General features: G+C 55.1%; 5 protein-coding genes across 5 annotated transcripts; 2 read left to right on the plus strand and 3 right to left on the minus strand.

Moving 5' to 3' along the window:
* Nucleotides 1-16396: 16396 nt before the first annotated feature.
* Nucleotides 16397-27658, plus strand: LRRC59 (leucine rich repeat containing 59). Its single transcript, XM_055131947.1, has 7 exons — nt 16397-16733; nt 18321-18380; nt 20100-20258; nt 20391-20495; nt 23816-23888; nt 25546-25719; nt 27082-27658. The coding sequence occupies exons 1-7, from the start codon at nt 16629-16631 to the stop codon at nt 27327-27329; spliced, it is 924 nt and encodes a 307-aa protein (XP_054987922.1). The 5' UTR covers nt 16397-16628; the 3' UTR covers nt 27330-27658.
* Nucleotides 27659-27797: 139 nt separating this feature from the next.
* Nucleotides 27798-35051, minus strand: EME1 (essential meiotic structure-specific endonuclease 1). Its single transcript, XM_012932771.2, has 9 exons — nt 34926-35051; nt 32864-33572; nt 32656-32780; nt 31404-31493; nt 31144-31262; nt 30708-30837; nt 30460-30575; nt 29277-29466; nt 27798-29155 (listed from the first exon to the last, which is right to left on the minus strand). Exons 2-9 carry the CDS (start codon nt 33558-33560, stop codon nt 28979-28981), a joined length of 1644 nt encoding a protein of 547 aa, XP_012788225.2. The 5' UTR covers nt 33561-33572; nt 34926-35051; the 3' UTR covers nt 27798-28978.
* On the plus strand, nt 34998-41436 carry MRPL27 (mitochondrial ribosomal protein L27). Its single transcript, XM_004608669.2, has 4 exons — nt 34998-35071; nt 37778-37909; nt 38846-38913; nt 41012-41436. The coding sequence occupies exons 1-4, from the start codon at nt 35032-35034 to the stop codon at nt 41216-41218; spliced, it is 447 nt and encodes a 148-aa protein (XP_004608726.1). The 5' UTR covers nt 34998-35031; the 3' UTR covers nt 41219-41436.
* A 3043-nt stretch (nt 41437-44479) lies between these two features.
* Nucleotides 44480-59121, minus strand: XYLT2 (xylosyltransferase 2). Its single transcript, XM_055133116.1, has 11 exons — nt 58897-59121; nt 51410-51902; nt 51037-51212; nt 50453-50655; nt 50003-50083; nt 49628-49844; nt 49367-49543; nt 48014-48276; nt 47699-47894; nt 46803-47136; nt 44480-45554 (listed from the first exon to the last, which is right to left on the minus strand). The coding sequence occupies exons 1-11, from the start codon at nt 59029-59031 to the stop codon at nt 45232-45234; spliced, it is 2598 nt and encodes an 865-aa protein (XP_054989091.1). The 5' UTR covers nt 59032-59121; the 3' UTR covers nt 44480-45231.
* Nucleotides 59122-95466: 36345 nt separating this feature from the next.
* Nucleotides 95467-100191, minus strand: TMEM92 (transmembrane protein 92). The gene is made up of 6 exons (XM_055132233.1): nt 100120-100191; nt 97682-97704; nt 97139-97210; nt 96379-96534; nt 95798-95999; nt 95467-95580 (listed from the first exon to the last, which is right to left on the minus strand). The coding sequence occupies exons 1-6, from the start codon at nt 100189-100191 to the stop codon at nt 95467-95469; spliced, it is 639 nt and encodes a 212-aa protein (XP_054988208.1).
* Between the last annotated feature and the right edge of the window lie 38934 nt (nt 100192-139125).

Below are 139125 nucleotides of genomic sequence, written 5' to 3' on the forward strand. Positions count from 1 at the left end.
CAAGGCCCTACCCATTTTTCCTAACAACTGTGTAGTATTCCATTGTGTAGATGTACCATAATTTCTTTAACCAGTCTGTTCGTGGGCACTCAGTTTGTTTCCAGATTCTGGCTATTGTGAATTGTGCTGCAATAAACTTAGGAGTGCAGATTACTGCTGTGTGTTTTTGGGTATATTCCCAGAAGTGGTATTGCTGGGTCAAATGGGAGCTCAATTTCTAGTGTTTTGAGAAATGTCCATATTGTTTTCCAAGAAGACTGGACCAGTCGGCATTCCCACCAACAGTGAAGGAGAGTCCCTTTTTTTTCTTTTTCTCTTTTTAAGATTTGTTCTTTTTTTGAAGGGGGGCTCTTTTTGGGTCACACCCAGCGATGCACAGGGTTACTCCTGGCTCATGCACTCAGGAATTAACTCCTGGGCACCATATGGGATGTTGGGACTCGAACCCGGGTCGGCCGCGTGCAAGGCAAGCGCCCTACCCACTGTACTATCGCTCTAGCCCAGGAGAGTCCCTTTCTCCCCACATCCACACCAGCACCTGTTGTTCTTTTTCTTTTGGATGTGTGCCAGTCTCCGTGGTATGAGATGATATCTCGTTGTTTTGATTTGCATCTCCTTAACGATTAGTGATAAAAAGCATTTTTTCATGTGTCTTTTGACCATTAGAATTTTTTCTTTGTCATTGAGTACTTTTAAAATAGGGAGTTAAACCTATAAAATGTAGTTTAAAAGAGCATGGATGTTTACTTCAAGAAAAACTGCATAGTTATCTCTTCATTCTCATCAGTGGAAAACTTATTATCAAATATTTCCTTGTTAATAGAGCTGTATTCTTGGGGGATAAATTCCAACAAAAATAGTGAGTCGGTTTTGAAACTCCAACAACAATAGTGAGTTGTGTGTTGAAATTTGGAATGTAATCAAGGTAAAGAGAAAAGGAAGTGAAATTATCACTCACGCACAGGGGGGGGGTTTGGGGGTGAGGGGTGGGATGTATACTGGTTTTTTTGTTTTTGTTTTTGTTTTTGTTTTGTTTTTGTTTTTATTGGTAGTGGAATATGGGCACTGGTGAAGGGGTGGGTGTTCGAGCATTGTATAACTGAGATATAAGCCTGAGAACTTTGTAACTTTCCACTTGGTGATTCAATAAAATAAATTTAAAAAAAAAAAGAAAAAAAGAAAAACTGCATAGCGATATCTTTGGGAGAAAGGAAGAAATCCTATCTTAAACTGAAATTGGTTATGAAATGGAATGTAGAAAAGTTACAGGACAGAATGAATGCAAAGGAACCTGTAGAAGACTTGAGGATTTGTTAAAAATAGAAACTTTCTATGGTTAAGCCAAATTATTATAAGGATCTTAAAATTAAGCTTTAATGTCTGTAGTATATTTGGGTAAAATCAGATTTTAACTTTCCTTTGCCAAAAGGACAAAAATTTTTGTAAAGATTGGTATGCTTTCGGTAGATACAATGGCCAGGGGGATTGCCCATAGCTGGAAGACTGCTTCATGAGCGGAGAGGAGAAGGCAGATGGAATAGAGAAGGGATCACTAAAAAAATGATGACTGGAGGAACCAGTTGGGATGGGAGATGCATGCTGAAAGTAGATAATGGACCAAACATGATGACCTCTCAGTGTCTGTGTTGCAAGCTATAATGCCCAAAAGTAGAGAGAGAGTACGGGGAATATTGTCTGCCTTAGAGGCAGGGGAAGGGTTGGAAAGGGGGGGTATACCCGGGATATTGGTGGTGGGGAATGTTCACTGGTTGAGGGATGGGTGTTTGATCATTGTGAGATTGTAACCCAAATATGAAAGCTTGTAACTATCTCACGGTGATTCAATAAAATTTAAAAAATTAAAAAAAAAGATTGGTATGCTTTTCAAACTGGATTGTTTAACTAGTCTGCCTAAATAATGATTAAGACTCTTTCATGTTAGTTTTTTCATTTGTTGTTTAAGTAAATCTAGTTTGAGTTTGAAGACAGCTAAGTTTTAGTTGAAATGTTGAAATCTTTACTACTTTGTTTATAGGTAGTTGAGTAGTGTTTCATGTTTCTTTTGGCATTTTAAACCTGTTAATACCTATGAGACAAAGCTTTCCAGATGAGAATTCTAAGAAGGAAAAAATTCTTGGTTGGTTAAGGGGAAAGCAAATGTGCAAGGTCTTAAAAGATCTAAAATAGCCCATAGGGCTGGAGCAATAGTACAATGGGTAGGACATTTGCCTTGCATGTGGCCGACCCAGATTAGATCCCTGAACACCAACCAGAGGTAATTCCTGAGTGCAGAGCCAGGAGTAACCCCTGAGCATCACCAGGTGGACCCAAAAAGCAAATAATTAATTAAATAGCTCATATTATTACTTTCTTTCTTTATTGAAAGAGGAATATAAGACAAGAGAGATAGAACAGTAACAGGGCACTTGCCTTGCATGCCATCAACCCAGGTTGCATCCCTAGCATCACATATGGTGCCCTGGTTACTGCCAGGAGTGATCCCTGAGTATGAAACCAGGAGTAACACCCCTAAGCATAGCTGAGTGTGACCCACCCCTTCTCCCCCAAAAAAGCGAAGTACGCATGAATTGGTATGTTATGTCATATTCCAAAATTATTTTGGAATCTCAAAGACTCCTATAGTTCTGGTTCATTCTGGAGAGTTGAAGGGCTACAAAGTATAGCTGGTAGAAAGAGAATGTCTTAGGAGCTTTAACCAGGTGGGGAAATACGATGCTCCTTCTTTTCTCCAAAGCCTAGTAGGAGTTTGTGGGTTAAGTAAATTAAAACAGACTGGTATGACCCCTAGATTGGGAAATATGACTAACTGTTCCCTGGGAAAAGCCACCTTGTCCCAGTTTACGCCAAAGCCCAGAGCAGCCACATTAACTTTGCTGATTAAAGGAATCTGTATAATTTTTACTATACTCATGCAAAATGACTGTCCATGTTTATCTGAAGTAAACTCAGTCTTGTTACTATAATTATTTAGTAGAGCCCCAGTGAGGGTAGAGAGAAAAATTGTCACCATTCCATGATGACCAGGTTCCCTGGTGCATTTGGGACCAATATACGTCCCCCCAGTTGATGGGTGGAAGAACGGATTACAGGCTGGTGGCCGGCAACCCATGTCTCCGTTCAGGCCCCATTTGTCACTGACCTGGTGCTGACTGGGTCTTCTGGTGTGTTCGGGACTAATATACATTTCCCAGGCTGATGGATGGAAGAACAGGTGACATCCTGGTGGCAGGCAGCTTTTTTATTGGGATCAGACAGAGCTTATGCAGAAAAAAAAGAAACCATTCTTTGTAAGGGTATGGGGACAGGGATAAACATGGTTTTGGTTGAACATAGCATAAACATGGGTTTGGTTGAGCATAAATGTAAACATGATTTGGTTGAACATAAATATAAACATATGTAAAGCACTTGCTTCAGGGAAAATTCTTCTAGGAGATTCTCCCAGAGTTGACACTCTATCTCGGAGTGCCAACATTCTGGATTCTGGTCCCCAACAACAAAATGTGTGTCAAGTAACATGTCTTTTTGTGAAACTCAGAGTCTGGTCCTCTTAATCATGGTTTAAAAATTTTTTACTCGTGAACTGGAATGAATTTTTTGTGTGTCTTTCTGAGCTGGTGTTTTTAGTTGTTTTTTGTTGTTGTTGTTGTTTGCCCCCTTGTTTTAGCCCTAGTTTGCACTTGACTTGCTCTGATTAACAATTCCAATAGTCTTCTAAAGCTAGAGAAGAACTTACAGATCTCAGAGATGATTGGTGACGTGCTGTTTTTCTGAATGTATGAGAACATCAGAGACACTGTAAAGCCAGAAAAATCTGTCACCTGAAGACCCTCTGACTGAGAATTAAAAGCTGCCATGTCTTGGAGCTTTGGCTTGGATTTATGGTTCACTTTCTTTCTTTCCTTTTTTTTTTCCTTTTTTTCTTTTTTCCTTTTTTCCTTCCTTCCTTCCTTCCTTCCTTCCTTCCTTCCTTCCTTCCTTCCTTCCTTCCTTCCTTCTTTCTTTCTATCTTTCTTTCTTTTTTTGCTTTTTGGGTCACACCCAGTGATGCTCAGGGGTTACTCCTGGCTCTGAACTCAGGAATTACTCCTGGTGGTGCTCAGAGGACCACATGGGATGCTGGGGAATGAACCCAGGTCAGCCGGGTGCAAGGCAAACACCCTACCTGCTGTACTATCACTCTGGCCCCCAGTTCACTTTCATTTTAACTTTTTCCCCCTCTTTTGTCAAGGGTTTGACAAAACTCCCTAAATGGACTAAATGAGCCTCAGAGCTGAGAGTTTGGTTCTGTAAAATAATTGGATGAAGCAGCTTCTGAATTATGGAACCTCTCAAGAAGTCCCAAAAGGTGGGATTGTAAAGCAGCAAAATTCTGTCACCGCAGAGTAAGTCTTGGGTGAAAGATTGCTTTCAAGAACTGGAGAGTTAGTTCAGGGGGTTAAGGTGCTTGCCTGGCACACAGTCCACCTGGGTTCAACTCCCAGAAGCATGGAATACTCCCCTGAACACCTCCAGAAGTGACCCTGAGCACAGAGCCAGGAGCAGGCCCTGAATACCACTGGGTATGGCCCCAAGCACCCCCTGAAAAACCCCGAATGTATAATATAGTTTACCTTTGTAGGTATTTCCCCCATCATGTCAGTTTGTTCTATTCTCTTACCTCTCATCCCTGCCACCTGATAGCCCTGTTTAGCAGAAAATTACTAAATCTGAGTCAGGAGATCCATTTCTTTTGAACAATTGACTGTGAGGACTAGAAGAACTAGTTTAGAAAGGAAATACATTTTGAGAGGGGAAGTGATTTGGGGGCCACACTAAGCTGCACTTGAACTGTTCCTGTTCTATGCTCAGGACTAGGACTGGAGCGATAACACAGTGGGTAGGGCGTTTGCCTTGCACGTGGCTTTGATTCCTCCGTCCCTCTTGGAGAGCCCTGCAAGCCACCATACTGTCCGCATGGCAGAGCCTGGCAAACTACCTGTGTCGTATTCGATATGCCAAAAACAGTAACAAGTCTCACAATGGAGATGTTACTAGTGCCCGCTCGAGCAAATCGATGAACAATGGGAGGACAGTGCTACAGTGCTATGCTCAGGACTGACCCCTGGTGGTGCTCAAAAGAACATACTCATTACCAGGGATTGAACCAAGGCTGGTTACCTTGACCCCTGCACTATTTCTCTCATCCCCAAAGGGAAATATCTTTTAAAAAAAACAACAACTCCCTTTATGTTAGAATTCAAAAAAAAAGGGAATCAGTATTACTCCAGTAGGACGAAGTAAAGTTTTTTTTTTTTTTTTTTTGCTTTTTGGGTCACACCTAGCGATGCACAGAGATTACTCTTGGCTCATACACTTAGGAATCTCTCAGGGGACCATCTGGGATGCTGGGAATCGAACCCGGTCGGCCGTGTGCAAGGCAAATGACCTACTCGCTGTGCTGTCGCTCCAGCCCCAAGCAGTCAGTTTTGACTCAAAGCCTCATCTTCCACAGAAATGGAAGCAAAAACTGACAGTGGGATTTGAAACCAGGACAATGGTTTCAAGGACAATGGCCCTTGCACAGAAGCATAAAGAGAAGGAGAGTTTGTCCTCAGTTTACCCTCTCTCCAAAGCTTAACCCTTGGTGAAGTTTTCAGTAAAGATAGTATGTCTTGGAGGACCACCTGTGGAGGTATATATAAAATAAATATTTCAGGGACTGAAGAAATAGTACAGCGGTTAGGGTGATTGCTTTTTAGGATCTCCAAGCACCACCAAGGAATGATTCCTGAGTGCACAGCCAGGAATCACCAAGCCCTGAACACTGCCAACTGCATCCCAAAGCCCAAGACCCAAAAATAAATAAATAAAATAAATGTTCGTTCTGGTACCCACTAATCTGAAGCCCATCTTTCTTAAAAACATGCGCCCTTGTTCTCTTTCTCCATGAAACCCCCTTGTTATGACCATGAAGTAAAGATGGCCATCTCGAATACTTGATTCCACGGTCTTCCCACCTGCCCGCTGGTGTTAGTACAGCTATTTCTCCACCCACCACTGCCCTTGTGTCTTTGTTTGTTTGACCCTCTTGAGCAGTGGTGGAACGAGATTTTTTGCCCTTGTAGGAATGCAGACCTGCCAAACAGAAAAATTAGGAAATAGACAAATATGTATATTTGCACATAAACAACAGGAGATAAAGTCAAAGTGACAAAATAGTATAGAATGGTCCCCTTTGGACTTGAATAGACATTTCTCCAAAAAAGATATCCAGGGAGCCCACAAGGGCCACAGTAGATAGAAAATGTGTGAAGCCCTGTCCATCACCACAGACTCTCCCTGCCCCAACATGCCAGAGTACCGCCAAGATGAGCAACGTCTCCAACACCTCTTGTGCCAAGAGGTACTGGGCAGCTCTGCTGTCACTGCCCCCAGCTGCTGCGATGTCTGGCCACACCAAAACCAGTTGGGTGTCAGCACTGCAAGTGGAAGGTGCAAACTCCAGGGCACAGCAAACTTTAGAAAGATGTTCCAGGGCCAAGGAAGTGGCTTACTGTGCTGGAATAAATGCTTTGCAGGCAACAGCCTAGGGTTCATCCTCGGCAGCACATAACCACCCCATCACCCAGGGATTCAGTCTGGAGTGGCCCCTAACACTGTCAGGTGTTGCCCAACAACTCCCCCCGGAAAAAAAATATAGATGCTCCAGCATTGTGGCTCAGAGTGTCCCCCAGGGAGTACCACTGTGAGCTCTGGCAAGCTCAGTGTGTGAGCACTGTTCCCTGCTGTGCAGTCCCAGGAGCACCAATACCAAGTGTGTCATCAGCGGGAGGGGACAGAGCGATAGGAGAGCAGGTGGGGGCTTGCCTTGCATGCAGCAGATCTGGGTTTAATTCCCAGTGTCCCATATGGTCCCCTGAGCACTGCCAGGAATGAACCCTGAGTGCAGAGCTAGGAGTAACCCCTGAGCAAAACAATCTGGGTGTGGCCCAAAAGGGAAAAAAAAATGTGTGTCATCACAACAGCAACTGCAGGTGGGGAAGGGGGAAAGAAGCTGAGTTGGAGAGGTGGTGGGGGAAAAGGAGAGAGAGAGTAAGAGGGAGTGTGCCTGCCACAGAGGCAGGGGGATGGGGGTGGAGTCAGGGTGGCAGGAGGGACACTGGGAACATTGGTGGTGGAGAATGGGCACTGGTGGAGGGATGGGTACTCAATCAGTGTATGACTGAAATTTAATCAGGAAAAATTGTAAGTCTGTAATGGTATCTCATAGTGATTCATTAAAAACGTTTTTTTTTTTTAAGAGAGGTGGTGGGAGAGTCAGAACATCTGTGCATTCTTAGTAGCAGTGCGCCACTGGGAGAAGTACAGGGATTCCTCAAAATATTGAAAATAGAGGGCCAGAGCGATAGTACAGTGGGGAGGGCATTTGCCTTGCACGGGGCCGACTAGGGATTGATCCCTGGCATCCCATATGGTCCCCAGGAGTAATTCCTGACTACAGAGGCAGGAGTAACTCCTGAGCATTGCTGGGTGTGACCCAAAAGGTCAAAAATATATATTTGAAAATAGGGCTGAAGGGATAAAGGCACTTGCCTTGCATGGGGCCAATCCTGGTTTAGTCCCCAGAACCCCATATGGTTCCCTGAGTCCTACCAGGAGCGATCCCTGAGTCCTGAGGCAGGAGTAAGCCCTAAGTATATAGTCAGGATTAAATCCTGAGCACAACTGGGTATGGTCCACGCCCCCCCCCCACACACACAAAGAAAAAAACTGCATGATCCAACCCCCTACCCCCTGCCTATATTCTAAAAGCAGATGTTTCTGATTTTCAAAGTGAAGGTAAAAAAAAAAAAAAAAAGAGGAGTTCTCCTTAAGTGCAGCATAGAGTAAACTGATTTTGATCACAAGCTAATGATTGATGGCAGACCCAGGCAGATCCCATGCAAAGCTGTCACTGTTTTCCTACTAAAAGGCCCCAAAGGGAAAACTAAATAAGCCGGGGTCCCACCACTGCCCAGGCTTGTGAAAGTCGTACTTTGAGACAGAGCAAGGATCAGAATCTTCCTGGGCTAGATGTAAAGGTTAGCTTTTCTGGGATCCAAGCCAAGAACTAAAGTCTACTGTGAAATCTTGGGTGAGGACAAATAGGACTGGCCTCCTTCAAGGTGCCCTGGGCACAGTACTGGCCCTCAGGCTGGAGACCTGCGGGGGAGGACACCTGCTCCCCAGGAATTCAGCACCCGATGCGGGACGTCACTCCTGAGAGTGACCACAGCAGTGGAGTGCTAAGTTCTGGACTGAGGGGACCAGGGGACAGGCCTTACTCCTGGCCATGCTGTAGAGCAAAGCTTCTTGGATTGATTTATGCCTTTCATTATTGATTTGGGACCACACCTGGGGGTGTGAGGGCTTACTTTTGATTGTGCTCCAGGACCACTCTTGGAAAGGTTCAGAGAACCCTATGCAGTGCTGGACATTGACCCCAGGCCAGTTGAATTCCAGGAAAACACCCTATCCGCTATAGCTGTACTGTCTCTGTGTCTCTGTTTCTGTGTCTCTCTGTCTCTGTGTCTCTGTCTCTGTCTCTCCTCTCTCGGTTTTATTGCAGTGGTGCGGATTCATCCCAGAACCTCACACACGCTCCTCTACAGAGACACATCGTGAGCCACATTGCCATCATTGCCACCCTGGCAGCCTACAGTGCTCAGGGCACAAGGCAGCCCTGAGGTGTCAGTGAGATAAGATCACTTTTATCTGGGGCGACCAGGCAAGAATCCCTGGACCACATAGTTCCCCTGATCACCACCAGGTGTCGCTCTTGAGCATAGAGCCAAGAATTCCCTGGGCACTACTAACGTGATCCCAAATACCCCACCCCCACCCCAATGAAATAAAATAAGTCAATAAACTGGGTCCAGAAAGATGAAAATGATGGTGCCAACATAAAAGAGAGAAAAGACGTGTGTTTGTTTTTGTTTGGGGGTTACAGTGGCAGTGCTCAGGGGACCAACCATGTGATGCCAGGGATGTATCCAGGATCCAGCATGTGCCCTTTGAGCTATTCCCCAGTCCAGAAAGAGCAGTGCTCAGAGGGCCATCTGGGGTGCCAGGGATCGAACCCGAGTCAGCCTCCTGCAAGGCAAGCACCTAACCTGCCATACGATCTTTCTAGCCCCGGAAACACGTGTATTTATGCTTGCAGCCTACTCTTAAGTAGCTCAGGAATATCTCTTTCTAGAGTGAGTGTTGACTATTGAGAAATCTGAGTGAAAGGTATCCAGGAATTCTCCCCTTTATGCTTAAATCTGTCCTACAAGTCTGAAACAACGTCAGCATTTAAAAACCTGTTTTGCACACCTCAGACACTTTATTTAAAGCTTTGTAAATCATGATGCCTAAATAAAATTAAGTCATTTAGAAATGTGTTTCATGTGGTCACAGCATACATGTCACTGGGTAAGTTGCATTTTTACATAACCAAATGTATCCTTTTTTCAAGGTCAGTGTATCCATTTCTGCTCCTTCTCTTTAATGGCTGCATAGTAATGAGCCCCTGAGTACCACAGTGATGTTCCACTACAGCCAGACACTCTAATTTTTCAGCCACTCCTCCTTTGAAGGACTTTCTTTAAGTGCAGTCTTTATTACATATCAGGACTCGTAATTGTGTCTGTGTCCACATCCTCTCTGTTGTTCCACTGACTTCTGCCCATGACAATGCTCTAGAGTTTTCAGTTTTATTATAAGTCTAAGCTGGCTAGGCCCCTTTGGCCGTCCCCCCGCCCCCCTGCCCATGAAGTATTCCTGGCAATGCTTGGAAATGTACCCAGTGAACTGGATTTTTCCTTCTACTTTGAATTTTTAGATCCTTTTTTTTTTTTTTTTTTACCTAGCTCTACAAACAAAACAAAAATAAATCTGGTGAGATTTCTAATTGCGGTTCCCTTACATTTGAAGTTCATCTGGGGACAGACTGGTTTCCCGGAATATGATATTTCTCTGCGTGTGCGCGTGTTTGATCTGTGTAAATAAATAAAGTATAAAAACAGGAAAAAATCCATAAATTTCACTACATAAACATGGAAAAGGGCTTTGAGGCTACGGTTTCCTGGGGGGCTACCCAAGCTGCTTTTCTAGACGCACCTCCTGCGGTGGGCCCCGGCAGTAAAAGGACAGTCCTGGTGCCACTTGGCTCTTTCTCAGAGACTCCGTGTGGGTCCTTGACATTTGGTCCCACTTCTTCCTTCTCTTTCCTTTGTTGTGTGGTGAGGTCTTGCACTCACCGCAGTTATAGCTTGTAGGAGGCCCCAGTGCTGGGGCCTCGGTGCTCACCAGGGGGCGCACCCTTGGCTGCAATGTGCCCACACTGCAGTGCGCTTGTTGGGGTCACAGACTTTAGTTGTGGGGTGCAAGAGATCACCCACCATGTGTGGCACCGCAGATCACGTGTGGCATGTCTCACGGTGCCGGGGATCGAGCTCTTGGCCTCATGGGTGCAAGGCAGCTGTTGTCCCAATAAGCTGTTCCTGTACCTGGGGTTTGTGTGTGTGTGTGTGTGTGTGTGTGTGTGTGTGTGTGTGTGTGTGTGTGTGGTTTTGGGGACACCTGAAGGGCTCCTGTACCCCACTACCAACTACATGCCTGACTCACGTTCCCCACCCTGCAGAAGGAGAGACTGAAGCTTGGGGAATGAACCAACTTGCCTGAACAGGGACCACTTGAGCAGGGACCTCACGGCCCCATCAGCCGAGGCTTATCCAGGAAGCTGCCACATCCTGTCCTGGTTCTGATCTTTGGTTCCTCGAGGGCTGCTGGTACTTGTGTTCGTGTTGGCAGCGCCTCAAATAGCTATGCACAGGGCCAGGCTGTTATTCCCAAGGAAAAGCCTTTCGACAGATGACAGGCTCTCATCTCTCTTGAAAGCAACTTTTCATCTAAAGAGTTAAGAAGAATTTTTAAAATTCTTGATTGTGAATTTCACACTCTGCTGCCCAGCTTCTCTGGGTTGTGTCTCTGCCTGTCTGAATCTGGTATGTTATTTTTCGCTTGTTTGTTTTGGGAGGGCCACACCCAGCCGTGCTAGGGGGCTACTCACGGCTCATTCTGGTGGTACTTAGGGGACATGCGGTGGTGCTGGGTATCAAACAGGTTTAACCACCTGCAAAGCCAAGTGCCTTCACTGCTATGTCTCTAGCCTTCCTCATACATTCTATTTTGGGGCAGGGGGCACCACTGACTGTTATCAGGGATTCCTCCTGGCTCTGGGCTCATGGATCACTCCTGGAGGGGCTGGGGGGATCATATGAGGCCTGGGGCTCAAACCCAGGCCAGCTGCATGCAAGGCAAGCACGCTACCCGCAGTATTATCACTCCACCACCACACCACCACCCTCCACGCCCCCTGCCCCCATCCGTTCTGAATGTTAGGTAGTGACTGAGAGGAGAAGGGGGCCAGATAATGAAGCTTCTGGCTGGTTCCTGTTTCGTGTCTATGATCTGATTGGTCAGTTCCACAAGCCCTTATTTACATAAGGCCTCATTACTCAGATAAAGGGTGGGGATGCAATAATGTCTACAGGCTCAGGTTATTGTTCATGCTGGTAGGATCCTGCTATTGTTGCTGCTGTTTGGCTGAGTGAAGAGTCAACTCACAGAGATGGCCCCGTGCACGTGTGGTGAGAGAGCTGTAAGACAGCTGATGGCCCCGCATGCTGTTCTTACTCGCTGTCCACAAGAACCTGAAGTTGTTCAGACCCACTGCATCACTCATGATGCCTTCTCTGGAGAGTCTCTGAAATCACGGCCCTAGGGACAGGGCTGTCCAACATGGCCCTAAAGGACTAGGCAACCTGACCTTGATAAACTGGTTTAGAAGAAAGAATTAACTCTCTAGGCTGGGGAGATAGTACAGGGGTTAAGGCACTCACTTTGCATGCAACCAACCTGAGTTTGATCCCCTGCACCATATATGGTCCCTGACCCTCGCCAGAAATGACCCCTTAGCACAGTCAGGAGTAGCCACGAGTACCTCTGGGTCTAGGTCTCAAAACCAAAAATCCAGATAAAAGAAATAAAAAATGTAAAGAGACGGTACAGGGGACAAAAGTGACTCTGGTTCAATCCCTGGCACTTGCTATTGTCCCATGAACCCCACTAGGAGGGATTCCAGAGTTCCCAGCCAGGAGTAAACCCCAAGAACAGCTGGGTATGGCCTAAAAGCCAAAATTTAAAAAAAAAAACAAAACAAGAAGAAATATGTAAGTCAGGGCTAGACACAGGGAATGTTCTGACATGCTAGTCGAACATGACCACACTCATTCATACCCACATCCTCCGTACCTTCACATAGATCTTATCTGTATAGGCTCGGCTCATATCTTTTCTTCCATGTTTAATAATTACTTGCCTTGGCTGTGCACTCCCTTGTCTAGGGAAAACAGGAATGTAGGAAAGAGAACATAATTTTTGTCTGTTTGTTTGTTTGCTTTGGAGCTACACCCAGTGGTGCTCAGGGCTTACTCCTGGCTCTGTGCTCAGGGATCACTCCTGGAGTGGCTGGCGGGTCCATATGCCGTGCCAGGGATTAAATGAGTTTGGCCTGATTCAAGGCAAGTGCCGTAAGGTTGTACTTCCTCTCTGGCTCCAAGAGGAAAGAACTTCTGTCCCTCCATCCGCTATATGACTGAGGACAAGTAGTTTCTGACTTCCTTCCTGAAACAGAGCTAATGATGAAAATGTCTCAAAGGGCCCCAGAATCAGCTCATGCTTTGGACTGAGCACATGCTTTGTATGCAGGAAATCCAGGCTGGATCCCAGCATTGCCTGGTCCCCTGAGCACTGCCTGGAGAGATTACTCCCAAGAACAGAGCCAGGAGTAGCCCCCCAGCATAGCTGAGTAGCCTCCTACCAAACAAAATGTGTCTTCTACTCTCTTCGTGACCATCAAGGTTATCAATAAGTTCTTGGAAACTGAATATGTGTACGCTAATTGATGTAAACAAGAGTTGGTTCGTAAGGTATATTTCTGGCCACAAAACACATCACCAAGTGTGGGGTTGGACTAATGATATGGCTGGTAAAGTCACTTGCCTTGCATGTAGCCAACCGAGGTTTGATCGTCAGCCTCATGTTTGGTTCCTCAAGCACCACCAGGAGTGAACCCTGAGTGCAGAGCCAGGAATATGTCCTGAGCACAGCTGCGTGTGGCCCCCGAACAAACGGACAAAAATCATCAAACTAAACAAAGACCACAAACACTTTTGGTATTAAGTGATCCTATTGATTCATTTATTTATTTTTATTTATTTATTTATTTATTTATTTTCCAGTCTGCTTATTGAAGTTCAGGGTCTGGATGGCCAGAGCACATCCCAGCATCTCAGGGCACAGGGCAGGAATACCTCAGATAAGATGCACAACCGTGGGGCTGGTGAGATAGCACAGCAGGTAGGGCATTTGCCTTGCATGTGGCAGACCCAGGTTCAATTCCCAGCATCCCATATGGTCCCCCGGGCACCGCCAGGAGTAATTCCTGAGTGCAGAGCCAGGAGTGACCCCTGTGCATCCCCGGGTGTGACCCAAAAAGAAAAAAAAAAGATGCACAAATGTTCACTCAAACTGTACAGCTGAGTCACAACTGGAATCCAGCAGGCACCTGTTTAGAATGGGGCAAATCCCCAGAGAACACCCCACCCCACCCCCCAATACATACTCACGAGATACACACACACTCCACTATGGGCCCTAGCCAGGAATCTATTTTCTTCATCATCAACAGTATAAGGAAATGACTTTGAAGGAAACAGTCAAGGACGTGCTGTACATGATCAAAATCTCATCAGGGATGCTCCAGGGCTTTGGAGATTGCTAAATGCTAATGTCTCACTGCTCACTTGCCCTGATCTCATTCCCCGAAACGCAGTTCCAGAAGATTGGGAGCCACTCCTTGCTGGGGGAATGTGTAGGGGGCACCCAGGGATAGTATATGATTACGCCCTGGAACTCCCTTCTTCTGGTTCTCAGTTTTCTGAAATGAGCTCTAAAATCCCCATTTTACACTGAGGTATGGAGAGGGCATAACGAGCTTCATTCATTCTGTGGGCAGCAAAAGAAGCACAGACACGGAGGCCAGAGACAGAACCTCACCCTTCAGAGTAAGACAGATCCATCAAGATGAGACGTAAACTTGGGTGAACTCTGAGTCATAGCTAAGTGTCATTGCAACAAGTTCTTCATGTGTTCCGTTCTATCTTTGTAAAACTTGCCTGTTGAATGCCATTATACACATTTCTCAAGCACCCATGGATCAGGCAAGGGGACTGTTTAAGGTTTCATAAGTAGTAAGTTATATAGGCATGGGCTCTCTCTCTCTCTCTCTCTCTCTACCTCTCTCTCTCTCTTTCTCTCTCTGTGTTTATTTGGGGGCTACACCAGAAGTGTTCAGAGGCTGTTCTTGGATCTGTTCATGGAGTCAATCCTAGGGGTGCTCATGGTCCTGGAGATCAAACCCAGGCCTCCAGTTAGAGTAAGAAAGTCACCCATACTTGGGAAAGGTCAACTCAGAGAAGCGATCACCAACTACATTGTAGTCGAAGGCCATGTGGGGGAAGGGAGTTGCGGGCTGAATGAGGGCTAGAGACTGAGCACAGCGGCCACTCAACACCTTTATTGCAAACCACAACAGCTAATTAGAGAGAGAAAACAGAAGGGAATGCCTTGCCACAGTGGCAGGGTGGGGTGGGGGGGAGATGGGATTGGGGAGGGTGGGAGGGACACTGGGTTTACGGGTGGTGGAGAATGGGCACTGGTGAAGGGATGGGTTCCAAACTTTGTATGAGGGAAGTATAAGCACAAAAGTGTATAAATCTGTAACTGTACCCTCACGGTGATTCTCTAATTAAAAATAAATAAATTAAAAAAAAAAAACAGAAAAAAAAAAAAAGAAATTCACCCATACTTGGTTGGTCTAGTGCCAGAGAGAGGCATTTGCTACCAAGCTCAATCCCCATTAATAACAAAGATTTATTATTGCTTGGGCACTGAACTTAGCCTGGAGTTTCAGTTGGTCAGAGAAGGCTACCGGAAGACTAGGGATTAGCTAGGGTGGCTGGGGGAAGGTATGACATTCCTGGTGAAGGAGAAGGGTGAAGCCACAGAAAACTACTCAGCACCCCACATCTGGAGGGACTGGAAGGTTAGTCCTCAGATAGGGCCCAATGTAGCACGAAGACCACCCATATTGGGCCGGAGAGATGGTACAGGAAGCCGGATGCCACCCTCGAATATGGCTAACCCAGATGTGGTCCGTCCCCAGAGCTCCATCAGGAGTGATCCCTGAACTCAGAGCCAAGAGCGAATCCTGAGCACTGATGGGTGTGGCCCCCAAACAAACGATATAAGAAAGGACAGTTCGTATGTTGGAAGTAGCTGGAGGTCTGAGAGACATTTTTGGGTCCTTAAAGGAGCCGCTTTGGAGCATCATGAGGTGCCAGGGATCAGCCTTGAGCCTTGTCTGCTACACCATTTAAACTGTCTTCGTATCTAGTTTTAAGGTTTTATTCGAGCTCGGAAAGGATTTTATTAGAAAGTGAAAGCGAACCGGGAAACTCCCAGGCAGCATGGGCAAGGTCTCATTTGGAAGGGCTAAGTGAGGGCTGACAGGAGGGAGACAAACTCAGGAATCCAGAGCCCCAGAGTGGAGATCTCGGCCACGGTGATGCTCGGGGCTGTCTCTGGTGCTCTGCACTCCAGGATCACGCCCTTGCCAGGGAGGAATATGTCGTAAAAAGGGTTGAGTGGGAGTTGGCTGCATGCAAAACAAGAGCACTACCTACTGCACTCTCTCTTTGGTCCTGTAACATGTGGTTGTTTTTAAGTGAACCTAGATTTGTGTTTGCTTGGACCATACCCAGCTACGCTCAGGGGTAAACTCCAGGCTCTGCCTGCACTCAGGAATCACTCCTGCTCGGGAGACCCCATGAGGCGCCAAGGATCGAACCCAGGTCGGCGGTGTGCAAGGTAAACACCCCACCTGCGGTGCTATCACTCCGATCCTAAACAAGGAGCGGTTTTGAAGAACATCCAGTTCCTTCCCCTGATCCTGGAAATGGGAGTGATCTGATGAGGTCAGTTTTGGACAGGAATTCAGGTCTCCTGGCCCAGAATCCGTGCTCTTTGGCCTCCTGGCACTTGGCACTGCCAGAAAAGACGCCCGCGGAGGCGCTCTCAAGGTCGCGTTCGCTGCAACTTGGGCGCTCCAGAGCCTCGAACCCTAGCTCCCCCGGGGCGGCGGCGGGGGCGGCGGCGGCGGCTGCAGCGCGCGATTCTGGGCACCAGAGGGCGCGCCCGCACGCCCTCGCGCCGCTCTGGCCCGGCCCGTCTCAGTGGTCGCGGAAGGTGACGTGGACACGGAAGTGGTCGTCGTCGCAGTGGCACCGGTGGGAGCGGGGCGCGGGGCTCAGAGTGCTGCCTGCCAGCGGACGGGTGGCCGCTGTCTCGCACCTCCTGCAGCAGAGGCCAGCGGCGCTGTCGGTTGGCTGTGACTCCGCCGAGCCGCCTCGCGCTTTGGCATCCCCGCCCCTGCCCGTCGGAGCCCCGGCGCCGGGATCCTCTCTGCTGGCGTCACCATGACCAAGGCCGGGAGTAAGGGCGGGAACCTCCGCGACAAGCTGGACGGCAACGAGCTGGACCTGAGCCTCAGCGACCTGAATGAAGTCCCGGTCAAGGAGCTGGTCAGTGCTCGCGCCCGCCGGGACCCTGCGCCCGCCGCTGACCCGTGCGCGGGGCCGCCTCCCTGCCCGGCCTCAGTTTCCACGTCTCCGTCCCCGGAGGACGTGGACTGGGGGTGGGGGGGAGGGGAGGGGACAAGGGCTGAGCCCCCCTCCCCTTCTTCCCCCTGCGCTGTACACGTGTCACTGGGGAGCGCTTCCAGGAACTGGGGAGTTGCGCTCTGCCCGCCCGCAAGAGTCCAAAGCTGCGGGGTCCGGAGTGAGACCCCCCTCCCCCTTATGGGGTGGGGAGTGCGGGGGGGTTTAGGGGGGCGACCAGGGACTCCTTCTGCGGCCCGCCCCGCGCCCCGGGCCAAGTGGGCGCCCCTGCGAGCGCTCCCTGGCAGCCTCGGGAGAATGAATGAACGAATGAATGAATGACTCGGTTGGCGGTGCCGGGCCTGCCGGGAGGAGGCCTGGGTGTGGCCAGAACCGGCCGGGCAGGCAGCGGCCGGCCCCGCGCGCGCCGCTGCCCCGGGCCTTCCTGGCTGGGTCTCCTTGGAGGCTGCGCCGAAACTGGCGGGAAGCGGCCGCGCACCCCACCGCCCGCCTCCCCCACGCCCGGGTCTGAGCTCGGGCACCCCCGCCCCCACCCCCGGAGGTCTCACAACTAATTGGGGGGCCCAGGGAGTCCCTGGAGAGCCCGTCGGCGCCTCCCCTGCTCCCCCACCCCCCCATCCCCCCACCCCACCCCCCCGGCGCCCCGCTGCCCCCCTCTGCCTCTAACCGGGTACCTTGGCCGCTGGCGCCCGGCCCAGCCCTCCTCGCCCGGGCCGGCTGCGATTCCGGGCGCAGCTCCCAGCGCCTTTGCTGTAGAGCCCAGGGCCCTTGGCACGCAAGGTAACCTTTATTCCTAGATTGCCGCCGTTTGTGGCAGGGGGGCAGCGGGCCCCCTCCGCAGCTGGCCTGAGGGTGGAGGAAGATTGTCAGGTACCTGGTATTGGGCTTGCAGCTACCCCTGGAATAGCTGAGGTTTTTTTTGGGGGGGGGGTGAGAGTGAAGCAAGACCGTTTTCGTTGAACACAGTTTACTTGGATGTGAGGGGAGAGAAAGAGAGGAATACATATTGGAGAGAGAACACGGGCTTCTCCAGAGTGGGAAATAAAAAAAGCTGAAAGTGAAAATAAAAGAAGCAGGCGCTCATTCATTCATTCACTCATTCACTCATTCACTCATTAGTCCTTACTTGGTTGGCACGTACTTTGGTGCTGGAAGCCCCCATATTGGGGCGGTAGGCATTACAGATGCTTGGGCGGTTGGACACGGCTGAGACTCCTGGTGAGGGTGCTAGGGAACCGCATCAGGGCGACCTAGAGACTCTCTGAGAACCTGTTTCCTCTCCTAGAGATCCCCCAGCTGGTGCCTTGCCCGTTGCTGGCTTTCCCGGCTCATTCCTGGCTGCTCCTTAGTTCCTCTCCAGGAGCGTTATGCCTTTGGTGCCATTGCCCAGGGCCTCGCCTGGCTGCAGGAACTTTCTCTGGACCAGCTTCACGGGCAGTGTCCCCTAGCAGTTCCATGTATCAGTCTGACGTTTTGTTCTTATTCTCCTAGGCTGCCCTCCCGAAGGCCACTGTCCTGGATCTGTCCTGCAATAAACTGGCCACTCTACCGGTAAGGCTGGCGGCAAGGTCCTCTGAGAGCCCTGGGCACTGCTCCTTCCCGCTGTGGGAGGTGTGTTGTGGGGCACAGATTCAGGAGAGGCGTGCAGATGGGATAAGGCTAAACCTGAGGATGTCGGAAACACAGGATTCACCTCGGAGGGGGGACGCAAGGCAGAGCTTCCTGCAGCAGACCAGTAGGCCGGTCAGGCCACAGAAAACGGAAGTCTCCGGGATGCTGGGGAAATTGCTTACTGTGAACTTTTTTCTGTTTTTCTGTTTCATTTGTTCCTTTGAAAATAGCGTTTCCCTCTGTCCTGCAGAGAGGAGGTGGGAGACCAGTTTGTACATCACTCTGCGTTCCAGGGGGAAAGTTGTTGTAAACAGTCTCCTTGTGTATCCCCTTTTGATGGAGAGCAGAACAAAGCAGCTTTCCAGATTACATGGCACTAACCTCCTAATCCCTTAATTACCTGGATGTGCGTGTGTTTGCTGGGAACTGAACTGAACCCTGGTCCAGTTGCAAGGCCGGTCCTTTACCACTGGGCCCCATCCCTGGCCCTCCACACGTGTTTTGTTCGGTGCGTTCAACCTGGTCCAGTCTTTGTGGGTTTTCTCGCACGGCTTCTCCCGCTTCTCCTTTGCTCCCCTGTGTTACTGCAGGTCGCACCCCCACCATTCTCCCTCCCGTAGGCCAGGCTGCTCCTCCTGTAGGCCCGACCTGTTCCCATCCGGGGCGCAGGCCCCTTTTCTCGCCTTTTTCCCCGGCCTGGCTCACGCTCTGAGTCTTGGACGTTGACACGTTCTTCTCTGGCTCGTTAGTTTATCTGCCTTCGCCGGTCTCCTGGGCCTCCCTGATTGTTTCTAGCGTCTTCCCATGGCTCACCAGGATCCTTCCCTAACCCTGAAAATGCACCTGGGGTTCCGCTTCTTCCCAGAGCATCTGGTGTCTGAATCAAGGAGGGGCGCCAGTCTCCGCAGGCTGGCCCACCATCTGCTTTGTCGGTCACTCGGGGTACCCCATGCGCATGTCCCACACAGCCCCAGCTCCCTCGCAGTGTGGGTACCCTGACGTGCACAGTCCCCAGAGTCGTGTCCCTCCCTCCCTCCCCCTCCCCTCCCCTCCCCCGAGAGCTCGAGCATGCCTTGTTAGCGGAGGTTGGCATGTCATCTCAGAAGGATGCTGAGCAGAGGCATAATGACCAGGGACCTGTTCTGAGCAAGGCACAGGTAGGCTGGGCCTGTCCCTCTGTCTGTCCAAGACTGGTCGCTGAGCGCCTGAGCACCCCCTGGTGGTGTCCTAGAGTGAAGCTTAAGGCAGGACAAGAGGTGAGCTAGGAAAGGCTGAAGGAAGCAGTGCGGGGAGCCACGCAGAGACCTTCGGGCGCTTTGGGAGGGTGAGACGGGGCCAACTGTGTGTCTGCCTCCTGCAAAAGGCGGCCTTGGGGTGTGGTGGGAGGCTCGAAGCCTCCCCGGGTGCCAGAGCAGCTGGAGGGCAAGGTGGCAGGAGAACGGGGAACAGTGACGCGCTCGTGTGCGCTCAGCCCCCTTATGGGCACGTCTGGCTGCACCCGCCGAAGCCCCAGAGTCCCCAGCCGCTCTCCAGGTTCATTCACTGCGGTAGCGGGGAGCCGTGGGACTCCCCCGAAGGCGCCCCTGACCCCGGGGTCCTGGCCCGTTTGAACCAAGCGAGGCGCGACTAAGGCTGAGCTGTCCTCTCTTTGGCCCCTAGTCTGATTTCTGTGGCCTCACACACCTGGTGAAGCTGGACCTGAGCAAAAATAAACTGCAGCAGCTGCCTGCCGACTTCGGCCGTCTGGTCAACCTGCAGCACCTGGACCTCCTCAACAACAGGCTGGTCACCCTGCCAGTCAGCTTCGCCCAGCTCAAGGTAACCGGCCCCGCGCCAGGGCTGGGCCTTCAAAGTGCGGCTGGAGCCCCGGGGCCGCCACCCCAGTCACTCCTCCTTGCGGGATGCCGTGTGCGGGCCCGGGTTCACCCAGCTCTCCGCCTGTCCCTCTAGAACCTGAAGTGGCTGGACCTGAAGGATAACCCCCTGGACCCCGTCCTGGCCAAAGTGGCCGGCGACTGCTTGGACGAGAAGCAGTGCAAGCAGTGCGCCAACAAGGTAGGCCTGCGCTCCCCAGGGGTCCCCGGGGCTCCCTCGGCAGCTCGTGTTTTCCCTCCCAGGCCGCCTGAGAGCAGGAGGCCTCGGCGTTAGTGGCCACGGGCTGTCGGCAAGCGGCCCCCTCCTCCCCGCCGTCCACTCCTGCTCTTCTGCACTGCCGCATCCTGGGTGCCATCCCGAGAGGCGTTGTTCACGTGGGGTAGAACGAGAGGGTAGAGGCCTTGGCTGGGCAAGGGTCATAGTTATTGTAGGAATTTTGATCCCGAAGGGGCTGGTGTTTGTAAGTCTCTAACCCTAAATAAATATCCTGGGCAGATGGAATGTTAACTTTGGGTCAGATCATCCGATACCAGAGTGAGGAAGGGAGGGGGCATGTTTGCTGGCAAAAGTTGCAGCAAAGTCTTTTTTGTTCTTTTTCTTCCTGAGCCCTGCTCAGGGGGCCCCAGGGCCAGGCCTCATGCTACTCCCTCAACTGTTCACTGCCAGGCTGCCTGAGGCTCGTGTCTGGGGGGCCATTCAGTGCCTAATTTGGGTCCTTCTGAATGCAAGGCACGTGCCCGTGACCCCCCAAACGCCCCTCGTGTCCTGTCTTAGGCCTCCCCCTGTCTCTCTGCAGCGCCTACTGTAGCCATTTCCCGCTGCACCCTCCAGGGCTGGCTTAGCTGAGTGCCAGATGACCAACTTGGCATTGTTTAGGGAGCCTGGCGAGCAAAATGAACATACCTGCCGGGTTTCCGTGCAGATGTTGCAGGAGGCCACCCGTGCTTTTATCCGTGGCTGAGGACTGCTTCCTCACCTGGTGGCCCATGGCTAAGAAAGCCATATGGGACGCAGTGTCCTGAGTGGGAGGGCCCGGGACGTGACATTCAGGGAGTGATGGGGGCTCTAGAGACCCATAGTGCCTCCCCCCGACTATCCTTGGTCCTGCCTGGTTTCCAAGCCTCCCCCTCCCAACCCTCACTCAGAGTCTACAGAAAGAAAGTTGTTTGTGTCACGGGATGAAACCCACACAAGTTACACATCTTGATATTTCTCCACCTATCAGATAAGGGCAAACCTAGAGTCTGGGCGGTAGTACAGCAGGTAAGGTGCTTGCATGGCACATGGCGGGCCCGGGTTCGATCCCAGGCTCCCCATATGGTCCCTGAGCATCTTGGGGTCACTGTCACTGTCACTCCTTGCTCATCGATTTGCTCAAGCGGGCACCAGTAACATCTCCATTGTGAGACTTGTTACCGTTTTTGGCATATTGAATACGCCACGGGTAGCTGCCAGGCTCTGCCGTGCGGGTGAGATACTCTCAGTAGCTTGCTGGGCTCTCAAGAGGGGCAGAGGAATCGAACCCGGATCATCCAGCATGCAAGGCAAACGCCCTATCTGCTGTGCTATCACTCCAGCCCCATCTTTGGGGGTAGCCCAAAAAACTAAACAGACAAAACAAAATAAAAAATGAGGGCAGACCTTTTCAGGCAGCGGAGCACACACTGGACATGTGACAGGCCCTCAGGACTCGACTGGCACCGCCTGCCCCTGCCCACCAGTACCTTATGTGTAGCCCTGGGGGTCTCTGAGCTCTGCGGGGAGGGCGTTTGCCTTGCATGTGGCCGACCCAGGTTCGATTCCCAGGACTCCATATGGTCCCCCGAGCACCGCCAGGAGTGATTCCTGAGTGCATGAGCCAGGAGTAACCCCTGTGCATCGCCGGGTGTGACCCAAATCCCCCCTCCCCCGCAAAAAAAAACAAAAGAAAAAGAAAATAAAGAATAACTAGTTAATAAGGGACTGGAGAGATAGTACAGCAGGAAGAGCGCTTGCCTTGCACATGGCCGACCCAGGTTTGACCCCCCCCGCATATGGTCCCCCGAGCATCACTATTCCTGAGCGCAGAGCCAGGAGTAAGCGCTGAGCATCACCAGATGTGGCCCAGAAGCAAATGAGAGAGACTAGTTATCGTCCTGGTGTTTGTCAAGTGCTCCTGTCTGCGGGGCTGCGGGAGGGAGGGCAGTCTCGGTCCCTCCCGTTTCTGGGCTGGCCGGCTTTCCTGACCATGGACTCCTGGTGTGTCAGAGCAGGCGGAGAGGGACAGCCCTTGGCTCTGCCGCTTGCTCGTTAGCTGGTGCTGTGTCCCCAGCAGCAGCCTATTTACCATGCTGACTCTTTACTACTCTGAGTTCAGAGCGTGACTGGCACGTGGCACGTGGCACTGGGCCTACCTCTGTAGCGTTGAGTCCTCCACACAGAGCCACCGGCCGCGCCTGGGCTTGACCCTCCTCCCGAGAGGTGCCAGCTGGCCGACAGCCTGGACAGGGCTCCCAGGGGCTTTGCCCCAGGCCCCTGGAAGGAGCAGCTTCTGCAGCGCCTCTCTGCCCTGGGGTGGTGGTGTGCGTTTGTCCAACGGTCATGTTTGCACACGGACTCCTGCCTGTTGTCCAGTGCGTGCAGCACGAAGGGTTTGCCGTCTCAGTTTAGGATCACTGAGGTTTTTCTCTGATTTGAGAAGAGAAAGAAGTGGTTGAATAAAAAAGGGCGACAAATGGTTGAGCACATGTAACACCAAGGATGATGTTGTGCAAACAGCACAAGTTACATCATTTATCATCCTCACGCTGGCCCTTTAAGCGGGTCTTATCTCCTCTTTCCAGATGAGAGAATTGGCTTGGAAAGGCCACTCGCCTTTACCTCCTCCCTAGCCATGCCACGTGTCCGTGGTGACACTCTGCGGCTCCTTTAGGTCAAGACCATCGGGATATTACCGACAGGACTTGGCTGGGCTCGGAGTTGTCCGTGCATTGTATGGCGTGGGCCTGATGGTTCCCGGCCTCCTCTGGGTGAAGCACCACCCTGGGGGCAGCTGGACTTACCCTCCGAGCCTTGTCGCTTCCCAGCCTGAGGCAGGCGGGCAGAACTCCCCATCCCTCTAGTTCCTCAGCAAACTCTTGTTGAATGCTTTGACCACGGCCTGCAAGAACTGGAGCCCTAGAAGAAGAGGCTGAGGGAGCGTCTGTGGGAAGCGCAGGCCAGGGGCTGGCAGGTGGAGGGTCAGGAAAGCTCGTGGGCCAGTGCAGGCTGCACGGCAGACTCGCAGGGAGCCTGAGAGAGCCCTGAAGGTCTTCGAGTGGCAGAACAGGGCCCAGTTAGCACGGGGCGCTGCGGGCCGGCTTTTCAGCTTCCTGGCGGCTTCCGTGGCCTGCGCTGAGCTGGCCCTTCTCGGGCTAAGGTGGGGCCGGGCCCCGTCTGGCTCACACTGTTTGACACGGGGACCTGGAGCCCCAGAACGGGCCGTCTCTGCCTGCACTCAGTGCCCGCCTCTTCCTCCGCAGGTGTTGCAGCACATGAAGGCTGTGCAGGCCGACCAGGAGCGGGAGAGGCAGCGGCGGCTGGAAGTGGAGCGAGGTAAGCAGCGGGCATCTCTTCTTGGGCCTTCTTGGGTGGGGGTGGGGGCGTGCAGGGGGAGAAGGTCTGTAAGGAACCAGAACCCCCAGGCCTCACTCACGTGCCATCTGCTCTCTGGCTTAGCCACTGCCCGGCCTCTCCTCTGAGCAGACAGTGTCCACTGCCCCCCTCCCGGCTGCCGAGAGGGTGACACAAGCCCCTCTCCTCGCGCCCCCAGCAGTGGGGATTCCGGTGCCTGCTCAAGCCTGAACTTGGGGTTTCCTCCACATCTGGATTCTCGGCAAGGGGGCTTTCTCCCGCTCCACGCAGCTCCACTCCCCCAACCCCCAGGGGCCACAGCCCCTCCTCACTTTCTCCACCCCTTTGGCACCCAGCGACCAGGGAGAGCTCTTTCAAGCAAAGCAATTACGCAGCCGTCTGCTTCAAGCCCACTAATAGCTTCTAATTGTACTTAGCACTAGGTTTCAGCTCTGCGGTGTGGCCAGCCAGGCCTGCCCAGGCCGGCAGTGGCCCGGGGACAGGGCACAGGCCCAGCTGTGTTCCGCCCTGCTGCGCCCGCACCAGCAGGACTCGCCGAGGAGGGTCTTGCCTCGGGGGCTTTTCGAGACTTTTGGGAATCTCTTCCGGCCACGCCAGGTGGCCTTTGGCTTTGACCCGCTGATCCCTCCAGCTGGAGTGGATTGTCCCCCATCCCTCTCTCCCTCCCGCCCTCTCTTCCCACCCCCTTCCCTCTCTCCTTCCTGGTGAAGGAGACTCGTTCCTTGTCTCCTTCTAGAAAGTAGGCAGCTTGGGCACTGGAACCGATTTGTCCTTAGCACTGTACCGGGAGCTCCCAGCACACGGCTGACAGAGCCTCCTGCGTGCGACAGGTGGGAGGTGGGAGGCGCTGCCTACTGGCAGCCTGTCTGGGGCTGTCCTACCGCTGGCAGGGCTCTGTGCCACCCTGTTTTCTCTGACCGCTGTCGGGGCCGCTTCTGAGGTGGCACATACTCCCCGGAGGCCAGGTGTGGCTTGTGCCAGCTTGTTTGTCTATCAGGCAGCGGTGAGCAGCTACAGTACCCAACTGTTTTGCTACATTGTGTCCAGAGGCCCTTCAGCCCTAAGCAGCATGTTGGACCCCATCCTGGGCATTCTGGCTTTGGGAAAGGTGCCTCAGACCTCCAGATCCCGGGTTTGGAGGTGCTGTTTCAGACCCCGGTGCTCTGTGAGTGAGCTGGGCACCGAATGTAAGCGTGCCCGAGCAGTGATGTCGTGTCCTCGCTCCGAGTTGACCTCCAGAGCAAGCTCTCTGAGGAGATGTCCCCATCCCTGACCCTGAGCACGAGGACTCTCGTTCTCTTTTGCCTTCCGTGCTCCATTCTGGTTCCCTGGCGTTCAGTTGTGCCCTCCCCGCCTCTCTGAGTTGTGGAAAGCTGTCAGCGCTGTGTCTTCTGACCTGTCCGGAATTCCCGCAGGGCACCCGTTCGTGGCCCGCGGCCCCGCTTCCCCACGAGCTCTCCTGCAGGGGCCCAGGGCCCTCGGTGAGCTGCCCAGGTGCAGCGTCCCTGGAGCACCCATCCGCGTGTGGTCCCTCTCCCGGCAGCCTCGCCTGTGCTTCACGCCCCGGGGAAAGCACAGAGGGGCTCGGGGGAGCACTCACTGGGCGCATGTTCTTCAGAGGCTGAGAAGAAGCGGGAAGCCAAGCAGCGAGCCAAGGAGGCCCAGGAGCGGGAGCTGCGGAAGCGGGAGAAGGCGGAAGAGAAGGAGCGTCGGAGAAAGGAGTACGACGCGCTCAAGGCAGCCAAGCGGGAGCAGGAGAAGAAGCCCAAGAAGGAGGCGAACCAGGCCCCGAGTAGGTGTCCTCTCCGGGGCGGGCACACGGGGTGTTGCGGGAGGGGCCTGTCCTCATGGCAGGCCTGGGCTGGGGGTCACACGTGCAGCACGTGAGGTCACGTGTGCAGCAGGTGCACCGCATGAGCTCCACGTTGGGTGTCAGGGCAGCTCCAGATAGACAGGAAAGCTGACTGTCCCCTGGGCCAGGAGGGTCGCCGGCAGGGCTGTGTGTGGGTCCGTGTCCCTGTCTCAGTCCCCGCTGCCCCCACTCACTGTGAACAGGTGACCTCGTCTTCCTCTTTTGTGGGACGTGAGAGATGAGAAGAGGGAGAAAGTGGCAGTGTGGCCATTCCTGCCACGGGGCGCTGAGCCAAGTGGGTGTTGGGGGTGAAGGTTTGATATCCATTTTGGGGGGTGGTCAGGGCTGGAGGGGAAGAAAGAGTGGGGAGCAAGATGTTGCTTGCTTTTTTTTTTTTTTTTTTGCTTTTTGGGTCACACTTGACGATGCTCAGGGGTTACTCCTGGCTCTGCACTCAGGAATTACTCCTGGCGGTGCTCAGGGGACCATATGGGATGCTGGGAATAGAACCCGGGTCAGCTGCGTGCAAGGCAAACGCCCTCCCCGCTGTGCTATTGCTCCAGTCCCGCAGATGTTGCTTTTTTGTTTGATTTCGTGGCACCAGGGGCAGAACCAAGGGCTCAGTGTGTGTGAGGGTGGCCTGTGGCCCCAGCTGCAGCTCAGTCAAGTTTAAAAACTGCCGCAGAGTTTCAGGATGATTTGTTTCCCCTGGTCACACATGTGCTACATGTATTCTCTACAGGCATTTCAGAAAGTCTTATGTAATAAAAGTCAGAAAATGGGGATTGCTGCCGCCCGGGCCCAGGAGTCATATGGGACCAGTGGATAATCACAGCAGCAAGGGTTTGGGTCAGCCGTGGCTCTGGCCCCTCCTCCTGGTCCCGAGGGGCCTGGGTCATCACCACGTCACGGAGCTCGAGGCCCGTGGGGACCACGAGCTCTGAAGCACCTAGAGTGAGTTCCAGGCCTGAGTGTTCTCTCCGGAGACCTCAGGGGGAGGGTTTATTTGGAGTCTCTGCTTAGCAACGCGTTCAAGAGCGCAGATGTTCTTCCGTTAAAGAAAGGTCATGAGTTGGGGCGGGGGACACCCCTAGCCGTGCTCCAGGGGACCATACGGTGTCGGCAAATTGAACCCCGGGGGGTTTTTCTGGAGGCATGGGGGGTCCAGGGGGCTCAGGCCCAGGCCTCACCCATGCTGCTTAGCCGGCCCAGCCCCGCAGCGGGCACCGTTGTTAGAGAAGGCGGAAACAGGTCTCCCCAAACCCACTGAGCGTCTGTTGCCTGCCCTGCCTGTTCCCCCAGAATCCAAGTCTGGCTCTCGGCCCCGCAAGCCGCCACCCCGGAAGCAGACGCGCTCGTGGGCCGTGCTGAAGCTGCTGCTGCTGCTGCTGCTGTGTGTGGCGGGCGGGCTGGTGGCCTGCCGGGTGACAGCGCTGCAGCGGCAGCCGCTCTGCACCAGCGTCAACGCCCTCTGCGACAACGCGCTCCGGGGGCTGCGTGGCCACGACCTCCTGCGCTGGGTCCTGCAGACCGACTCGCAGCAGCAGTGAGCGGCCCCGACACCGCTGCCCCCCGGCCTCGACGTGCGGATTCCTACGGAACTGGGTTCTGCTGGACACGAGCGCTCTCCGCGGCACGCCACCTGCGCCGCCGCGGGGCTGCTGACCGGTACTCAGGACCTCTCCGTAGGACTTCTCTGTGCCCCAGCCAGGGTCTCCCGGCGGGGCCAGGTGACGCGGGAGGTGGGGACAGTGACCTGCATGCCTGGAGGAGTAGGCTTGGGGGCGGGGAGCCGGGGGAAAAACAGCCTTTTCTAGTTGTTCCACAAAGCTGTGTAAAGGCAAGGTTCATTTCTACTAAATGGTCAGCTGTCACTACATTTCTACTTTTGTATGTCACAAGCCCTTTCTTTCATTCCCCCCTGGGCCGCCAGGGCAGAGCAGGAGGCAGTGTGCTTTGGAGAGCTAAGGGGACACCACACTCGGCAATTGCAGCTTACATTGGGGGGCGGGGGTGGGGATATCTATTTTCGTAAGGACCTCAGACGTTCAAACGTTCCAGGGAGCAGATAGAACCTCAGGCCCGTCCCTCCAACCGTGCGGACAGGGCCACAGGGCAGCAGTGGCCACCCTCTCCTCTCCCCTCCTCCCCGTTGTGCTCTTGCCCTGTGTCAGTCCCGAGGCCAGAGCCTACGGCAGACCTGACTCAGATCCAGGGTAGACCCCGGACCCCCGCATGGGAACAGCCCTGAGGGTACCTGCCCTGCTGTCTGGTGCCGACAGGGTGGCGCGTGGCCTCTGTCTGGGAGCAGGATCTCCCTGACGCCAGCAAAGTCACAGGTCCGACAGCTGTTGGGCTGCAGTGACCAGATAACCTCAGGGCAGTCCCCACGCACGCCCCAGAAACATCGAGGCTTCCAATGGTTTCCTGGGCCTTTCGTGGCACTGATGAGGGACACAGGTGTCATGGATTGGTGACGGAGGCCATGCCAGGGCTGGCAGCTGTTCTCACGCACATCCCAGGGAGCATCTCACTCAGGGCCGGGGTGTGCTGGGACTCAGCCCCTGACAGTGAATGCAAAGGTCCACGTCTCCCTAGGGACACCCAGAGCCTGGCCTGGGTCCCGAGACAGACTGGGCCCTGCAGGGATGGCACCCGAGCACGCCCTGCCTGCCCTGGGACTGCCCCATCCCGGAAGCAATGGCCTGTTCTTTCCCCCACAGGGCCGGCCCTGCTGGGCATGCAGGCCCACCCCATGCTCAGGATCACTCCACGTTCCCTCAGTCCCCCGAGCCAGCGGTCCGGATGCTTTATTGAAAACAACCCCAGGGCGTAGGTGGGAGCGCGCAGGCTCCAGGCCCGCCCCTGGGTGGCTGGGGAGGCAGCTGGGGTGGGGGGCGGTGGGGGCGCGCAGCCCCCGAGGCAGTTCCGCATGAGCAGCAGATGGGATGCTGAGGTTTTCTTGGATTTCTACATGATTAAATACGTGTCTGAGTGGTCTGTCCTGGTGCCTGTGTTTGAGGGGGGCGTCTGGCTGGCGGGCAGGGCGGTGGGGGCCTGGAAGCCGGCTGTGGCTGGAGGGAACCGGGACTGCGGGTAAAGGAAGGGCACGGTCCGGCCTCTCCCTCTGAGCTGGTGGGCGGGTGGCCCCCTACTCGCACATCACGCTGCCCAGCCCCCCACGCCCCCCACGGGGGCATCAGTCCGTGTTGTCCAAGCAGAGGTCTGGCTGCAGAGCGGTCATCTGAAGGTAGATGCGCCGGGACAGCTCTGGCCCCACTCGGCGGGAGGTGGCCGTCACCCCTTCGCCGCGACGCACCTTTATGTCAGCCAGCAGCCGCCAGCGCTCCTGCTCTGAAAAGCACCTCCTGTAGGCCTGCAGGGGGGAGGAGGCCGCTTCATGCCATGCCATCCTGGGCTGGGGCCCTCCCTCCTGGGTCCATGCTGAGATCTGCACGGGGCGGGGGCAGCGCTGTCCCCAGAGTCCAGAGCGGTACCTGCAGCAGCAGCTGCGGGGCAGGGTAGGCATCCACCACGGCACTGGCCACTTCCAGGCTGACGCGGTTCAGCTGCTGGATCTGCCTCCGCCACACCAGGGCAAGTCCCCCGCCGGCCTGGTCCACCTTAGCGCCCCCGGCCCAGTCACTCTCCAGGCAGAAGGAGAAACTGGTCTGGTCTCGGAGCCTCCTGCCAAGGGCAAAGTGAAGTGCAGCGGGCAGTGCCCAGCTGGGCCCGGCCCCACACCGGAAGGGACAAGGAACCGGAAGTCGAGCCGTGGGTCTGCCACCACGCTAGGAGCGGGGACAGATCGGTCCCTGCAGGTCTCGGGCGGAAAATGAAGTGCAGGACTCGGCTGTCTCTGAGGCCCCTTTTTAAGAACCGGGGCTCGGGGCTGGAGAGACAGTCCAGCGGGGAGGCTGCTTGCCTTGCGCCAGGCTGACCCAGGTTCAACTCCCAGCACCACCTGTGGTTGGTTCCCTGAGTACTGCCAGTGTGGTCCCCAAAATGAAAAGAAAAAGTGGGACTCTTGGAGCACAGTAGGCTAAAAGTAGCTTGTTCTGTGAGGGCTCATCTCATTGTGACCTGACCTGTAATAAATCCCAGCGGACGTGGGGGCTGGAGTGATAGCACAGCGGGTAGGGCGTTTGCCTTGCACGCAGCCGACCCAGGTTCGAATCCCAGCATCCCATATGGTCCCCCAGCACCGCCAGGAGTAATTCCTGAGTGCAAAGCCAGGAGTAACCCCTGTGTACTGCTGGGTGTGACCCCAAAAAAGCAAATAAATTAATTAATTAATAAAATAAATCCCAGCGGACGTGGCCTGCTGTGGGCCCAGCCGCAAACTGAATAACGAGCTGAAGCAGCACGTTCCAAAGGGAAGAGAACGCAGAGGCACTGCACCGGGTGCCCTGCACACAGAAGGCCCCGGGTTGGACCCCCAACCCCCACACAGCCCCTGAAACACTGCTGGGCGTTGGTCCTAGTGGCCCCCAGTGCCCTGGGCCGAGTGCTGGTGCACGACTGGCCTGAGCACTGGACCATCAGAGGCCCTAGGGGGACTGGGGTGGAGGGCTCTTCCCGAGCGCCCAGGTGAGGTCTGGCCGCAGAGCTGACGGGGAAACGGACTCCTGGGGTCAGGGCTTCCCCACAGGAAAGGGTGTGCGTGCCCAGGACACTCACTTGAAGGGCGCCTCGGCCACGGCCTTGGTGAAGGCACACGCCAGCTCCGCCAGCTCCTTCCAGCTGTGCACAGTGAGCGCCTGCGCCGAGGTGTGCAGCTGCAGCTCCACCAACACCTGGGAAGAGCCCGGGGGAGAGCAGGGCGGGGCTGGGCGTGTGCCAGAGGCTCACCACACCTGCACCCTGGCCCCTTAGGAGTGACCCGGCACACTGTGACCCCCCCACACACGGGCCCCGGCCACTCTTACCTCCTCCACATCCAACCTGGACACCCCCGGCCCGACGCCGGCCTCTGCTTGTCTCTGCGCTGGCTTCTCCTTGGCCGGGCCTCTGGCCGCCCCTGCACCCTGCTTCCTTCTCCGGGGAGGGTTCGGAGCACTGGAACAGCGGAGGAAACCAGAGAACAGGAGAGCAGGCCTGAGCGGAGGCAGAAGAGATGCCGGGACCAGGACCAACCCCCCCACACAGGGCGTGTCTGGGACCCAGTCTGAGATGATGAATCACCCCCATAGGCCACACACCGGATGCAAAGTGTTGTGGTTACTGGGCCACACACAGCAGTGCTCAGGGATCACTCCCGGCAGGACTCAGGGGAATCAAACCCGGGTGGGCTGCGTCAAGGCAAGTCCCTCACCCCTTGTACCATCTCTCTGGTCCCATAAAGTCTTGAGGGCAAATGCAAACCTCGGGGCCTTCTGGTCCACAATCAGCAGCGACAGAGCCTTTCCCGCAGTTTTGGTCATGATGTCTGTGATGAAGCTGCACAGAGCCTCCTTCCCCTTCTCGGCACCGCCCAGACTGGCCTGTATGAAGGGGCAGAAGCCACATGAATGCCTGTTCCCTTGGGGGAGGGAGCTCTGCCCCCCCCCCCCCCCCCCCGCCCCACACCGACCCCTGTATGCCCCGCCCACCTGCTTGAACCCACCCATGTAAGCCCCGCCCACCTGCTTGAAGCTGCAGATCAGGGGTACGAGTGCCTCCGCCAGCAGCAGCACCAGGACCACGGGCTCCTCCACCCAATCCTCCTTTCCATCCTGTCAAAGGGCGGGAAGCCAGTGGAGAGTGTGGGTCAGAGCACCCGGGAGAGACCCAGGCTTCTGGGTGAAGGACCTCACCCATGGGCCTCACCCCAGGCGGGCCACCCACCAGCACCTCAGGACTGTGCAGTCTCTGGGGGAGCAGGACTTTAGCAGGGAACTTTCCAGCTGAGTCCCCACAATACGGCAAAGCGGAGGCAGGGCAGGACTCTGGGTTTTGGTGTTTTTGTTTGTTTGCTTTTTGGGTCACACCTTGCAATGTTTAGGCATTCCTTCTGGCTCTGCACTCAGAAATCACCCTGGCAGTGCTCAGGGGACCATATGGGATGCCGAAGATCCAAGCCGGGTTGGCTTGCCTGCATGCAAGGCAAACGCCCTACCTGCTGTACTATCGCTCTGGCTCGGAACTCAGGATTCTACTTCCTGCTTTCTATGGCTTGGCCATAGTCCTTGGCAAGACTCTGCCTCTCTGAGCCTTCACTGCAGTGTGGGATGTGAGTTCATTCCCAGGGTGGGGGTGGAGGGGTGGGGCAAATGCTACTGAAACACCAGAGAGATCATGAGGGGCCTTGATTGGTGAGGCTGCTCTGCAAACAGCGGGCTTGGAATGGGTTCGCTCCGAGGGCTGGAGTTCAGGCTTTGTGTCTGAGAACCCTGTTCTGTTCTCCACTCCCCTGCACCCCCCACTGCAACAAAACAAAGCCCGTCCCCTCAAATAGAGGCTTTTTAATATCCCAAATTAATAATCACATGCTGGGCTGGAGAGATCGTTCTGGGATTAAGGCTGGCCTTGCATGTGGCCGACCCTGGGCCAATCCCCACTTCAGGTCCCCAGGACACGCCAGGGGAGCCTGGCTGGAGTAGGCCCTGAGCCCCACTGCGTGTGACCCCGTCCCCAGCCCACTCGCAAAGGAGAAACAGAGCAGCAGCTGAGGTGAGAAGCCATGAGCGGAGCCGGGACTGGCCCTAAGCACCACTTGGTCCTTGGCAGTTCCTTGTCCCCTGCCCACGACTTGGAAGATGACAGTCCCCTCATTAAATCCTCCTCAGTTAAGCCATCTGTGTTCCCGCCAGGGCCCTGATTGACGGTCTCCTTCAGAACAGAGCAGATGGCACCCGTCACTCTGAGGAAGCAAGGGGGGGGCCAGCACCGCCCTACCTCAGCCTGCCTGGCCCTCCTCCAGGTGATGCTGCAGGGCACAGCCTGGGCCTCAATCACACAGCGGCACTCCATGGCCTGCAGGGCGCCGAGGAGCTGGCCGCCCCCTTCCATCTGTAAGAGTTCTGCAAGCGAGAGGAAAGGGACAGTCAGGGGTGGGTGAGGCGCCCTAAACGAAGGGACACGTGAGCACAGCGGTGAGGAGGACCTGGATCGAGCACCACGACCAGGTGCTTTAAGCACTCCTCTGGCCTCTGGGCTTTCAGCTGGTGAGCCAGGGCCGCCTTCCTCCGTCTCTCCTCCTGGCTCACGCGTTCCCGCTGCTGACATCCCTGCGAGCCTCCTCTCGGCGCCTTCTGCCGGGGCCTGCTTGTCTTCTGAGGTGGGGGAACCGCAGCACTGGGGATCTGGGGGTCCTCTGCAGAGTTCCGGGGGTTCCTCACACCTCTCTCCGGGACGGCAGGAAGGGACTCCTTCAGGATCTTTGGCAAGGGCTGTTGTGTCCGGTCACACGCTGTTGCTCCTTCCTTATTTTGATGAGGCCTCACAGTTTTGACCGGGGAGCTGTCAGGGCTCAGTGGCTTAGGGGCCAAAAACTTGCACTTGAGCCGCTGGGCCAGGGGAACCAGTTCCTCCCCATCCTCACTGCCACTGCTGAGCACCTCGGCTGGTTCTCTCTGTGGGTCGGTCTCGGTCACTCCCGGGACAGGGGACTGGTCTCTCCACCTTGGTGACGGCGGGCAGGAGGCCTCGGAACCTGAAGTGTCAACCACAACGATCTGCTCTGCCCTCTGAGGCGGCTTCTGGACTGAAGGCGGCTCCTTCTTCAGGAAGGTGAACACTGGCAGCACCTCAGAGTCACTCTCGCTGGAGTCCAGGAAGAGCGACGGCTTCCGCACAGCCATCAAATTGGTCTCCTGAGAGGAGAAGAGACACTGAATTCAACCCATTAGACGTGGTCCACGGCCAAGACTTACAGAGCTAAATGAGAGAAAGAGAGAAACAGGACATGGACCCAGAACATTCCGTCTGGAAAGCAGAACAGCTAGGTGACGGCCTAGAGGTAACACAGAGGCTCAGGTACTGGCTTTGCCTGTGGCCAATCCTGCCTGATTCAATCCCCACCACCACACACAGTCCCCCAGGCACCATGAGGAGGGACACTTGGTGTGGCCCAAATCCCTCACCCATCAAAAAAAATTGTTACACAGTTTAGTAGTTTTTGGTAAATTCACACAACTGCACAACCACCACCACTAAGTCCAGAACATGATCTCATCCCCCAGAGGAGTCCCACAGCCATGAAGCAGCCACCGTCCCACATCCCCTCACAGCAACCACAAGTCTACTTCTGTGCCTGGGGATTTCTCTATCTTGTACATGGATTATTACATGCTCATGTATGTAATCATGTAAGTAACCATTACATTATGAACATGTAATCATACATGCAATCATACCATATAGTGGTCTTCTGTGACTGGCTACTTCTACTAAGAACGATGTTTGCAAGTTTCATTTATATTCTGGTACTTACTCTTTGTGGCTGAATAATCTTTGTATAGATAATGCCACATGTTATCTATTCATCACAGAATAAGCATCTGGTGTGTCTCCAGTTTTTACTGAGCACATTCATGCACCAGCTTCTGTGTGGGCATGTTTTCAACTATCTTGTACATATACCTAGCAATGCTCCTGCTGGGTGCCAGGGAAGAGTTATTTGAACAAATATTTCCTAACACTATAGGTGTCACTTGTGATGATTGATGCAACCTCTCTTGTTTTTTCTTTATTTTGTTTGGCTTTCAGGCCACACCCTAAAATGCTCAGCGCTCACTCCTGGCGGGCTCAAGGGACCATATGTGGTGCTGGGGGTGAACCCTGGTAAGCTACAACCAGACAAGCGCCCAAGCTGCGATACTATCTGTCCACTGAAAACAGGGATAATCACAGGGATAAATAAAATCACACCTTTACTTCTCTACTTAGTGCAGCAGCATCCGGTACCCAGCAAGCGCTCTCAGTAAAGCAAGATGAAACGGCTGGACGGGAGTGGGGTGATGAGATGGGTGGGGTCGGGTAGGCTTTAATCCTGTCCACTCCCTGGGCGTTGGAGAATTGCAAAATGAGGCAGTCGGGCCAGCGCGCCCCTGCGACCCCGCTCGGCACCAGCGCGGGGCGGCTCCTGCACGGGTGGGACGGAGCCCCCGGCGCCTGGCTTCCCGGACCTGCGCTGGAAACCCGCGGCAGCCCGCCCGATCGCTCACCTGCCACTGTCCCGCCACTCTTTGAATTGCAGCGCTGACCCGGAAGTAGATCCCGGGCTGACGGAAGCAGCTGTTTCAGGACACCGGAAGCGCGCGGGCGGCAAACATGGCGTCAGCGGCGCTGGCGCTGAGGATGCGGGCGGCTGGTAACGAGACGCCGGGGCCGTGGTGGGGCGAGGGGTGGAGGCGGAGCGGAGCCCCTGCCGGGCCCCGGGGACATGGTGACTGTGTCCCCGGAGCGTCCTGGGCGCTGGGGGCTGGGGGAGGGGCGCGGTCACGTGGCGGCGCCGCGCGCCGGGCCGCGGGCGTGGCTCCGGAGCACGTGTCCGGGACGCGGTGCTCTGAGTCCCCCAGCGGGTGGGCCGCGGGCCCTGCCGCCGGCGCGGAAAATAACCCCCCTGGTTCGGCAGACTGAGCTCGGCCTCTGTGCCCATCGCCGTGCCAGGTGGCAGTGAGCCCAGCAGAGGAGATTAAAAACAAAAAAAAAGACAAAATACATGTGGCTGGAGCGATAGCACAGCGGGTAGGGCGTTTGCCTTGCAGGCGGCCGACCCGGGTTCGATTCCCAGCATCCCATATGGTCCCCCAGCACCGCCAGGGGTAACCCCTGTGCATCGCCGAGTGTGACCCGAAAAGCAGGAAAAAAAAAAAAAAACACGGTCCCTACCTGCTGGATGGCCCGGTCCCGCGCATGAGCCAGCGAACCGCGCGTGAATAAAAACCCAGTAATCGGTCCAAGCGTGTGCCTCTTTGTAGGACTGGTGGTCGGGCAGGCTTGAGGCCGTGGACATCCCAGTTCAGATCCGAAGGATGTGCCTGTAGGACAGTGAGGGGCCGGGGGCCGGCGGAGGGACTTGACCCAGTTATATGACTTGGAGTCGCGAGGGCTCCTCTGAATTTCAGGCGTAGCAATGGAAAGGAGGAAAAAGGAGATGGGAAGACTGGACAGGGCCGGCGAGATGGCTCTTTAGCCACGTAGTGTCTGCGAACCTGCATCCAGTGCATGGGTTCCAGAGCTGTTTCGGAGATAGAATCCACAGCGCTTGCTGGTGAACGGAGTATGAGAGATGAGAAAGGGACAGGGTCAGTGCCCATAGTGGCCACTGTCCTTGGAGGACAGGAAGTGTGGTAAAGGCAAAGGTGTGAAGAAGAGGATGTAGAGAAAAGCCCAGCTCCTGAGCTTAGTAAGTGAGAAAAATAAAGAGGAAGTAATCAAGGTAGGTAGTTCTGTTGCTATGTGGCTGTAGTTACTGTTTTGGCAAGGGTTAGGGGCACATACCAGGCAGTGCTCAGGGCCACACCAGGTAAACTCTCTGGAGACCTTGATCTTGGTCTCTGTTTTCAGCCAGGGTTCCTAGGTACCTGGATGGTAATTTTTTTTAAAAATTATAATTTAAAAAAATGATAATTTTGTTTCAAAAATAAAAGTCCGAGTTACAAAGATGCTCAGGTTCAGAGTTAGAAAATAGAAACGTGAGGGCTGGAGCGATAGCACAGTGGGTAGGACATTTGCCTTGCACGTGGATGACCCGGGTTTAATTTCCAGCATCCTATATGGTCCCCTGAGCACCACCAGGAGTAATTCCTGAGTGAAGAGTCAGGAGTAACCCCTGTGCTTTGCCGGGTGTGACCCAAAAGAAAAAGAAAAAAAAAATAGAAAAGTTTATGAGAAAGTAGAAACTCCCCAGGTGGGGAGGAACTTGGTATAGGACTAAATTAAATATAGCTCACTTTGTGGAGTTTTTAATAGGAAAACTGGGTCTTTATGTTATTTGTCAAATGACAGGAAGGTTAGAGAGAATGCAAGGATTTTGTAGAGTGGTCTGGCCAGTGTAGAACCTTTTAGATTATTTTTTTTTAATGAGTGAACCACAACCTTTTAGATTATTGATTTGGCCATTTGCCCAAGTATTCTCAATTTTCTCTTAGTTTCCTGTGATCTTAAGGTCCGGGGCAGAATCTGTGATCTTGGGAAATTGTTAACTCACCATTCTCAGAAAGCCCAGGAATTTGCAGGAGTGTTTGAAATGTGGGATGGATGCAGCTCAGATGGAGCTGCTGGCAGCAGCTGGCAAGGGCAACTGAGGCTTCCTCTGTCACATCTGGTGCTGACATCCAACCACTGCCCCGCGGCTATAGCCACAGGCGAGGCAAGTGCCCAGGCCCTCTTGCTAGGTTTCTGAGCCCTTATCTCTGGTCCTGACAGGCTTGTCTCAGTTCTCAGGAAACCCTCGAGGCCCGGAGACCCCCCTGAGAGGCCTCAGGGAGCCAGGGCTGATGGAGACACAGAAGCCAGAGCTGCTGGCCTTGCCGCTCCGCGAGGGGCTGCAGTCTGGGGCCGTCTGGGCTTGTGGAATGAGGGGAGAAAGCTCAGCTGATGGAGGCCTGGGGTTGCTGTTGGTGGGGCTCTGCCCAGGAACCTGTGGGGAGGGGTCCGTTCTCAGGCGGCCCAGCGCCTGTGGGACATCAAGCTGCCCTTTGGTTCCCAAGCGGCTGGTGTGCAGCCAGCGGGTGGAGAGTGAGGCCTCGGTCTTCTAGCCCCGAGGGCCTGGCGGTGAGTGAGGCTCAGACAGGTGTTTCCGTGGTGGCTCTTGGTGTGCCTTTCCGCAGTGTTTCTCCTCAACGGGACAGAATGTGCCAGGATCCGCGGGCGGCAGCGTCTTTTATCCCCGTTAATATTTCACTGTCCCTGCGCTCGGGCTGTTTGTATCTGGAGCACAGAGTGGCCGGCCAGGAGAGGCGCTCAAGGACCTCCAGACACTCCTCGAAAGCTAACGGCCAAGTGAGGTTCCTGCTCACGTTTCCGCCCAGGCTCCGAGCTACCCTGAACTTTTCTCTCCTCTTCCCTGCAGCTTCCGCCCTGCTGAGCATCCCCCAGCCTGCTGCTCTTACCGTCAGACACGCGTCCAAGAAGACGGGTGGCAGCTCCAAAAACCTGGGTGGAAAGTCCCGGGGCAAACACTATGGCGTCAGGAAGTTGGACGGTGAGCCTGCGCTGTGGTGTCCGTGTCCCAGCCGCCCCCACTCTGCTGCCTTAGTGCTGGCCCTTGCTCTCTGCTCAGCCCCCGCCATTCGTTACCTCCCAGCCCGAAGATGGGGCCCCTCGACCAGAGGGACAGCTTGTACCTGAAGCAGGGTGGGGGTCTTGATGAAGAGCAGAGCAGTGCCGTTGCTGGCATGCGACTGAGCGGGCAGCTGAGGGGGAGGGGACGGCCCTGCTGGACTTGGGGGCAGGCGCCAGCTGCTCAAGGGTGGGCTTGTTTCCTTAGTCATTTGCTGTATTGCCATGGAGCTGCACTCAGTGCTGGCTCACTCCTCTTTTTTAATTATATTTTTTAATTTATTGGGGGTTTTTTGGCATTTATGTTATTTATTTGGGGGAACATGCTCCCAAGCAGTATTCAGGGGGCCCAGAGCCACCCCCAGCGCTACCATGTGGACCTAAAGTTTCAGTGTTTTGGCCTCATGACACACAGAGCTGCTCAGGCCTGGCAGTGGGGGGCCACCGGGGCCACTCAGCAGGGTGGTGGGAGGCTGGGACTCAGGGACTCGGTGCTGAAGCTTGATCTTGTCGCCAGTGGCTGGGTAAAGTGGGAGCAAGGGAGGTTGAAGAGGATGTTTCCACCTCTCTGTTCAACCCACTTCAGCCCTTGGTGCTCAGGGAAATGCCCGCCGAGCCGGGGTCGGTCCCAACCTCAGCGTGAACCGCCCAGGGCCATCACAGAGAAGAACTTCAGGGGGAGGCAGAATGGTGACCAAGAGAACTTTTATTGAAACTTACCTAGAAAGATATGCAGGGAGAGAGTGAAGTCGTGTTCAGGAGACACGGGGTTTTCCAGAGTGGAAACAGGCACAGAAGCGCCGAGACCAGCGAGATCCGTGTTCAGGGGAGAGCACGGCCTCACGCGCTTCTCTTCTAGGTGACTACGTGCATGCTGGCAACATCCTTGCGACTCAGCGCCGCCTTCGCTGGCACCCAGGCGCCCACGTGAGTTCTTCCGCAGCCTTCCCCCACTTTTTTTCTTTTCCTGATACCTCCTCTTCGTGCTCCTCTGTAGAGCAAGAGTGACCACTGTTGTGTCTGTTGTCTTCTGTCTGGTCCTTTGGGCTACACCTGGCCGTGTGCTCTGGGGATACTCCTGACTGCTCCAGAATCACTCCTGGCGGTGCCCCGGCCCCGTAATGGCAAATGCCTGGACTATCTCTCCAGCCCCTGCAGACCTGTGGTTATTTTTGTAAATGCTAATTTCATGTGAGTTGATTGTACATATAGTTGCTTTATTTGTTTATAATTTGAGGCATTGTATTAACTCTTGACACTAGCAAAATAATCAAACAGTAAAAATGAACATGCTTTGGGGCTGGAGCGATAGCATAAGGGGTAGGGCGTTTGCCTTGCATGCGGCTGACCCGGGTTCGAATCCCAGCATCCCATATGGTCCCCTGAGCACTGCCAGGAGTAATTCCTGAGTGCAGAGCCAGGAGTAACCCCTGTGCATCGCCAGGTGTGACCCAAAAAGCAAAAAAAAAAAAAAAAAATGAACATGCTTTGAATGGTTTTCTCAGCTCTTCGGAAGTTAACTCTTGAGGAATTAATCCTCACAATGACCCTATGAAAAAGTTAATGTCATCCATATTTTGCAAGTGAAAAAACAGATGCGGTGAAGTAAAGGTGATTGCCAAAGTCACACAATAATAAGTCGTTGTCCTGGACATGTCTCAGACATCCTGGCTTCAGAGCCCTCCTTTTTAAAATCAGACAAATCTGAGATTGTGCTCGACTTCCTGGGCAGAAATTTCCAGGTATCCAAATTCAAATTCTAAAAGGTTAAAATTGATATATCTTCAAACTGTATGTCCTGTTTATAATCTCGTGGCAGGAGAAATAGTACAGCTGGCATGGTGCTTGCCTGGCACGCAACTGGCCCCTCTAGTCTCATCCTTAGCATCCCAGATGACCCCATGGCCTGCCAGGAATGAACCCTGAGCACAGCCAGGTGTGAGTGGCCCCATAGCAAGGCAAAACAAAAACTATATACGCTTTGCTCATATTTCTGGCATGAAAAACAGGATTAGAAATATTACGTATGGGGCCGGAGCGATAGCACAGTGGGTAGGGCGTTTGCCTTGCATGCGGCCAACCTGGGTTCGATCCCCGGCATCCCATATGGCCCCCCAAGCACCGCCAGGAGTAATTCCTGAGTGCAAAGCCAGGAGTAACCCTTGAGCATCGCTGGGTGTGACCCAAAAAGAAAAAAGAAAAAAAGAAATACTACGTATTTCACCAGATAGAACAAAATGGGTTAACATCTAGAAAAAGGCCTCGGCCAGGAGCCAGAGTGATAATATGGTGGGTGGGGCACTCAGCCTTGCACGTACCTTGTACCTTGCACTCAGCCAACCCCGGTTTAATTTCCGGCATCCCTTGTGGTTTCCCAAACACTGCACGGGAAGCGATTCCTGAGTACCGAGCCAGGAGTAATCCCTGAGCATCACTGGATGTGGCCCCCAAACCAGAAAAGGGTGTGTGGGGGGGGAGGCTTTGAACAGTGTTTGTATGTACACATAGTATGTACTATCTCAGCAGTAGCAGATGTTGTTTGACCTGGATGTATATATCCAAAGCCCTTTGCAAATAGTAGAGATATCAGTCATGATACAGGTGAAAATGGGTGTTTCGTATGGCAGATGTGTCTAGTGTGGCAACTGGACTAAAAGCAGCAGTCACATGGCTCGTGACTGTGACAAGGCCTGTCTCCCTGGGTCTGTGTGGCTGTGTGAGGCTTGTCTCCCTGGGTCTGTGTGGCTGTATGAGGGCTGTCTCCCTGGGTCTCTGTGACTGCGAGGCCTGTCTCCCTGGGTCTCTGCAGGAGTGGATTGGGTGTGACTTCCGGATAGCTCCACGGTCCTAAGTCCAGGTTTGCCATGTAAGTGAGCCACCACTCAGATCAGCTCTTGGGGTTTTCTTTTCCCCATTGCCGCAGTAAAAGCCAGGGATGGGCCACGCAGAGGCAGAGAGGCCGGACTGAAACCTTCCCTGTCATGGCCTGAGCTGTGGCCCACTGTGTGCTGCCTCTGTGTTACAGGTGGGGCTGGGGAAGAGGAAGTACCTGTACGCCCTGGAGGAGGGCACCGTCCGCTTCACCAAGGAGGTCTACGTGCCCAACCCCAAAGACGCAGACGCGGTAGATCTGGTCACCAGGCTGCCCAAGGGCGCTGTGCTCTACAAGACCTTCGTCCACGTGGTCCCCGCCAAGCCCGAGGGCACTTTCAAACTGGTGGCCTTGCTTTGAGTTCCTGGCGAAGGCCTTTGGACAGATGACAGGAGAAGGTGGACCAGTCATCAGGGGTGGGTGCCGACAAGGCCTCCCGAGGACGGACGGCGTTCGGCGTTCACCCCGGACAACAGAGACTGGGCTGGCTCCAGGGAAGGCCTCTGGGCCCTTGACCTGGGCTCCTAATAAAGCTCACTGCAGCCCTGGGACCAGCCTGGCTGGCACTGCTCACTGTCGCTTGGTGCTGTTCACTAATGCATCCCAGGGGGGCTCGCTGCTGCCCAGAGGACTGTCGAGATGAGGAAGGGGAAAGGGAGAAGGAAGAAAGCTGCTGCCCCTCAGGGAGCCCTCCCCGGCTGGATTCCCACTCTAGAATCAGGGTGCGAGGGGAAACTCAGGCACAGCAGCTCCTGGGGGCAGAGTCCGGGGAAGTGAGGGCTGTCAGGAGGAGCAGCTGGAGGGGAAGTGGAGGGAAGGGTCTGAGCTGAGAGCCCTGTGGCGTGGTGGCAGCACCCAGGAGCTGCCCTCTGCTGCCCAGCCCTCTCCTGCACGGAAGATGCGGTTCTGACAGGCACCGCAGACTGACCCTCCCGTGGCCTGTTTCCAGAGGTGAGGCATACTGCTCCCGTCCGCCTGGGAGGTGCTGCTGGGGACACTGTTTGTTCCCCTAAAGATGGGAGGGGGGCAGCTGCGGTGTGAGGTGTCTGAGGGAGCCGCGGGCCGGAGCGTGAATACCAGTGAAGAAAGCCAAGGGCCTGGCTGACCCCGAAACTCAGATCACAGCTGGTCCTCTCCAGTGACCATACTCCAGGGAGGTGACCGTGTGTGGAGCGTGAATACCAGTGAAGAGGGCCAAGGGCACCCTGGCTGACCCCAGAACTCAGATTGCAGCTGGTCCTCTCCAGTGACCATGCTCCAGGGAGGTGACGGCATGTGGAGCCGTAAGGACAGCCAGCAGGTCACGGGATCCCGTGCCACCTTCATCCCAGAACCTGGGCCCAGGGTAGCTACTGCCTGAGCCAGGCTCCTGACTTGTCCTGGTAGTGCCGTGCCTGCCCCTCCTGCCTTCAGAAGGGACTGGCAGGGACAGCCTGGGGACTCCTGTACTTCATACTCCCACACCCGGCCTCTGCCCACCCCCCGCCACCTCCCACAGGCCCAGCTACTGGGCTCTGCTCAGGGCTCCCTTCTTAGAACGAGGAGTCTCTGGTTGCCCTGGAAACCGGGCCCATGGGCCACAAGCTACAAAAGCCACTGCCGGGGCCCTCCACCTCCCTCTCAAGGAATGACTGCAGCCTTGGGGGCCCATCAAGCCCCCCCCACCCCATTGTTCTCTTTGGTCCGAATCCTGATCTTGACCTCAAAGCTCTGAAGTCTCAGAAAACCCCAGCTTCTGGCTGAGTGGAACCCAGCAGGGCTGGGGTACTCAGCCTGGACTGGGGCGTGGTGGGGCGGGGCAGGGCAGAGGAGGGCCTCACCCCCATCTGTCTCCTGATATCCTTGGCAGGTCCGGCATCCTGCAACGGCTCAGGTCACCACGGGATGGTGGGTGGGTGGGACAAGTTGTACTGCAGCATCCAAAGGAGCAGCACTGGGGGGCCCTGAGCCGGCCTGTCTAGGAGGCAGAGCCCCAACCCACACCCTGGATTCGGGGCCAGAAGGGCTCCCTGCAGGCAGCACTCAGTGACTGGGCGTGGGGTACAGGGCCAGGGGGTGGCTGAAAGCGGGAGCGAATGGCCTGCCAGGAAGCTGGCGAGACACCAGAGCAGGCACCGTTACCAGCCTGGGCTGAACCTTCGTGCCAGGCGGCTGTTTTGATTACTACTAGGCCTAATATGCCAACCCCAGGTGTTGTCCTTTTCTTAATTGAAGAGGTAATGCTGAAAAAACGACAGCGCTGCAATCAGAGCTGGAGTCAGCTGCCGACACCTCCCTCCCTCGGGGCTGCTGTGTTGGCTCCTCCAGGGCACCTGCTACGGGAGGGGCCGCGCTAGGAAACAGGCCGCCAGGCCCTACTTCACAGCTAGGACCGTGGCCGTGTTGATTCTCTGCTTTCCACCTTTCCCCAGGTGCTGAGTGAAGGCAGTCGAGGCCTAGGTAGACCCCATGCTGCATGCGGCTGGGGGCGGGGCCGCCCTCTCCTGGCTTGGAGTGACAGGCGGCAGCTTTCCAAGCCCAGACAAGGGCTGAGTGATGCTGAAGGTCTGAGCAGCCACTCTCCCCTCAGCGTGGGGTGATTGCCGGGTGCTCGTGCTGGCCGGGCAGGATGGGGGACTGTGGGGTGGGGCCCTTCCAGGCCTTGGCTGCTCCCGCTTCTCAAGAGACAAGCTCCAAGGGCTTCCAAGCTGTGGCTGGGATTGTATATTCTTGAGCTCTCTGGGGCTGGGTGGGAGGGGAAAGAAGGGGTGGGGGGTGGGCGGGGGAAGTCCTCTGGGGTCAGATAGTACAGAAGGTAATGTGCTTGCCCACGTGGTCCCTAGAACCCCCTGCACACTGCAGGGGCCACTTCTGAGCAGAGAGTAGGCCCTAACACCGAAGTGGCTTAACAGACCCCCTCTCCCGCCCCGCCAGGTCAGGATAAGGGGATCTCTGGCATTGCCAATCAGGAGGGAGCTACGTGGTGTGTCCCTCTGGCTTCTGTGCTTTTGGGGGGAGAAGGGTGCACACCCAGCAACGCTCAGGGTTTACTCCTGGCTCTGTACTCAGGAATCACTCCTGGCAGTGCTTGGGGGACCATATGGGATGCTGGGGATTGAACCTGGGCCGGCTGCATGCAAGGCAAAGGTCCTGCCTTCTGTATTATTGCTCTGCTTCCCGGACTTCTGGATTTTTAAAAATTCCTTTTCCCTTGGCGTAGTAACAGTGGAGGTTACAATGACCAGGGGTGCTCACCGGGGCAGGCACAAGAGACTGCAGTGCTCAGAGGCTCACACATGTGCTGGCGAGGGCCACACCAGCACTGCTGCTTGCGTATCTTTCTAGCTACAGTGCTCACGGAGGGCGGGGTGGGGTTACTGTCACCTCCCTCTCCCGTGGCACTCACACCTCTAGCTTGGTGCTGCCAGAAATCACTTTATGTTGCTGGAATCACAGAGCTGTTGGGCTCATGCTCACACGCAGAGGGCTTGAAGGCAGGTGCGCTGAGCTCCTGCCCGGCCCTCTGGAACCCAGATGGATTCTAAGCCAGTCCCACCGGGCGGGGTTGGAGCCATCCCCTTCTCACGGCCAAGAAAGGCCCAGCGGCAGTGACTCCCGGCTCCAGGAGAAAAGAGAGGCCCGTTAGAGAGATAGAGATATATTTCCTCTGTTGCATATTTCAGACTTCACACTGGGCTTCAGGCACGATGCTGCTCCAGGTTTGTCAGAGCGTCGCGGCAGGGTCGTCCCCCCCTGCCCGGGAGCCCGGCCCTGGCAGTCCTGGGGTCCCGTCTCCCAGTGAGGGCCAGGGGGTGCTGGAAAGCCCTCAAACCAGCCCTGTCCCCCCTCTTCTTTGATCCCCTGGACAAGGGAAGCTGTCCGCTAGAGCCAGCTCTGCAGTGCTCCCCTGGGCCGGGAGCCTGGCATGGCGTGTGCACCCAGACGAAGCCTCGGCCCTGAGCACCACAGGCACCAGCCAGGGAGGGCCCTGAGGGCGAGGCGGGCCAGGCCTCCCCCGGAGTCGCTGCAGATGGGCACGCCGGCCCCTGACCTCCGGAGCCACGGCCCACTTCTGGGGCTGCTGAGCCCTATTGCACATCTTTGTTCCCGAGCCTCCCCCCGCCGCCTGCTTTCCTTTGCAGAGAAAGAACACCTAGAGCAGGAGGCGAGGAAGAGCAGGGCGTGAGTGCTGGGCCCGTCTCCCCGCCGCCCTGCCCTCCCCGGCTCCCGGCAGGCCCTGAGTCGGGCCTTCCTTCCCTGCCGTCTGCGCGGTTCTCCATGGCTTGCGTGGTGGGCTGCCTGCCCTCTGGCTCTCGCCGGCGTGGGGGGCCACCACCCCTCCGCGGCCAGTAAGGTGCGATTCCCCGGTCCTCCGAGGTGCTGGCTCGGCCCTGCTACCTGAGGCGACCGTCCGCTTTGACAGGCCCCAGCTCTGACTTGGGGTCGGGGAACAGGGAGCTCCAGCTGGTCTGCCGGCAGAGCCGCAGGGAGGGGCAGGCGGAGGGGCCCGTGGCGCACAGTCCGGCCACAGACCAGAAGTCCCCCAGGGCCCCGTCTGTCCAGGCCTCGAGCGCCGGGCCCGTGAGCTGCGCGTGCCGGCGGGCGGCCTCCTCGGCGGGCCCCGGCTGCGGCAGGTTCAGGACGCTGCGCAGGCCCTGGAAACTCTGCTCCATGTACTCGTTGCGGGGGGGCCCGGCGTGCAGCCAGCTGGCGTCATCTGTGGGGGGCAGAGTCGGCAGTCAGCACAACCGCCCCATGACTCCACCCCAACTCCTGCCCCTCCACGCCCTCGGAGGGGTCTCGGTGACCACAGGACTCTGTGAAACCAAGACAGGAACTCCCTCAACTGCCCCCCTGAGGGCTGGAGTGCGGGCACTTCAGAAAAGGATGTTGGGGCCGGAGCGATAGCACAGCAGGTAGGGCGTTTGCCTTGCACGCGGCCAACCCGGGTTCGATCCCTGGCATCCCATTATGGCCCCCCAAGTACCGCCAGGAGTGGTTCCTGAGTGCAAAGCCAGGAGTAACCCCTGAGCATCGCTGGGTGTGACCCAAAAAGAAAAATAAATAAATAAATAGAAAAGGACATTACTTTCCAGAAACATCTGGCTCGGTCACTCCTGCACCCTCCAGGGGTCCCCTGAGCCCTCGGAGGCTCCAGCAGTGGGTCCTGCCGCTCTGCCAGCCTTGCTCCCACCCCCAGCACCCCCCACACCGACACCCGGAGTTGCTGCTGCCCTCACCAGACCCCAGCTCAACCCCCCAGACTCGGCTCCCGTCACTACCACCGTCTCGTGCGTCCATTCCTCATCCAGCTGCGAGTTCTGGGAGAACGGGGGTGCAGCCCGGGCCCTCCCCCAGGGCCCACCACGTACCCCACTCAATGCCCTTCCTCCCTGGGCTTCCCCCATTACCCCCACCTCTAACAGGATGTGGCTGGGGCAGGGAAACACCAGCTCCCCACATCTCCTGGGGGCAGAGATCCCGGAGAGACGCCCTGCTCCCTCAGCCACTGCCTACCTGGCCATGTTCCACACCGGGAGGGCCCCCAGGAGCTGCCGGCCCCCAAAACATGGACTGTGGGGCACCCAGAGGCCTTGGAGACTTTGCATGGCAGAGAAGCAGGGCCGGAGGGGCTGACAAACTATAGCTAAAGGCTGGGGGCACGGCCACGAGGGCCTCGGGGAGAAGCCACTCTGGGCTGCCCTGCAGGGGCGTGTCCAGTCGCTGCCCCCTCAGCTGGTCCGCGAGGCTCCCTGCCTCCTGCATCACACATGCGCAGACCTCAACTCAGGGAGGAAGACAGAGACAAGCAAGGGGGCCAGAACACCGGAAAGGGGTGAAAGCCCTGCTCCAAGGCTGGCCCGCCCGCAGCGCCCTTTCCCCACAGTGCAGGCCGGCTCCCGGACACGCCCCACTGCAGGCGTCCCGGGACGGCCTGGGTGCGGGACGGGCGGCAGCGCCTCACCTTTCCTGAGAGGTAGTTTGCGGTTGAAGGTCAGGGGCAGCACAAGGAAGCGGATCTCGCCCAGCGGTTCCCAGAACTGGAGCAGACGGACAGTCCAGGCCCCGGGCCGCAGGGGCCGGCTCAGCGGCGGCTTGTACTGAGTGACCTCGGTGTCCGCGTTCACAGCAATGTCGTAAGACGTGGCCACCACGTAGGTGGGGTCGATCCACACCACAGTGACGGTGAGGTTGGGGCCTCGGGCCCAGCGCTGCATGGCCACAGGCTCATCCAGAGGCCCCAGCAACCCCCCAAAGTTCCGGAAAAGGCGCTCTTTGGGGTCCCACTCGGTGCCGACCTGTAGGGAGGGAGGCGGCTGGGCAGGAGCCGGGGAAGAGCCTTCCCTCTACTCTGGTGCTGCCTCTAACTCCCTGTGCGACGCGGGCCTGCCGCTGTCTCTCTCTGGGCCTCAGTTTCCCCATCTGTAAAAACGAAGGGTTGGACTGCATCTGGACGCTCCCCCCGGCCCTGGGATCTGCAGGAGGTGCCTGTTCTGATGGTCCCGCAGCAGCAAGGGACAGTCAGGCCCTACCCGGTACCACCCCACACAAAGCTACTAAGACGGAAGAAACACCCCGAAACCTAACTGCGACCTCCAAGCCTCCCCAGAGGAAAATCCCTGTGGTCAGGGACAGGCCTGGGTCCTCCGCTCCCTGCCTCGGCCCCCAGATGGGATGAGCTCCTGCGTGCGGGGATCAGGTGGGGGGGCCGCACCGCAGCTGCCATCTCTGGAGAGGAAAAGCCGGAATGACCCCCTCCCACCCCTCTTCCCGACGATCCAGAATCTTGCGGGGTGAAGGGTTGGGGGGGCGGTGCAGGGGAGGGGTGTCAAGAGAAAGTAAGGGGGAGGCTTGTCCCACCTCCAAACTCTGCAGCCGGCTGGCCTGGTCACTCCGCCTCAACAGCTTCAGCGACCCCTGCGGCATCAGCCACATCTCCAGCGTCTCTGCCGGCCCTTGCGCTGCGGGCTGCGCCGCCTGCGTCACCAGGTAGCCCTGGAAATGGTCGTCATAGAAATACAGGTGCACGCTGGACGGCAAGCCCCTGGGCTCAAACCTAAGAAGGTTCCAGCAGGGAGAGAGGGAGATGCCGTCAGCACACCCGGCCGGGGGAGTCCCGGCCGCAGGGCCCGGCCTGTGCCCCGGGGCCGCAGCGCTCCGGAAGGGGGACCTCACCTGCAGCGGGGCGCAGCCTGCGGGGGCGCGGCCGTTGCCGCCTGGCGCAGGCCCAGGCGGGCGAAGGCCGTGTAGGCGGTGAGTGCCACATCGCTGAGCGCGCCCGCGCCGTCGGCCGCATCGTGCACGTTCTCCCAGTAGGCCCTGAGCGCCGGCGTGTCGGGCGGGTAGCTGCCGTACAGGTGCGAGTCCAGGATCTCCAGCACCTCCTGGTTCACGGTGGACTCGAACTTCCGGGCAAAGAAGGTGGGTCTGGAGACTTGCTGCAGCGGGAGAGGCAGGTGGTGAGGGGGTGTGGGGGGTGGGGAGCGGAGGACCACTCCACCCCACCCTCGTGCAGGCAGAAAAGGCACCAGATTCTCTCATTGGCCCCCCTGCGCCCCCCCGGTGTTTTTTTTTTCCCTTTCCCCTGAACTTCCAGGAGCACTGGCTCCAGATCCCACAGCCCGGCCCTCCGGCACCCCGCCTGCTGCTCTGATTGGCTCCTGCAGGAGGGGCCACAGCACACAACCCAGCCTTCGCAGCTCCACTCAGTAACCAGGGTTTCACTGAGCTTTGGGGACCACACCTGGGGGTGCGTGGGGGTTACTCCCAGCTCAGCATTTGGGGGTGCAGGTGAGTCATGGGGTGACAGGGATCAAACCCAAAGCGCCAACGTACGAAAGCATGTGCTCCAGCCCTTTGAGCCATCGCCCCGTCGCCCCGATCCACTTTTTTTTTTTAATTTTTGTTTTTTTGCTTTTTGGGTCATACCTAGCAATGCACAGGGGTTACTCCTGGCTCTGCGCTCAGGAATTACCCCTGGCTGTGCTCGGGGGACCATATGGGATGCTGGGAATCGAACCCGGATCTGCCGAGTGCAAGGCAAATGCCCTACCCGCTGTGCTATCGCTCCAGCCCCTCCACCTTTTTTTTTTTTTACTTTTGGTTTTTGTGCCACACCCAGACGATGCTCAGGGGTTACTCCTGGCTCTAAGCTCAGGAATTACTGCTGGCCGTGTTTGGGGGACCATATGGGATGCAGAGGATCGGACCCTGGTAAGTCAAGGCAAACTCAAGTCAAGTGCAAGGCAAGCTCCTTATCTCCTGTGCTATGGCTCTGGCCCACCCATTGCTAACATTTTTGTTTGTTTGTTTTGGAGTCACACCCAGTGGTGCTTGGGGCTACTCAAAGCCTGGTGCTCAGGAGACCAGACAGTGCTGTGGAGCAGAACCCGGGCCTTTCCCTCCAGCCATGAGCCACGTCCCGGGCCCACCCTTTATTGCTGTGGTGCAAACGCTCCCGGTCTTCTGTCCTGGTGAAGACCCGAGGGAGGCCTTTCGGGGACCGTGCTGGGGGTGCTGGGGGCCCACCTGCAGCCGGAGGATGTCCTGTGGCTTAAAGTCGTTGGGGGAGCAGCCGCACCAGTCCACGATGTGCTTGTACTGGCACTTGCAGCCCAGCTTGCGGTTCCAGTTGGTGACCCGCAGGTTATTGTCCACGAGGCTCTCGCAGGCAGGGCTGTTCTCCAGCACGGTGTGGAAGAAGGACTGTGGGGGGTGTGGGTGAGCCACGGGCCCTGTCCCCTCCTCCCCCCCCGCCCCCCCCGCTCAGCCCAGGACCGAGTCCCCCACCTCGGCAGGGAGTAGTGTGTACGTGTAGAACTGGCGCAGCTGGGCCACGAGCGGGTCGTCCGTGTACACCACGTACTCCACAAAGCTGCGCGTGAGCACAAACCAGTCGGAGCCACCATCCACCACGATGCCCGCTGGGATCTGCCGCTCACCCAGGCGCCACATGTGTGAGTCACACTCATGGAACAGACGGTCCAGGCCCTGCTTCTTGATAAACCTGCAGGGAGGGTTGAGGGGGAAAGGGCGGCACTGAACATCACTGAGCATCTTCCGGCGGCTGGGGTGGGGTGGGGGAACCCAGCACAACCTATCGCCAACTAACCTGCCACCAGTAGACCCAGGGCCAGGCCCCCCCACCCCCAGCCCCTGCCTCACCTAGAGTTGTCCCGGCCATGGGACTTGAGGAAATTCTTGTCTCGGTTCTTCGACAGGAAAGCCACCAGCTCCTCATTGGTCCTGGGGGGATGGGGTACAGGCAGTGTGTGTGCGTGGGGCTCCGCCACCAGCCCAGAGGAGCCTCCCTCCTGCACCTGGGCGCCTCTGGTCACACACACAAACCCCAGCTAAGGCCCTGAGGATGTCCTCTCATCCTTCCACCGTACCGTGCTGTCCAGCCCAGCACCCCCCGGACAGACCTCTGGCTCCTTCTCCCCCTGTCCCTCCCGCTCAACCCTTGGACCGTCTTTTACTGGTCAGTCCCCGACAACTCGCCAACGGCCCCACAGCTTGGGCTGTGGCGGGTCCCAGAACGGGTGTTGTGGGGGGGGGGAAGTGTCCCAGCAGGCCCCACCCCCACCCCCGGGGTTGCAGAGCATGTGGGCACACCTGGTTGGGTAGTCGGTGGCGCTGAGGTTGATGAAGAAGTCCCAGGCCCAGCCCGGCACCTCCAGCAGGTCCCGCATGCTCCGCAGGTACATCCTCAGCAGGCTGGCCCCGCCCCAGATGGTGACCATGCGCCAGGGGGTGACCCGCACGTTGTCGTACTGCTGGGCCAGCGCCACCACCTCGCGATGCAGGTAGTTGGAGCGCTGTGGGGAGCCGGATGGGGCTGGCGCTCAGTGGTCACAGTGGGGCCCTGGGGGGACATCCACCAGCCCCCCACCCCCCACCTCGGGGTACAAAACGGAGCAAGCAGGGCCCCGGGGCTCCTGCTCCCCCATCCCAGGGCCATCTGAGTGGGATGTCGGCCCCCTCACCCAAACACCCCTGTATGGGGGCTGGAGCAATAGCACAGCGGGTAGGGCGTTTGCCCTGCACGCGGCCGACCCGGGTTTGATTCCCAGCATCCCATATGGTCCCCTGTGCACCGCCAGGAGTAATTCCTGAGTGCAGAGCCAGGAGTAATCCCTGTGCAGCGCCAGGTGTGACCCCCAAAAAAGCAAAACAAAAAACCCCCAACACCCCAGTACCTTGTCCACGTGGATGTAGAAGAAGTGCTGCGCGTGGTACACGGCCTTGAGGAGCCGCTTCAGCTGGCGCACAGCCCGGCCGTGCACCACCAGCATGTAAGCAATGCGAACCCGGGCGCCGGCCAGGGGCTGCTGGGCCCGGCTCTCGTCCCACTGGATGCCGGGGCTCATCTTCCCTGCAGGGAGACCGGGAGCACTGAGGGAGGCCCTCCCCAGCGCCCAGGGCAGGGCTGAGACAGGAAGTGGGGCGTAGTCGGTTGGGGGGGATCTGCCTTCCCGAGAAATCTCCACGGGGGCCTGGCACTGCGGGGTCCCCGTCCTACCTCTGCCAGGGCCCCCGCACACTGCCCTTCCCCCCACGCCCGTCCCTTACCAGGCAGCTGGCAGTGGCGGGGCACTGTCTTGGGCATGAGGCTCCCGGCCTGGTGCAGGCACACCACGTTGGCGATCTCCTGCTGGCACTGCTTGGAGCTGGCCCGGGCCAGCGCAGAAAGTGCATCTTTGCCCACGATCTCACACTTGGGGGTGAAACCATTGTCCGTGGGCTGGGGGGCGCCCTCCACACTCCCTGTGTCTCCGTGCGGAGGGAAGCCGGCGGCCCCACCCAGCGCCTCCCCTGCGGCGGCCCCGCTGAGGTTCTGGCGGTGGGGGGCCTCGGGGGGCTGGGCGGGGGGCACCCGCCAGCTGGCTCTGTGCCGGCTGGTTACCGCCCGAACCACTTTGGCCACGGGCACTCCTGGGCTCTCGGCACGGGCCCGCCAGCGCCCGTGCCTCCTGCCCGCGCTGCCCCGCCGCCCCGCCGAACTGTCCGTGTCTTTGGATCCCTCGCCGGTATCCAGCGGCCGTGGCTTCCTCTGCCTTCCTTTCTGAAAGACAAGCAGATGTGGGTCAGCGGGGCGGCCACTGTCCTGTCCTCCGGCACCCTGTGGCTGGGGTCCCACAGCGCCCTCTCTCCATCAGGCAGCCCACAGGGCACCCCGTCTCCTTTGTCTTGTGCGTGTGGGGACCCGCGGGGGCCAGGGGCAGACCCAGGCCCACTTCGTGCACAGCCTCCTCAGTGTGCCGGGCTCTCGCTGGCCCTCAGATGCCACGTTGTTCGCTGGTATGAAAGCGAGTGTTGGCACACGTCTCAAGAGAAGGGTGTGGACCCCGTCCCCACGCTCTCCCCTCCCCAGGTTCTCAGAAGGGAAGATTCTGCCATGCAGAGAGGCCAGGGTGAGGGGCTGGAGAGATAGCACAGCGGGTAGGGCGTTTGCCTTGCACGCGGCCGACCCGGGTTCTAATCCCAGCATCCCATATGGTCCCCTGAGCACCACCAGGAGTAATTCCTGAGTGAAGAGCCAGGAGTAACCCCTGTGCATCGCCAGGTGTGACCCAAAAACCAAAAAAAAAAAAAACCAGAGAGGCCAGGGTGAGCCCGGAGTCCCCCAGCCTCCCCGGGGTTCTCTGAGAAGCACAGTCAGTGCGGGAGACACAGTGGGTTCACCCCGGGGGGGTGACGGTAGAGCTGGAAGAGCCCTGGGCCCACTGGGCACAGACAGTCCTGCGCAAGGGGCCTGGGCACAGAGCCTTCTGCCACCGCCGTGGGTGCACAGGCTGGGGGCTGCATCTGCAGGTGCTGCCCCGGAACATGGCTTCAGTTTCCCCCCACCCCCCTCCCAACTCCCCGACCCCCTCTGCACCCGAGCAATGCAGCCCCGGCAAGCACTACCAGGAACATCTCAAATTCATGGCATTTGGTGATGCAGGGAGGTGGGGGTGGAGAGGAAGGAAGGGGGATTCTGAACTAACACCTACAGTTGCCACATTTTTTTTTAGTGACCACCACATTGTTGTAAGACCCCACCCCGCCCCTGCATGGGGCCACAAGCCCCAGTCAAGACAGCAAGCCTTGAGTGTGTGCACCCACCTTCTTCCCCAGCTCATCCCACTGGACCCCCCAGCCCCCACTTGACCAAATCCCAGCAGTCAAGATGGGCCCAGACTAAATCCATCCTGTCCTCTGGCGGACCGGGGTTCCCAGAGACTGTCATGTTAGCCCACCGTCTCCAGCGTCCAGTGGGGGTGTCTGGCACCCAGGGATGTCTGCATGGTCTCTGGTAGCAGAGCTGCGGGAAGGAAGGAGCTCAAGGTACTGTGTGACACTGAGGTCAGCGGTGCTCTGGCCTAGCCCAGTCATACCCTGCAGTTACTCTGGCCTAGCTCAGTCATACCCTGCAGTTACTCTGGCCTAGCTCAGTCATACTCTGCAGTTACTCTGGCCTAGCCCAGTCACACACCCTGCAGTTACTATGGCCTAGCTCAGTCATACCCTGCAGTTACTCTGGCCTAGCTCAGTCATACCCTGCAGTTACTCTGGCCTAGCCCAGTCATACCCCTATAGTTACTCTGGTCTAGCCCAGTCATACCCTGCAGTTACTCTGGCCTAGCCCAGTCATACCCTGCAGTTACTCTGGCCTAGCCCAGTCATACCCCTGCAGTTACTCTGGCCTAGCCCAGTCATACCCCTACAGTTACTCTGGTCTAGCCCAGTCATACCCCTACAGTTACTCTGGCCTAGCCCAGTCATACCCCTGCAGTTACTCTGGCCTAGCCCAGTCATACCCTGCAGTTACTCTGGCCTAGCCCAGTCATACCCTGCAGTTACTCTGGCCTAGCTCAGTCATACCCTGCAGTTACTGTGGCCTAGCTCAGTCATACACCTGTAGTTACTCTGGCCTAGCCCAGTCATACCCCTGCAGTTACTCTGGCCTAGCCCAGTCATACCCTGCAGTTACTCTGGCCGAGCCCAGTCATACCCTGCAGTTACTCTGGCCTAGCCCAGTCATACCCTGCAGTTACTCTGGCCTAGCCCAGTCATACCCTGCAGTTACTCGGGGCTGTTCCCAGGCTGTAAGAGTCCCGGGTGAGGGGTGAGTGTATGTGAGAAGGAGCAGGGTTCTCGGTCCCTGCTGATCTCCATCCTGCAGCCACCCGCTCTCCCTGGCCTCCACACACCCACACTCACGCCTCCCCACAGTCCTCACTCCCAGCCCCTCACCCCGACCCCTTCCTCTTCTGGAAGGCCCTTCTTTAGCCTCCTGGTCCTTTCTGACCCACTCCCCACCTCTCAGGTGAACAGAGGGGTTCCCCTTGCCCTACCACTTTAGGTGGCTTCACTCTGCCTCTAAGTTCCTCTCTGGCAGGCCCTGCCCCCCAGACCTATCAGGGGGCTAACTGCCACCCTCCCTGACCTCTCCCCAGGGGCGTCTCCAACCCCCAAGTCCAGACCTGAGCTCTGATCTCCCTCTCCAGCCTGGCCCAACTTTGGTCTCACCGAGTTCAGCGAACCATGCGTCCACCTTCCAAAGATGTAAAGGGGTCAGCAGTGACTACTGCCCTCATGCTCTACACTGGTTCCTCATGATGTCAGCCCTCTGGGGCACCTCCATCACCTGACCCCAACCCGGGACAGCAGGGACCCTGCCCCTACTCTGGTTCCCCTCCCCGCCCCCACCAGCCACTTATCATCACTGAGCCGCGGTCCCCTGTAGAAATAGCCCAAATCTCCCTGAGGGTAACCCGCAAGCCCTCCCCCAGTCTACAAGGGCCGTGGCTATCGCTGTTGCCCAGTCCCTTATCTTTCTTTTGTGGACACACCTGGCAGATCATGGGGGACCATGTGATGCCGGGGCTCTTGCAAGCAAAGCGCACATGTCGGCCCTTCGAGCATCTCCTTCTCTGAGCTCATCCCCCCCAGCCCACCTCGTCTCACTCCCTCCACCCACTGCAACCTGCCCCACCACCCCACCTGACGCTTGCTGACTCCCACAGCTGTCCGACAGCACCTTCCTTGCTTCCTCCTTGCCTGCTTTGCTCAGAAGGTGCCTCCACTGGGCTCACCACCTTCTCTCATCCTAGCCCGGGTCTGTTCCCCGTTCCTGGGGCTCTCCCCACAAGTGCACACTCCCTGTGGATAAGGCTGGGTCTTATTCATCGGGCACTGAGGAGCCCAGAAGACTAGCAATGGGGACCGCTGAGGAAATGTCAGTTACATGGAAGGATGGACAGATGAATGGATGAATAAATGGATGGGTGGATGGATGGATGGATGGATGGATGGATAGATGGACGAACGGGCAGATGGATAAATGGATGGACGGATGGATGGACAGATGGACAGGCGGACGGATAAATGGATGGACAGATGGATGGATGGATGGATGGATGGACGGACGGATAAATGGATGGATGGATGGATGGATGGATGGATGGATGGATGGATGGATGGATGGAAGGACGGACGGACGGATGGATGGAAAAACAAATGAATGGATGAAAGACTGAATGAACAAACAAATGAATGAGCAACTGAATAAAGAAACAAATGAATAAACATATGCCACATTCCCAGCATTGGCTCTGCACCGAATAAGCATCACCCTCAGGCCCATACCGGAAGGGCAGGAGCAAGGAGTGAAATGGGCATTCACTCCTTCAGGGGACGGGCCACGGCCATCAGTTGCTCCGACTGAGTATTCCCTGCCCCTCGCCTTCCTCCATTCTTCTGGGGGACCATGCAAACCCCCAACCCTGAGGCAGAGCCCACTGGACCTCTTAGCATCCCTGCCCTCTGTGCCCAGCTCCTGTCCAGATGTCCGGTCACAGGAGCCCAGAGCATGCCCGCCCACCTGAGGGACATGTGAGCAAGGGAGGGCGGGGGTCAGCCGCAGACCCCACTCTGGACCCACAGTGGGGTGGGCACCCTGACCTGGGCTGCCCCCGGGGACAGGCGACAGACGCAGCCTTCCGTCCCCCTGGGCAGTGTCTGGCCTGGTCATGCAGAAGACAGAGACATGTCCCAGCAGACTGACCGAAGAGCCCAGGGTGCGGGGTGGAAGCCAGGAGACCCAAGTCAGACGCTGATCGGGAGGGCAGGGCCTGGGGCACCAGGCCAGGCTGGCTGCATTGGGGACAGGATCTGGGAGGAGATGGGCATGCTGGTGGCCTGCACTGCAGCAGGAAAGGACAATCCCAGAGGAGGCTGGGGGACCGGGAGCAGCAGCAGGGAGGTGGGGGCCCTCTCCCAGATCAGTCTATTTTTAAAGGGGACCCCCACCCAGGGCTCAGGAACCACTCCTGGCGAACCACCATGGGACCAGAAGGGCTCACCCCTCCAGCCACCCGGTGCTGGGGGCCCCCAGGGCTCGGGGAGTCACGGCACTGGGGATCGAACCTGGGGCCTCAGGCGTGCAAGGCACACTGGGCCATCTCCTGCCCATACAGACACACCAGCTCCCTTCCAGGTGCTCTGCATGGGCCCTGACCGCCACAGCCCGCCTCCCAGCTGAGGGGGCTCTGGAAGCACCGCACCCCCAACCTCCTCTTAGGCCACTCCTCAGAGCCCCTCCCTGTACCCCAGAGAACAGAGAGAGCACCGCGAGACTTAGCCCGCCCGCACCACTCAGCCTTCTCACTCACTGAAACTAAGTGGTGAGTGGATGTTTGGGGAAGCTTTGTGAACGCTAAAACAGCTCTCTGGGCGCTAATGACCAGCCCTGGCTTCCTCCACCCCTGCCCTCCAGAGATGGGAAAGTGGGCAGCCCACAAGCACACCGGATGCCAGTGCTGGAGGAGCCCCCAGGAGCTTGTCGGCTGCACTCAGAACCCAGCCCAGTCCTTGAGGCCACAACGAACCAACCTGGTTCCACCGCACCAGCCCCGCTGCCCAATCTATCAGCCCTGCTCCTCAAGGCCCCAACTCCGCCCTCCTGGCCCCCCGATCTAAAGTTCCCCTCAGCTCCCACACCTGCAGGAGCCCCCAAGCCCCCCAGCTCCTCCACCCTCAGCCTCTGGTTTTCCGAGGCAGCCCAGGGGCCCAGACGTCTCTCCTGTTCCTCTTGTCCTCCAGTCTGCCTTCCCTTCAGCAGCACGGGGCCTGCTACCGAGCAGACAGCTCACAGGGCTGGAATGCTGCGTTGCACACGGGAGGCCTGGGTTCCATCCCCATACCGCACGACCCCCCACCCCCCTGCACCAAGCCAGGAGTAGCCCCTGAGCACTGCTGGTGCCCAGAACACAACCAAGTAGGACTCGGTAAAGAACTGTTGAATGAATTAATGAATGAATGGATGGATGGATGAATTAATTCCTACTTCAGTTGCTATGTTGGGACAAGAAGAGTGATTTCCCAATGGCTTAGCCGATGCCAGGAACTCCGGCAAGTAACTCACAGGCACTGTTTGCATTTACTCTGCACAATCAGCCAACACAGACATGACTACGGTCCCTGTCTTGTGCAAGGGGGAGGGGGGGGACAAGGCTGGTGCCACACCACTGCCGAGTAGCAGCATGGGAACAGAGCAAATTCCACACATTAAATAAGGGGGTGAGGTGGGGTGCCCACTTTTGGAGTCCCCTTCCCGATTAACTATACCACCTCTAGCCTAGACAACAAGGACCCTACCTTGGGTCGTGGGACCGCAGGGAGGGGCTTTTCCCACTCCAGCCCAGGAACTTCTTCCAGTAGCTGGAGGTGTGCGTGGGTGGGTGGGCTACCCTCTTCTCCACCATAGAATGTCAGCAAGGCAGCCTGGACAATCTCTCAAGCCACCCAGGGACTCAGAGTGCCACATAGCTGGAGGCCAGGCTCCCGATGGTCAGCTGCCACTGCTTACATGCTCCGGGGTCAGGAGGTTCCCCTAAGAGACCACAGCCCCATTCCTCTAAATGTCTCAGCCACCGGGAGACAATGTGGCACACAGGCCCGCAACTGAGTTCCGCCTACTCACCGGGGCACACACACCAGCTCCCTCCCCCTTCCCCAAGCCCCCTCTGGAGTTGGCCCCTCCTCGCTGCCCAGGTGGCCCCTGCTCCTGAAATAGGCCACAGCACCTCATCTCCCAGACAGGCTGGGGGGGGGGGGCAGGCAGGGGAAGAGGCGGTGGGGTTCCCAGGCCCTCACTGCCAGATGGAGAAGCCCGAGGGGACATGAGAAGTGAAGAGGTGACTCAGAGTTCCGGATCAAGGGGATGCGCGGCAGGCAGGCAGGCAGGGCAGTCCTGTCCCTGCCCATCCTCCGGTACCCTTCCAGGCACGCTCCAACCTCACCGGACCCCAAGAGCCACCCTGGGAAAGACCTGTCTGGGCCTGCCCTGGGGGCACAGCAGAACAGGGTCTGTCCCTGCTCCAGGGCCTGAGCCCTGCGAGCCCTCGGTGGCGGGTCCCTTTCCCTGAATGCCAGAGGCACGACTCCGACTCCACAATCCCCCCCCACCCCACCCCGCCCCTACCAAGCGCCGCGGCCGTGCCCCCTGCAGGCCCACTCGGTCCGCGGACCCGGGACGAAGCAAGTCACGCCTCGGGCCACCCAGGCTCTCTCGGATCGGGGTCACGCCGCGCTGCCTCGGTTGCTGGACTGAGTTCCACCCCGAGCTCCCTGCAGTCGGGCGCCCCTGCCCAGGGCTCCCGGGCCCCACTCCCCGCCCCCACCCAACTTCAGAAAGTTTGGCCTGGGGCTCCCCACCTCGGAGCGGGCTCGGGCCCCAGCCCCGCCTCCCGGCCCCGCTCGGCGCGCCTGACCTTCACTGCTCCGCGAGCCGGAGACCACCCGACCCGGCCCCGCTCCGCCCGCCCGGGGCCCCCTGCCCGCCCGCGGCCAGGGCCTGCGGGTCACGCACCGCCCCCGCGCGCAGCCCCGGGGCCCGCTCGCGAAGGAAGCGCCCGGGGGACCCGAGGCCGGACTCGCGGCGGCCGCCCGCGCCCTCCACCCACGCGGCCGGTGCCCCACTTGCCCGGCCCCGGCCGCCCGCAGCCCCCGCCAGGACCCCGCGCGCCCCCGCGCCCGGCCTGCCCTCCCGGCCCGCCCGGCCGTCGGAGCACCTCGCCCGGCTCGTCCTCCTCCAGGCCGCTGAAGCTCCACACCACCAGGCCCTGCAGCAGCAGGATGGCCAGCGCGGTGGCGATCGCCAGCTTGTAGCGCCGCACCAGCTTCTGCACCCGCGCGCTCGCCACCATCTTCCTGCCCGGGACGCGGGGCGCGCGCCCAGCCCTGCAACCCGGCCGCGGGCGCGCGCGCGGGCCGAGCCGGCTGCCCCCCTTCCTGGCTCTCGGGGGCGGGGAGAGGGCGGGGTCTGGGCGGGGCCCGAGGGACGGGACGCCGCGCCCCGCCGGCCGGGGGCGGAGCCTCGCGCCTCTTCCTGCGGGGCCCGGGGCCGCCGCCGGCTGCTCCGCGCTCCCGCCGCCCGCACCGGCCGTGCGTCGGGTGCCTGCGTGCGTGCCCCGCCGCTGCCGTGCGCTCCCCCTACGCCGCCGCCGCCCGGGGGCTGCAGACCCTTTGCACCCGGTGCGCAGCGGTCTGCGGCGCGACCTGTCTTGTTTTGCAGCCTGACGTCTCGGGCGGAGCGGGAGCGCGTCCCCGCGCAGAGGAGCTCGGGGCACTGCGTGGAGCTGCTGTCTAGGAGCCGGAGGCCCCGCGAGGCCGCCCCGCAACTTCATCAGCGCCCAGAGGGCTGGATTCATCCTTGCTGGCTTCTACGCCGCAAAGACTCTCTGCTTTGGTAGCTCGCTAGTGGGGCTTGCGAGTTGATTGGAATTTTCAAGTTTCCAGGAAATTGAAATGCTGGTTCGATTGGGCAGGACCACCCTTAGAGAACCAGTAGACCTTGGCTGACTTATGCAGCTGTTCGCTCCCTCCCATCGGCCCCAGGGCCAGACCTTTGAGCTCCGACCTCAGAACTGGCAGGGATGTTTTTTTAAGATCAGGGCTCAGTCTCCTTTGAATCCCCTTAGGCCGACTGAGGACTCGTGGATTCATTGGAATTCCACTGGAAACCCTGTAATGATCAATAAAAGAAAACCCAATATCCGCTGATATCTGCTGATAAGCCCCAACTTCTATCTCAGCAACCCATCCTAATCATTTCCAAGAGCGGGCCTGGTTTGCCTCTGCTGCTAGAGAAACCCAAACTCAAACCCAAACTCAATATTGGAGTGCTCTGTGGAGACAGAGAGATAATGAAGAACAGTTCAGGGCTGGACAGAAAGAACAGTGGACAGGGCGCGGCTGACTCTAATTTGATTCCCCTAATTTCATTCTTTTAGCTGGTCCCCAGAGCATCATCAGGAGTGATCCCTGAGCACAGAGCCAGGAATAAGTGCTGAACCCAGCTGGGGTGGACCCACCCCCTCCCCAAACAGAACAAAAGGACCAGGTAGTGACTCAAGCCAGGTGTCTACACAGCCCGGAAGGCACATGAAGAAGGGAACACGGGAGAAGAAAGCTACATAATGACAAACTTGAGACAAAGTTGAAGATTTTCTGGGTCACTGCAGAGAGAGTTGGAGAAAGGAATGCCATATGCGAACGCTGAAAAGCTTCTAGGGGCAGCGTTGGATGTCACTAGGAGATGCGCTCTGTGCAGGAGTTCTAAACTGTGATGAGTATGGGCAATGCAGTTACGCGGTGGCACAAATAAAAACTCCTTTAATCATTTCCGTCCCTGTTGGCATTTGTAACCATTCCATTCTGAAGCCTTAAATGGGAGAACTGTAAACAAAGTTTCAGATGACAGTTGGGCCACTTAAGAGATTCTACACTTCAAGGATTTTTTTAAAACATCAGCTCACGTGCCAGCAGTTGATATGTTAATTGAATATTGATCTTGTGCACTCATTAAATGTGGTCCCTGAGGACTTCTACCTGCCAATACTCCCCCCAACAATAAAAATAGCTTTATTTCCCATTGATTGTGTAAACAACATCAGGATGTAACATTTAAGACAGGAAAACTCAAAGGGAAAAAATCAGGCAATCCCACTGGCTGAGATAACCGTCATTGCCATCTCTTTCTATGCACAGAATTTTGCATGAACAGGATCACATTCGACTCAGAGTTATTCAATGTAGGAACTGATTTAAAATATATCTTTATCCTCTATGTTAATAGCCTTATTTGCTTCCTTCCACCTTTCTCTGTAACAGTTTACACACATATTAGAGTTAGGATGAAGGAATCTATATATGAAGTGAGATAATTTTTTTTTTTTATCTTTGGGGCACAACCAGCAGTGCTCGGGACTTACTATTGGCTCTGTGATCAGGGATCAGTCCTGGCAGGGCTTGGGAGCCATATGCAGTGCCGGGGATCAAATCCAAGTCAGCCATGTGCAAGGCAAGAGTCCTACCTGCTATACTATATCACCAGCCCCAGAAGTGGAATCATATCAGATACTTCTCCCTATTTTGCTAATATATCTCTCTCTCTGTCTTTGCTTTTGGGCCACACCCAGCGATGCACAGGGTTTCCTGGCTCTGCACTCAGGAATTACCCCTGGCTGTGCTCAGGGGACCATATGGGATGCTGGGAACCGAACCCGGGTCGGCTGCATGCAATGCAAGGCAAAAGCACTACCTGCTGTGCTATTGCTCCAGCCCCTTGCTTTTCTCTCTTAACCATTAATACACAGTACAGTTTCCCTAAGTCTGTTGGATTAGATTTACTGCATTCTTTTTACTGGATCTATAATATTCCTCATCCTTATTGAATGGGCATTCACTTGGTTTCTAGTTTTTACCATTATCACAAGGTTATAATGATTTTTATCTCGATGGTTAGTGGTTTCTCTAGTTTCCCCCATTACTGGAGAAAGGGGGAATTTGCATTTTAACATTGTAGTTATAGTGACACTTGCCATGTTTATCTCCCCAAATGCTGTGACTGTGCTTTTCCACAGCAAAATCTAGCCAGTGTTTGAGGATTGTTTTTTTGACATCCTTTCCAGCAATGGGTGCTCTTGCTGTTTTTAATTTTTGCTGATATGCTAGTGATAAAGAGCCTCCTTAGTGTTTTAATTCAGCAGCTCTCTGCATGAATTGGTCTCTTCATGGGGCTCTACCCCTGAGCCACATCTCTGGCTTCAATTATTTACTTTTTTCTAAATATCCAATTTAGAACATTTCTATTTGGGGGGACAGAGAGATAGCATACATTTGCCTTGCCCTCACTCGACCTGGGTTGGACCCCTGGCTTCTCATTTGCTTCCCCAGATACATCCAGGAGTGACCTCTGTGTGAAGAACCCTGAGGGGGGAAGCCCTGAGTACTGCAGGGTGTGCCCCCAAAACTCAAAAAGCAGAAACAAAATTTGTTATTGGGTATGACAAACATACATTGTTTTAGAGTTGACCACATGAAGGGTCACAGTCATTGCCCCTACTCTGCTCCTCAGATTCCTCCAACACTTCCTTTGTGTCCCCCTTCCCCCACTTATCCTAGAATGTATTTGTTTGTTTGAGGGGAGGTCATACCTAGTGGAGTTCAAAGCTTCCTCCTGGCTCTGTGCTCAGGCAGTTCCAGGGAACCATATGCAATGCCAGGGAGTGAACTGGAGTTGGGTGCACACAGAGCGAGCACCTTACCTGCTCTCGTCTCTCTCTGGCCCTGTCATAGAAAAATCTTAAAACTATATCATGGGACCACCAGAGCGGTAGTACAGTGGACAGGGTGCTTGCCTTGCATGTAGCCGACCCGGGTTCAATTCCCAGCAACCCATATGGTCCCCTGAGTAATGCCAGGAGTAATTCCTGAGTGCAGAGACAAGAGTAACTAACCCCTGAGCATTACTGGGTATGACCCAAAAAGCCAGAGGGAAAAAAAAAAGAAAAGAAAAAAACCTATATCATGGCTCCTCAGCAGGACAGAAAAGGAAAGCCAGCTTAAGCTGGTGCCCCGGGTTCCTTGCTTAATATGCAGGTGGGCTGTCATAATAGTGCATGTGCAGGTGCTATCGATTTGGGATGTCTTGGCCACTGAATGTTCCACTGTCTTGTCTGCAGCTGGAGCTCAAACTTGCTTCTGGACCAAAGGGCATGAAGGGTCCCTGCAGCATCGCCCCTAGCTGCTTCCCAGCCCCTCGGAGCCCTTCCTTGCCTTCTCCTGTGTCCACTTCTATCCAGCCGGATTCACCCTGTGCTGGGCTAACTGCTGACCCTGCTTCTGACTCATAGCCCCTGGGGACACTCTGTGCCAGGCCGCACCTGGCCAGGCTCTGGATCCCCAGCCTTCTGCTTGTCTAGAAGGAAGTCCCAACCCCTGCGGCAATGATCCGGTGGGTCTTCTTTGGTGACTTATTAAGATCATGGATTATTTAAAGAAGCAAAACATTTTTGTAACTCTTAGAGTAAATGTAATTTTGTCTAAGTAGATTTTTTTTTGTTTGCTTTAGGTTTGCTTTTTGGGTCACACCCAGCGATGCACAGGGGTTATTCCTGGCTCTGCACTCAGGAATTACTCCTGGCGGTGCTTGGGGGACCATATGGGATGCTGGGAATCGAACCCTGGTCAGCCGCATGCAAGGCAAACACCCTGCCTGCTGTGCTATCGCTCCAGCCCCCTATATTTTCTTCAATTTTACTATAGGGACCAGAGAGGTAGTCCATGGGTTAAGGAACAGGTCTTGTATATGACTGACCCTGATTTGAATCCCCAACGTCACATAAGGTCCCCTGTGCCCCACCAGGAGTGATCCCTGAGCACTGAGTCAGGAGTGAGTCCTAACCACCCACTGGATGTATCACAAAACCAAAATACAAAATGAAATTGTACTATAAAGAGCCCTGGGGAGGGCCCAGTGGCTGAAAGTGCCTACCTGGGGCCAGAGTGGTAGTACAGCGGGTCAGGATTTGCCTTTCATGCTGCTGCCAACCCAGGGTCAGTTCCTGGCATCCCCCTGCACCCAAGCACTGCCAGAAGGGATTTTTGAGTGCAGGGTAGGAGTAACCCTTGAGCATCACTGGATGTGCCCCTGCCCCCAAATAAAGTGCTCAGGAGTTACTTCTAGCTCTGTGCTCAGGAATCACTTCTAGCAGGGCTCTGGGGACCATGTGGGGTGCCAGGGATCAAACCCAGGTCAGCTGTATATAAGGCAAGTGTCCTACCCACTGTACTATCACTCCGGCCCAATATTTCATTATCCTTCAAAATTCTTTTGCAATACAAGATGTCAAACCCAGAGCTGCATACATGCTTTGCTGCTGAGTCCCACCCCCAGGCCTTCTTTGATATATATTTGTTTCGGGCCACATAGTGCTCAGGGCTTACCCTTGGCTCTATGCTCCATTATCACTCCTTGCTGCGTTCAGGGGAACACATGTGTGAGCTGGGCTGGTAAACCAGAAACAGAGAAAGAGAGACAGAGACAGAGAGTCCAAGAGACAGAGAGGTGATCTTTTGTTTGGGGAACTATCCACAATATAAACAAAATAACTGAGGAAGAAAAAAGAGAGCGAGTCATAGAAGAATGCTTAAATTCTCCAGGAAAAGATGCACGAAGGGCCAGAGAAGGTAGGGTACTAACCTAGCATGCACCCAATCTGCATTAAATCCCCAGCACCTTGTATGATCTCCTTGAACACCGCCTGTTCGAACAGAGTTAGCCTCATGCAAGGCAAGCACTTAACTCTTGCACTCTCTTTCCTCCCCTTTGCTGAAATTTTCTTTTATTTATTTATTTATTTATTTTTGCTTTTTGGGTCACACCTGGTGATGCACAGGGGTTATTCCTGGCTCATGCACTCAGGAATTACTCCTGGCGGTGCTCAGGGGACCATATGGGATGCTGGGAATCGAACCCGGGTCGGCCGCATGCAAGGCAAACGCCCTACCCGCTGTGCTATTGCTCCAGCCCCTGCTGAAATTTTAATGGTTAATTTAAAAATCAAACTTACGTCAGCCAGCTCACAACATTAAGTGAGAAACTTTTTATTATGATGACCTCTGTTCCTTGGCAACAAAGTCTTGATAGCAGACAGTAACAGGGGGACCTGTTGGGGAGTTCATTTTGGGTAATCACTTTTTTTCCTTTCTTGCCTATTGGTCTATCCAAAATTTTGTGCTTCTTGTTTTGAAGGGCGGGGTTTGATATTGAAAACTTTCGAATTGTTGTTTTTGTTTGTGGGCCACATTCGAGGTGTTCAGGGATTACTGCTAGTTTTTTTTTGCTCAGTGATAACTTCAGGCGGTGTTCAAGGAGATCATACAAGGTGCTGGGGATTTAATGCAGATTGGGTGCATGCTAGGTTAGTACCCTACCTTCTCTGGCCCTTCGTGCATCTTTTCCTGGAGAATTTAAGCATTCTTCTATGACTCGCTCTCTTTTTTCCTCCTCAGTTATTTTGTTTATATTGTGGATAGTTCCCCAAACAAAAGGATCACCTCTCTGTCTCTCGGACTCTCTGTCTCTGTCTCTCTTTCTCTGTTTCTGGTTTACCAGCCCAGCTCACACATGCACCGTTAGCTTTCTTGTTTTTGTTTGTTTGTTCATTTTTTGGGTCACACTCAGCGATGCACAGGAGTCACTCCTGGCTCTGCACTCAGGAATTACTCCTGGCGGTGCTCAGGGGACCATATGGGATGCTGGGAATCAAACCCGGGTCGGCCGTGTGCAAAGCAAATGCCCTACCCGCTGTGCTATTGCTCCAGCCCTGCACTGTTAGCTTTCTTGGTGGGCTTCAGAGATGTCTAAAAGCCTGCAGTGGGCACAAGCAACTCACAAAACCAGAAGTAGGGGTGGGGTGGGATACTCTGAGAGCACCTCCAGATGGGAGCACATTTGGGATGGAATATTCTGTGCAAATGATCTTAAGGCTATCTGGAAGTAGGTATGTGTATTTACTAAAGGGCAGCTGTGCTCTATCTCTCCAGCACTTCCCCGACCCCAGGAAGGCTGATGGCGATGGGTAGATGAAGGAGGAAATGAGGGCCAGGCTAGTCGGTGTCAGTTGCCATTTATTCCATTCCCATCTCCGTTCTCCTCTGATTCGCCTCCTGCTTCTTCCTCCCCATGCTACTTCATTCTCGTTCTGGATCCCCCTTCATTCTCCTTCTCTGCCCCTAGCCCACTCTTACAGCCTAGTTAAATCTCAAAGCATTAGGGGTTGGGGCTTACACATAGGTGTGGTCATATGATCAACAGAGGTAAAATCCTTCCCTCAGTGGAAGCTTCTTATAGGACAGATTCTTATCCAGCAAGAGGACTTTCCCAAGACTGAAATTCCAATTATGGGTGTGTTTCTCCTTTCCTTAGTCCAACAAACGTACATGCATAATATTAGTCATTTTGTACAGATACGGTAAGAGATACATTAAACTTATAGAATTGCTCTTCTATAGTCAGGGACCATCTCACTATAGATCTCAGACTATAGTGCTCAGGCCAGATTAGTTTTTCCTAACCCTAGCAGGGTCCTAATCTTGTCGTTACTTTTTGGATCATGACAGCATTTGTCCATGACCATGCTCTTAAAGTATTTGGCGCCTTGGCCTGCCTGGTCCATTTTGATGCTAGGTAGGGTAGCTCACAGCTTGCCCTGGGTCCACTCCGTCCCTCATCTGGACCCTGCTTTGGGGGTGCTAGGAACTAAGGGCAACTGTGGCTTAAGTTGAGAAAGCAGATGCCTGGGAGTGAATATTATTCATAGTCAATTAACTCCCAAGTTACAAAAGCATAATATTTTGTATCTTTTTGGGTCACACCGGGCAATGCTCAGGGGTCACTCCTTGGCTCTGCACTCAGGAATTACCCCTGGTGGTTCTCAGGGGACCATATGGGATGCTGGGAATCGAACCCAGGTCGGCCACATGCAAGGCAAACGCCCTACCTGCTGCGCCATCACTCCAGCCCCAGAAAAGCATAATATTAACTCTCTTCCTGTGTCTATACAAAAAGGGCATTACTTTAAAGTAAACTATTCAGGGGTCGGAGCGATAGTACAGCGGGTAGGGCGTTTGCCTTGCACGCGGCCGACCCGGGTTCGATCCCCGGCATCCCATATGGTCCCCCAAGCACCGCCAGGAGTAATTCCTGAGTGCAGAGCCAGGAGTTACCCCTGAGCATCGCTGGGTGTGACCCAAAAAGCAAATAAATAAATAAATAAATAAAATTAAGTAAACTATTCAGAAGACATAAGGAGAGGAGAAAGACATTATTTCATTCATAAATATAAAATCATAGATTTCTGAGGAATCTGACCTTACAAGTTAACAGAGTCTGATTGGGGGGAAAGGTGATAGACTGGTTGGGGAAGAGAGCACAGAGAGGTGTTTACAGATAAACACAGAGGAATGGAAGTGCCTCAGGAGCACTGTGATAAACCTAAGCTCCCTATGGCAAGAGAAACAGGACATACGGATGTTATCCTAAAATGTTCAGAGCTACATTCCAATAAACACAGAGGGATGAAGGTGCTTCAGGAGCACTGTGATGGGTATCACCCGATGAACCTAAACTCCTGTGGCAGAGGAGAAAGCACAAACCAATGTTATCCTACAGGGGTGCTGACAGCAGGGGGTTCGGAATCAGAAGGGGTCCAAAGGAGCTTTTACTGATCCATCTGCAGCTCCACCGAGCCCACTCAAGTCACTGAACTCAGTACACAATTCTTGAGATTTTAGGTGAGTTTGCTGCAAAACAGAGCGTGTCACCATTTTGTGAAGACTTTTGTTGTTGTATTGGTTCTAGAATCACACCCAACGGTGATTAAGTTTCTTCCTGCCTCTGTGAATCAGGATCACTTCTGGTGGGGCTGGGGGACCATGGGGTGCTGGGGACTGATCTGGACTCAGTCCTGTGCAAGGCAAGTGCCCCACCCGCTGTACTATTGGTCCAAGCTTAAACATAAACAAGAGAAAGATTGAACCCAGGGCTTCACACATGCAAGGCTGGTCTCTGCTTCTGAGCTACACTTCCCCTTCCCTCTCCCCCCCCCACCACCTCAATACCCCTCACTCAGTTTTTTTGGGGGGAAGGTCACACCTGGTGATGCACAGGGGTTACTCCTGGCTTTGCACTCAGGAATTACTCCTGGCAGTGCTCAGGGGACCATATGGGATGCTGGGAATCAAACCCGGGTTGGCCGCCTGCAAGGCAAACGCCCTACCCGCTGTGCTATTGCTCCAGCCCCCTCACTCAGTTTTTTAATGTATATACCCACTTAATGCATTCTGGCCCCATTTTATTTTTATTTATTTATTTATTTATTTTTATTGAGTCACTGTGAAAACAGTTACAGGGCTTTCAGAATCAAGTCTCAGTCATACAATGATCGTTTGATTGTAACGATCCCTTCACCAGTGCACATGTTCCACCATCAGGAACCCCAGCAAACCCCCCTTTCCACTGCCCCCCTGCCTGTGTGGAAGATGATTTTCACTTTACTCTCTCTTTACTTTGATTACATTCAGTTTTCGACAGAAACCCACGATTATTATTTGGAGTCCAGCCCCCCGCCCAACAATTAGACCTGTCGAAATGGCATCATTAGATCATATGTTTTCTATTGCTGATAACAAAGAGCATGTGATGTTGCATGGTTGTGAAAGTGGCCCCCCAGTTTCGGGATTCTGGTATTTTAGTAATTAAGTCCAGAGGTATTTCTGCCAGCAGCTGCTGCATTCCGACATTGGTGGCTGTTCAGGAGCCGAGGAACTGTTTATGGGCGGCCACTTGGGGTCACATTTGGGCGGGGAGCAGGGCCGGTTCTGCCCCCCACAACGCTAGATTCCCCGTGCACCCCATCACTGCAAGCTCCTACCTCTCTGTCCAATTGGCTCTGAAAGGTGATGGTCGCCATACTGCCGCCAAGGGGAAAAGGCCGAGGGACAAACACCCTTCCCCTCCTGGGGCTGCACGGGGCAGGAGCTTAGTTCACAGTTGTGGAGTACATCTGCGAGCAGCCACTGCGTCCCGAGATTGGTTTCTGTGCCTCTGGGATAGTGGCTGCTCCGGGGTGGCGGAGCCGTTCCTGAGCGGCTTTTTGTATATTAGGTAAGGTCAGTTTGGAGAAATAGTCCCAGTCCCACATGTTAGCAGAAGCTAGTGTTGCCGGGACTCCATCTGGAGAAGGTGGGGTGACTGCACCTTCTCCGTCTGGCACCCCGGTGTTGTTTGCCCAGTCTGGGGTCCAGAGCATTCTCCGGATTGTGATGCCCGCTGGTCCGGGTTCTGCCTCCCAGTTCCAGTGCCCCCACACGGTTTGGAGAAATTGTCCCAGTCCCACATACCGGAGCCATGTTAGTAGAAGCTCAGTGTCCCCGGGACTCCATCTGGAGAAGGCGGGGTGGCTTCTGGCCCCATTTTACAAAAGAGAGATACATAGAAAGTATTCAACTGTGTCAATTGTAGCAGTGAAAATTCTAACAGGGGTGTCTGAAGAGTCTGAGTAAAGGGAGGTTTGCTTGTTCTTTTTATATTATTACCCTGTCAGAAAATACATATTGTTACAAAGTAAAATGGTATTTCTTGTGAAGAATTAAGGTTAAAAATAAGTTCAGGGGCAGGAAATGTGGCTCAGCCAGTAGAAGCAACGCTTCTCATGTGTCAGGCTCTGGTATTTGGATCCCTGTTTTGTTTTAATTTAGGCTCTTTTTAGGGTTTTGGATTTTTGTTTTGGTTCCTTTTGGTTTTGGGGTCACACCCGGTGATGCCCAAAGGTTACTCCTGGCTCTGTGTTCATGAATTACTCTTGGTGGTGCTCAGGGGACTGTATGAGATGGCAGCGATCAAACCCAGGTTGGCCCCATGCAAGGCAAGCTCTTACCCACTGAACTATCTCTCCGGGCTCCAAATTTGGACTCTTTCTCTACATTTGTCTGTTAGATGTTTATTTATTCCCCAATTTAAATGTGTGTGGTTTGGGTTCTTTTTTTTCTGGGTTTTGGTTTTGGTTTTATTTGGCTACACCTGGCTGGGCTGGAGCAATAGCACAGCGGGTAGGGCATTTTGCCTTGCATGCGGCCAACCCGGGTTCGACTCCTCCATCTGTCTCGGAGAGCCCGGCGAGCTACCAAGAGTATCCTGCCCGCACGGCAGAGCCTGGCAAGCTGCCCATGGCGTATTCAAAATGCCAAAAACAGTAACAACAGGTCTTACAATGGAGACATTACTGGTGCCCGCTGGAGCAAATAGATGAACAACGGGAAGACAGTGCTACAGTGCTACACCTGGCTGTGCTCAGGTCTTACTCCTGACTCTACACTCAGGGCTCCCTCCTGCCAGTGCTGGGGAACCACATGTGGTGCCAGGGATGGGACTTGGCTGCCACATCAAGGCAAGTGCCCTGGCTCTGTTATCGCCCCAGCCCAGGCTGCAGGTACCCTCTCGGCTTCTGCCCTTGGAGCCGAGTGTGTGCCTGAGTGCTGTGCTCCTCGCCTGCTGTAGCTGGGGGCTCTGCAGCCTGTCTCGGGGGTCTCCCAGGCAAGCTTCCTCACCGCCTTCCCCGTACCCGTTCTTTCTGTTCCTCCCTGGCCAGAATTCCTATTATAACTGGGTCCCATTGCCCGAGCCTGGCTACCTTCTCTTTCCATCTCATTCCCTGATCATTTCCTCCTTGATCATGTTAATGCTATTTTTCTCTGGTGTCTGTGCGCTATTTACAGCTGCATGGTAAGTTTTAACCAGCTATTGTGGTTTTCTGCCTTCCTGCCACTTCCTCTTCTCTCTCTCTCTCTCTCTCTCTCTCTCTCTCTCTCTCTCTCTCTCTCTCTCTCTCTCTCCCCCCTATCTTTCTCCCCACCCTCTGTCTCTCTGCCCTCTCTCACCACTCTCTCTCTCTGTCTCTCTCTGCCCTCTCTCTCCCCTCTCTCTGCTCTCTCTCTGTCTCTATCTCCCCCATCTCCTGCACCCCCCTTTCTGCCCTCTCTCTCTGTCTCTCTGTCTCTCTCTCATACTTGAATGTGCTCAGGGCTTCCTCCTGCCTCTGTGCTCAGGGATCATTCCTGGTGAGGTTTGGAGAACCATAGAGGGCACCATGGATTGAACCTGGCTCTGCTACGTGCAAGACAAGTGTCCTGTGCACATTGTGCACTGGTGGAGGGATGGGTGTTTGATCATTGTGTGATTGCAACCCAAACACGAAAGCTTGTAACTATCTCACGGTGATTCAATAAAATAATAAAAAAAAAAAAAGACAAATGTCCCTTTTTGTCTCTTTTTTAAATGTGTGGGTTTTTTTTTTTTGGCTTTTGTTGTTGTTGTTTGCTTTTTGGGTCACACCCGGTAATGCACAGGGTTTATTACTGGCTGTGCACTCAGGAATTTATCCTGGTGGTGCTCCGGGGACCATACGGGATGCTTGGAATCGAACTCGGGTCAGCTGCATGCAAGGCAAACGCCCTACCCGCTATGCTATCACTCCAGCTCCTCAAATGTTTTTTAAAAAGGATATATGTGTGTATGTAGTTTCTAATATTTTCAAGAGCCTCCAACAACACTCCAGAACCATTAAAAAGTTGAATAATATTGGGCTGGAGCGATAGCACAGCGGATAGGGTGTTTGCCTTGCATGTGGCCGACCCAGGTTCAATTCCCAGCATCCCATATGGTCCCCTGAGCACTGCCAGGAGTAATTCCTGTGCACTGCCGGGTGTGATCCAAAAAGAAAAAAAAAAGTTGAATAATATATTTATGTTCTTTTGGGGGTGGGCATGCGAGACTGTTTCCAGCTCTGTGCTGGTGGCGGGGGAGGGGTGCTCTCGGCAGTGTGCAGGGGTTGAACCTGGGCACCTGTATGCAGGGCCTATGCTCAGTGCATAGAACACCTCCCCGAACCCTCTTTCCCTTTGTTCTTCAGTACCTTTCTTTTTTGGTTTGTTTGTTTTGGGGCAAATCTGGCAGTGCTCAGAGACCACTCCTGGTAGGCTCGGGGGAGCATATGGGGTGTCAGTGATTGAACCCCAGTCAGGCACATGCAAGGCAAGAGCCCTACCCACTGCACTATCAGGTCCCATGTGCTCCAGTACATTTTTCCTCCTGAGAGGCAGCTGCCGCAGAACTTTCCAGGGAATCTGCTTGGTTGGTTGGTTGGTTGGTTGGTTGTTGGTTTGATTCTGGGCCATGCCCAGCAATGCTCAAGAATTACTCCTGGCTCTGCACTCAGGGATATTTCTGGAGGTGCTCAGGGAACCATATGCGATACCAGGGATTGAACCCAGGTTGGCTGTGTGCAAGGCAAATGCCCTAACTGCTGTGCTGTTGCTCCAGCCCCCAAAAGTTTCTGTTGTCCTGTGGCGTCTCCCTGGACCTTCTGTGTTTCCTTCGCCCCTCCCACAGAGGAGTGCTCTGTCCAGTCCAGTTTGTCAGTCAAGTTAGCGTCTTGCTCGCCCTGGTCTTGCTACTCCTGGAGAGTGAGATTGGGGTGAGGACAGCATGGACTTTGGCCACAGGCTCTCTGGAGTTCACTCTCCACTCCTCAGAGGAAGGTTGGATATCATGGGTTTGGTCTTGGGGCCAACCCCAGTGGTGCACACTCCTGGGTATGGGCCCTGAGCACCGATAGGTATGGCCCCCAAACAAACAAAAAAGTTTTTTTTTTCCCTTTTTAGGTCACACCCAGCGATGCACAGGGGTTACTCCTGGCTCATGCACTCAGGAATTACTCCTGATGGTGCTCAGGGGACCATTCGGGATGCTGGCAAACGCCCTACCCTCTGTGCAATCGCTCCAGCCCCCAGGTTGCTGTATTTTTAAATTTTTTAATTTTTTTTGTTTTGGGGTGATTTTCAGAGATTACTCCTGGCTCTGCACTTGGGAATTACTCCTAGCATGCTCAGGGGTCCATACGGGATGCTGGGGATTGAACCCAGTTGGTACATGCAAGGCAAACACCCTCCCATCTGTACTCTGGCTCTGGCTCAAAAAAGAGTTTTCTGAACCCCGTCTCTGCCTGTACTAACGCGCTTGGCTCTGCAGGAGGCAGTGTCTGAGGAGCGGGTGGGCACTGATCCCACGTCTGTCTAACCCCAGTGTGAAGGCCTCACCGGTCCATTAGTCTGAGGGGCGTCAGGCACACTCCCCGCCCCGCTTTCTCAGGGAGAATCTGAGAATGATGCTGACAGTTTGCTCTCCAGCTGACTAGTTCTTGGCCTAGTTCTCCAGTGGCCCCTGCACATATGTGGGGGAAAGAGGATATCAATTTTGGTGTTTTTTTTTTTTTGGTTGTTCTGTTTTTGTTTAGTTTTTACTGATCTATCAATGCTGTCTCCAGGAGGTACCAAGTTACCTTTTACGAGAGGTGGACGGGTTCCTGCCTGGGTCTTCCTTGAGAGTCATTTGGGCTCAGTGTTCCAGGGCAATCAAAGAAAACTGACAGCACACAGCAGGAAGTGATCATCCCGGCAGGGAGTGATCCCAGCAGGAAGTGATCATTTCAGACCTCCAGCTGCCTAGGGCAATGGGAGACGGCAGGAGTCCGAGGATCCCCGGATCCAGCTCCATGGATGGTTGTTGTTTTTTTTTAATTTTTTATTGGAGAATCACTGTGATGTACAGTTACAAATTTGTGAACTTTTGTGTTTGCATTTCACTCAACAGTGATCATTTACCCATCCCTCCACCAGTGCCCATTCATCTCCACCAACGATCCCAGTATCCCTCTCAACACCCCTGCCCTATCCCCCACCACCCCACTTCACCTCTGCAGCAGGGCATTCCCTTTTGTTCTCTCTCCTTTGGGGTGTTGTAGTTTTTAATAGAGGTATTGAGTGGCCTTCATGTTCAGTCTATAGTCTATTTTTAGTTTGCTTTTTCCAACCCAAATATGTCCTCCCAACATCCTCTACTTGGTGTTCCCTTCTCTATCTGAACTGCCTTTCCCCCCAGCATGAGGCTGGTTTCTAAGCTGTGGGGCAGACCTATTTTTTTATATTTTATATATTATTTTATATATTATTATATTTATATTATTTTATATATATTATATTTATATGCCTTGCCTTGCCATGTTTGTAGAAGCTCATGGTCTCCTGGGGTTCTATCTGGAGAAGGCAGGGAGACTGCACATGCTCCATCTGGGGCAACCTGGTGTTATCGGCTTGGTTTGGGGTCTGGATGCGGTGCCCACCGGCCAGGATTCTTCACTGCTGATGGCACCAGGGGCGGGTTGAGGGCGTGACTCCTGGGGGCAGGGGCAGGCTGGAAGCTGGCATGCAGCTTCCCAGTTCCAGTGCCCCCATGCAGTCTGGAGAAACAGTCCTGGTCCCCACATACGGAGCCATGTGAGTAGAATCTCAGGGTCACCGGGATTCCATTTGGAGAAGGCGGGGAGACTGCACCTTCTCCGCCTGTCAGTGCTTGGGGATTATTCCTGCCCAGTGCTCAGGGCACGTGATGCTAGGGATTGAACAGCCGCACTCAAGGCAAATACGCCCTACCCACCTACTATCTTTCAGTCCTGCCCCTTTAGAATACTTTAATTGCTTAATTTATTCTGTTGAGTTTATCATAAGTCACATGATATGATAGTCATAGGTCAGAACATTAGAACGCTAAAAGCCTTTATCTTACATTTGCTGCACTGCTACACCAATCCCTTCCCCACCCAGTCACTCCCCCACCCCTGTCCCGGAGCTCTGCCCCCCCCAACTCCCAGGGCCCCCTCAGTTCCCAGATCATGTCTCAGGGTTTCTCCGCACTGGAGCTTGTCTAATCCCTTTCTTTGTTTCACTATACTACAAAGAGTGAGATCACTGAGCATTTTTTTTTCTTTCCGGTTCACATCCTTTAGCGGGACACCCACCAATTTCATCTAAATTGCAGTAAACTGTTAAGGTCTCATCTCTTCTCCTGGCTGAGTAATATTCCATTTTGTGTATAGACTAGTTTCTTTCTTCTTTCTTTCTTTCTTTCTCCTTTTCTTTTTTTCACTTTTTGAGTCACACCCAGCAATGATCAAGAGTTACTCTACACATGGGGCCGGAGCGATAGCACAGCGGGTAGGGCGTTTGCCTTGCACGCGGCCGACTCGGGTTCGATCCCCGGCATCCCATATGGTCCCCCAAGCACCGCCAGGAGTAATTCCTGAGTGCAAAGCCAGGAGTAACCCCTGAGCATTGCTGGGTGTGACCCAAAAAGAAAAAAAAAAAAAGAAAAAAAAAAAAAGAGTTACTCTACACTCTGCACTCAGGAATTAATCCTGGAAGTGCTTGGAGGACCATATGGGATGCTGGGTCTCGAACACAGGTTGGCTGCATGCAAGGTGAATGCCCTCCCTGCTATACTATCATCTCCCACCCCACACTAGCCTCTTTCTTTTTCTCTTTTGTTTTCTCCCCAGGCTAGGTTTCTTGACTCACTCAACTACTAGGACACTTATCTTGGCTATTGTCAATAAGACTGCAATGAACATGGATGTGCATCTTCCTATGAACTTTTTTGTGTGTACTTGGGGTAGAGAACCAATGGTGGACATTGAGCCAGGTGGAAGTTCTCTTTGGAACGTTTTGAGAAGTCTCCAGTGTCCACAGAGGCTACTCAGGCCGCAGTCCCACCTGCAGTGAGTGAGATTTCCGTTTCACCACACCCCTAGCAGCGCTGATGGTTTCCAAGGACCAGCCTCCTTCAGGGAACCAAGGTTTGCGACCAGCGCTATGTGATCCCCCAGAAGAAGCCCCTCCCCCCAGGGATTGATCCCCCAGCATCATGGGGGGTGGCCCAAAGACCCAGGAGCGTCCCAGTTCTGTATTTCATGTGCTTTATCTGTGTGCATTGCCCACCAGTGGGTGCCCACCAGTGGCTCCTCCATCTCACTCGGGGTCCTGTGTCCCACGAGAGGCTCTGTGGCACCCCTCCAACCTGTTCTACTTCCTTGGCTGAGCTCCCACCTATGCCTCTCTCCCCCAGGGTCCCACTTGTTCTGTGCCCTGAAGAGCTGAGATCTATGGACCGCGGCCCCGGGGGCTCCTTTCCTTGCCACATCTGGGGGCGGGGGTGTTGCTTCAGAAGGTCCAGCCTGATGGACGGGCTGAGTCCCTTCAACCACGGTCGCGCTGATCCCTCCCTTGCCCTTGTCCCTCAGGCACCTGGGAGAGATCAGCTCCCTGTGGATGCCCACGGGAGGGTGCCTTGCTAACTCTGGTTGGCATCCCTCCCAATCGCCCACTCTTGCGCATTATCCCATCAGTGTGGAGCGCTTTTGCTCCTTTGCGCCCCCTAGTGGGGGACTCTCACAAAGCCTCCACCTCCCTGGAGCCCCAAATAGCTCTGGGATAGAGCCTCATTGTTTGTTTTGTTTTGTTTTGGAGGCCACATCATCATCATCATCATCATCATCATCATCGTCGTCGTCGTCATCATCATCATCATCATCATCATCATCCTGTGGATCGTAGAATTTCTTGAGGGGTCTCAGTAACGTCTCCATTCGTCCTAGCCCTGAGATTTTAGAAGCCTCTCTTTATTCATCCTTCCCAACAGTGCTGCATTGAAGGCTCTTTCAGGGTCAGGGGAATGAGACCCAGCATTGTTACTGGTTTTTGCATATGAAAACGCCATGGGGAGTTTGCCAGGCTCTCCCATGTGGGCAGGAAACTCTCAGTAGCTTGCCAGGTTCTCCCAAAGGGAGAACTAGGCTATAAGATGTTGCGCTTCTGGGAGCTTAGTTTTATAGTCTCTGGATGTTGTCCATTGATGGGATTACACGGGGCGGGGGGGGGGAGGGGGGAGGGGGCACTTTCTGAGTGTGACCACATAGCTACTGGAAATGAGGGATCTGGGCAGACCGAAGAGGCCCAATCCTGATCCGAGCAGGCTTGGAGATCTCAGCCTTGGGTTCCTCTGTTGGTTCCTTCATGCATGAGGCTCGTCCAAATGTGTGGAGAGGGGACTTGAGCATGGCTGTGGCTGGGTTCCGGGGGTCTTCGACTGCCGGGGCTGGCTCTGCTCAGGAGGCCACATACAGCCGGGATTGACATCGCATCCTGCCACTTCCCCAAGGACAATGTACTTAGTATGCGGTCCCGCGTGTCTCCCCAACTCTGGCCACATGGGGGCAGCACAGAGCCCTTGCTCCTGAGTGCCCTTCCCGGCCCAGAAAGGAGAGAGCTGCAGATTCCCCGGACAGGCAGGAATCCCCCTTTGGAATCCAAGTCCCCGGGCAGCTCTGTCCCACCTCCAAGGGGCGCCCCTCATCCTTACCAGCAGCCTCTGGTTCCTTCTAAGGCAGTAGAAAAGTGAGCACTTGCTCAGCACCCGTCTAGCCTGGCCTCTGCGCTGTTTTCAGGATTCTCCTCCGCATCCTGAACTGTGCTCAGACTGACTTGCCTTCCCCGGTCAGTCCCAGGCTCCATCCCGCCTTTGAACAGCTCCTGGGAAGCCCAGGGGGCATGTCAGAAGAGTACAGAACGCTCAAGGTGCGTCCAGCCCAGGGAAGGGACTTGCCGTGCACAGGAGGGACGAGTCCCGTGTGCAGAACTTGGGCTTTCCGAGGATTGGTCCCTCGCTGGGCACCAGGCTCAGGGGAGGCTGGCCGCCCTCCCGGGCAGCAGTGTTACGTGTGCACGTGAGATGCAGCGGGGGCACGTCCAGAGACCACCTGAGCGAGATGTGTCTGGAGGAACTGCAGGGGGACCCAGACCTGGACCCAGAGCGGTGCTCAGGGCTTACTCCGGAGTCTGTGGTCACTGCTGGCAGTGCTCAGCAGACCATGTGGGGTGCCAGGGATTGAGCCCCATATGCAAGGCAAGCGCCCACCTGTTCTGGCCCATAGAACTCCCTCTCGACGCTGAGCTATTTCTGGATCCTGAAATAGGCCTGGCACCCAGATTTTCTAGTCACACACAGTCTCTTCCTGCAAAGGGCCCTGCTGGTCTCTTGTGGGAGGTTCTGTGCCCCCTACTTACTTACCAGGGGGATGCTTGGGTCCTTCAACGCCCCCTCCTCAAAGGGTTCCGGTACTCTGTTTCTGCAGTTCCTCGTATTTACAGGAGATGGCAGCAGAGGACAAGGAATCCCAGAGGGCGGCTCCTGCCAACTGTGGGTGACAAGTGGACCCTTGGGTGCTGTTTCCCATGTTCTTTAAATGGTTACAAGACCCAACTGTGTAGGGCCCATTTCAGCTGTTTGTTTAGGCTTTAGGCACCAGGTTTAAGAACATTGTTTTTCTTTTCTCAAGAAGATTTGGAGTATTATACTGAGAGAATTCAAGATTAGAAATAGAACAGAGGGCCAGAGAAACAGTAGAGAGGAGATGGCTTTTGTCTGACACGTAACTGACCTGGGTTCGATCCCTTGCATCCCATATGGTTCACAGAGCACCACCAGGAGTAATTTCTCAGCGCAGAGCCAGGAGTAACCCCTGAGCAACATTGGATAGGACCCAAAAAGACAAAATAAAATAAAAGAACATAAAACACACACAAAAAAGCAGAGAACCTAGAGGGACAGTAGAGCAGGTAAGGCACTTTTCTTTCGCTTTTTTTTTTGGGGGGGTCACACCCGGCGATGCTCAGGGGTTACTCCTGGCTCTGCACTCAGGAATCACTCCTGGCAGTGCTTGGGGGACCATATGGGATGCTGGGAATCGAACCCAGGTCGGCTGCATGAAAGGCAAATGCCCTACTCGCTGTACTATCGCTCCAGCCCCAAGGCACTTTTCTTTTTTTTTTTCTTTCTTTTTGGATCATACCTGGTGATGCACAGGGGTTACTCCTGGCTCTGCACTCAGGAATTATCCCTGGCGGTGCTCAGGGGAACATATGAGATGCTGGGAATCGAACCCCGGTTGGCCGAGTGCAAGGCAAACGCCCTACCCACTGTGCTATTGCTTCAGCCCCCCCAAGGCACTTTTCTTACAGTGGCTGATCCAGGTCCAGTTCCCACCACCACAAACGGTCCCTCAAACCCCGCCCGCAGTGATGCTCAAGCACAGAGCCAGGAGTAAGTCCTGAGCATTGCCATGTGTGACCCGCACACTCCCAAGCAAATAAGCAGAAACAAGGAAAGAACAGAAATCATGGGAAGATCCTACTGTGTCCCCTCGCTGCTTCAGCTGTTTTGAGGTGCAGGGTAGATTGGGGTGAAGAAGTAGCACCCAGGGGCTGAAGGTTCGGCCACCGAGTGGGGTCTGGACAGCCCCAACCCTGCAGTTCCAGGGTTGGGGGGAGCAAAGTGCTCAAAGACCAGAGGAGCAGGAAGAGCGACAGTCGGTCTAGATGCAGAGATGCAATTCTGACTCCCTCCCCTCCAGCCTTGGGGGCTGCCCCTTGCATTGGGCCCCACCCACCTGCCAGGCCAGCCCTGCCTCCAGGCTGTTCCTCTGCCTAGAACAATCACCTAGTACTGTTAACACTCCTCAGGGGCCCTATTTGTTTGTTTGGGGGCACACCCACCAGTGCTCAAGGGTTACTCCTGGCTCTGCACTCAAGGGTTGCTCCTAGTAGTGCTCAGGAAACCAGGCGATGCCCGGGACTGAACCTGGGGTTCCTGCATGCAAAGGCCACGTGCTTCTTTAGAGAAGTCCTGGATGACAGCAACTGCTCTGAGTGTGCCTGACATTTCAGGAGTCTGGCAGGGCACCAGGACATGACTCCCAGGGGGCTAGACCCACAGGCACCTCGGGGCAGGTGACCATGAGTGGCTGTTGCTGATGGAGCCCATCGACCTGGCGGGGGGGGGGGGGGCTGGTCCATTTGCGGCGGGGGGGTGTGCTACATGAAGATCTATGAGGATTTTAAGAAGGGATCTGAAGAGGGGAAGGCCCCGGGGACCAGATCAGCCCAAGGGAGCATGTGGGGACTCAAGTCTGCTGGGCCCCTCGGTCCCTGGGGGTTCTCACCCTCTGCTAAGAGGATCCTCCACCTGATTCTCAGCTGCCCGAGGCTTCCCCACGTGGTAGGACTCTGAGAAGCTACTGTGGAGACCTGACCCCTCCCCATGTGAGGAGATGCCAAGGCTCGAACCCCAGTAAGCTGCCTGCAAGGCAAATAAGTCCCTGAACCTCTGAGTCATTTCTCCCACCTGATATGCTCCTCTTTCTTTAGCACTGTAGCGCTGTCATCCTGTTGCTCATCGATTTGCTCGAGCGGGCACCAGTAATGTCTCCATTGTGAGACTTGCTGTTACAGTTTTTGGCATATCAGATACGCCACAGGGAGCTTGCCAGGCTTTGCCGTGCGGGCTGGCGGGATTTGCCGGGCTCTCCGAGAGGGACGGAGGAATCAAACCCGGGTCGGCTGCATGCAAGACAAACGCCCTGCCCCGATGTGCTCCAGTTGGTGGAGCGATTTGTCTGGTTCAATTCCTCTTTCCTTACAGGAGTGAAAACTAGGAGACAGCTGATTTTCACGTGTCAGATGAATATTTAACCACACTCAAATGCCAATTCCAGTGTACTGAGTGTGTCCGATCAATTCTTCACGATCTTCATGCCATTCCTCTGCTTTCCGTCCCTTCCCTTTTATTTTCCATCTTGTGTTCTGAATCACAACTCCCACAGGCTCAACTCATTTTCTGGCTAGTAGTTTTTCGAGAAATGAGTCAAGAGGGGGTGATGCTGCTGATCAGCCTCATCGGCAGAGCCTGCATTTCTGGGTCCTGCTGGCGGGCCAGCTTCCTCTGCTGCCAGCGGAACAGGCCAGTGGACTTGTATTACCGTTCATGCTGTCTTCTTTTAGCTCCTGAGTGATGCTCGGAGGGGCCTGGAGAGACAGTGCAACAGGTAAAGGCACTTGCTTTGCATACCGCTGACTCTGGTTCTATCCCAGCCACCAGATATGGTTTTCTGAGCCCCACCAGGAGTGATACCCGAGCACAGAGCCAGGAGTAAGAGCCAGACAATCTCCTGAGCTGCACTGATCTGAGAACAAGGAGATGGGTGCTGAGAGGAGCCCCACATGCGTGCTGTTAAGTGAAATGAGCAGATGAAAGAGCCTTCCCAGCCTCTGATGAACCTGGGGGAAGTGTAGGCACAGTTAAGATTTCTAAGAGGGGCCGAAGTGATAGTACAGCGGGTAGAGCATTTGCCCTGCAAGTGGCTGACCCGGGTTCGATTCCCAGCATCCCATATGGTCCTCCAAGCACCGCCAGGAGTGATTCCTGAGTGCAGAGCCAGGAGTAACCCCTGAGCAATGCTGGGTGTGACCCAAAAAGAAAAGAAAATTTTTTTCTAAGAGTATGGTTAGAGAGATAATCCAGCAGGTAAGGGACTTGCTGGGCACACAGCTGATCCGAGTTCAAACCATCACTGTACAGGGGCCCCAAGCAGCGCCAGGGGTGATCCCTGAATGGAGAACCAGGAATAAGCTCCCAGCACTGCCGGGCATGACCAAACCTCACTGACATACCAGGGAACCCCTCATCTGTTCATTTAGTCACCGCCCGCCCCCAGCAGGAAAAGACATATAGTTCCTGTACGTAAACACAAGATGGCTCTTCCGTATTGCTCTTTATTTTTAGATGGTCTTGGAGAGATAGCATAAGCAGCTATTTAAAATAAAATGGGAAGAGAAGACGCAGGAGTCCTGATGCTTCTGAAATCTTTATTTCTGAAATGTCTATTTTTTTTCTTAAACATTCAACCGCAAAGCAGGTTCCATCCATTCCACTGTAAGTGAAAGCAAACACGAAGGCAGGCCCTAGCGGCGCATGGACAGCTGTCGACGGAAGATGCCAGGAGACGCTTCACAACCATCAGTGGGCCCGTTTTCAAAACAGAACCTCGAAGAAGAACTCGCATGTCGCTGAGCACATACAAGAGGCCCCGAGCACGCCGCCCTGCCCTCCGCCTGCGTCCCCGCCTGCACACGGCTTGCTCGCCAAAACCTCACTCCGCCAATGGCGCGGGTCTGTTCCCCCGCCTGCGATACGCGTGGCGCGCTTTGTTTTTGTCAAGACCATGTGATTGGAGCCAGAGCGAGAGGTCTGTGGGCTGAGGTCATACTTTTTTTTTTTTTTTTTTTTTTTGCTTTTTGGGCCACACCCAGCAACGCACAGGGGTTACTCCTGGCTCTGCACTCAGGAATTACTCCTGGCGGTGCTCGGGGGACCATATGGGATGCTGGGAATCGAACCCGGGTCGGCCGTGTGCAAGGCAAATGCCCTACCCACTGTGCTATCGCTCCAGCCCCGCTGAGGTCATACTTTCCATGCTGGTGGCCTGGGTTCGATCCCTGGCACCAAGAGCACCAACACTGGGCAAAGAGAGCTGGATGTGCGCCTCCCAGCCCCACCAACAAAACACAAAGAACCCTCTGATCCAGGCACGCATAACAACGCAGCTAGGAGCCTCACAGCATCGCATCTTCCCTCTGAAACGCTCGCTGAGGCACCTGGACCCCCCTCAATTCTCTCTCTCAAGGCGGGTGTTGAGCCACTTCCCCGAATGGCTTTTCCTGTCATGAAGTCACGCTGTGAAATCATGAACAGGGATAACTGAGATGCCCTTTATTGGTTTTGGGCCACACCTATCTGTGCTCAGAGCTTCCTCCTGACTCTGTTTTCAGGGTTCATTCCTGGAGGGGCTCGAGGGACCATATGGGGTGCCGGGGATCAAGCCCAGGTGGGTTGCGTGCCAGGCAAACGCCCTCCCTGCTCTCCTGTCTTATCACTCCGGCCCCATCCACAGTCTCTTTTTATCTCTTCCCTTCATTTCGTAGATCAGAGCGGATGGCTGTCTTTCCCTCGCTGAGGACCACGCGGGACGCCCCTCTGGTGTGGGCAGGGTCACACGGTGCTGCAGTGCGGACCCCATGAAGTGGACGAGGATGGATCCCAGCCCAGTGGCTCACAAACCTTCCACTTTGTGTGGGAAGTTACGGATGTCAGAAGCGGCTTCTCATGTGTAAATGGGTGCATGGGCTACAAGACAGTTAAGCGCACTTTGGGCTGCAAGTAATAGTAACCGAATTCCCACTAGCTTGAGAAAAACAGGGGATGTATTTTGGTAGCCAAAGAAGCGTGGAGTAGCCGGGCTGGACTGAGGAAGACGTGGAAGCAGGGTCCCAGAGAGAGAGAGTACAACAGAGAGGGGGGTGCTTGCCTTGCACACATCTGATTGGGATTGAATCTCTGGCACCCCAGAGGGTCCCCTGAGCCCAACCGGAGTGATCCCCAAGTGCAGAGCCAGGAGTAACTCCTGAGCACTGCTGGATAGAGTCCAAAAACAACCAACCAATCAAACAACCTCCCCAAACCAGAAACAGACCTTTGGGGACCATCAGGACTTTGTCTCCTGCCTCAGCTTTTCTCTGAACCTCACCAGGCTTCCTCATGGAGCAGCTAACATGCTTCCTCGGAGCCCCTGGGGTGACCCTAAGAGCCTTGCTGCCCCAGCCGCCTGGAGGGGCACACTCACTGGCCCCAGCCCAAACTCCCCCTGGGCAGCTCCGCTACGGCCCCAGAGGCCGGGCTGCCCGTGGCGGCTGCCAGCCTGCACCCCACACCTACGGTTCTTCCCTTATGTGGGGTGGGGAGGAGGAAGCAGAAGTAGTTCCAAGGAATTCAGGAGACAGAAGAGATGGGGACATGTGTGCACCACCAACAAATTTAATTTTAAAAAATTTGTTTTGGGCCACACCCGGCAGTGCCCAGGGGTTACTCCTAGCTCCTAACTCATACGGGATGCTGGGAATTGAACCCTCATGTCAGCTGCGTGCAAGCTACTGCCCCAGTCCCAACAAGCTTAATTTTTTAAATTATTTTTATTTTTTTGAAGCAAAACATTTTATTTGGAGGTTTTGAAGGGAAGGAGGAAGAGAAAGTGGGAGAGAGTGGAGAGTAACGCACTCAAGAGAAAACCTGGGCTTCTCCAAGGGCGGAGAGGCCCCGACACACATCCTAGCATTAGACAGGAGAGCATGAAAGTCCACATCTCAAGAGGGGAGATGTGGGCAACACATGTGCTCAGGCACCACATGTGCTCAGTCACATAGGTACAAGCAGCACATGGGCTTGGGCAACATATCGCCCCAACAAGCTTAATTTTTAAAAATTAGAGAAGCAAAGTAGTTTTTGTTGAATCAAACTTACTTAGAAAGACATGGGGGCTGGAGCAATAGCACAGTGGGTAGGGCATTTGCACGCGGCCGACCCAGGTCCAATTCCCAGCATCCCATATGGTCCCCTGAGCACCGCCAGGAGTGATTCCTGAGTGCAGAGCCAGGAGTAACCCCTGTGCATCGCCGGGTGTGACGAAAGAAAGAAAGAAAGAAAGAAAGAAAGAAAGAAAGAAAGAAAGAAAGAAAGAAAGAAAGAAAGAAAGAAAGAAAGAAAGAAAGAAAGAAGAGAGAGAGAGAGAGAGAGAGAGAGAGAGAGAGAAAGAAAGAAAGAAAGAAAGAAAGAAAGAAAGAAAGAAAGAAAGAAAGAAAGAAAGAAAGAAAGAAAGAAAGAAAGAAAGAAAGAAAGAAAGAAAGACATGAAGGGAGAGAAAGAGAGGAATAGATGCTCAAGAGAGAACACAAGTTTCTCCTGAGTGGAAAAAAAGCCCCAAGTTAAATCGTGGACGAAGGTTCTGGAACTGCCGTGTGGAAACACCCAAGCGGTCTTCTCTAGCCTCTGATCAAAGTTATTCACAGTCTGTGTTCTGAGGAAATGTTGGCAGGAAACTAAGACATGTTTTGGATGAATTATCGGTCAAGTGTCTCCTGACACCGCTGAATTTTCTCTAACGGGCATCGTCGACCTGTCACCGCGTGAGAGGATGCTGCGAGGGGCGGGACCGGAAGTCCTGCGTCTGCGCAGCAGTTCAGGAGGAAACTGTTTCAGTTTTCAGGAGGAAACTGTTTCAATTTTCAGGAGGAAACTGTCTGCTGCTCATTCTCGGGACCCTGGAGCCCGCGGAAGGCTCGCAGCTTGCTGCCGGTGATGGTGAAGGGGGCCACTGGGAAGGCAAGTAGCAGTGACGTTTGGTCAAGTCCAGCTTCCCGCACAGGGTTGGCCGAAACGCTCCCCCTGCCCCACCGTGTGGTAGGCAGCTGTGCGTGTGCCCCCGGAGCCAGGGGCGGGAGCCTGAATGGGCATGAAGGACCCGCCTCTCTCCTCCCCCTGAATGTTGGAGATGGGTCTCTGATCACTGCACCTCAGGGGTGCAGACGGGCCAGAGAGATAGTACAGTGGGTGGGGTGCCTTCCTTGCACGCAGCCCACCCAGGGTTGCTCCCGGACATCTCAGATGGTTCCCAGGTAAGCACCGCCAGGAGTGATTTCTGAGTGCAGAGCCAGGGGGTCACTCCTGAGCACTGCTGGGTGTGGCCCTAAAACCAACCAGAGGTGCAGACAGAGGAGGGCTGCCAGGGTGGTCGCTTCCTGCCTCACCCTCGTCATCGTCATCTCCCTGGAGAAATGATGCTTAGGGGGCCAAAAGGCCCTTGTCCTTTTTCTTCCGTTTATTCTTTTCTCTTTTCCCCCTTGGGAGACAGATCTAGAGAACTAGCAGATTCAAGGGCAACTGCGTTCACAGGAAACTGCACACACAGCTGAATCATTCCAGTTCCACAGCTCCTGGAGCTCGCACCCCAGTACCCCCTCATTTCAGGAAACTGCATCACAGAACGTGACGGCATGTGCCTGGAAAAAAGACCTTAAAAAGACCTGAGAGGGATTTCAGTGTCTACCTCTGTCTGCTTCTCAACAGAGTCGGCAAATAGCAAGAAGCACGACCACCACCTCACCCAAGCCCAGAGAGAGGGAGACTCTGATATATCATATTTTTAGATTCATCTGCTTGGTTTCCAGTGAAAGCTCACATGGCACAGTCAACACCCACGGGAGGCTTAGAGTGCCCCTGGTTTCAAGTTTGTGTGAGGGCGCTGTCTGTTCTCTACCCCTGCACGGAAGGAATTCTCCTCTGAAGTGTTCAGAAGGTCAGCACATGGTAAAAAAAAGAAAAAGAAAAAAAAAAAAAGAAAAGAAAGGTCTGCAAAGAAACTGAAAGGTGTTCACAGGGAGAAAAATTACTTTACAGAAACATGCCATAAAAAACACCTGATGTCAGATGCACTGGACAAAGATTTGAAATCCTTGTCTGAAAGAGGCAAAGCAAGAAAGCCAACAGTGAAAAATGAATGAAAGACCTGGAGAGAATCAGGGAAATTAAGTATGAACATAATGAAATGATCGATAAAGACAGAGAAATCCTCGACTATAGGAAAACATGAAATTCTGAAGATGAAAAGTGCAATAATTAAAATTAAAATGGTCTAGGTCAGGCACTGGAGTCATAGGTTGGGCGCTTGCCATGCACACAGTCAGTCTGGGTTCAATCTCTGGCACCTCATATCTTCCCCTGTGTCTTCCAGGAGTGATTCTTGAGCACAGAGCCAGGAGTAAGCCCTGAGCAGACTGGGTGTGATCCCCCCAAAACCAACAGCAATAGAACAATGCCTCAGTCAGTCAGTCAGTGGTTCTCAGCATTTTTCTTCTTTTGTCTTTCTTTTTTTTTTTTTTTTGCCGGGGGGGGGGGGAGGTTCACATCTGGTGTTGCTCAGGGGTTACTTCTGGCTCTGCACTCAGGAATTACTCCTGGCAGTGCTCAGGGGACCATATGGGATGCCGGGGATTGAACTCAGGTCGGCCACATGCAAGGCAAATGCCCTCCCTGCTGTGCTATCACTTCAGCCCTCCTCGTTTTTCTGACTGTGGCCCCATTCCAAGAACTCAGTGAACTACAAGTGAGAGTACCTGTTTTGGGAAGCGCCTACAATAAATTTGTTATAATCAAGCTTCCAAAAGGCAAAGATGAGAAGAGAGGAGCAGCTCGTTACACACAAGGACCCTTGGTCATAGGCAGTGGGTTTCACATCAGAAACTGGAGGCCAGAGGGCAGCAGGCTGATGGATTCAGCAAGTTAAAAGAAAAAAAAAAAGATTCAATCAAGAATTCTGTACTTGATAAAAGTGCTCTTTAAAAGTAAGGGAGGGACTAATCTTGCACCACTGAACCATCACAGGTAGTCCAGTCTCTGGGCTTTGGTCTCTGGGGCTTCTCGGTCAGAGAGGCCCCAGGGCCCACCCACACCCCACACCCTCCTGCATATAAATGGCTCAGTTTCACAGCTCCACCACTGATCCCCAAGAGACGCCAAGCTGCTGAATCACTCCAGTTCCACAGCCCCTGGAGCTCGAACCCTAATGCTTCCTAATTTCTAGTACTGACAGGCCGGTAGGAATATAGCAAATTAGAAGGGAAAACTGCATAGACGCCCACGAAGCTCAATGAACAAAAGCAGTAACACTGAAGGCTCAGCTAGCCCCAAACAGCTCAGGACACCCTCAGACAACGGCTTTGGCAACACCATTGTGAGAGATACCATGTAACAGGCAATATAAAGTAAATTATTTTGTGCCTGCTAAAGGGTCAGGCGTGGGCATTGGAAACTGGCAACATTGGTGGAGGAAAGATGGCACTGGGGGAGGGAATGTTGTTGGAACATTGAATAATAGAAACAACTTTAGTATAAGCAACTTTGTAAATCACGATGCTTAAACCAAGTTTCAAACATAAAAATTATAAATTTAAGGGAGAGATTAAAGCATCCTCCAACAAAAGCTGATGAAACAAATTACCGCTAAATATACCTTGAAAAAATGCTCCAGTGAGGAGTATCATGCTAAGTGAAATGAGTCAGAAAGAGAGGGACAGACTAGAGGGACTGCATTCATTTGTGGAGTATAGAATAACATCACATGAGTCTGACACTCAAGGACAGTAGATACGAGGGCCAGGGGGATTGCCCCATAGCTGGAAGACTGCTTCATGAGCGGAGGGGAGAAGGCAGATGGAATAGAGAAGGGATCACTAAGAAAATGATGGCTGGAGTAACCAGTTGGGATGGGAGATGCATGCCGAAAGTAGATAATGGACCAAACATGATGACCTCTCAGTGTCTGTGTTGCAAGTCATAATGCCCAAAAATAGAGAGAGAGTATGGGGAATATTGTCTGCCATAGAAGCAGGGAGAGGGTGGGAAAGGGGGGGTATACCCGGGATATTGGTGGTGGGGAATGTGCACTGGTGGAGGGATGGGATTTGGTTATTATGAGATTGTAACCCAAACATGAAAGCTTGTAACTATCTCACGGTGATTCAATAACATTATAAAATAAATAAATAAATAAATAAATAAATTTTTAAATGCTCCAGTGAGGTCTCCAGGGAGAAATTGGACCAAGAGAGTAATTCAAACCCATTTTTTAAAAAAGTCCTAATAGGAGTGAATACAGTAATAAAACCTAGCATTATTGGACCAATAATTTGTAACTTTTTTTTCTTTCTGCATGATTCAGAAGTCTAGTGTACTTTGCCAAGCAAGTGAAAACAGAGATAAACAAATGGGACTACCTTAAACTAAGACGCTTCTGCACCTCAAAAGAAACAGTGACCAAAATACAAAAACAGTCTACAGAATGGGAAAAGATATTCATCCAATACCCATCTGATAAGGGGTTGATATCAAGGATATACAAAGCACTGGCTGAACTCTACAGGAAGAAAACTCCCAACCCCATCAAAAAATGGGGAATGGAAATGAACAGAAATTTTTCTCAAAGAAGAAATCCGAATGGCAAAGAGACACATGAGAAAATGCTCTATGTCACTAATCATCAGGGAGATTCAGATTAAAACAATGAGATATCATTTCACACCACAGAGACTGGCCCACATCCAAAAGAACAAAAGCAACCGGTGTTGGCGTGGATGTGGGGAGAAAGGGACTCTCCTACACTGCTGGTGGGAATGCCGACTGGTTCAGCCCTTTTGGAAAACAATATGGATGTTTCTCAAAAAATTAGAAACTGAGCTCCCATTTGACCCAGCAATACCACTCCTGGGAATATATCCTGGAGAGGCAAAAAGGCATAGTAGAAATGACATCTGCATTTGTATGTTCATTGCAGCACTGTTTACAATAGCCAAAATCTGGAAAAAAACAGAGTGCCCAAAAACAGATGACTGGTTAAAGAAATTTTGGTACATCTACACAATGGAATACTATGCAGCTGTTAGAAAAGATGAAGTCATGAAATTTGCATATAAGTGAATCAACATGGAAAGTATCATGTTAAGTGAAATGAGTCAGAAAGAGAGACATAGAAAGATTGCACTCATCTGTGGAATATTAAATAACAGAGTGGGAGACTAACACCCAAGAGTTGTAGAAATAAGGATCCGGGGGCTGGTGTGATAGCACAGCGGGTAGGGCGTTTGCCTTGCACGGCGGCCGACCCGGGTTCGAATCCCAGCATCCCATATGGTCCCCTGAGCACCGCCAGGAGTAATTCCTGAGTGCAGAGCCAGGAGTAACCCCTGTGCATCGCCAGGTGTGACCCAAAAAGCAAAAAAAAAAAAAAAAAGGATCAGAAGGTCTGCCCCACAGCTTGGAAACTGGCCTCACATGCTTGGGGAAAAGGCAGCTCAGATAGAGAAGGGAACATCAAGTAGAGGATGTTGGGAGGACCCATTTGGGTTGGAAGATTCGAACTAAAAGTAGACTATAGACCGGACATGAAGGCCACTCAACACCTCTATTGCAAACTACAGCACCCAGAAGGAGAGAGAACAAAAGGGAATGCCCTGCTGCAGAGGCAGGGTGGGGTGGTGGGGGATGGGGTGGGGGTTGTGAGAAGGATACTGGGATCATTGGTGGAGGAGAATGGGCACTGGTGGAGGGATGGGTAAACGATCACTGTATGAGTGAAATGCAAACACAAAAGTTCATAAGTTTGTAACTGTACATCACAGTGATTCACTAATAAAAAAAATTTTTAAATGTCTAGCATACTCAAAACTGATAGTCTAAAATCTAGTGTGATTATAACTCTGTTATATAAATCCACTTTTCTTTTGCTTTTTGCTCATTTCTGGGTCACGTCTAGAAATGCTCAGGGCCTACTCCTGGCTCTGTGCTCAAGGCTCTCCCCATCAGTAATTACTTTAAATGGGACAGAACTCAGTTATCAAAAGACAGATTAGGACTATAAAATAAAGCTCCCGGGAGAGAGTGACACAGAACGTCCTGACCCCAAGCCCAGCTGTCTTCACCAGGGCAACTTGGAGTGGGGCAGTTGAGTTTCCCTCCCTACCCCAGCAGAAACCTGGCAGCCGAAAAACTCCAGAACCCAACCGCACAGCCATGCTCAAGGCCACTCTCTCTCCACAGGCTCGGACGAGCCTCACCTATGGGGGAACCTGCAGAAAAACCCAGGTATGCAGAACCCGTGACTGAGATCTCCAAGCTCGCTCAGAACAGGACTGGGCCTTCTACCCCCAGCTCCCCAGTTTTCCAGTACCTTAGCAGTCACACCCACAAACTGCCTCCGGTGCCATATAATCTCATCAACGGCCAAGATCCAGAGACTATAAAATAAAGCTTCCGGAAGAGAGAGAGACAGAATGTCCTGGGCGTGCCTGGCATTTGTGGCCGCATGACCTCTTATACTCTAGCCCACTGATGTACCAAAAGTAGTGCACATTTGCCTGAGTTTAACATATATGTTTGTAATCTCTTATACTACAGCTTAAATGGCTCCAGGATGAAAATGCAACAATCTTCACACACTTTTCCCTTGGTGGGAAGGTGCATGGTGGTGGGATTGGTGTTTGAATATTATCTGTAGTGAACTACTCTGAACAACTTTATAAAAATAAAAATAAAATGTAAAAAGAGACACACTAGCAGAATAGATCTTTTAAAAAGAAGAAAAAAATAAAATAAAAGCACTTGCAGCAAGGGTCAGAAACTATATGAGGTATTTAAAATAGTCAGACCCAAGTGGTTCTGGTCCAGTCCAGGAGGTCAGACACTGCTCTAGGCAAACACCTCTTTGATCACCACCCCTGTTGGGTGCCCAGTACTGCGTATGGTTCCCTGAGCACAGAGCCAGGAATAATCCCTGAGCCCCGCCCCCACCTGCCAATAATAAAGTGGCTGGGAGGTGCTGCGGAGGGCATCAGAGGGGACTGCCCTGTATGAAGCGGTCAAGGAGGGCTGCTTTGGGGAGGAAGAGATACTAGAATAAAAGCCTTAATGATGAAAAGGCGACAGCCCAGGAGACCTGGGGGAAGGGAGGTGTGTGCCCTGTGGGGGCGGGGAGGGCGGCATCTGAAGCAGAAAAACCTTCACAGGACAGAGCTGGTCTGGGACAATCCCGGAGAGCAGCTGTATGCGGGGACAGGAGGAGCCTCACCGGAAGGCTCCCCAGGCCGGAGTTTAATCCCCAAGGACTCCCTCCCGCGGCTTTTCAGCGGCAAAGTGAGGGGTCCCCGTTAGGCATCCGGATCTCCGTGACTGCAGTGCCGAGAATGAACGGCAGGGGGCAGGGGTGAGGCGGGAAGCCGCGCGGGAGGCCTGGGTTCCCTTCCCTGGGATTCAGGAGAGGGCTAAAATCAGGAATGATTAAAAAGTGGACATGGGGCTGTTGTGAAGGAAGGACGCCAGGGAGGAGAGAGGAGGAGAGACCAGAATTACTCCTTTTGTGTGTGTGGGGGACTGAACTGCTGGCTGGCAGCAACATTGATTTATGACGGAGCAACTCCGGAAGGACCCGGTGAGGGGTGGTGCTCAGGGAACTTTGCCTCTTGTGGGGAGTGGAACATGCCGTAGACCCCCAATGCAGCTGTTGGGTCGCTAACTGTCGGTTAAACAGGTAAGTCTTGGTCAAGGAAAGCCTTGGCCAGAGGGGTTCCGGAGAGACAGTGCAGGGGGGCAGGGCACTTGCCTTGCACGTGGCTGGCCCAGGCTTGGTCATAGGGGCCCCTGAGCACTGTCAGGAATATTGGCTAGGGAAATATTTGAGATTTGTAGGACAACTGATGGTCTCTGGGGCCGCAGGATGCTTGGGCCTCGTTATGGCACAGTGAAGACAAGGAAGGGCCTAAGAGGGCGCCTCCGCCATCAATGGAAGAAGGTCTGCGGGTTAGAGATGGTGGTGGAGGAGGAGGGAGGGGAGGAGCCCAGAAGGAGGAGAACCAGGCACCCGGGCAGCAGAGTCCTGCCAGGAGAAAGTGGCTGAGGCATCACAGGCCGTTGGAGACTAGCGTGACCTCGGGTTCTGGGGGTGCAGACAGACAAGGCCACGTCACGGGCTGATGGGAGCAGGCTGGGAAGACCAAGGGGTGAACGGTGAGAGAATATCGGGGGCCCTGGGAGGAGTGATGAGGAAGGTCTGGGTAAGAGGGAGGCTTGGCTGGTGCTGAGCCAGCTCCCCGGGGAGACCCCAGGGCTGGGCTGAGTCCCCCTGGAATGATGGGCCAGGGAGCCCTCAGGAGGGCGGTTTTGGGACTGGGGAGAGAGTCCCGGGACTGGTGCCTGAGGGGGTCACTTCCTGCCACTGTCCGGGCACCGCTGGGAGTAGCCCCTGCCCATGAGTGGGGGTGGCCTCCAAACGCACGCACTGGAACTCCCCAGGATGGAGCGACTGGCAGGCTGGGGTCCTCCACCCCCCCGCCAGTGCCCCTCTCCTCCGCCCTCTGTGCCCGCTTCTGCCTTGCCCCTGGCTGCAGAGCTCCCTCACCTGCTTTCCTCTGGGGCATCCCTGGGCACAGCTGAAACCCACGGCCTCGAGGAGCACCGTTGGGGAGGAGTCTCTTGTGGACCTAGCTGTGCTCAGGGATCACTCCTGGCCGTGCTCGGGGGACCTTCTGGGGTGCCAGGAATAGAGCTGGGCTTGGCTGCATGCGAGACCAAGTGCCCTCCCCCCGCACTCTCCGGCCCAGGAGCACCTTGGTAACACCGAGCTGTGCATATCTTGCCAAATGTTTGATATTAATTCTCTCACTCACTCACTCATTCATTCATTCATTCATCAAGCGGCTCCATCTTCCACGAGGCTGTCACGGGGGACGCCCGAGGCCCAGGCTGGGGAGAGGAGCTGGAGGCAGGTCCTCATGGGTCTGACTCCCAGAGAGGGTGCACGGCTCCCGAGTGCACCAGAGGCCTGGGCTGTCCCACACGCGCTCTGTCAACTCCTGGAGTGCATGCGACAGCACGACAGCACGGGCCTGTCCCCTGCCAGAGTCCGCTTCCTCATAGCAGGGAGGAAAAGGAGGAATTGCTGTGGACCAAAGTCCACGGGGTGGATCTTCAGCGCTCTGACCCCGCCAACTGCTCCCAATTATGCGGAAGTCAGGCGTGCTGATTGAAAAACAACAACAACAAAAAATCCCCACAGACAATGACAGAGCACACAGTAAAGCCCCTGCCCAGTGCTGGCCCCTCTGAGGGGGCCCCCGCCACACCCCATGCCAGCCGGTTCAAAGTGCAGTGAAGAGGGCTACTTCCTCTCTCCACAGTGCACAGAGAAACTTTAGGTGCCGACCCGCAGACCCGGCTTCCAGAAACTTCCCTCAGGGCCACCCGTCCCAGAGGACTCAGGTGGGCCCGGCCAACGTGGTTCTCTCCAGGCTGGCATCTCTCCTTGGCTCCACTCCTGTCTCCTAGGTCACTTCTACTCAGGCAGGTGTCACTGATGACGATGGAGCTCACATCTGAGAAAGGCGTTCTTGGCGCTTTCATTGGTGTACACACGTCAGTGTCGTCCCCAAACCTCAGTGAGATAAGCCACGCCCCCCAGGGTGAGTGTACGGGGTGCTGGGACCACCACTGCATCCGCCTCCGCCACAGACAGGGGGCCACTGAGCGGCGTATGACAAGAGCTTGCAAAAGGGAACAGAGCTGTGTGATGTGCATGCTACTGTGCCTGGTGGCAGTTAGGCCTTCTAACGGGGACCCTGTGTCGGTGCAGGGGTGAAGGTGCTTGCCCTGTGAGCAGCCAACCCTGGCTTGATCCCCGTCGTTGTGTGTTCCCTGAGCACCACCGGGAGCGAACCCGGAGCACACAGATGAGATTAGCCCCTGTTCCCCGTTACAACAAATGTTGGGCATGGTGCTGGGTTAGTGCTCAGTCTTGCACCTTCTTTTATTTTTGTGGGGGCTACCGAGCACTGGTCCTTGGAGCCAGCTCCCCTGGATTATTTTTCAAGGCTGTGTAGCATTCCCCCAGGACCTGGAGGAACGTGCTCCCAGCAATGCACGTTTTGAGCATTTTCACTCACCCCCAGCTACAAAGCTGCGGTGCCAGATTGGGGATGGAGGGCATCTCTGCAGGATGACTCCTCCAGGTGCCGTTGCTGGCTCACTTGCAGGTTAAAACGTTCATGGCCCCACCCCCACCCCTTCCCTATCCTGGACATGGTGCTGGGTGCCCAGCAGGGGCTGGGTAAACCCCGAGGCATGTGTGTAGACGCCTAGACCCCCCCACCCAGGAAGGGGGCTACTTCCTCTCCCCACAATGCACAGAGAAGTTTTAGTTGCCAACCCACTGACTGAGCTTCCAGAAACTTCCCTCAGGGGTACGGAAGTTTCCGGGTCCTGAGCTCGGAGGGTAGGCCCGGCCCACGCGGTTCTCTCCAGGCACGCGAGCTCGTGGCTGTGCATCTGCTCGCTGAGTTGAGAGGCTGCCACGGCGATGGCAACCTCAGTCCTGAGACTTCCTTCGCGGGAGCCGGTCGTGTGTAGACAGAGCACCCCTGTGTCTCATCTCTGCACCCCAACACTCTGCAACTGAAGGAAAACGTCCGAGGGCCGACTCTTTCCATGCCCACTCCCCAGCGGCACACGGTGGCAGAACCCCAGTTCCGAATACCGGCACCACCTCCCCACTCCCAGCCTCGCCACCTGCCCCGGTCCAGTGCTCACAGCGTGGGCATAACTGGAAGGCACCCCCACGGGCACCCCGCCCAGCGCCCTTGCCCACCCTGGGAGCTGTGACCCTGTGACTGCTGGCTGGTGCCACGAGAGGTGCGTGGCGGCTGGGACGCTGGCATGGGGGCATCTATAGCCACGGCAAGTGCCCTGCCAGCCTCCCAGCTCCACGCTGTGGAAATGGGGGTGCTTCTTTCTTTCCCGAGGGGTGGTGATGAGGACGGGCAGAAGCAGCTAGTCAGAGTGAGCTGGCCCTGTTTCCTGCGCCGCCAGAAGGGCCCTGGGCATGGCTGACAGCGCCCCCCCCCCCCCCCCCCCGCCCAAGCCCTGCAGTTCCCAGGATGAGCTTGTGGGACCAGGAGCTTGTGAACACAGTTCTGTGGGACAGGTGGAAGAAGGAGGCCTGGGGAAGGGGGGCCACACCCCCTCATCTCACCCTCCCCAGGCCTCCCCAAGCAGGTCCATGCATCTGCCCCACCTGTGTCCTACGGGATCTGTCCGTCCAGCCGGGGGTGGGGGGCCTACGCGCCCCCAGAGGACTCACCAATGGTGGCATTTAGGGGGGGAGCCCCGGTCTCCACAAGCACGCCCACTCACCTCCCCACACAGCCAGAGACCAGCCCTCAGTTCCAATCAGCTGCAATTTAGTGAGCTCCAGTGGTGGGGGGCAGGGGCCCCTGCAGGGCAGGGCGGGGCTCCGCTGTCCAGGCAGCACGCGGTGTGCCTCAGTCCCCCCGGCACAACAGTGCCCACTTCTCACACTGGGGTGACCCAGAGACCGGCTTCTCCCCAGGCCCAGAGCAGGCAGAGCCTCACTGAGGCGCCCACCCGCACCCTCCCCGCGGACGGCCTCTCACCGCCGCTCTGGTCTCAGAGCCAGGGGTGCCGGGGCAGGCGAGGCAATGAGTTCAATCCAAGAAGGGCAGCGATGCGGCAGGATCCAGGGACATCGGAGCCCACTGGCCGGCCCAGCGGCTTGGCAAGGCCTGGCTCAGAAGGCGGGGTTGTCAATGCCCCTGCGTGTACCCCAGCATCCTTCAGGCCTGAAGCTATAGGGTGGGGGCGGCTCTCTGTGGGGCAGGCCCTGGTCAGGCGTCAGAATGACCTGCAGAGAGAGGAGGGAAGCCCTAGGGCCTGGGCCTGGCCACCGCCACCCCCAAGGGGCGTGCTGACCCCGGAGAGACACGGCCTTTGCAAGCAGAGCCTAGTCTGTGCCGCTGCTGCTCACGGGGACAGACAGACAGACAGACAGACAAAGAGACAGACAGACAGACAGACAGCCCGTCAGCAGAGCTGCAGGCAGAGGGCTGGGGCATACTCACCTCGTGGTAGGGAGGTGGGTACTCAGGGAAGGGCGCCCTGATCTCCGGGGGTGGTCTGGGGTACGTCATCTCTGGGGCCATGCTATAATCCACTGTGAGGTCCAGCTCCGGCTCCGGGTCCTTGCATTTGCAACAGGACCTCTTGACCACGCCACAGAGACACAGTAAGAGACCAATGGAGAGGGTGGCAGTGATGAAGAGCCTTCGGGGAAGAAGGACCCGCCTGAGACTCCAAGCTAGCCCCAACCCCAGAGGGAAGTCCCCGGGCCCCCCGGCAGGAAGTCCATGGGAGCCCCCAGCAGGAAGTCCATGGGAACCCCCAGCAGGAAGTCCACAGGAGCCCCCAGGAGGAAGTCCACGGGAGCCCCAGCAGGAAGTCCACGGGAGCCCCAGCAGGAAGTCCACGGGAGTCCCCAGCAGGAAGTCCACGGGAGCCCCCAGCAGGAAGTCCATGGGAGCCCCCAGCAGGAAGTCCACGGGAGCCCCATCAGGAAGTCCATGGGAGCCCCCAGCAGGAAGTCCACAAAACCCCCCAGGAGGAAGTTCACGGGAACCCCCAGCAGGAAGTCCACGGGAGCCACCAGCAGGAAGTCCATGAGAGCCCCAGCAGGAAGTCCATGGGAGTCCCCAGCAGGAAGTCCACGAAACCCCCCAGGAGGAAGTCCATGGGAACCCCCAGCAGGAAGTCCACGGGAGCCACCAGCAGGAAGTCCACGGGAACCCCCAGCAGGAAGTCCCTGGGAGTCCCCAGCAGGAAGTCCACGAAACCCCCCAGGAGGAAGTCCACGGGAACCCCCAGCAGGAAGTCCACGGGAGCCCCCAGCAGGAAGTCCACGAAACCCCCCAGCAGGAAGTCCACGAAACCCCCCAGGAGGAAGTTCACAGGAACCCCCAGCAGGAAGTCCACGGGAGCCCCAGCAGGAAGTCCACGGGAGCCCCAGCAGGAAGTCCACGGGAGCCCCCAGCAGGAAGTCCACGAAACCCCCCAGGAGGAAGTTCACAGGAACCCCCAGCAGGAAGTCCACGGGAGCCCCAGCAGGAAGTCCACGGGAGCCCCCAGCAGGAAGTCCACGGGAGCCCCAGCAGGAAGTCCACAGGAGCCCCCAGCAGGAAGTCCACGAAACCCCCCAGGAGGAAGTTCACAGAAACCCCCAGCAGGAAGTCCACGGGAGCCCCAGCAGGAAGTCCACGGGAGCCCCCAGCAGGAAGTCCACGAAACCCCCCAGGAGGAAGTTCACAGGAACCCCCAGCAGGAAGTCCATGGGAGCCCCAGCAGGAAGTCCACAGGATCCCCCAGCAGGAAGTCCACGGGAGCCCCTCCCGGTTCTTAGTCCTGCTCACTTCACGGAACTGAAGGGCTCCTCTATCTGGCAGCAGGTGTAGTAGCAGCACTCGTATCCAGGAGGGCAGGTGCTGCGGGCAGAGCAGAGAGACTGGGTGTGAAGGCAGGGGGCACCCACCACCCTCCACAGCTCCCGTGCTATGGGGAGCAGGGCTCTGCGCTCACGTCCCTCTAAGGAGAAGCAGAGCAGGGCCAGGCTGGGAGTGTCTGGGAGCCCTTGCTGGAGTCTTTGGAGTAGGAGGTAAGAAGGAAGGGGGTCTGGAATGTTCTGGAGCGTGCTGGAGCCCTCTCTGCCCTGTCTATCTCAGGAATCCTGGCAGTTACAGAGGGAGGTGGTTGCAGACTGGGACATTGACAGGACTGAGGCTGGGACAGGACTGGGCTCCAACGCACCCAGGTGCACCCAGTATGGATGGGCTCGTGGGGGAAGTGGTGGGGGGCGGTTTCTGCTGGAAGGGGTGTGGGTGAGGATAAAGGATGGGCCACGGCCTTCCTTCCTGTGAGGCTCGAGAGGCAGATCAGGGGGTGTCTCCCAGACTTACTTGGAATCACAGAAGGCTGCAACCTGCAGAAGAAGAGGCAGAGTTTAGGGCCACGGACCCAGACTCTGCCTGGATACCAGCAGTGCCAGGATGCCAAAGACTGTCCTGCCCATGGAGTCTTGCCACTCACAACGGGCAACTCCTCTCCTGCAAACCAGCCTTTTTCTGGGGTTCAGAGCCCCTCCCCCATCTGAACTCCTCCCCTCACTGCCCCAGGATCCTTTGAGTGCGCAGACCCCCTCCCACATCCAGGCCTTCTCCACTGGGTTACTCTGCTCTCACTCACCCCCGGGCCCCCCTGTGTGGAGCAGGGGTGAGGCTCCTACTCTGCAAAGCCCTGGAGACATCAGTCCGGGACCAGCTCTCTGTCCCCACCCATTCTGCATGAGGCCCGCAGGCCATGCGGAGTGTCATTACGGAGTTTACCCTGATTAACCACTGTCACGTGTAACAGTGGTTAATCAGGGTACGGGGATAAGCCTGGCAGTCTCCCAGAGCCCCCATATCTGCACATCTGGGTCCAGCACTCCCCTCTGAACAGGGACTTAAAATCACACACACACACACACACACACACACACACACACACACACACCCCTGACCTTCCTGCAACAATGAGCATCTAAATATTTATCTTTGCAACATGGGACAGTGATATATTTTATCTCTGTGGACATATAACATGCCACTACATATATCTCTATGAACTGTCCAATAGGCTTCATTTGACTTGGTCTTGTTAATTGCCTGACTCCACCATGGAAGGAACTTATTTTTTGTCTGCTCCCTCAAAAAGGAAAACACCCCCAACAGTCCCCAGTATTGGCAGAAGGCATGGAAGGACATCCATAGGTAAGATGGCTTCATTTCACCCCACATCTGCGGGGGACAGAGGCCAGAGCCAACTGGTGGGGGAATCCAGTCAAGGGGAACCTTACACACACACACACACACACACACACACACACACACACACACACACACACACACACACACCCCACAACTACCTCATTGCTGCTTTCTCCCAGAATCCTGCGATCATCGTGGCATGGCTAGTGACAGAGGAAGTCAGGAACGCCCGAGCAGCCGGGAAGGGTTAGGCCAGTTCCACCTTCTGTGCAGTCCCACAGGAGCACAATCTCTGTGGCCCCAGGGGACAGGGGCAGGAATGTAGCCCCGAGGGTTGGCTTAGAAGATGAGAGCTGCAGAGCACCCAGGGGGAGCAGCAGGGCTGGGGACAGATAGGGGTCACCCTCCCGCAGGCCTCCCCCAGAGCCCCCCAGCCCCCATCAGGAATAGGTTTGAACAGTGCTGCACCCTGAGTGCTTGCTTGGAGGGGTGGTGCTTCTCCTTCATTTCCTCCCTTTTTCAAAGTGGGAAAGGAGTGAAGGGCAGGCCTCAAACTTCTCCACTCATCCCCCTTTTCTCTAGAGAGATGCAGCCCAGGCTGCCAGAAATACCTCAGATCACGACACGATAGATTTTTTTTTTTAAAGGGTTTTGGGGCCACAGCCACTCAGGGGTCACTCCTGGCTCTGCACTTAGGGACCTTAGGTAGTGCCAGGGGTTAAACTTGGGTTGGCCACATGCAAGGCAAACACCCTACCTGCTGTAGTATCACTCTGGCCCCAACATGATTGATTTTTGAGTAAACCTTTGGTCACTGTTGCCAAATGTTTTGAGAACCCAGTATTCAGTTACACGACCCCATCAGGCTTTAAGAAGTTCGGGTCGTTTGAGGCGGTTCAGAACCTGAGTTTGATCAAGTGTGAGGAATCAATCTTGATTGGGGGGGACACGGCTCCTGCCCTTGGGGCTAGGGGTGGGGGGGCACTGCACTGGGCACTCAGGCAGGAAGGGTGACAGCCTTGAGGCAGGGGGGCACCGAGCCTGGGGCAGAGTCCCCGAACTGGGAAATGTCCCGGACCAGCAGGGTGCATCCCTGGATTTTCAATACAAGTGAGGAATTCATGTTTCCAAGAAAAACAATCTGCCCTCCACTCCAGCACTGGCAGCCCCCCTCCCCCAACCCCATGGCAACCCCCGACCCTTTGAGAGAGAAAGGGGAAGGAAGGGAGGGATACTGCATCTAGCTCAGATCTCGGAGGTCACCCCAACCGGGGGCCAGGAGACAGAAGATCAGCTCCTGCCTGAGGTGGGAATCCTGCCTCAGGTCCTAGAGGGGACACGGGAGCCACCTGGGCCTCAGGGCAGGGAGACAGTCCTCTCCAGGGTGGGGAGACAGGATGGTCAAGACTGCAGAGCCCCTCTGCTCCTCGACTTCTGACCAATGGGAAGGGAGGACCAAGGCTAAAGAATAGGGGGTCAGAGTCCCCACTCACAGGTGTCAGCGCTCCCTGGTCCCCACTACAGACGGTGCGGCTCTGGCAGCAGGCCCTGGCCCCAAGGGTCAGCAGCTCTACTCCCTAATGGCTCACCTGTGGAAGGCAGGCCAGCAGGCCAAGCAGCACGGTGGGAGGGAAGCCGGAGAGCCCAGCGGCGTAAGGCATCCTACAGTGTGGCTCCCGAGCGTCTGGGAGTCGGGGCAGGGTACAGGGGCGGGGCCCGGCCGCTCCCTAGTTTTTCACCTGTGGGGCCCCGCCTAGAGAGGGGGCGGAGCCCAGGCCCCGGGGGGCGGGCCCAGGGCCGCTCCCACGATTCTCCACCTATGGGGTCCCACCTGTGGAAAGGGGCGTGGCCAATTCCCCTGTAGGGCGGGTCCAGGGCGGGAGGGGCGGGGCCAGGGCCGCCTCCTCGTCTTTCCAGAGGACTGGAAACGCGGCAGGTATGTAGCTTGGGCCTTGGGAATTGGGAGGTAGACACCAACGGATAAAAAAGAATTGTGGGGTTCCTTGAAAGCGGCCAAGCGATACCTTCCCCACCCCCCAACCCTTCTACCTCTTCATAGGTGCTAGTATTAAGGAAGGGGGTGCTCGCTCACTGGGAGGAGAGCCACTGAAGTCCCTGCTCACCTCGGACTTTTTTTTTTTTTTTGCTTTTGGGTCACACCCGGCCATGCACAGGGGTTACTCCTGGCTCTGCACTCAGGAATTACTCCTGACGGTGCTCAGGGGACCATATGGGATGCTGGGGTTTGAACCCGGGTCAGCCGCGTGCAAGGCAAATGCCCTACCCGCTGTGCTATCGCTCCAGCCCCCTCACCTTGGACTTTTAGGAGGCAGGGACGGACCCTCGAAAGGACTGCGTTGCCCCCTTTGGTGGGGGGAGGAAAGGTGACAGGACGGGAGGGCGGAAGGGACCCCTGGTCGACTTCAAAGTGGCAGGCACATCACTCTCACCTCCCTTGAAAGCCTGGAAGGAGGTACTGGTACACTTCTTCCACTTGATTTACAGGCGAAATGGAAGGCCCCGAGGCTCAGGGACTTGTCCCCGGGCTCTTCCGCCAGGAGACCTGGGGCATGGGCGAGCAGGCCTATCCAGATTCCAGGGAAGACCCCGCGCGGGCGGTGGCCCCGGGAGGAGCCGGATTCCGAGCCTGGCTGGGCCGCCACGCCCCTGCGCTCGCAGCGCGCGGGCACTTCCCGAGTCCTGCCGGCAGGTGGCAGCATCGCTCAACACGGGAGGCCCCCGGAGAGGGGAGGCGCCCAGGCGGGGACCCGGGCTGGGTCTCCCCGAGCTCTGTCCCAGCAGCTGGCTCGGCCTGGGAGGCGGGCTGGGTGGGTGACAGGCGCAGGGGGAGAGCCTGCCGGTCAAGCCGGAGGCCGCGCTGGAGCCGGAGTGCACGGAGCTCACAGCTCTGGGGAGGGGGCCGAGTGGAGACCGCGGGGTGGGAGCGCTCCCGGGGGAGCTCCGGTCTTCAGAATGAGACACCTCCTCCCGTTCAAAGGGGGCCCGGGTCTCGGGGTCCGGAGTGATAGCACAGCGGGTAGGGTGTTTGCCTTGCACACGGCCGATCTGGGTTTGATCCCGGGCATCCCATATGGTCTCTCCAGCACCCAGGAATGATTCCTGCGTGCATGAGCCAGGAGTAACCCCTGTGCATCGCTGGGTGTGACCCAAATAGAAAAAAAAAAAAAAAGTGGCCCCGGGTCTGGCTTGGCCACTGAAAGTGCCCCAGCTTGGCCGCAAAGGAGGCTCCGTGCTCCGGCCTGCTTTTTCCTGCGTCGCACCCCCTCGCCCCACCCCCTCGCTCCTCTCCCAGCACCTCTGCTTCTCATCTCAGGCTTATCTCTGCCGATGTTTCACGTCCAGCCTCCCCACTCCGCCAGGCCCCCGTCTTCCGGTTCCAGCCCTCCCGTCAGTCCCCACGGGTCCGCTCCCCGTTGTCACACCGCCCCCCCCCCCGGCTGGTTCTTTGTGTGTCTGTTGGTCTCATTCCCGGGGTCTGTTTTTCTGCCTGTCTGTTTCCCTGCTCTGTTTCTCACAGCTCCGTGTCTCTGCGTCTCACCGACCCTCCAGCCGGGCCTCTCTCCCTCTCTCTCTCTCCCCCATCCTCCCCTCTCTCTGTTTCTCATTATCTCTTGGCCCTTTCAGCCCAATAGGATCGAATCTTCCAATATCCGGATCCAAGTGCAGTGGAGGGGGGGCCTGCCCCCCACCCTGAGAGTCCCCTCTCCCTTCGCATTTCCACAGACTCTGAGCTCACCAAGGGAGTTGGCGCTGGAGGGGAGGGTCCTGCTGGGGCCCCCCCTGCCCTTCTGCCAAGAGGAATCTTGTCCAGCGAGTGCTGGAACCTTCTCCATGCATCATCATGAGGACAGTGCTGAGTGGGGCTTCAGGGCCTTCCCGGGCCTGCACCAGCACCCAGACCCTGGGTTCCCCCCACCCCCTGCCGCTCTACGACGGAGCCCTCCAGATGTGTGTGGCTTGGGCTGGGCAGGGCCCCGAGGGAGGTGAAATAAGGGTGAGAAAAGGGCAAGTTTGATGGTGGGTGTCTGGGGGCGGCCGGGAGGGCGCCAGGGAGGGCGCCCACTCCAACCTGAGCTTCAGGTAAGCATCCCAGCATGCTGGAGTGTGAGGATGCCCCTGGCTCTGCTCGGGACCTCCTTTTGTTCTGCTTTTTCGTTTGGAGGCAACTTGCCAGTGGTGCTGGGGACGGGGCTACTCCTCAGCTGCCGCTGTGCTGGGGTGAGGGTGGGGTCCCCCCAGGCCCACGGGTGCCAGGGGTCGAACTTGAGCCTCCTGCATGCAAGGCATGTGCTTAGCCTGCTGAGCTACCTCTCCGGCCCGGCCCCGGACCTCCTTCTGTTAGCTTATTTGGTGCTGCTCTGAAACGCGCATTTAGCTGAGTTTATTGGATCTGGTACCCCTGCCCCAGTCCCTGAAACATCATAGGAACAGCTTTGAGAGAGTTATTGGTCCCTGCCCCGTCCTAGACCGTCACATGGGACTCCTGGGGCTGAGGGCCTCTGGGGCCTGCCTCTATTTCCCCAGTGCTTTCCTCATGCTGTACTCCTTCCTGTTGCGGATATGCGGTGAAGAGGCTGAAGGTGGGTGGTCCCCACTCAGCCAGGATCCTGTGGTCACTGCCCATGGAGGCTCCAGGGCCCCCCCCCCAGCGTTCTTGGTGGGTGAGGTCAGTGCACGCAGATCTGGGGCTGTCCTCGCGGGACGGGACTCCCGGGTGGGGACTTCCAGTCCACACCTGGCCTGGCGAGGGAAGGGCGCCATGGGGTGTGGGTCTGCAGCACGTGGCCAGGCACTCAGGGACACAGGCAGGAAGGCCGGGGACCTCGGGTGCTCAGAAAGTCCCTCTAGACCCCATCTGGTGTTTCCCAAGAGCCGCAGAGTGGAAACGTCCTCCTCCTCCTCGCCGGCCGCCCCTGCGATCACCAAAGAAGGAGCTGATTGTGTCTGAGCCTGCAGGGCCCAGCTGCAAGGGCCTCAGAGGTCAGGCTCCCTCCGCAGACCAGCAGCGGGGCACAGCGCGGGCAGGAGGGCAAGTCCCGCAGGACACAGGCGCTGAGCCAGGAGCAGAACCACGCAGCCTCGGAGCTGCCACCCACAGGCCGCTCCGGGTGGACGGGGGACGCCGGGGGGAGGCCTCCGCCAGCTGGCCCAGCCCAGCCCAGCCCAGCCCAGCCCGAAGGGCCCAGCCCTGTTCTGTTGCTCTCCTGCTCCCAATGTGGGGGACAGGACACCCATCTGGGTAGGGCTCCAGGCTGGGATGGTCCCTTTCCAGAGCAGAGCGGGATGACGGGGTCCTGCTGTGACCAGGTCCTGCCAGCAGGGGCGCTGGTGTGTCGGGTTATGCTAGGGTGCTTGGCCCTGGGGCATGCTGTGTGACATTCTTCAGGAAACCCAACTTCTCTGTGCCTCTCTAACCGCTCCATGAACGGGGTGCGGGTGGACTCACATCGGGGTGTGGTGAGAATGAAGGGCGGCTCGGCACCTGGCGCTCGGTGATGGCAGAGAAACACTGGGATTTTCATTCCCGGCAGGGAAGGGGCCCAAGGCTCTACTTCACATGGAGGCAGAGGGAGGTTTGTGCCCCAGTGCCCGTGGTCTCCCCGCATGCTCCCTGCGTCTGCAGTTCCCCACCATCACCACCCCCTCACCGAGCTGCTTTCTCAGTTGTCCCCATTGTCACCTTCTTGCTCCAGAGCTCCCCAGCATCCCTTTGAATCTAGTCCCACCTGGGGCACCCCCAGTCTCCTCCCACCCTCCCACCCTGTCCTGCCACGCCCCCTTTGCACCCCTCCTTTCCTCTGCATGGGTAGTCACCTAGAAAGCCTGTCCCAGATGACTCTCAAACCCCACCCATTCTCCCCCATTCTTCATCCTTCAAGGCACAGCCCAAAGGCCTCCTCCTTCAGGAGGCCTTCCAGAATTCGGATCTTCCTGCGAGAAGTGATGGTCTCCCTCCCAGCTCTCCCCACCCCCATGCCCGGGCCTGTCCTCTGGGCCTCGCGGACAGCCCTGGACCTCTGCCCCTTGACGTGTGAGCTTGTCTCAATGTTCCCATCACCCCCCAGCCTGCGGGGGCTGCTCATTCTTCAGCCTTCATTTCCCCTTGGAGCTTTGTTCCAAGCTAACACTGGCTGCCTTGTGGCTGAAGAGAAGCTGGTGGGGGACCCCAGGTCAGGGACCAGGGCTTTCCAAGGGGGTCAGGAATAAGCTCCCATAGTCCCGGATAGGGGGGTCTTCACCCGAGAGCCAGACTGTTCCAGGCTGACGCGTTGCCTGTTCCCGAGGGCTATGTGGTTTGGGGAAACACCTTTTCTGCTCTCTCCCCCCAGGTATAAGCACTCCACCAAGTTCCTAAGAGCGGACCCCTAGACCCAAGCCATAGTACAATGGGTAAGGCACGTAGCCTTGCATGTAGCTGATCTGGGTTCGACCCCCAGCACCCCATATGACTCTCCTGAGCCTGCGAGGACCTGAGCACCACTGGGAATGACCAAAGACCAAAAACAAAGTATGTGTGGGGGGGGGGGGGCGAGGGGGGTTAGAGACAGAACAACTCCTAGAGCCTGAACTCGAGGCTCCCTGCTCCCCTCCAGGAGGAAGCTGGGGTGCCAGCCAGGAGTGCTCCACGATCCTTCCATGATCCAAGCCCTCACTTTTTGGGGTGATAACTTTTCCTTTATTGGGGGGGGTTGGTTTGGGGTCTCACACAGTGGTGCTCAGGACATACTTCTGGCTCTGTACTTAGGGATCTCCGCTGGCTGCTCAGGACGCCTTAGGGAACACCAGGAATCGAACCCGAGGAAGCCCCCTGCGAGGCAGCTAGGCAAGCGCCCTGCCCGCTGGGCTAGTGCTCCAGGGTTCCGGGGAGATGACTTCTTTCTGGATTGATCCCCCGGTCTGGGCCGCCCACCTGTGGCGGGAGGGTGGCGCTGGGGCTGCCACGTGCCAATTAGCGGCCCAGGGAGCTTATTATCCTAAGGAGCGGGTTAGAGAAGCGGCTAATGTTCACCTTCCCCCAGGCTTAGCGGAGACAAAAACGGCATTTGGGACCCATTATCCTTCCAAAGTGTAGGTTTCCGGGGACGGCCAGAGGTGGAGAGGCAGACACCCCCAGGAGCTGGGGTGGAGGGGGGGAGTTAATGAGCTTGTTGAAGGGAGAAGGAATCAGGTGGGGCAAGGGAGAAGCAGGGGTGAGAACAAGGAACAGGGGGGCCAGGCAGACGCAGGGGGGAGGGGAGGGGGCAGGAGGTGTGGAAGTAGAAGGGCTTGTGGATGGGGCGGTACTACTGAGACTGAGGCCAAGGCAGCAGTCAGGGGCCAAGCCAAGACCAGACCCAGAGCTGGTGGGCATCCCCCTGAGACCCCACCCTCTTGTTTACACTTGGAGATAAGAGCCTGGAAGGGAGTGTGTGTGTGTGTGTGTGTGTGTGTGTGTGTGTGTGTGTGTATGGGGAGGGGGGGAAATCCTCCAAACTCTTTCTTGTTGGTGCTTGAAAGAGGGAGCCAATGAACCCTGCTTGGGGGCGCCTCTGCTGACCTCCCAGTGTCCCCAGGGTTGATGTGACACTTCAAAGGTTCCCAGTTCCAAACAAGTCGGGGGTCCAGGGCACCCAGTGAAAAGGGCTCCTCGCTCTGGATGGGGAAACAAGGGGCCCGGGGTCAGTCTAAGGCGCCGAGAAGACCCGGCGGCGTCCGAGGTCCCGGAGAAGCTGGTCACCCCGCAGGGGCAAGCACACAGTGAGTGTGCAGTGAGCGTGCGGAGGGCGGAGGGCGGGAGCGACCGCGTTCGCCCACAGTCTCCCAAATCACGGCTCCCTGAAGCTGCCACATCATCTGGCCCCCGCCGGGACAGACTGGGCGCCAGCGGCGAGCACGCATGCGTGGACCGGGGCCCCCGGGGGGGGGGGGGCGCGCTCTTGTGTGTGTGTGTGCGTGTGTGCGTGTGTGTGTGTGTGTGTGTGTGTGTGTGTGTTTGAGCGCGCGCACGTGCAGCCACGGCCTTTGGCGCTGATGTGGCAGCCCCCCACCCCCACCCCGCAGCCGCCTTATCTCGCGGCTGGCTGCCCAGGGCTGGCTCCAGGACCCTTCACTCCAGGGGCCCTGTTAGCACCTCCTCCCTCCCTTGTTAGCGCCTCACAGCCCCTTCCTCCCCCGCCCCTGCGGCCCCCGAGGGCCCGAGCTGGCAGCCCGCTTCTCCATCCCCGCCCCGTTCCCGTTCCCGTTCCTCCAAGCTTCTCCCCAAACCCTCTTCCTTGGCCACCCCCGAGCCCCCCGACCCCCCCCCCCCGCCTCGCCGCCTCCCTCCGGAGAGCAACTTTGCAGAACTAGGGAGGTTTGGGGGGGGGGGGTTGGAGTCGATTTAGCACTGCGTGGGCGCAGACCTGGGAGGGGGCCCTCCCTGCCTCCCATCCGCCGCCGCTCCTTCGGGTGGGGGGGTGGGGGGGAAGGGGCAAGCGGACCCTCTACAAGGGACCAAAGCCAAGTCCTGGCTGGGTCACCCTCCCAGGGCCCCCCCCACACCCCTTCTGCCGCGGGAGGGGTAGGCGGGGGGGGGCCCGAGTACCCGCTGCGCACGCCCGTCCGGGCGGCGGTGCCCGGGGGCCGGGGTGGTCGTGTGCGGGCTCGGCTGCCAGGCCGCCCGGGCTGCCGCTTCCTCCGCGGAAGGGCCCTTCCCTGGCCGCTTTGATGTGTCTGCGAGGCTAGTGCAGGATGTTTGGCCTCGGGGCTTGGCGCCAGGATAAATTCTCGCTGCCTGCCGGGCCAAACCGCTGCCGCGGCGGCGCTGCCCGTTCCTTCGCTCGTCGCGTCCCTCCAGGGCCACCGCTGCCCGGCCCTGGCCCGGTGGGCGAGCGCCGGCTGTCCACTAGGCGACCTGGGGCCTGGCCCGGGCGGGGGCGGAGGGGCTGGACCCCAGCTGGAGCGGGGTGACTCCTCGCGGTGGGGGTGGGGTGTCCACGTGGAGCTACCCGCCCGCCCCGGGCTTCATTCAGCTCTTCCAGATGTGCAGCGGCTCCAGCTGTGGGAATGACTCAGCCTGGAATGAAGACCGTCCAGGGGGAAGGGGGTGGTGGGCTGGGGGAGGAAGGGAGGAGCAGAGCCTCCGCCAGCGGCTGCTCCCCTTCCTCTGCACCCCTTCCTCTGCACCCTTTTCCCCCCACCCCCAGTCTAAGGGTTTGGGTGTGGGGCCGCCCAGACTGCAGATGGGAAGAGGGGAGAAAAGGGGCCTGGTGCAAGGGCCCCCGAAAATGCAGAGTGGGGGGCAGGCAGCAAGGGAGGAGGGGCCTGGGGAGGCCCACAGAGACATGAGGCCCCGACCCTCAGTGTTAGCCGCCTTGGGTTCCCTTGGGTTGCTGGGAGCCGTGTAGTGCTGAGGGCCCGTGTATGAGTGTGTGGGAGTGTGTGTGGCCAGTGTGTGTATGAGTGTGTAGATGTTTGAGTGAAGGTGAATGTGAGTATGTAGGCGTATATGGGTGTATGAGTGTGTATGTGGGGTGTGAGTAGTGTATGGGTGTGTTGTGTGGGTGTGTGTATGAGTGTGTAGGTATTTGAGTGAAGGTATATGTGGCTGTATAGGTATATGTAGGTGTACATGTAAATATATGTGGATGTCTGAGTGTCCAAAGGCATGTGTGCATAAGAGTATGAGTGTGTGTGAGTGTATGAATGTGTGTATGTATGTGAGTATATGTGTGTAAGTGTGAATGTGTGAGTGTGTATGTGTGTGAACGTGTGTATGTGTGAGTGTGTACGTATGTGTATGTATGTGGGTCTGTATGTAAATGTATGTGAATGTGTGTATGTGTGTGAGTATGTGTGTGTGAATGTGTGTATGTGTGTGTGAGTATGTACGTGTGTGAATGTGTGTGAGTATGTGTGTATGTGTGTGAGAGTGTGTATGTGAATGTGTGTATGTGAGTATGTGTGTTAGTGTCTGTGAGTGTGTATGTGAATGTGTGTATGTATGTGTGTTAGTAGTGTGTGTGAGTGTGTATGTGAATGTGTGTATGTATGTGTGTTAGTGTGTGTGAGTGTGTATGTGAATGTGTATATGTGTGTGTGAGTGTGTGTGTGAGTGTGTGTGAGTGTGTGTGTGTGTGTTCAGGGCTGGAGTCGGGCTATTCCTGAGCAGCTCCTAGGGTCTGACAGAAGCTCTCTGCACAGGGCGGCAGCCTGGGCTTGTGGCTGGGGTGCAGGCCCCGAGGTCTGAGCTTGGATACGACATACCCCCAAAGCCAGTGTCACTAGGGGTAGAGGGTGGGTCCCTCAAACCTGGGGAGCCAAGCGGCCTCCGGTGTCAAAGATGGGGGCTCCTGAAAGTGGGCATCCCGTCCCCCACTTGCTGGCGCGCTGGGAGGTGGGGCCCCCAGCACCCCCATGGTGGCCGCCTGGCCATCTGCTCTGACAGGGCTTTGGCAGAGGATGGGGTGCGCTGCCAGGCCCCCAGCACGGCCAGTGTCCCAGCCCCCTTCGGACTGCAGGTGAGTCGCTGGCCGGGCTTCTGCCGCTCCCTGGAGGGCCCCGCCGGTGCCAGCCGCCCGTGCCAGGGTAAACAGACGCTAAGTGTCTGGGCTGGTGCCTGCCGCGAGCTGGGTCCGGCTACTCCCCGAGGGGTGGGCGGGCCTCCTGCAGCTAAATGACAGGTCTCAGGGCCCAGGCCCCATAAACAGTGTTTTTTGGAGCAGGTGGGGGTCGTGGGGACCCAGTTAGCAGACGGATAATCAAGTGTAATCGGGAGTCGTGTCCCCACCTCTAAGGGTAGGCTGCTGGCCCGGGGGCACCCACCCACACCTGTCTTGGGGCCCGTTCTTGGCGCCCACTGTGTGAGTGCTGCTCTGTTGGGGGGGGGCGCTGGGACCGCCCACTACTCGGGACTGTCCAGTGCTCTGTCCAGTCCACTTTTCGCCTGATGTGGGTGAGAACCAGTGGGGTAAGCCCGGACCCTGAATCACCCACATGACTTGGGGAATGAGCTGGCTGTAACTTGATCCTTCAGATCCAGCGATGTGCACCCCACCCTGGCCACCCCCACGACCCCTCAATGGGCACCTCATCCTGGTCATCCCCACTGTCCTGCTCGGCCCCCCCCCAACTCCCCCCCACCCCATCCCACCCTCTGGGCCGAGACTAAATCAGGGAGTGCTTATTTCTGTGACTCAGAGAAGAGCCCCGAGCCTCCCAGACAGCCCCTCCCACCAGGAGCAGTTAGAGTGGACCCCCAGGGTGATGGTGGACATTGAGCAGGGTGGGCACCCAGGAGAGGGGTCTCACTTCCAGGTGCCATGCCCTGCCCACTCGCTCCTGGGGCAGACCAGCGGAGAGGGGCCCAAGGGTGGCAGACAGACACCCAGCCCCTTGGGCGCAGGCCCCATGCCACACCCCCTGTCTCTGGGGGGATTCTCTACCCCACACCCCCCTGTCCTTCCCTCTCTCCCCGCTTCACACCCTAGGGAGACAGCCATGCCCGAGCCCCTGGTTTCAGAGCAGCACCTCAGGCTCCCCCCTTGCTTCGCCGCACCCTCCCTCAGGCCGGACCACCCCGAACTTGCCCTCACCCTGCACAGTTACGGGGTGAGGCCTGACCCCTTCGTCTCCCCAAACCTCCTCTCGCTGTCTGTCCTCATGTCTCCGCTCTGTCTTTCTCCCCGTGTCCCCCTCCCGGCCCCCCTTTCTCCCCGGTGACGGGTGCCCAGGCCCAGGTCTCTGCTGCTGTCTGGGTGTCATTTTTAGCAGCCCCCCCCCCCGCCTCAGTGTCCTGATTTGGACTCTAAATTACACCCCCGGCCAAGGGGCCGAGTCGCAGCTCCTGCGGGCCCTTCCGCTCGCAGGAGCGCACGTCCCTGTGCCCGGCCTCGCCCAGGGAGGCCAGCCAGGGCCAGCCGGCAGAGAGGGGAGCTGTATAAATAGCCCATTTTGGGGGGAGGCCCCCGGCCCTGGCAGGGTGGGTCTGCCCGCTGGAGAGGGAGGAAGGAGAATTGTGGTTGCCCCCAGGCAGCATGTAATTTAGGATTTATTTTGGGGCACTCACTCCAGCTCTGCTGGGTGGGGCCGGGGTTAAAGTAAGGGTTTAATGGGACAGAAGGAGGGGGAAGCCCTCCCCCTGGGGTCTGGCTGGGAAGAGGGGTCCTTTTCAACCCCCCCACCCACCCCTGGTCCCTCCTTGCTAGATCCCAGAGTCTCTGCACCTGCCTCATGGGGAGCAGAGCGCCTGCCATGCCCTCTGACCCTCCTCCCCTCAGGCGAGGCTAAGGCCACTAGTCACTAGCCGGGGCACACAGGGACAGGGGTCAGCAGGGGGCTACTGTGAGGCCGTGGGAGGCTCTCTGGGGGTGCAGAGGTTCTGAGTCTCTGTAGCTCTTACTCCTGGATGCTCCCTTCTCTTCCTTCTGCAGAAGGCAGTGTGCTCCCAGCCCCCAGTCTGATGGAGGAGACTCCGGCTGTGTCCTCAGACAGCCCTTAGTCCAAAAGAGGAAACTCGGAGTCTGGCCTCTGACACGCCCTAGTCTGAGAGAAGAGACTCAGGTGCTGCTCTCAGGGAGACCCCACTCAGAGCCTCTACCTTCAGGGAGCTCCCAGTCTGAGGGAGGAGGCACAGCCTTTACCTTCAGGGAGTTCCTAGTCTGATGGAGGAAACCCGGCTTCTGGCCTCAGAAACTCTTTTGTCTGATAGAGGAGATTCAGGCTCTGCCTTCAGGGAGCTCCCAGTCTGAAGGAGGAGACACAGGCTCTACCTCCAGGGAGTTCCTAGTCTGATGGAGGAAGCTCAGTCTCTGGCCTCAGGCAAAACCTAGTCTGATGGAGGAGCTCCTAGTCTGATGGGGCTGGGAGGTGTTTTGTTTTTCGAGCTACATTTGTGGTGCTCCACAGCTGGCTTGGTGACGGCTGTGGGACTGAGCACCCTCCCCAGCCCTGACGGCAGCTCGCCTGGATTTGCATTCCACCACTCTCCGTCTCTTCCTGGAACCCAAACCCCGCGGTGGCAGGGCTTTGTTCTGTCTGTCCTCTGATGAGCACAGAGTCAGAGCCCAGTAAATATTTCCCACGCTGATGAATGAAGGAGGAAGTGCCCTGGGCTGGACAGTCCTGCGTGGAGACCAGCAGTGGACAGTCTACAGTCTCCTTGCTTTAGTCCACCTCTTCACTTCTCAGCCTCCTCTCAGACCCCTTGTCCCACTCCTTGGGGTCACCAACAACCTGAGCCCTATTGGCCCCTGCCAAGTATCAGGACCCGGTCTATCTCCATGCCTTTCTCAGCCCTTTCTTCCTCCCATTCCCAGTGCACCCAATCCTGCGGGTCCCTCATAGACACCTCCTCCATGAAGTCTCTCTGGGATCCCTCTGCTGAACCTGAGAGCCCCACCTTGTCCTCGGGGCTTCTCCTCTCTTCCTCTCTCCTTTCGGCCAGAAACCCTCAGCGGCCAGGCTTGCAGGGAACCATTCAGGGGCCTGGCCTCCGAAGGGCTCCAGAGGGAGGTGAGCCCCCCCGGGACCCGGGCAGTGGGTCCATGCCTTTCTGCCGCCTCGGGGAGCTCTGTGTGAGTCTCTGCCCAGAGGTCTGTGATGGGGGCTGGATCTCAGGAGCCCACGGGGCCCGGAGTGCTCGGGGAGGGGGATCTTAGAAAGATATTGCGCCTCTGGTGACAGAGAAAGACTTGAACAAGGACATGGCAGCAAAAGTGAGGGGCCTGATGGGATGGGAAGAGGCTGGCTCCCCCCAACTCACAGTGGGCAAGACCGGGCGTCAGAGACCAGGTAGACCAGGACAGGGTCCAGGTATCAGAGACCAGGTAGACCAGGACAGGGTCCAGGCGTCAGAGACCAGGTAGACCAGGACAGGGTGCTAGGGAAAAGCTGTTTCGGTCCCACTTTGATGGAGGAGACTCAGTGTCCTCAAGAAGTACCCAGCCAGAGAGGAAGTACAGGGGTTCAGGCACTTCTCTTGCACGGGGTGGCCCCCAGTTTGATCCCGGCACCATACACGGTCTCCTGAGCACCTCCACGGGACCCTCTGAGCACAGAGCTCAGAGTAAACCTGGAGCACAGCAACGTGCTTGAAACACAACAACAAAAGTGCCCAGTCTGATGGAGGAGACACAGGCTCTGCCTTCAGGGAGCCTTTGCCACCCCACCTTCAGCTGCTGGCCACACTTCCTGTCAGAAGGCCTCCTCCCTCGGGTTTGAGTAGCCCAGTACCCCCCAGTTTCCCTCTGACCTCTGGCTGCCCCTTCCCCCCCTCAGCTTGGGTCTCTTCTGTCTGTAATTTCTCCGGGGAACCTCCCCATCTCCAGTTGGGTGCGCCCCCCACAGTGTGGCAGTCACCTGGGGCGCTCAGGGTTGGACGTGACGCCAACCCCGCCCGGCCCCGCATGTCCAGTGGGGTCCTGGGGTCGCTGCTATTTCTGATCCTCGACACCAGAGCAAAGTGCCTGCTGGGAGCCCCCAGCTGGGCGATGGGCCTCTGCAGGAACCGCCACAAAGCGTGTGAACCGCAGACAGCCAACCACAACACAGAACGGAAGGGCAGCGGGGCCCCTAAAAGCAAAGTTGCTGTGTTCAACAGCCCCCCACCGACCTGCAAGGTTTAGAGCCGACATGGGAAGCCAGTTCTTACCCTCTGGCTTTCCGAACCCCTCCCACTGCACCCCTCTGGCTGCCCCCGCCCCATCCTAACCACTTTCCATCACTGCCTCACAGGGTGCAGAGATGGCTCAGAACACTGAGAGGTCTTCGTCCTCCATCCCAGCTGCCCCGGGCGCTTCTGCTGTCCCTTTGGGGGGTCCCTTCCTGGCAGCATCTACACTCCCATGCACTGTGCACTGGGCCTGCCTTTGCTGCAGGGTATGTGTGTGCATGCGTGTGTGTGTGTGTGTGTGTGTGTGTGTGTGTGTGCACACATGGCCGTGTGTTGCAGGTGTGCATGTGTGTCTGTGGGTGCATGCGCATGTGTAGTGCATGTCCGTGTGCATATTTGCAGGGTCAGGGATGAAGCCCCAGGCCCCAGAGAAGCAAAGCTACACTCGGCCACAGAGTCACATCCTGAGCCTATGGCAGGGTTTTTGGGGGGCTCTTAGGGCTCCTCATGTCCTCAGTGGCACTGGGACATCTGCCAGAAGCTCGTGGGCAGGGATGACTTCCCAGGGCCACGGTGGGCCTGCTCCCCACCTGCCCCAACTCCCATTTCCCGGATGCCCCACCTGAGCAGAGGCTGGACGTGCACCCAGAGAAAGACCTCCAGAATCAGCTACTGATGAAACATTGATTCAGGGGAGACCTCCAGAGCAAGAAGAAGACAGAGACTCCCCTCATACCCAGAAGCGGGGGGCTGGAAAGAAAGAAGTACAGCAAGTGACCAACCCCGGTTCAATCCCCGACACCCTATAGGTTTCCCCGAGCACTGCCAGGAGTGATTCCTGAGTGCACAGCCAGGAGTGAGCCCCCAGGATCTCTGGGTGTGGCCCCCAAATACAAACAAGCCCAGGCAGAGGATCTGAATTAGTTGGAGGTGTGCGTGGGGCTGAGGCAGGGTTTGGGTGGAGCAGGCAGCCTTGTTGAGGGGCTGCCTGGGGCTCAGATCCCCCCTCTTTAGAGCTTGCCCCAGGAAAGCTGACACCCCTGGCCCCCAGGAAACACGCAGAATCAGCAGAGCTCAGGCTTGTGGGTCAGAGAAAGCCACAGAACCCCAGAGAGGTAGAGGCCACCCTTCATCACCCACCTGCACAATCGGGGCGCCCTGGGCCCTCGAAAAAAGGTCCGATCAGTTGTGGGTCTTGGCGCCAGGAGGAGTCGGCTACTCCCTGGCCTCTGGGCACCCCCAAGGTGCCATCTTCTTGGAGAACTTGCTTTCTGCTTTAACATGTCACAGGGGGTGCTGGGGAGCTGGTTTCGTGGCAGAGCACATGCCTTGCATGCGTGAGACCCGGGTTCCATTCCTGCCATTGCTCCTCACCAAAAATAAAATAAATTTTTTAAAAAAGGGGGCATGGGGGCTGGAGCGATAGCACAGCAGGTAGGGCGTTTGCCTTGCACGCGTCCGACCCGGGTTCGATTCCCAGCGCCCCATATGGTCCCCTGAGCACTGCCAGGGGTAATTCCTGAGTGCAGAGCCAGGAGTAACCCCTGTGCATTGCCAGGTGTGACCCAAAAAAACAAAAAAAAGGGGGGAGGCATGAACACTGACTTCCTGCCGGTGCCAAGTCGCTGCATGCTTCCATATCAGACTGTTAAAGGCCTCAGGCAGCGGTGTGGGCACCGGGCAGGGGAGCGGACATGCAGCCTGAGCAGCTCTTACCCATTTCCTGGGTTCTGAGATCATGGGGGGGGTGCAGGGTGTGGGGGGGTGAACCAGGAGCCACACGTGGTGTCTCATGCTCTGCTGTGCACTCACTGAGCACAGCTGCCACGTGGCTAACCCCAGGTGCCCCCACATGTGTGGGGAGCTGGTGGGGCTGAAGACAGTGGCCACCTTTGGAAGGAGCCGGGGTGTGAAGACGCCAGTGGCCGGTGATTCACACTTGGAGGCGGAGGTGCCAGACAGAAGGGGGCAGCTTGGCCCAGGGGCCCCCCTGTCCCCCCCCACCGTCTTTCGGCCCTTCGTCCCCAGCTTCCAGGGTGCGGGCTGGGGGTCGGGGTCTGGCCATGGCCCCCCTCTCCGGGCTAGAGGAAAGGCTGAGCTCACCTCTGGCCCGGGAGCGCAGGCGGGTCGGAGAATAATTAAAATGCCAGAGGTTAGGAGGTGAAGTTACAATGGAAAGAATGAAGCCTCCGCTCTCTGCCGCCGCCGCCGGCTTCTCCCACCCGCGCCTCTGCCAAGCCCACATTTGATTCTTATTTCTGGAGCCGCCAGCACAGCACTTGGGAGGGAGTGGAGAATCCTCCCCGCTGCGTGGCCCTGCCACGTCTGGAGCTGGGGAGGAGGAGGAACAGCAGAGAGGGCCCCCCGGCCCAGCTCCCCGCCCGCCCCAGGGCCCAGCAGCCTCGAGCTCACAGACAGGGAGGCCTGGCCTCTCCTCATTGCCCCCCACCACTTCTCTCCCCCCTTCGTGGCTGAGGAGCCCTCCAGCCTATCACCTGCCCTGCCCTGCCCTGACTCCAAGAATGTCCAGGGCCCATTGTGTCCTGGGCCTGTGTGGGAAAGACCCCCAGCTCCTTCCAGGCCGCTGTGTGGCCCTGGGGAAAAAACACTTTCTCTCTCTGGGCCTCAGCCTCATCTGTGCAATGGGGGAAGGAGGGAGAGAGAGAGAGAGAGAGAAAGAGAGAGAGAGAGAGAGAGAGAGAGAGAGAGAGAGAGAGAGAGAGAGAGAGAGAGTCCCGAAGCAGGTTCCAGAGCGGGGTCTGAGGCCGGGGTTCCGTCCCTCTCCAGGGCTCACCTCTTCTCTGTGCCCTTGCAGGGCCGGGGCGGTGGGGGCTGCGTCGGTGCCTCCCCCTAGCCCCCCGACGAGCACTGAGCCCCCAGCTCCTGCAGACAGTAGCGGCCGGGCCAAGTCCCTTTTTCCTGCTCTCTGCTTTCCCCATAATCTGCTCCAGATGCTCCCGCAGCCAGGCAGCCCGGCCGAGGCGGCAGATTCCAGAGGGAGCGGCCGGCTCCCCGCCGCAGAGCCCAGAGGGGCCGGGACACTGGAAAACTTGGTGGTGGGGGGGTGTCGATGTCGCTGCTGCTGGGTCCACGGGAGGAGTGGTGGGGGGAGCTGCACCCACTGACCGAGAGGCCTGGGGGCCGTGCGGGGAGTCCCGAGGGCGTGCCGGGGAGGCAGCAGCCTGGAGCGGGGACCCCTCCTGGGAGCCCCCAAGGGCCTCACCTGCTCAGTGGGGCTGGTCAAGCTTGAGCGTGGGGCCATGGGGAGGGGACCCAGAGGTGACAGTGTTTCAAGGTCCCCAGCAGCTCAGGAGAGGCCTGGGGACCCCTCCTACCCACCCCCCAGCTTGCCTCCCTCTTAGAGAGCACCTGCGGGGAGCACCGGAGCCTGGTGCTGCTGCCTGAGGCCCCGCCCCCCCACACACACGGTTCCCCAAGACTCTGGGCTCCCTTGGGGAGAGGGTGCTCCCGGGGCCCGGCCCTGCTTGCCTCCTGCCGGCCCCGGCAGCCCCCCCCCCCCCGGCAGAGCCACGTAGAAACAGGGAGGGGGGCAGTGTCCCGGGCGCCCCGCCTGCTCCCCGCGCTTCTGCCAGGACGGCCTGAGCCACGCTCCCTCTGCCTCGGCTACCAGCGAGCGCCGTGGTTTTTCCAGCACAGCAGCCAAGAGCACAAGGAGAACAAATCCAGCCCGGGGCCCCCGGGGCTGGAAGGGGGGGCGCGGGGGCTGCTGCCTCGACAGTGGATGAAGGGGATGGGAGAATGGACCCCCAGCCCCTGCCCGCCCCTCCTCCCAACCTGCCCCCAGTGCTCCCCCAGTTTCAGGACCCCAGAGGCAAAAGGCTGGTTTGTGGGAGGGCGGGGGGGGGGGAAGGCATGGGGAGCCCCTCTCTTCCCACACCCGCTGTGAGGCGGGAAGTCGGGGCTCACAGCCTCCTCCCCGCTCCCACGCTTGGCACAGAGAGAGGGCCAGGGAGGCTCTCCCTCCCCACGCCAGGCCTCTGGGCCAGGCTGTGTCTGCGGGGAGGGCCGGCAAGTCCCTGACCGGGCTAAGGCAGAGACCACCAAGGCCCCTCTCGTTTCAGAAGCTCTGGGGCCTCCCCAGCCCCCTGCTCTGAGCCTCCCTCCCCATGAAGCCCCTCATCTCCTGGGAATCACAGCCCCCTCACCCGAGGTGCAGGCCACGCTGCACAGTTGCGCCCCCAATCCCGCGGGGTCAGAGCCTTTCCCCTCTCGCCCCGTGAGCGGGCACCCCTCCTTGCCCAAGGCCCACCCTCCCCGGGCTCTGGGTACCACTCTCCGGAGCCCCTCACTCCTCTTTTCAGGCCCTGCCCGTACTTCCCCCTTGAAAGGCTACGTCCCCACCATCCGGAGACGTGGACTGTCTCTGACAACCCTCTGGTCCCCCCAGTCACTGTCTCAGCCACACTTTTGTTTTTGTTTCTGTTTATTTTCTAGGCCACACCTGGACATGCTCAGGACTTATTCCTGCTTCTGCACACAGGAATGACTCCTGGTGGTGCTTGGGAGGGGGGTGTGTGTGCATATGGGATGGCCGGGGATTGAACCTGGGTTGGCTGCAAGTAAGGCAACTGCCCTTTCCGCTGTACTGTCGCTCCTCAGTTCACACTTCTAATAGTAGTTTCTGCCTCTCCTCGCCAGCCCGATGGGCAGGGGAACCGGGTGCGGGGTGCACTGGGCTGAGACTGGCTCAGCTGCACCCCAACACTTGTGCTATGTGGCTGTGGGGAATGAACGGCTCTGGGGAAGCAGCTGGAGCAGTGCCTGAGCCCAGTCCCACGGAGAGGAACCCCGCAGGCCCCACTCCCGGAGCCTGGTCCCACTCCTGCTTCAGCCGTTCTTGGTGGAGGGGCTCCCAAACAGCGCTGGGGGGCCCTGCAGCCACTAACAGATAAAGAGCTGCTCAGGCCGAGCTGTGTTAGAGGGATCCCCGGGACCACCCTAGTGGTACACATGGGCGCTGGGAAGGGCATGGGGTGCAGGGAACTGAACTTGGGGTTTGGTGCCTGCAAGGCATGTGTCTCCGTCCCCTGCACTGCGCCCTGGTCTTCTGCTTCTCCCTCTTAGGGAAACACACAGGCAGCCTTCGTCCTCTTTGCCTCCCTCTTTCTTCTGCTCTTCTGTGCATTCCCCTTTAAGAGCGGTTCTGTCTGGGACCAGAGCGATGGCACAGTGGGGAGGGCGTCTGCCTTGCGGGCAGCTGGCCCAGGATCTATCCCCGGCACCCCTAGGCTCCCAGACGGTTCCCCAAGCATCGCTGGAGTAAGTCCTTAGTGCAGAGCCAGGAGTCGCCCCTGAGCGTCACCGAGTGTGACCCAGAAAGCCAACAAACAGTTCTGTCTGAGAATGGTCTCTCACATGGGCCGTAGAGCAAGGTAGCAACGCGGGTCCAAAAGCAGCAAAATGGGAGAAGCGATCCCGACAGCAGGGCTGGGGGGCGGGAAACTGACAGAGGGGGCTTATACTGGGAGGGGGGTGGGGGGTGGTTTTGGAATTTTGTGTACGAGGATAGTGTTGCAATTTCGGATAGTATTGTGTTATTATTCACAGTATTGTAAACCACTGAATCTCAATCAAATTTTAAAAAATGTATGGGGGCGGGGCTTGAGCAATAGCACAGCGGGTAGGGCATTTGCCTTGCACGAGGCCGACCCGGGTTCGATTCCCGGCATCCCATATGGTCCCCTGAGCACAGCCAGGGGTAGTTCCTGAGTGCAGAGCCAGGAGTGACCCCTGAGCATCGCTGGGTGTGACCCAAAAAGCAAAAACAAAACAAAACACACAACTGTATAGGGGCCGGAGAGATAGTACAGTACGTAGTATGCTTGTCTGGCGTACGACCAACCCAGGTTCAATTCCAGCGTCCCCTATGGTCCCCCAAACACCATTCCTCAGTCTAGAGCCAGGAGTAACTCCTGAGCATCATCGGGTGCGGTCCCCCAAACCAAAACAACGACAACACATTTTAATGCATTTCACCAGGAAAAAAATTAAAACTAGCTCTGTCTGGAAGCCTTTAGGTGGGGCCCAAGCAGGCGGGCAGCCCCGAAGTGGGGGCATGGGAAAAGACAGCAGCCTAGCACATGGCTCAGGGGCTCGAGCAGAGAAGGAAAGGCAGCCTAGCGTGGGGTCCGTGCAAACGGGGGCCGGTCCAGCAGGTCTGCAAAGGGGAAGCAGGTATCTGAACCAGCAGCAGGAAGTGGGGGGGCAGGAGGGGTGAGAAGGACAGCTCTGGAAGGGGTGTGGCTGGAGTGGGAGAAAGAAGCAGGGAAGGGGGGCTGTGAGGCGGTTGAGGACACATCTGTAGAGAGAGCACAGGGGTGGGTGGCCCGGGGGTGGTCGGAGCCCAGGGGGAATGAGAGCACCCCTTTGCATGGGGGACCCCTGTGGGGGAGGAGCCAGTGGAGGAGGAAGCATCCTTGGGGGGGGGTGCACGGGGTGGGGAGCAGAGTCAGGGTGTGGAGGGGTGCCCTGGTGCTGCTGCTGTAGCAAGCATGGAGAGGGGGGAAGCCAGAAGGAATCCCGTGGGAAGGTGGGCGCCGCAAAGGGGAGGTGTGGTGAGGACCCACGGCTTTCACAGAGACTGGGAACAGGGTGCGAGTGTGCCTGAGTTTCTCCCTGCAGGTGTCTGGGCCCGACGCTGTGTATGTGTGAGTTCGTATGGCCCTTCATCCCCCAGAGGGCCTGGAGCAGTGGCACCGGAATGACACCACACAGAGTGAGCCCCCAAGGCTGGTTTCTTTTTTTTGGGAGTGGGACCACTCCCAGCAATGCCCAGGACTAACTCCTGACTCTGTGCTCAGTCATCACTCCTGGTAGACTCCCTCCTGGTGGACCATATAGGAGATCGTATCCGGTCGGCCACGTGCAAGACAAGGACCCTAACGACTGTACAGTTGCTCCAGCCCCCTGAGGTTGGTTTCTAAATGTCCTTGTCCACTAGAAGGGACCAGAGCTTCACGGAGAAATAGCCATACTTACAGGGCCAGGGCAGAGGAAATGCCAGGTGAGCGAGGATTATCTTTTTCCCTAAAGTAAGGACAAGCTCAGAAATGATGTTATTCTCTGGTCCGCATTTCCACTCTTGTTTTGTTTTGGAGCTACACCAGGCAATGCTCAGGAGTTACTCCTGGCTCTGTGCTCAGGGATCACTCCTGGCAGGCTAGAGGGACCACATGGGATGCCATGGATGGGGGCCAGGCCAGTCGTGTGCAAATCAAATGACCTGCCTGCTGTACTATTACTCTGGCCCAGAAATTCCATTACTTTTTTTTTGTGTTTGGGGGGTCACACCTAGCTGTGCTCAGGGCTTACAGCTGGCTCTGCACTCAGAGGTCATTCCTAGCAGTGCTTGAGGGGCCTTATGGGGTGCTAAGGATTGAACCGGGTCAGCCACTTGCAAAGCAAGTACAAGGAAAGGCAGTGCAAGGCTCTTCCCACTGTGCTATCACCCAGCCCCAGAAAACCCACTTTTTTTTTTTTTTTTTTGCTTTTTGGGTCACACCTGGCAATGCACAGGGGTTAGTCCTGGCTCTACACTCAGGAATTACCCCTGGCGGTGCTCAAGGGACCATATGGGATGCTGGGATTCGAACCTGGGTCAGCTGCGTGTAAGGCAAATGCTCTACTCACTGTGCTATCGCTCCAGCCCCCAGAAAACCCACTTTTAAGTATATCCAGAAGGAATAAAAACATGCCTGCACAAAAAATTTGTTGTCAGCCACATCATTTCATAATAACCCAAAGAGGAAGCTCAAATACCCATCAACTGATGAACAGACGCACGCCATGTGGCAGATCCGGGCTGTGGAGTATGGCTCAGCCATTGGTGAAGAGCAAGGGGGTTCCTGCACGCTGTAACTTGGACGAACTTCGAAGGGGACGAGTGGAAGAAGCCAATCACCTAAGACTAGCCTACGTAAGATTTCACTGGTAAGAAAGAGTCAGAAATGGATGGAGGTGGGGAGTAGGCTGCTGAGGTGAGCAGTAGGCAAGGTGTGAAGGGGGAATGATCACTAAAGGTTAGTGGGTTTATGTCAGAGCTGATGAAAACGCTTTTAAATTAACTATGGCGGGGCCGGGGAGATGGCTCAAGGGGCTGGAGTGTGAACTTTGTTTACTGTAGCCCCAGGTCCAGCCTCCTGCATTACACAGAGCCCTGGGCACCACCAGAAGTGAATGAGTGAGTCCTAAGCAAGGAGCCGGGAGAGGCCACCAAGCACTGTGCGTATGGCTCCCAAAGAAGCAAAATAATAATAATAATCATATCGACCATGATAATGATGACACATAGGTGTCACCACAAACCACTGAGTTGTGTACTTTATATCTGGGGAGTCTCCTACGCCGTACTCAGAGAGCTTGGGGGTCTCTCCCAGCAATGCTTGGGCTGTCAGTGTAGTGCTGCTCATAAGTAAATAATATATGTGAACTAACCCTAATAAAGCTGCTCTCTTAAAGAGTACTCAGAGAATTATGGAGACTCATCAAAGGGAAGCAGAAGACAACCCGAGGCGACATCTATCAATCAGCCAGGTCCGGAGAATACGAGCAGCAGAACCAAGCCTGTGTCAATGGAGTGTCGCTCATCGACTAACGTCATATTCCAAGGGGCCGGGGGAGGGCTCCTAGTGTCTGGGACACTCAGCACTGCCATAGAGTGTGAGTAAGCGCCAGTGTTTGGGTCAGCAGCCCTTGGCCGGCACAGCAAGTGAGGGAAGGGTGAGCACTGCAGCAAACGGGTGGGGTCCATTGAGGACATCACAAGTGTGTGTGTGTGTGTGTGTGTGTGTGTGTGTGTGTGTGTGTGTGTGTGAAAACAGCAGCAAGAGGAAGTGGGGGTTGGGGGTCCAAAGTGAAAGTCATGGGTAATAGGATGATATTGTTTGTTTGGGACACACCGGGCAGGGCTTACTCCTGGCTCTGTGCTCAGGAATCTCTCCCAGTGGGGCTCAGATCGAATCTGGGTCATCTGGGTGGAAGCAAGTGAAAAATTTAACTAAGGGGCTGGAGCGATAGCACAGCGGGTAGGGCGTTCGCCTTGCACGCAGCCGACCCGGGTTCGATCCCCGGCATCCCATATGGTCCCCCAAGCACTGCCAGGAGAAATTCCTGAGTGCAAAGCCAGGAGTAACCCTGAGCATCGCTGGGTGTGACCCAAAAAGCAAAAAAAAAAAAAAAACATACAACTATACAATAATAAAACTCATATGAGAAGACCAAGGTGCTCCTGGGTATGAAAATGTTTTAGGCACACGAAAGGCATAATTAATGAAAGTATTAATACTTGAGAGTCCAATACCATAAATTTTAAGATACTTCTGTTCTGCAAGATAAACAAGCAAAGACACCGCTAAGAGAATGAGAAGAGAAGTCACAGACTGAGAGCGTTTGCAAAAGACAAATCTGATAAAAGATTCTTATTCAAGCATGCAAAGAATTAAAAATAAAAACCTCAACAACGATAAAAAAAATTCAATTAAAAATTGGGCAAGACATTTGAACAGACTCTCACCAAAGACACATACGGATGGTGTATGAGAAGATGTTTAGCATCTCCTGTTTTTGTTTTGTTTTGTTTTTTCTTTTTGGGTCACACCCGGTGATGCACAGGGGTTACTCCTGGCTCTGCACTCAGGAATTACCCCTGGGGGTGCTCAGGGGATCATATGGGATGTTGGGAATCGAACCCAGATCGGCCATGTGCAAAGTAAATGCCCTGCCCGCTGTGCTATTGCTCCAGACAGCATCTCCTGTTCTTAAGGCATTGAAAGTTAAAACAATGTGGCTCCACTACACACCTATTTAAATGGCCTAAGTCCAAAACGGTGGCAACAGCTGTAAGAGTGTGGAGACTGGGAACTCTCACTTGTGCTGTCAGGACTGGAAAATGGTATAGCTACTTTGGATAATAGTTTGGCAGTTTCTTACCAAATAAAAAAAATAATTTTTTTTTTTTGGCTTTTCGGGTGATGCTCAAGGGTTACTCCTGGCCTTGCACTCAGATATTACTCCTGGCGGAGTTCAAGGGACTCTATGGGATGCTGGGGATCAAACCCGGGTTGGCTGCATGCAAGGCAAATGCCCTACTGTGGTATTATCACTCTGGCCTCATGAAAAATATTTTTAACAACATCTGCTGTAACAATCTGTGCACCTTGGTATTTCCCCAAATGAATGGAACACTTATGTCCACACACAAAATCTGCTTAATTGGCCAAAGAGATAGGATGGGAGAGAAGGTGCTTGCCATGTATGCAGTTGATCTCAGTTTAAATACCCAGCTTGGTACTCAGTCCCCTGAGCATCTCTGGGAGTGAGCCGAGCACAGAGAGTGGGAGTAAGCCTTGAGCACCTATAGGTGTGGCCCCAGACCAAACCACAACCAAAAATAAAAACAAAACACCCCAAAACAATAACAAAATCCTATTCAAGATGGTTGCTAGCAGCTTTATTTATAATTGCCAAACTGGAAAGGAAGCAAGATATCCTTGTGTAGGCAAAGGAATATTATTCAGTGCTAAAAAGAAAGCAAGAAAAACAAATAAAATAAAAAGAAAGAAACTCCAGGAAAAGGTATGGAGGAACCTTAACTGCACATTGCTAAGTGGAAAAAGCCAATCTCAGAAAGCGCCCTGCGGGGGGCTGGAGCAATAGCACAGTGGGTAGGGCGTTTGCCTTGCACGAGGCCGACCCGGGTTTGAATCTAAGCATCCCATATGGTCCCCCGAGCACCGCCAGGAGTAATTCCTGAGTGCATGAGCCAGGAGTGACCCCTGAGCATCGCCGGGTGTGACCCAAAAAGCAAAAAAAAAAAAAAAAAAGTGCCATAAGGTACCCTGAAAAGGCAAAACTGACCCCAGTGAAAGGATTGGTGGCTGTGGGGGCTGAGGAAAGGGAAGGAAGGGATGACTGGGAGGGGGACAGGGCAGTGGACATGCCCTGTGCGCTACTACACTGTGAAACACACAGAGCCAGATTTTGGTGGAAACCCACAGAACGGACAAGCCAAGAGTGACCCTCATGTAGGTCATGGGCCTGGGGGGGAGGGTCATGTTGACGCTTATACAGGTCAGCTCATAAATCAGAAAACAAAGTCCTGTCTAGGGGGGACTTTAATTGTGGGGGCACCATGCATATGATGGGGTGGAGGATAAACCAAGAATCTGCATACATGCCATTAGATTTTGCTGTCAATCTAAAGTCACTCTAGAGAGTTCATTACCAAGGACCATGGGGTATCACGAGAGAATTGAACAGGGGCTATAGAGATGGTACGAGAGGCGTTTATCTTGCTCTCAGTCAACTTGGGTTCGATCCCCAACATTCCAGGAGTGATCCCGGAGCACAGAGCCAGGAGTAAGCCCTGAACACAGCTGGGTATGCATCCTCCACCACCCCCCGCTGCCCTAAAATGAGAGAGATAATTGAACAATAAAATTAAATTTAGCAGGTGATAATTGACACATCTCTGGAGGGAAATGTGCAAAAACACCTCTCAGACAAAAATTGGAAATTTAAATATGGGTTGAGTCACTGAGGATATTAGGGGATTCTTTTGTTTATTTTTTGGGCGTAGGGAAGTTGGGGCCACACTCAGCAGTTCTCAGGGATCACTCCTGGAGAGCTTGGGGGACCATATAAGGTGCTAGAAATCAAAGCTTGGGCACCTGCATGAAACGCAGGTACTCACTCTCTGTACTATCTCTCCAGCTCCCATAAATTGACATTTCTTTTTTGGTCACACCTGGCAATGCACAGGGGTTACTCCTGGCTCTGTACTCAGGAATCATCCCTGGAGGTGCTCAGAGGACCATATGTGATGCTGGAAATCAAACCCGGGTCGGCCACATGCAAGGCAAACATCCTACCTGCTGTACTATTGCTCCGGCCCCCATAAATTGACATTTTTTTAAAAAAGTGATCAATATATTTGTAGGTCACCAAAGCACTGTAGCACTATAGCACTGTTGTCCCATTGTTCATCAATTTGCTTAAGCGGGCACCAGTAATGTCTCCATTGTGAGACTTGTTGTTACTGTTATTGGCATATTGAATACGCCACAGGTAGCTTGCAGGCTCTGCCGTGCAGGGGGATACTCTCGGTAGTTGCCAGTCTCTCGGAGAGGGACGGAGGAATTCAACCCGGGTCGGCCACATGCCAGGCCAACGCCCTACCTGCTGTGCTATGGCTCCAGTCCTAGGTCATCAAAACTAAGAGAAGTTATCACTAACATATCTTCACTTAAAAAAAATAATCTTAGGGTCCAAAGAGATAATCCAGGCGGCAAGACTTTTCTTATATGATGCTGACCTGCGTTTGAATCTCCAGGATGGTCCCCTGAGTACAGCCAAGGTCATTCCTGAGCACAGAACCAGGAATAACTCTCAAACACTGCTGAGTTTGGCCTCAAAACCAAACCAAGCCAACAGAAATCCTAAAAGAGGGCCAAAGAGATAGTTCAAAGAGCTAAGTACGTCCAAACTCTGCATGCAAGAGGCCTGGATTCTATCCCCAGAATTGCATGGATTGACCTCTAAGGGCAAAGCCAGGATAACCCCTGACCACTGCTGGCTGCGGCCTCAAAGCTAAAAATAAGAATCATGGTGACAATAATAACAAAACTGGACGTGGGAGCTGCAGAGATGGCTCAAAGGTCTGGAGCATGTAGTTTTCACGTTGGAGTCTTGTGCTTACTCTTCCGCATGGCATGGTCCCCGGCCCTCCCCAGCACACTGGGGTCACCCCCAATCACAGAACCAGGAGTAAGTTTTTATCTTATTGAATCAGTGTGAGATACACCGTTACAATGTTGTTCATGATTGGGTTTCAGTCATACAACGTTCCAACACCCATCCTGTCACCCGTGTACATTTCACCAATGTCTCCAGTTTCCCACCCGCAACCTCTATGGCAGGTAAGGTTATCATGTATATCCTTTTACCTATTTCCAACACTCAGTTCTTGTCCAAAGAAAGATTTTAAAGGAATGAGTAAACATAGCAAAGTTACTAGAAAAAAGGTCAATATATGAAAATTGTCAATTGTCAGCTGTATCTCTCAGATGACAATACATAATTAGGAAACAAATAAAAATATTTTACTAATAATTGCAATTAAAAACCAAATACTTAGAAATAAATGAGAAAATATGCTCTTGGTTCTGCATAGAAAGCCAGAGGAAAAGATTTTTTATTTATTTATTTATTTTTTTGCTTTTTGGGTCACACCCGGCAATGCACAGGGGTCATTCCTGGCTCATGTACTCAGGAATTACCCCTGGCGGTGCTCAGGGGACCATATGGGATGCTGGGATTCGAACCCGGGTCGGCCGCGTGCAAGGCAAACGCCCTACCCGCTGTGCTATCACTCCAGCCCCAGGAAAAGATTTTTTAAAAAGAGGAATATACTATGTTTATAGATTGGTATAGATTGGTAATGTCCAAGTTACAGAATAATCAATTCTCACCCATACTAATCTACAGATTCCATTCAACCATAACAAACAAAAATTTTTACCTTTCTTTTCTTTTTTTTTCTTTTTTTTTCTTTTTTGGTCACACCCTGTGATGCATAGGGGTTACTCCTGGCTCTGCACTCAGGAATGACTCCTGGCGGTGCTCAGGGGACCATATGGGATGTTGGGAATCGAACCTGGGTCAGCAGTGTGCAAGGCAAACGCCCTACCCGAGTGCTATCGCTCCAGCCCTACAAACAACAATTTTTAATCTTTGGTAATCAATTTGGCATGACCTCCAAAGGAGAAATACAGTGTTTCCATGTCACCCAGTAATCTCACTCCTAGGTTTATACCCAAGAAGATGAACGTGTATGTATACACAAAATATGCCTTCTAATAGTCAAAAATATGGGAATAATCGAAACTAACATCAATTAATGAGTGGGTAACTAAAAAATGTGGCACAGGCACACAATAAGAGATTACTCAGCCTCCAGAAGGGAAGAAGAGCTGACGTATGTGCTAACATCAGCAGGCCTTGCAAACATTAGACTAAGTGAAAGGAGCAAGTAACAAAAGACCACATATTGTATAATTCTGTTTGTGTGAAGTGTCCAGGAGCAGCAACGCTATAGAGACGAAACATAGAATTAGTGGCTGCCTCGGGCTGAGAGTTGGAAATGGAAGGATTAGGGGTGTGATTGCTAATCGCCATGGAGTTTATCTTGAAGGATGATGAGATTGTTCTAAAACAGATTATGTTGATGGTTGCACGAATCTCTGAAAGTACTAAAAGCACTCGATGAATAACTTGTGTGCACGTGAATTAAATCACAGTATTTAAAAAATGGCAAAAATAAGAACACTTCATGAATAGTTCAAGCAGTATGACTTTGCATGTCCCAAGCATTGAACCATCTAGCCCACAAAGCTGGGTTTAGTTTCTCCAGGAGCAATTCCTGGGTACCCTGAGCACAACTTAAGAAGTTGCCCCCACCATCCCCTAAAAAATGACTCGTAAAATTCTGAAGGGTTTTTATTATTAACGTGTGTGGAAATTGAGAGCTGATTCTAAAACTTGCATGGAAATAAAGAAAAAAAACCAAGAATAACAAAGAAGTTCTTAGGAAAACGCTGGAAAAGTTAAAGTACTTGTTAGTAAACATTATTACAAAGTCTTATTATGAAGTTACCGTAATGAAAACAGCGAATGTGGGTGAACATACAGGACAAAGAGGCCAGAGGAGCCTCCAATGAAGGTCCTGACACATACCTACATCCCAAGTGTCCACTGTGTCCACCGATAGCAGGTGGAGAAAGAATAATGTGAAAGTAAGTGATACTTGGACCAGAGTGATAGTACAGCAGGTAGGGTGCTTGCCTTGCATGTGGCTAAAATGGGATCCATCTCTGGCATCCCAAATGGTCCCCTGAGCCCTGCCAGAGTTGATCCCTGAGCACAGAGCCTGGAGTAAGACTGAGCATCGCCAGATATAGCCCCTCAAAACAAAACAAACAAAAAGAAAATAAGTGACACTGAATAAATTTGGTATCCATTCTGGAGAAATGAATGTTGTGGCTCCTAATTCACATTGTATAGAAAAATGAGCAATGGAATGACTGTGACAGTGACAGTGATATGCATCATTAATACAAATATAAGGATCATATAAATATACTTTTTAAAAATTTTGAAGAAAAATTATGGTCACTTAGATTCCATGCCCATTAAAATGATTAGTCAGAGGGGCAGAGTGATAGTACAGCATGTAGCCTTGCACTCAGCCAACCAAGGCTTGATCTTGGCATCCCATAGGGTTCCCGAGCACTGCCAGGAGTGATTCCTGAGTGCATAGCCAGGGGTAAGCCAGGAACAATAAGGTTCATCAGGAGTGAGGGGAGATGAAATACCCAGATGTTCAATTTCTTATTTATCCCCCTTTGCACACCTTCTCGAGACCCCTTGGAGGATGCGCTTCTCAAATATAAGAGTTCTAGGAACTGAAGGGACAGAGGCAGGAAAGCTGCAAAGGGAATTTATCACCCCCTCCCCTTCTCTTGGCTGCTGTCATTGTTTCGATGAAGTTGGCGGGTCGGGGGCTCACTGGCTCTCACCCACACACTTGCTGGAGTTCCATTCATGTAGCTGTGCTGCTCCAGCTGGTTCTGGTGGTGGTGCTCCCTGGGGCTAGCTGGGCTGCTCCCACACCTTTAGTTGCAGGGATTCTGGGAGGTGGCCCACTTTAGCTGTGGTGCTCTCACACATCAGGCCCTGTACAGGGCCACCCCTGTATGCTGTTGTGGCACCAAGGGTCTCTGTCACTGTGGACAGTATCAGTAGACAGACAATTTGAGCCATGGAGCCATCCCTGGACCCCTGCCAAGGGAATGTTGCAGAGAGTGGTGGATGAGATTCCAGTGTGAGAACTAAAGAGCAATTAGTCAGGATTAGAGTGGATCCAAAGTCTTCAGAACAGACGGCTTCAAGGAGAGAAGCGGACAGAGTACTCCATGTGTTAGAGGATCCTGATAGGGGATTTGGACTGTTGGGGTTGAAATGGTGGTCATTACATAGAAAACTAAATTAACATCAGTAACAGCAAAACAAGATAATTATTAACTCCAGGAGAACAGGAGGCAAGTGTGATCATAGAGACTGCTCCCCTCAGACACAAATAACAATTACACAATCATCATAAGATAAACACTGAATATTGGCCTAACCAAAATTATCATGTAACCACTCTGAGAGGCTGGTGGAACTGGAAGAGTGGCTGAGTGTGGGCTAGGTGATGAATTGAAAGGATTAAATCCTCATCTTCCCAACTGGGAAGTTGAAAGAGGATGCTCAGAACTGTAAAATCAGGGTTAGTACATGGGTTCAGACACTCGTCTTGCATGCAGCTGGCTCCAGTTCATTTTTTATTTTTTAAATTTATTTTTCCCCCCACACTTGATATAAACACTGTGGTTTACCAAGTCGTTCATGATCATTTGTTACAGGCATTCAATATTCCAAAGCCAATCCCACCACCATGGCACCTTCCCTCCACTATTGTCTCCAATTTTCCCAACCACCCCTTAAAACTGCTCCATAGCAGGCTCTCAATAATTTATTTTATAATTGCTTGTTATTAATAATTTGCTAACAGAATGATTTTAAAAATGTTTCCTTAGAAGGAAGCTAGTGAAGATTGTATCTTACAATGGAGTCATTAAGTCCTTGTATAAGAGATGACTAAAATGTTGCTACATGTTAAGCCTTCTGTGTTAATTGAGATTGGTTGCCTTCTACATTACATCCCATATAACCTGGTATGCTACTCGTGGTTTATCAGTATTATAGAGTTCGAGATGTAGCGTGGCCACAAATGCAGCCACATGCTCCAGGAAATGCAAAATTTTTTAATGGGGTGATACAGCTGGAGTTATTTTTTTTTTTACTTTTTGGGTCACACCCGGCAATGCTCAGAAGTTATTCCTGGCTCTGCACTCAGGAATTACTCCTGGCAGTGCTTGGGGGACCATATGGGATGCTGGGAATTGAACCGGGTGAGCTGCATGCAAGGCAAATGCCCTACCCGCTGTGCTATCACTCCAGCCCTGGAGTTAAATTTTTAACTGGGTGGCAGCTTTAGGGCATGTGCATGACTGCTGGGCTTCTGAAAGACCAGGGAGGTGGGGGGAGGTAGCCCACCCCAACTCCATAAAAGTCCAGAGATTTCAGTCACAAAACCTGTGTACCTGAGTTTTTCAGCAGATTAATTTCTGGGTGAGGTTCATCCTGAGCAGTGGAGTCTGGCATGGTGGCAATTTTGGGCTCTGTTTGGGTCGACATTGGACTGACATGTTCCCCCAGCCCCGCCCAAGTGCTTGGATGACTCTGTCTCCAGTTTAATCCCCAGCACTGTGTAGACTGCCCTGTGCCCAGCCAGGAGTGACCCCTGAGTAAGCTCTGAACACCACTAGGTGTGGCCCCAAACAAGCAAAAAATAAACCCTAAAAAATTGAGGACAGAAAAAGTTTGTTCATTGGAGCTATGGAGAATCTCTCCCGGCAATATCTGGATGGTTTCAGTGAGGGAGAGTTTCTTTTTTTTTTTTTTTTTTGCTTTTCGGGTCACACCCAGTGATGCTTAGGGGCTACTCCTGGCTTTGCACTCAGGAATTACTCCTGGCAGTGCTGGGGGGACCATATGGGATGCCGGGGATCGAACCCGGGTCGGCCGCGTGCAAGGCAAACGCCCTACCCGCTGTGCTATCGCTCCGGCCCCGAGGGAGAGTTTCTTAATCACACACAGTGAATCATAAATAAAAGATGAATAAATTGCTCTTTAGTAAACCTAAAGACTTCTATTTTTCAGAGAAATAAATTATTGAGTGAAAGGTAAACCAGAGCACTGACTATATTTTCCAATATATAAATCTGAAAAGAGGACTCGCCCTGTTTGTTTTGTTTGTTTTGATTTGATTTTGGGACACCCCTGGGAAGGCTCAAGGGCTCCTCCTGACTCTGCACTCAGGAATCATTTCTGGCCGTGCTCCAGAAACAGATGGGTTGTGGAGGATCGAACCCAGGTCAGCTGTGTGCAAGGCAAGCACCTTATCCCCTGCACTATCTCTCCAGCCTGAGCTATCCCCTACACGGTGCGTATGTGGCCACCCAGAAAAATACACTATGTTTCCACGCACATAATGTTTAAAACTGAGCCGATGGTTTCTTCATGCTAGAAGCGGGTGATCTTAAGGAAGGTGGTCATGGAGAGGGCGAGGGGGCACTTCCTATGGTGCCGTAACACTCTGCTCTAAAAGTTCACGAGACCTGTGACACGGCACAGGGAGTTCTCCATCCCTCCTTCCTACAAATCCTTCGTCCTCTGTCCACTGCCCTCTTCCTTTCCTTCCCCAGCACAATTCAGCCCTGAGGCCCTCGGGCAGCCCCATGACAGGCAGGAGCCCACAGTGGAGGGGGACAGACTGAGCACCTCACGCCCTGAGCCAGTGTGGCGAGAGTACTGTCCCCTCCCTGCCACTCCGGCCACAAACCAACAACCTCAACCTTCAAACAAGAAAACACTGGACAAACCCAACCTGAGGGCCAGAGCGATAGCACAGCAGTAGGGCACTTACTTGCCTTGCACACAGCTGACCCAGGTTAGATCCCCACTATCCCATATGGTTCCCCTGAAGCAGGAAAGACCCCTGAGCTCAGAGCCAGGACTAAGTTCTGAGCACCACCGGGTATGGCCCCAAGCCAAACCCGATCTAAGGGAATCTCTATCAAACCACAGGCATGTAATTCTCCCTACACATTGCTTCACAGGGAAAGATGAGGCATCATGCCACATGGAAGGCAACTATAGGCAGGGCAGGTGTGGGGAGGGTGAGGGTGGTTAATGTGTGTGTACCCAGGGGTCTACATGCACGAAGCCCCAATTTTGGGTTTTTTTTTTTTTTGGCTTTTGTTTCGTTTTGGTTTTTTGGCTTTTGGGGTCACACCCGGCGATGCACAGGGGTTACTCCTGGCTCAAGCACTCAGGAATTAACTCCTAGCAGTGCTCGGGGGACCATATGGGATGCTGGGAATCAAACCTGTGTCGGCCACATGTAAGGCAAATGCCCTACCCCGCTGTGCTATTGCTCCAGCCCCACGAAGCCCCAATTTTGATCCATGCCATCACAATCTCTGCCTCCCTCCTGCACACACACACACACACACACACACACACACACACACGCACACACTCACATTGGAAAAAGACAAAAATAAGGAGGCTAAGCAACTAAAAACAATTAGTGAGAAAGAATTAAGTCTCTTTGCTGCCAAGAATGGGTAGGGGGCAAATATTGACCCAGGAATAAACCGAAGGGTGCTGTGCATGGTTGTTGCGGCTGCTGGATTTGCAGGATGGAGACGGGCCTTTTCGAGGTGACGGAACATCATGAGGACAAATTTGCTCTCACTTGCGCTTCCTGTGGGTAGGGTGGGGGCAGGGAGGGAGGAGAAAGTTCTTTGCCTCATCCTTGGAACTTCTCTGTAAATTTGAGATTTCCAAATAAAAAGGGAAAAAATGGTGACAAAAAGAGTTTATAGAAATCACGTGCCTGGACAAAGAACGTGAGGCCCCATCAGCAGGCGGCCAGGGAGGAGGGGTGGGGCGGGGATAGCTATTGTTTCTGCCTCCTCTACGCTGTCATTCCTCCTCCTTCCAGAACCCCTATCCAGATTTTGCTGGGGGAACTCTCCCTCCCTCCCTCGATCTTGCTCCCTTGTCACCAGCGTGGCCAGGCCTCCAGGTCAGCCTGCAGAATTCATCTGCGCGGCCACGGCCACGGGTTTCAGGAAGGGCCCCGGGGATCCCAATAGAGGTCAACATTGATGTTTTTCTGCTGGAACTATTGTGAAAGAGACTCTGGTTTTTTTTTTCTTTTTTTTTTTTCCTGGGGTTGCTTAGCTTTTTTGGGGGGGAAAAAAAATAGTCCTGGAGCTGCCTGAGCTCCTCACATGGAGCCAGACTGTGCGGGGCAAGAAGGACCCTTCGGAGGAAAGCAAAGAGGGGAGGAGAGGACAGGGATGGGACGTGCGTGCTTGCCATCTCTCTCCCCAGGGACCCGGAGCACTTGGACTCTTGGGTTAAATAAGCCTAGCGCACTTCTTTTTTCCTGCGGAAGCCACTTTGAGTTAGGCTGTTGGCGCTTGGATGGGCAGGACGGCGGCTAGGAAATTCCTAGTGTGACTGGGCTGGCGAGGGGGTGGGGAGGGGAGCGCTGAGGCAGACAGCCCAGTCGGCAGGGCCCCTGGGCATCTGGCTGCTGTAGGGTGGGTGGGGGTCCCGGGTGGGGCCAGCCAGGGCACTTGACGGGGCTTGTGGGGAAACAGTAAGAGCAGGTGGCGGGGAGACTGGGACCAAACAGAAGTCCTTAAATGACTCTGGACAAAACTCTGGCTTCGTGTTTGTCCCTAATCTACCCAGCCTTGCAACAACTCACTGCCCGGTCCAGAGCCCAGAGCCACACCCTTGGCATCGTCCTGACCAGAGACGCCCGTCGGTCTGGGCTCTGTCCCTGCTCCCAGCCCTACTCAGCTGTGCTCCCATTTCCTCACTGCCTCCGAGGCTGAGCATCTGACGGGCACACGAAGGAGGCATCGGGTGTGTGTGTGTGGGAAACCCCTCCATTTTACAGGGCTAGAGAGATAGGACCACCTGCCCCGGGCACACCGCTGTTCACTGGCAGAGGTGGCACGCCGGAACCAGCGACAGGACTTCTCTGAGTCCAGACCTCCGAGCTGGGCGCGGGCGACACTGGGCTGGAGAGGGCACAGCTGGCCGGGGCGGGGGTGTCTCCCCTTGAATTTGCAGGTTGTTCTGAGTGGGTGGGAGGGGGCAGGGGCTTCAGGGATGCATGAGCCTGCAGGAGAGGACAGTGGGGTGTGAGAGCTGCCGGGGGTCTGGGTGGTGACTGGGTGGGGTGTGGGGGATCCACGGAAGAGACTCAGGCAGTTACAAGGGAGACTGAGGCCATGCCTGGGACTGGCCCCGGGAGCCCAGAGTCCAGGGTGACTAGGTGGGATGGTGAAAGGAGGGCTCAGGAAGCAGGAAAGTACTGGCACCACTCAGGTCGCTGTCGTAATCTTCGACCACCCGATATCCATCGCATCCTTACCTTGCTGGGTTATGTCCTAAGTGCGTCCAGCTCTCACAAGAGTCTGCTGAGAAGAATCTATTTCAGAGATGAGGAAACTGAGGCACAGAGAAGGGAAGGATGATGCCCAGAGTCGCACACTGGGAAGAAGGGCTGAGATAGGAACGGGCAGGAGTTGAGCCCAGACCAACCGGGGAATCACTAGGAAGCTTCTTTTCCCGGCCGCGCCCTGCGCTGGGACCCCAGGACCACGCTAGTCCCCATCCTCTAAGCTGCACCCCGTGGCGACTGTGGGAGAACCCCCCGGGGGTACCACAGGCGGCCTCCTGCAGAGGCGGCTCCCCGGGTGAGCTCAGAGCAGTGACGGGAGGTCAGAGACCCTGGTGGAGATGAGGCTGCTCTGGGCATAAGAGGGCTTGCTAGCCCCAAGGTCCCCACGTGTGTTAGAGCGTGTGCTTTCAAAACCCCGGCAAAAGCACTAGCTTTGGCAGCACATACACCGAAGCCCTATCAAGGGGCCTCAGAGCTGAGCAGGATTTGGGGCGCTGAGGGGGTAGCAGGCCGGAGCTTGAGGGTGCCATGGGCGCCCGTTGCGGAAATGCAGGCCACTGGCCAGAGTGGTCGTACCATGGGTAGGACAACTGAGCGGGGGTCTGGGTGGTGACCCGCACCCCATATGACCCCCCCCACAACCCACCAGAGTGATCCCTGAACACAGAGCCAGGAGGAAGCCCTGAGCACTGCTGGGTGTGCCCCCACCATCAACCCACACCCCCCCCCAAAAAAAAGAAAAGAAAAATAAATGCAGGATAGGGCGGGGATTTGGTTCAAGTGGTCGAACCCCTCCAAGCATGCCCGAGAACCCAAGTCTGATCCGTGGCAGCATGTGGCCCCTCCAAGCATCGCTGGGTGCAGCCCCCACAAGGAGAATAATGAAAGAAAGAGACACAGGCCAGGCTCAGCAGGGGTGAATCAGGGGGGAGAGACCCTGGCTCTGAGGGACCGTGGAGCCAAGGTCTGCAGAGGTGACGGGGGACGACAGTAACTGGCCGGGAGGGGACTTGGAGAGAAGCAGCCGGAACATTGTGTGAGCGAGAGCTGGTGACCCACTCGGAGAGGCTGTGAGGAGGCGCTGCCAGCTGGCGCTCGGTCCAGCGCTGGACAAGGGGCCGCGGGATCCGGGGGCCTCCCTGGCTCTCCTCCGGGGATTTCTTTATCTGCTGTGGAATGCGGCCCTCAGTAGGGGAAGAACGTTTCTCACACCCTAAACATCAGCAGGCCCTTCCTCACTCACACACCAGCCCCCGCCTCTGCACAAACTTTAAAAGAAAATTGGAATTCTGGAATCCCAAAACCAGAATTTTAGACACACACTGAGACAGATGATGAGTTTGTGTCGGTGAGAGAGATGGAGGGTATGTCTCTTCTAGAAGTTGCTGTCCGTGTTTCTCTGCCCTGTGTGTGGACTAGCAGGGACACAGGGAGTTTTCACGGCCTGTCAGTTTTCCTTACTCCTTATTTGCACTAAATTAGAAAATCCTAAACCACAATTACAGGTCATTAGGAATGGCAGCAAATGTTTGGTCGCCCTGTCAGAGGGCTGTGGACTCACTCAGACCAAACAGGAATCCAGAAGTCCCACAGCTGCTTCTGCCTCCAGACTGGCTCCTGCCCTCTGGGCTGGGGGGCCAGCAGGTAGAAAAACCCCCCAAATGTTCGAAAATTGAGCATTTTACCGTTAGAGAGAAAACGTGTGTGACACATGGAGCCATATCCTGTGTCAGGCAGAAACTTATTCTAGGAAGAATTCTTTAAGTTCTGATGTAATATTTGGATGTGGCTTTAAAATAATCTTAATAATATGTCACTACTTCCTTTCTCTCGCTCAGAAACAGAAATCGCCAAATGTTGGGAAAGATTCCAATGGTTACAATGGAGCTGCACGGCAGGAAGGTTGTTTTGCTTTTTATAATCAAAGAATTTCTTTCTTTATTTTACTTTTTAGTGAACATAGTTTTTATTGAATGAAACTTACTTAGAAAGATGTGAGGGGATTGGGCTGGAGAGATAATACAGCAAGTAGGGCGTTTGCCTTTCATACAAATGACCTGGGTTCGATCCTCGGCATCCTATATGGTTCCCTGGGTGTGGTGAGAGAGAGAGAAAGAGAGAGAGAGAGAGAGAGAGAGAGAGACAGACAGACAGACAGAGACAGAGACAGAGACAGAGACAGAGAGACAGAGACAGAGACAGAGAGAAAGAGAGAGAGAGAGCAAATGTTTATGGCAGTTTTTCCCAAAGCAGGTGAGCAGGAGATACTGCCTCTGGGGATGCTGGAAAGACCCAGTGGGGGGGACTGGTAGCAGTCTTGGAAGTAACTAGGATACACTTTCTGTTTGCTTCAAGATGGTAGAGTTCCAAGTAGGATGGTGAGTGATTTCGGGAGGGGATGGGTTGGGCCACACCTGGTGATGCTCAGGGGTTATTCCTGGCTCTGCACTCAGGAATTACTCCTGATGGTGCTCGGGGGATCACATGGGATGCCGGGAAACAAATCTGGGTTGGCCACATGCAAGGCAAGCTCCCTACCCACACCGTCCTATCTCTCCAGCCCGAGTGATTTTTTTCTGAAAAGGGGAAGGGCAGAGGGCCAAATAACTTTGGAACCTCTGTACCATATCTCCTCCACCATCAAAGTTCCAATAATCCTCTACCACAGACCCTGAGACTCTTTCCCTCCACTCATCTTTTTGGCCCCTTGGGTAACCTCTGTCCAGGGTTTGTTTCCCTTGGGCACTGTCTGTTCCCTTTCCTCCCTTCTTTCTTTTTTTTTTTAATGGAGAAGTACTGCTATTTATATCCTCCTTTCTCTATTTACCACATATGAGTGGTGAGATCTTCTGGTATTTGTCTTTTGCCTTTTGGCTAATTTTACTTAGCATGATCCCCTTCCCCATTCACATCGTTGCAGAAAAGAAAAACCTCACCTCTCCTTATAGCTGACCAGTATTGTGTGTCTGGCTGATGACTTCTTTTTTTTTTTTTTTTTTTTTTGCTTTTTGGGGTCACACCCAGTAATGCACAGGGGTTACTCCTGGCTCTGCATTCAGGAATTACTCCTGGCGGTGCTCAGGGGACCATACGGGATGCTGGGAATCGAACCCAGGTCGACCGCATGCAAGGCAAACGCCCTACCCGCTGTGCTATTGCTCCAGCCCCCACGACTTCTTGATCTACTCATCTGTCGCTGGACATGAGTTGTTTGCAAATCTTGGCTAATGCCGACAAAGAGACAGTGAGCCTAAGTATGTATATCTGTCTTCCCGCCCTCCTCCCCCACATATTTCTCTTTGAATCACCATCACTATTTTCAAAACTCCTTGTGGGAAAATTTCCCTTCCCTCATCAGATTATCTCCATAGAGAGAAGAGAGGGCTTTTGAACTTGTTACCCTTTCCTTTTCAGTGAGTAAGACTGGATGCTCTCTCTTCCCATATACTCTATAATGGGTAGGATTTAGACTTGACTGTTCGTTGCAGATGTCCAAAATAATAGTGACTTAAACAAGATAAAAATTTCTCTTTCTGTCACCTAAAAGCCAAGAAACAGGTGGTCCAGGACTGAAAAAGTAGTTCTTCCCCATTGGTTTGTCCAGAGATCCAGACTCCTCTCTTACTGTTCTGCTACCCCTGTGTCTTTTTCTTTTTGGGTCATACCCGGTGATGCATAGGGGTTACTCCTGGCTCTGCACTCAGGAATTACTCCTGGCAGTGCTCAGGGGACCATATGGGATGCTGAGAATCGAACTCGGGTCGGCCTCGTGCAAGGCAAATGCCCCACCCGCTGTGCTATGGCTCCAGCCCCATGCCCCTGTGTCTTACCCTCATCGGCTCCCACTGCATCAACTTCCATGCAGTAGTTAGAGGACAGTGGGGTTTCCTCTATGGCCCTTGGTATGGGCCACATGTATGACCCTTGCCCGTAAGGTTTTTGTCACCTGCACAGGACCCGATTAAACTTCAGCTCACAGTCCATTGACCATTATACTGCCACATGAACACCTTTAGCCAAGGGGCTTGTGGGGGGGGAGGGTGGAAAACATTTTTTATTGAGTCTTTCTGTATGTGACCCCAAATCGAGAATGCTCTTACTATGAGAAGGACTAGGGAGAAGTGGTATGGGGGACACTGGTTGACATTCCAAATTCCAAAATGCCAGGACAGGAAGTGGCTTTTAGGAACAACTACTTTCATCCTTGGAGGGGAATTCCTGGTACTCTTCACTAATCATCGCCAAACCATCTTTTCCATTCATACCATGATTTTAAAAAACTGCCCCTTAAACAGAGAATCTTCTTTTTTTCTCTCTTCCCTTAAAGCACAGGTTTTTTTTACAACAGATTTTGTTGTAAAATACCTACAGCAAAAGTATCTTACAAGTGTGCATCTGTGGAATGCCAAAACAGAGTGTGTGCAAACACCACCAGAAAAGTGGGGGATCCTGGGCAGGCCCTGAAACCGAGTACGTGAACACCACAGCCAAGTGTGCGGGCACCGCAGCCAGGAGACGGGGTCCCCAGTTGTGCACAAACAGTAAGAGTAATGAAGGGAGGAGGGGGAGAGAAAATCGCAATAATCACAAAGTGAGTTCCAAATGGTCCAGGAATGCTAGGCATTTCTCTGAAGAACAGAAAAACACTACGATGTGAAGGTATCCACAGAGCCATGTTCACGGTAGCCCCATGCACAGTAGCCAAAACATGGTATCAGCACAAAGTTCCTCAACAGATGACTGGATAAAAAAAAAAAAAAAAAAAGGCTGGTATAGATATTTTCTGTTAAAAAAAAAAAAAAGAAGAAAGAAAGAACTTGAGCTCTCGGGACA

Source organism: Sorex araneus, chromosome 3 (genome assembly GCF_027595985.1).
Source record: "Sorex araneus isolate mSorAra2 chromosome 3, mSorAra2.pri, whole genome shotgun sequence".
In the NCBI taxonomy this organism is placed as follows: Eukaryota; Metazoa; Chordata; class Mammalia; order Eulipotyphla; family Soricidae; genus Sorex; species Sorex araneus.

Coding starts and splice junctions, on each gene's coding strand:
- XYLT2 (XM_055133116.1), bottom strand. CDS start 59,031: ATGGTGGCGAGCGCGCGGGTGCAGAAGCTGGTGCGGCGCTACAAGCTG. Junction 47,895..48,013: donor CAGGCTGCGCCCCGCTGCAG/GTGAGGTCCCCC, acceptor GAACCTTCTTAG/GTTTGAGCCCAGGGGCTTGC. Junction 45,555..46,802: donor CAAACTACCTCTCAGGAAAG/GTGAGGCGCTGC, acceptor TGCCCCCCACAG/ATGACGCCAGCTGGCTGCAC.
- LRRC59 (XM_055131947.1), top strand. CDS start 16,629: ATGACCAAGGCCGGGAGTAAGGGCGGGAACCTCCGCGACAAGCTGGAC. Junction 18,381..20,099: donor ATAAACTGGCCACTCTACCG/GTAAGGCTGGCG, acceptor TTTGGCCCCTAG/TCTGATTTCTGTGGCCTCAC. Junction 20,259..20,390: donor TCAGCTTCGCCCAGCTCAAG/GTAACCGGCCCC, acceptor CTGTCCCTCTAG/AACCTGAAGTGGCTGGACCT.
- MRPL27 (XM_004608669.2), top strand. CDS start 35,032: ATGGCGTCAGCGGCGCTGGCGCTGAGGATGCGGGCGGCTG. Junction 35,072..37,777: donor GCTGAGGATGCGGGCGGCTG/GTAACGAGACGC, acceptor TCTTCCCTGCAG/CTTCCGCCCTGCTGAGCATC. Junction 37,910..38,845: donor TGGCGTCAGGAAGTTGGACG/GTGAGCCTGCGC, acceptor CTTCTCTTCTAG/GTGACTACGTGCATGCTGGC.
- TMEM92 (XM_055132233.1), bottom strand. CDS start 100,191: ATGCCTTACGCCGCTGGGCTCTCCGGCTTCCCTCCCACCGTGCTGCTT. Junction 97,211..97,681: donor GCAGCCTTCTGTGATTCCAA/GTAAGTCTGGGA, acceptor CTCTGCCCGCAG/CACCTGCCCTCCTGGATACG. Junction 96,535..97,138: donor GAGCCCTTCAGTTCCGTGAA/GTGAGCAGGACT, acceptor GGGGACTCCCAG/GGACTTCCTGCTGGGGGTTC.
- EME1 (XM_012932771.2), bottom strand. CDS start 33,560: ATGGCTGTGCGGAAGCCGTCGCTCTTCCTGGACTCCAGCGAGAGTGAC. Junction 31,494..32,655: donor GGAGGGCCAGGCAGGCTGAG/GTAGGGCGGTGC, acceptor GCCCTTTGACAG/GATGGAAAGGAGGATTGGGT. Junction 30,838..31,143: donor GTGGACCAGAAGGCCCCGAG/GTTTGCATTTGC, acceptor CCGCTGTTCCAG/TGCTCCGAACCCTCCCCGGA.